This window comes from Mastacembelus armatus, chromosome 24 (genome assembly GCF_900324485.2).
Source record: "Mastacembelus armatus chromosome 24, fMasArm1.2, whole genome shotgun sequence".
In the NCBI taxonomy this organism is placed as follows: Eukaryota; Metazoa; Chordata; class Actinopteri; order Synbranchiformes; family Mastacembelidae; genus Mastacembelus; species Mastacembelus armatus.
Window position 1 is genome coordinate 17,107,383 of NC_046656.1, and position 118,492 is coordinate 17,225,874.

The window sequence follows — 118,492 nt, forward strand, 5'->3', positions numbered from 1 at the left end:
TGCTTTTAGTCCAAGCTGCAGGCACTTTTTAATGACTACAAGATTTGGAAAATGTCACTTACAAAATAAATAGAAAATTACACCTATTGGGTGAATGTGTTCCTCCACCTTTTGTCCTCCAGTGCTGACATTCTAACATGCACCAAAGTTAATGGACTAAAGAAAAGCATGTATCACATCTCATTCTTTAATTTTCTGGGTTTTTACTCCTCAGTAGCCAGCGGGGAGAAAAAAAACATTGACTTTATAGAAACTTGGTGAAGCTGCAGAGAACTTATTGGTAAAGTGATTTGATGTTGATTACAGCAAATGTTGCCAAGCTGAAGGAGCAGCGCTGTGTGTTAGTGTCGCTGGAGAAAAAAGGAGGCAATTCAATAAAAAAAAAAAAAAAAGGCCTGACCTTTCCTGTGTAAATGCAGGCAATCGCTGCTGCTTATTTCCCTGCCACTACATATCCAGTGACTGGGACCTAGAGCAGACACTGCATAAATAATGAACACCTATGGGGTAAGGTACCGGTTAAAAAAGATGCGTTGCACACCGATTAGTCTGTGGTTGTACAGAAGTTAGTAAGTCATAAAAGTAACTTCTTGATGTCAGTCTGGAACAAAATCATTTAAATGATTTACATAAACTACCTGATTTTGTTCCATTTCTGTAAGATTTTCTGTGTAGTGCAAGGTCTGACCCCATTCATTTTCTAAGGTATAAATTGTTTTGCATGTCAGTTTTAAACAAAAAAAAGTGCTGCTGTTTTGCTAATGAACAAGACGCTTGACAACCACAGCAAAAGGTGCTAAGTGCTGGAGGTGACGGTCTCCTCCAGTGGGTTTTCACACTAATGTTTTGCATTAAATTCATGATTTGTTCATCTTTCACAATAATGGCTTAGCTTTTATTCGATGATGTAAAAGTTCTGGTTTTTAGTATTCTTTTCATTTACTTTTAGTTTGGTTAAAACAAAACAGATGGTCAACAAATAATTTCAACATAGTTTTTGTAGCCAAAATTATTAACACTGATTATCAGGGACAGTTAATATTCACAGCCCAGTACAGAGTGTAAACCCTGCCTCTGAGGTTTTACATCGACCTAAAGAAAGTATAAAGGGCCTTGAGGTGGCTGTCCTCTTAGTATCTGTAGGTGCAGCAACAATTTTAGGAAATACTACAAATATGAGCATGACTAGTTTGTATCTTAAGAGTTTGACTGGGCAGTTTATAACCAACAGAACAATGGGCACGAAAATAAAAGGCAATTTGCAATCACCTGTAAATTTGCTATAAATGTATCTTTACTTCTCTAGAAATGCAACAGCAGTTGCTAGTGCAGTTTATGTTCTTCTCTATCTCACCTTGGTGCCCTGTTCATTACAAAACTGATCAGAGTGCATTAACACGATGACTTACAAATTATACCAACAGAATTGCTTTCTGCTGTCACAACCAACCTCCTGATTGTTACTTCTGATGGAGACAAAGTACCCGTGCTCCAGCTTCACAGCCATTCACCCCAAATGGGAGCCATTTGTTGCCATGTGGCATCATGGCTGAGAAGAGCCTGACAATAGATTTGTGCACCATGTCTCCCCCACTCCAGCAGCTGAAAAATGTGTGCAATTAAATGTCTAATTTCAGTGGGGTAATCAGGTCACAACTGTCTGACTGCATCATCAAGAGCAAAGCTTGTTATTAAAATCAATGCGATGAAGACTTGATTCACAGTTGTGACTCTGGGGTTCACTGGAACTACATTCCTCTTTTCTGAGATTACAAAAACTATCAGTAGTGGTTTCTCTTTTTTTATTTTGAGATAATGTCTAAAGGTGTTCAACATGAGGGACAAGCTCCACAGAAAGCTCCCCCCTGCACCTCAAATAAGAGGAACCACATAAATGCATCATTCAAACTGCAAATAATGTTTAGATGATAACGGCCTGCAACATCTTCTCTGCTAATTTAATGTTATTGTGTGTCTCAGTGACTTTCTACACCTGAGTCAAAATAGAGTGAGCATTATAATCTCCACTGCACCACCTGCGCTCCTGTAAACAGTGTGTTTGAATTTCCACATCCATATGGTGTCAACACCACCCCCCTACAGACACATTATTGATGTTCCTGGATCACCCTTTTCATGACCTTGTAAGTACTTTCTCGAGCTTCTATCGTAGCCCTGTTTTCATAAGGAGAATGATGCAGAAACTGGGCTGTTTTGCCAAAGGGGCTTGGAATAAAATAGGTTTCAGAAAATATTAGATCAGGCAGCTGGTAGCTCTGTTTGGGAGGGTAGAAGATGGATTTAAGGGAATGGAATTTAAGAAGGGCAAAAAAGGTATAAATGTGTCTTCTCTTCTGGATCCTGCACCTGCTGCATGAGAGTGGTGATGTCTCAGCATCAGCAACCTCATGACAGAAAAGGTGAGCGAGGCTTTGATGACAATTGGCCAGCTTTCATGTGCATCCAGAGGGGTAGATAGCCTGGGGAGTACAGCTCATCCATCTCTGCTATAAGAAGAATAGCCCCCTCAGGCACCAACACAAAGTTCTCAACACACACAGGTTTGATTTGTTACACCCTGTGTTATACTCCACTGACTTATATTCATTCTTTAACTCTTGATCTAAATTCTCCACACTGCATGAGTAACCACTGCTGTCACCCTCAGCTTAAAATAAGCACAAATTCCGACTCCACAGCTCAAAATACATGTTTTTGGTGCATAAGAGCACAGAAAGGTTTCAAACAAACTTCCACCACTGCTCTGAAATGCACATGTTCAGTCCAAGAAACAGAAATATTCACTCAATGTCCCTCGTTAAACAATAATTTGATTTGATTACAGTCAAAACCAAAACAAGGGTTTCAATGCACAGTGACAGCTGCCAAGTAATCCATTTTACAAACACTACAGTGGGTGATAAACGGTACAGATGGGCAACACTCTTAGCAACAGGCCACAATGTGGACTACAGGATAAAAGACAAAAAAACAAATCAAATGTTCCCTGGCAACAAGGATTTCCAACTGGATTAAAAAGAGCAATGATTAGCATCTTTAAAAAGCTGGTGGCAAATTACCTTAATTTTCCTGCTTTAACAGGGAGGTCAGTGGTCAGCAATAAGATTGTTTAAGAGCCGATATAGATTATAGTCAGAAGATCCTTCAATGCTTGGTGCTTGTTTTATTGCTGTGAAATATCTTCAGCAAGTTCCCCTCACATTTCTGTCAGGAGCTGTAGATAAATATCTGTGTGAAATCAAATTTTACAGATCAAATTCTCTTGGTGATACCAGCAGTGAGACGGACACCTTTTCAGTTCTGTTGCCACCAGCTCTATTCAAAATGACTCATGGTGACTTATTAAGTTACTTTTTGGTTTGTGAATGTGTTAGGCACCTCCTCTTTTTTTCCCACACACTGCCAGGAAACTAAAGACGGACTCTGGTTGTCCTGGGTCCAGACTTTGATACACTGCACCTTTGACTTCCTCAGCAATTTAAAATCGGTCTGGTGATGTACACATCGATCCGTGTTTCAGCTCTCAGATGAACTAAGAATAGGGACTCCTGCATAGCTAGCTCCATCGATGCAAAGTCATGTCACAAAAACAATCTAGATGAGATTGCTGCATCTGTGAAGGTTGCGCCCTGAGCAGTTTTCTTGTATACGAAAAGTTACGTTTAATCAAACTGCAATTTCAGTATCCTTACTAACAAACATATTGAATCCACTTCTTTCTTCCTTCCTAAAACATTTGCAAAAACCATTTTTCCATAGACTACTAGCATACAGTCTTCCCACCTGTATTTGCTGGTGCACTGCTGCTTGTTACCACCACCTGCCGATCAATGGAACTGTGTGAAACACTGGCAGGGCTGTGTACCACGTCAGCCACATGCTTGTGTATACGATTAGTAAAACAGGAACAACTAATGAAAAAAAAAAAAACAACACAACAACAACAATAGCACAAGCAGAGAACAGAACCTCCACAGGGAGGCTTTAAGCCCACATACAGAAATAAAAACATCACTCTTTGATTGACCTGCAGCTTCCGTTTGTCGAAAATGCCAAACCATCAAATTTGAGACTATCTTCTAGAAGAATGGCATTCATCCCACTAACAGAGGTTGTAAAGCTTGAACAGTCCATGTGAAGGAGCAATAAAGCAATTTTAACATCCTTTATGTAGTTTTTTCCCTCCCTGTAGCTTGATCTTATTTTCACTCCTTTGCAGTTAGCTTCTAGACAGTACAATCATGGTGTCATCCTTCCACCCACCCATGTGGCCTTTAAAACAACAGTCCACACAGATGGGCTTCCTTTGGACAGAATCTAATCAATCAAAGAACTCGGATCCAGACCTCATCTGTTTGAACTGATTCCCGACATGAAAACCTTTGGAAGCCTGACCTCTATCTCTAGACCTTTGCAACTCTGATGCTAAAAACTATTTTGGAAGTATTGTTTCTGGATTTAAATACATTAAGACAGGAGAGTGAGCTTTGATTGGGTTTACTCCTCCTTCAATACAAATTAAGGAACTAGTGGACAAAACATAGTCAAGGAATGCATTGTCAGCCATAACAATGTCCTTCATAAACACCAATTAGCTCAAACTTTAAAAAAGATAAATAGGAAAACAAACAAATAACAAAAAAATCCTAAGCATCATGTTTCCCATTTTAATAAGAACACAAGCATTTAGGGCTACAAAGAAATCTACAAGGTAACTCAATGACATTGAGGCAGTCAAAGGTTTCTGAAGTCCTTACATGTACAGATTGATAAAGCAAATGCGCAGAGTGTAAGAAAGCTTTGAAATGTCTGTCTCCTGTTTGGGCGATGATGTGGATGGTGATGGGGATGCACACTGGGACTCCAGAAGGCCCAGTTGGGGGCTATGGGATGGCTCGGTTGGGTCTCTTTGGAGGGGGAGGGGGCATGAGCTCAGAGTCTGGATCTGGCGGGTGTTTCCGGTTCTGGGCTTGGACTCCCTGAACAGAGCGGTCCAGATACTCCAACAGGAAATCCTTAGTCACAGGCTCCTGAATGCTTCTACACACAGCTGGGAGAGAAAAATAAGCAAACAGGAGGAAGAACATTACTGCAGGGCTGGTGACAGGTGTTTCCAGCAGCCTGGAACACAGTAAATTTATGTTTCAGTCACAGACAAAAACACCTTACTGAACTCTGCAGCCCTAAACTTTCAAGTCTCCAAACAGCTTAAAAGCTATTAATAGTCACAGCAAATCCATCACATTCCTGATTTCTCAACAAGATGGAGTGTTGTGCATGGGACTTTTAAAAATTTGCAGGGTGATGCCTATTTTTTATTTTATTTTTTTTAGCTTTTCCAAAACCAAAAACACAAATGTAAAAGTTTAAGAAACAAACTGAATATGTGCTCTGGTGCGAGCTGCAAACACTACCACGCCTGGTTAACTAGTGTATCACGTAGGGCAGGTGGTGCCTGCTATCATGCTGTTTTATTTTATTTGATTAAGGGATGTTCCAGCGATCCCAGCCAAGCTCACCCTGAATGAGAGATTGTGTGTTCAGCTTTTCCAGAAAGTAATCTTTATTGTAGCCTCCACCCACCACTAATGGTACTGTACATCTAACAACATTTTAAGCTTGGTAATTTAAATGTATCATTTCTCACTTGTACTTCCCATTTTTATTGTTTCAATTTGTACTTTTATATGCCGGCTGACTGTGAAACCAGCATTTACCAAACCAGGTTTATTACTTCTTATTTCTTCACTCCTTCTCCAGTTCCCCTCCTTTGTTTTCACTATTTGTTTCAAGAAGCCGTTATAACTGTGCAATTTTGATGGGGGCAGTTGAGATCAGATATTTGTTCAGAATTCAAAACTGAGTTAATCACTCAGTTTTCCTTTTATTGAAATGTGACATAGAAATACAGCTCAGTTTTTTGGGTAAACTTCCATTAAAATATTTGCATAGATTAAACACTTATCAGTATATTAATACTTTACAGCATCTAAAAACAATTCATTCAAAGTTGATAGAAACTTACAGAATGTTAATAAGCTGGATGTACAGAAGGATGAGCAGCAGCATTAATTATATTGTTTTACCACATGGGGACAGCTGTAAACAAAAAACTGACAAACTGACAAATTATCACCTTATAAAGTTGATAAAGTGAACATGTTTACACGCCCGGGAGACAGACAGCCCCGTCCTTAATCACAGAAAATGTTCTGGCCAGCAACTACAAGACCTGAGGGATGCATTCGTGCGTGTCTGGGTGCATTCGTAACCTCAAGTACGCAGCAGAACATCTGCATCATAAAACACACAGACTTGTACTTCATTGTGAGGACACTAATTGAACTAATGTATTGCCCAGGCACTTACCATAACATGAACCATCATAACTAAATCCCTAACGTCAGTCCTTACCCTAATCCTAACCTAAACCTAACCTTTACCTTGAAACTCAGTCTTAACAAAAAAAACATGACGACAAGCTCAGATGTCCTCACTTTGTTAAAATGTCCACACACTGACAAAATGATGCTTTATATGGTTGTCACAAAGATAGAAACACACACACACACACACACACACACACACACACACACACACACACACACACACACACACACACACACACACACACACACACACACACACACACACACACACACACACACACACACACACACACACACACACACACACACACACAGATAATGCAGAAATCAAACCAAGGCAGGAGGCTGATGTGAAACACATAAAATGAGCCATTAATGTCAGGCTGACTGACATTTATTCACTCAAACACAGACACAGATGAAGGAGACAGTGAGATATTAATAACTGAACTGAACTGAGAAGGACAAAGTCTCACCCATTGCTGTGTCGTACGAATTGGGAAAACTCTTGTCCACCCTCTGCCTCATGAACACCCAGCTGCTGTTGGCAAAAGTGCATTCGATGATCTTGTTGTCGTACTCTTTCAGCTCTTTAGTGGCCTGTGCAGACAAAGATGAAAGACACGTCTGGTTTGTACTTTTACGAAACAGTGTGAAAGGAATACCAATGCTATTTTATAACTCTATAAGGGCATTTTGTCACTTTTACAAGTATAATCTGACCAACTGCAGGCTACTGTCATAACAGCTTTCAGAGACATACAACTGATGATAAACACCATTTGCTACTGCAGTTTTTTCAGACATGATATGAATATGGTGAAAATTATCTACAATTTTGCATTAATACTTACCAATGGACATTTTTAGTTAAGAGGCAAAATGAAGCATCAGGCAGCTTGGAGGGCAATGTCAAAATGCAGTAAATGGCACTTGGAAGATGGAAATACAGCTACATTGACAATTATGTGTTAAAGTAGGGATGGATAAAATAAATATGCGGCACAGCATAATGGATGACACTGTTTCTGGTACCATAAGCATTTGACTATAGCAAATGCATTTGCTGGTTTAACAATTTTCACCTCTGTTAATGATGACATTACACCGTTATTATGCTTTAATAAAGATTTAAACAAAATGAAAAATTTAAAATCTGCACATTTAGGTTCCAAATTAAAACAAGAGGTCAATATTTAAAACCCATTAAGCTTTAAGGAAACAAAAATATTATGTGGTGTGTAAACTGCAGACACAGCAACTAATGACTATATTCATTATTCATTCACCATTACTGTTTCAGTTTCGATGGATTGTTCAGTCTATAAAATGTCAAAAATTAAAAAAGTAAATGTCACAATTTTTCAGGTAAAATTATGTTTTGCTCCACCAACACTGCGAAACCAAAATATATTTAGTTTACAAAGACTTAAAAGATCCTTGTTTTGAAGAAGCTGAAAGCTTTGATATTTTTGCATTAACAACACTACTTTAATTTACTTTACAGTTACTATTTAATGAACTTTCAACCTTAATATCACATATCACATCCCACGACCCAGAGGCCACTGCGTCATAAGAACAATATTCCCATTTCCAAGCATGGGTAGGCAAAGAAGCTTAATGTGAAATGAATCAAGAAATAAAACATTTGCTCACACTGACTGCACAGTCAATGGTGTTAAGTTTCTAGACGTGCCAGAAGATTTTAACATGAAAAATTTCCAGCAAATGACAATTTTTGTAACAAGAGCGATAGATCATTTTATCAAATACTCTAAATAAAATGGATTGTTTTCTGCTGCAATGCTGCTTGAGGACTTTGGCTAAAACTGGTGTATTACTACACAGACAGATACTCACACAGTGTGTCTGTGTCTCTATGATGCAGCCCTTAACAAAGCAGTGCAACAGTTCCTACTCCTCCCACTGAGCTACACAGATCACTGACTTATTACATCACGCTTTGCTTTGAAAACAAAATCAATTCTACACTGAGCACACAGGCACTGTTGAAGTATAAGAAAATGGCACATGATACTGAAGATTAAGTATGAGTCAAAGAAGACATTTGAGCATCTGTTGTTTATTTGTCGAGGGACTGTGTCTCACTGAGGATTCTCGAGACTTGGAAAATGCAAATCCTAGAGCTGCTGGGAAGCAAAAAGTGCAGCTGAAATCAAATGCCAAGTCAAATGTAACAGTGGAAAACAACAATGCAAATTATTACGAACTGCTTTTCTTTGATTTGTCCACTTCACCTTAGGGTGGAGGCTGCTCAGGCCTTCGTTATAAGCGAGGATTGGAGCGTCTGGAGACAAAGGCACTGACCTGCAGGGTTCAAGCATGAACATGTGGCCTTCAGCCAAGTTAAAGAGTACGACCACTGTTGCCAGGAAAGCACGGGTGTTTGGCAAGATGCAAAAATACGACGTAAGAGCTTGTCTGATCCTAGAGTGTGGGGCATCTGGGCTCACAGCGGGGGCCGAAATCACACAGGAAGCAAAGAAAGTGTGTGAGGAAGGAAGACAGCCGAACAAATAGAGTGACTCTAGTCACTCAATTTATGAGCTGATCTGGATGAAGTTCCCAACTCTTTCAGCATGCCATTATAGTCATTATTTCAAAATTCAAGTTCGTCTTCAACTCATTTTTCTTTGATCTCTGTTTTAAGACATACAGTAGATAAAAAAACACTGGCCGTAAATTAGACGTTTCTTTATTTGGAAAAGAACAACAGATGATCTACCACAGCGACAGAATCTCTAAGCTTTCCCAAATCTCAACACACCATGTGCTGCCAAAGAAACTGAAGGGCAGTGCAGGCAGGGAGAACACGCTGCTGCAGACTGTGACACGTTGGCTGCCATTTCTTATCACCACTTGGTGCTTAATCCATCCAAATCGGTCTCATCATGGCAGCATACATGTGCCATCAGTTATCAGCGACTTTGGCAGTCAAACTCTTTATCAGCCAGTGTTGCACTACTGCAGCGGAGAGCTCAGTCTTTCTGGCTTCTGTTTTAGCTCTGGTTTGCCTAGATTTAGAAACTATAAAGAGTACTAACAAGGAATCAAAGGGTGCCAACACTCATAACAGGTCTCACACTTTGCTGAAGTGCATTTTCTTAATGAATAATTTAGTAGTTTTAAGACAATGGCTGTGTTATGCCTGGTATAATCAATAGAATTAAACTTTAGTTTTTTCAATTTAAAAAGGGAATCTTTACTTAAGTGTATATAGTCTACGGTGCATGAACACACATACTATACACTAAAGATCCTGTATTTTCATAAGAAATGCAGCAATTTTAGCAAGAATTCACAGGAACTATGAGGATAAATAATCCTTGGCATTCAAACATAAACCTCACCCAACCTCATACCACAGCCTTATGTCTACATACATGCACTGCATACATGCAGTATATCATCCAAAAACAGAAACTGGGACCGAAATTATGGCATTTTATGACATCTGACCTTATACCAGCCAGTGCACAACATTATACAGTCACTATCCTTCTTTATCACATATTGAAAATTGAGGGAACAATTATGAAATGACACTGTGCTGCAGTTTATTACAGGAATTTTCTAGAGATAGCAAAATAGGCGAGTAAACATTCAAAGTTGGTAATTTCCTTGAATAGTTTGTTTCGTTTTCCCCGACAACACTCTCCTGGGTGACCCTGCCTGTTTCATTCTGACTTAATCAGAGCTGGCTCAGAGGTCTGCAACTCGGCAGCACGCAGGTCCATTTTAATAATGAGAAACTAAATGAAAGAACATATAAGAAGGGAGAAGATATAAGATGCAAAAGTATGAAAATAAACAGAGTCCCCGAGAGGAAACAACTCAGCCGACAGACAGCATCAAAACTATAATCTTCATTCTAATATACCAGTATGCTTTCAAGCAGAGCACATTAGGTGTTTCACTCGATTAATATCAGCTCCCTTTACAACATACACAACTCAACTGAATGATTCAGCAAACAGTGTGAATTGGAAAGTTAAAATATTCTCCTCACATGTTGTACTATCTACAGTGTAATTACTAGGGTCAGTGACAGCTACATGTGGGCTTAAAAAGCTGTGTCACCGAACAAACAAATGGGAGTCCAACAACTTACAACTCACCATGAACCCATTAAATGACGTCACCATTAGGTCTCTGGTGAACATATATTATACAGACCATTATCCCACGCATTCGGCCGACCATCACATAAGAAGTGAGGATATCTCCAAAGAGAAAAACAAGGTAATAATGTGTAACTGAGGAAAATTAGTGGAAAGCAGGCATAGATTGTCTGGTCTGACAGTTATACAAGGTTCACAGAAAAACTGCACAAGCTACAACATTGTGACTTTATCTCCCAGACTTTTACCCCAGTAGCTTGTTGCCGCCTGTTGTTTCTTTTTGTTTTGCTAGGCAGCATATAGCTTTTAATCTTATATTTTAAAAAACAGATAAAAGCTGGGGGCAACAAAAATATAAACAACAGAAGATTGAAATTCTTTAATTGGAGTTATGTACGTATTTTATGGTTGATTAAACAAAACACTCTCACTCAGTGATGCACATGGAGTCAAACAAATTGGGGAAACTACTAATGGAAAAACAGTCAAAGGCATTTTGGTACTCAGTAGGTGAAGCTGTTAACTGCCAAGACTCTCACAGCTTCATCAAAGCTGCTAGTCTTCAACACAGACCGGCTCTTATCCACTTTTCTGGAGACTACATCTGTCAGGCACCACTCAAATTATTTATGATGAATGAGCTGTACTCTCAGGCCTTGTACATTTCTGCACAGACTCCATGAAACAGCGAAACTAAACCTAGATGAGGGCAGGCCACATTCTATGTTTTCTAGGAGTCAGACATTGAATGATGCAAAAACTTATTGATTTAAAAAAAACTGGGGCAAAATATCTTGGCACTGATGCACTGTGTGACAAACCACTTAAGCTGCAAATTAAACATAACTAAAAAGGTCTGATAAGATTATGGAGTGTTTTTCTTTATTTAACTGCATTAACCTGGAAACATGTGGCAGTATTTTTCTAGAAATTATCAAACAAAAGTGGAATTTATTTATTAATATTACGGGGGGGGGGTTGTAAAAAATGGAAAATGACATCGCTAACATGAAGAATGAAACATGCAGAAAAGGTTGGACATGGAAGATTTATCAGGAAAATGATTCAGGTACAGTAGATAAACCCACGAGCAGCCATGTCCTGTGCTGGCATGTAATTACCATTGTTATTATTTATTTATTTTTTAGCATATTTGCTCTTGTACTTGCTGGCAAAATTCAGTTCACAACAAAAACAGCAACATAAAAGCTGGCAGAAAATAACCCCAGGGCTTCAGCTTTCTTGCTTTGTCTCCCTGAGAGGAGCTTAGACACAGAGCAGCAAACAGAGACTGCTGTGTTCAGTAACAGAGCCCAGGGCTGATACTGTGTGTACATGAGAATCTGTGACACTCATTCACTGTGTGTCTAAACCATGACTTTGAGTATTGGAAAGCCTACAGGAGGCATTCTGTAAAAATGTCAAATTTCCAATAGAAAAATAGAAATCAGAACAAATGCAATATTACTACAGTGGTGCTCTTCAACCTCTTCTTTGCTGCAGACAAGTGAATTATATAGATGAGCTGCTAGTTATTGTGGCCGGGTGATCCCATACAGCATGACTGTGTATTCAAACAGACAACATGTAACAAGAAAATCCTTGAACTCAATCTCACGGTTACAAATCATGTCAGAAACAGTGAAAATCAAATTCGCCCAGCAAGACCTGAGCAAAACGTCACAACAGAGAAGCTGAAACCAGGGAACATTCCACATTGTTGCTTGAATTTTAAATTGGTTTCAATTATTAATCAGTTATCAAAACAGCTTATCGTTTAAGCTCCTGTGCATATCACTGTAAACAAACAGGTTTGTTTACTATAAGACTGTCTATATGTGCTCAGTGTAGAAACACAAAACATAGCTTTGCTTTTCAGTTCATCAACGTGAAACACATCTGCAGGAATTGTTGAGTTTTATGGACAGCAACTTCATACCGAACAAAAACAATAAGAAAGCAGAAACACCAGAAATAACAGTATTTTTGATAATAAGAAAAAAGTAGCATGTAGTGTGTCTAACACCTACTATTGATGCTAATGTGGAATTATCATTATTCATATGTGTAGTGTAATATGATAAATACATGAAGATGACGAGTAAAAATGAAAGAAGTGTTGGAGTTCAGATTAACAGGAAACAATGTCTTAAATAAAGGAAAATGGGAGCAGACCATGAAACAGAGAAGCTTCTTATTACAATATGGTAAAACATATTACAACAGAAATATAGAAAAAAGGCATGTCTGCAATATATGCCTGTTTCAAATAAAGGCATGGTTTTCTCTGCAGCTGAGATAAATAAACACTCCAGCCCAGAAAATTGCATATTCCGTATTTTCACACAGGAACACATGATGAAAAAGCTAATCTGCCAGAGGTGCAGATGTTCCATTTGTTTCCATGTAATCTAAACTACATGCATTAAAAACACAAAAATGTTGCCATGCTAAAGATAAGCTAGAGAAGCTTTGACTTGCTAGAACCTGGATGAATTTAACAGAACACCACTTTTTTTTTTCTCACCTTCATCTTTGCAAAGGGCCTGTCATAGTTGCCAACGTAGAGCAAGCCGACAGTCTGTGTAAGCAGCCTACAAAGACAAAAAGATCACAGTTAACACTTGCAACACCCTCAGGAAAGGATCTTAACACAAGAGTATCTGAGTGGTAACAACGGTGCAATGAAATCACTATGCTGCTTCCATTTTCAAGCTAGTAACAGAGCGGCAGAGATGTGAGATTACACCTCTCTGAGCCCTTCTGTCTCTCTGCACAGCTTGCTGTTTCTCAATGTACAGAGAAAACTACAGTATGGGCAGCATGGATCCACGAGGAGACTGAACACAAGGACATGATAAAGTACTGTATCTCCATCTGTGAGCTGGATGTGAACTCTCATCATAGTTGATTTACACTATATACTGGGCTTTATATACAGAAGTCCTTTCAGCAGTGCGTCTCTCAACATTTGTCTCATCCCAGAGATCACGCCCATCAGATGTCTTAATCACACACTGCTCCCTCCACCAGAACCCCCGCCCCCCCAAACCCCCTTTGTTATTTCCAGACACGTCGTCTGCCAGTGTATGTGCTATAGACAGAGTATGGTTTCATATTAGTTAACCATTTTTAGATTGCAAATAAAGGGGGGCACTGAGCTAAACTGACAGCTAAACTACAGTGCAGATATGTAGTCTGAGGTGCCTCATTGCGATTTCAATTGGAGCTGAAATTGGACACCATCTTTCCATCCACCCCAACCCCCTCCTGTGTAATGATAGCTAGCACACACAGGAAGGAAGCTGCAGTAGACTATTAAGAGTGATTGAGAGAGCCAAATAGCCATGCAGTGATGGATACTGTCCAGTGCCAAGCCCTTACAACACCAAGTCCATTCCCATCACCGCTTCTATTAATACTTCTTATTTACGTGTTCTGTGACAAACACTTAACTCCTAAACCTGCAGGGCTTGAAACAAGACAATTGTCCTCATGATGACAACATTTTCTATAAACAACGAGATACCAGTGAGATTTTCCCAGAGGCAGAGCAGAACTGATGAGAAAACAGATGAAAGTATATACTAGTGTCTAGAAAAACACTCATTTGTCGTTCACATACCGGTTCACAATGTTAAGCTGATACACCACTGACATTGTAAATGGTTGAGGTTCAGGTCTAACTCACAGACTTAAATTACACTGCAACATCAATTTTCCTTTGAGTCAGATGAAATGTTAAAATGAGAGACCTTGACAGCACAGAGCATTGATAAAAATAGACTAACACACAGCAGCCATTTTTGTTAAAACAATCAAGAAGCTGTTTAAATGTCAGTGGAGTCTCAAAACAGCGGGCAATCAGACCTGTAACAGCTGAACAATCTGTCATGGAACAGCAGACCACCATAATGTCAAAACACCATTAGAAAACATGGCCAAGACACAAAATGACTGTTTCTTTGTGTTATTGTTCTCAAGAGCAAAACTATCAATAAAGCGACAGCATTAACAAGTTCTGTCTGTGTAGATAAAGCGTGAAATTACTTCCAGTGTAACATTAAGCTTCACAACAATCAAAAACAGATCAATTAGTGGCACTGTTGCACTGGTGGCTGGATGAAGAACATGGGCACTTATAGTTTATTGAGTCAATCCCACGTACTCCATCTTAGTAGGCTACCAAATGTGCAAAGAAAACAGCCCAACAAACTCATCAGTTTTATTCTGTTGCTAACTATCACAGTGCCCAGCTGGTTTAGGAAACCAAGTGGATAAGAGTTTTAAAATATATAGTTACAGTATATTCATCTTAAGTAAGAACAACTGGGTTTCAGGCTGAGTGCCTCAGATCTGAAAGTGAAGTCTGGAAGTATGTTGGTACCTCTGTAGGTTTGCAGCTCAGTGACTAAGGAACTGTAAAGGCACCCTTTCATTAAATCCTATTTCTATCTGGGGGGTGAATATGTGTAACTGTTTACCCACTGAACTCAAAATGAATTATCTGGTGCTTGTCATTGAGTTTTATGTTATTCTGACACACTTTATGCTTTATGCTAGTTGTACATGTATTTTCTTGCTGAATTTTGTGTGTTAAGTAGCAAAGCCTATGCGTATACAGGAGTCCACACTTTCTCTGTGATATTGTGCCAACTGGAGACAGCTGGGTCACCAGGGCGCCAACTCCAGAAATCTTTGTGTTCATACTGAGAAATCCATTCACCAGGGTTCAAAGTCCAAAGACAGGCTTCGTGTTTGTTCTGGAGAATGCATCATGTCTGTGCTGAAGGCTGAAATGCTGCAGAGCCTCTCTTGAGATGTCAGATCCTCTTGTACTGAGATACTCTACAAATGCTGTAACTGTCTTCTTGACTCAAATTGTTCTCTGCATTTTCTAGAAACTCTACAAGCCAATTACATGTTACGATTGAAATCGCAGGAATATTTTTTAGAACATAACAGATTCACTGACACCATGTAGTATCTCCATAATATTTTCTTAGGGTCTTTGTTTGTGTTTTTACTTAGGTAAAATGGATGCTCTGTGAAAATGTGAAATGAGATTCACACAGAAAAAACGTAACAGCATCACTTTGACACTCCATTAAATCAGTCTTTAGGAGGGAAAGTACCTGACTGAAAAGCGTCACTGTGGATCCTTTACACAAGATATGGATTTGGATGCTGTAATGACACTTGAGCCCACAGAGTAGACAGACCAGTAACATGAAGCCTGGTTGGTGGTTTCAACCCAAGCCAGTCAGACTGGACCATTGTCTCTTTCTTAGCCTTCCAAATCACTGGACACCTAATGAATAATGATGTAACTATTAGTCACTGCCTCTTCAGACAGACTACTGACTCAAATTATCCATAATTTAAGCAATCCATACAATACTTGAGATGGTCCAGTTTCACATTTGGGAGGGGATCGGTCATGCCTTCTGAAATTGCATTATCTTTCCATGTTATTCTTTTCTTCCACTGTTATGGCCTCACAGTAATCACTGTCTGCCTCTATGCTTTCTTTCAGAGAAGGTAATAAAACTTGCAAGGCTGTATGCCTCAGTGGTACACAAAGACGTGCTCAAGGACTGATTGTGTGGGCTGATGAATAAACAGTTGTTACCTCCTTACATGTCTGTCCATCTCTCTCTCTCCCTCTCTCTCCCTCTCCCTCCATCTCAGACAGCAAACAGAGAACTGAAAACCTACACTAAAGACTGAGTGAGGTCTGATGAGTGTTCCTCTGCCAGCAAAATTCATGTTTCGGGGAAATATCAGAACGTTCTCAAATGGCAACAATAATCGTCCGTGTTCTCCCACACACAGGGAGGAGTCATGAAGCTGACTAGCTGGCCTGCAATCTGGCTTTGGAGTAGGATGAGTGACTGTGCCCTGCTGTGATCCTCCCAGTCTGCTGTTGGTGAATGGTGGCAGGCTCATGGCTACAAAGCTGGGACAGTCATTAAGGTCACCTGGCTCTCAGAGGAAAAGGCAGCACAACCAGAAAGCTGACAGCTATGTGTCTGTTTGCTCAGACAATACTCGCAGACTGAGCTGCAGAAAAACACACTGAGCACAGAGATGTGCATTGTGCTGACATGGAAAAAAAAAAAAAAAAAAAGACACCATCAGCTCCCTGAGACTACTTGGGCACAGAGGTACTTTGAGCTAATTGATGTCATCAAGATGTCATCATGCTAACATGCATACATATATACAGTGGGTACGGAAAGTATTCAGACCCCTTTAAATTTTTCACTCTTTGTGTCATTGCAGCCATTTGTCAAAATCAAAAAAGTTCATTTTATTTCTCATTAATGTACACTCAGCACCCCATCTTGACAGAAAAAAACAGAAATGTAGAAATTTTTGCAAATTTATTAAAAAAGAAAAACTGAAATATCACATGGTCATAAGTATTCAGACCCTGTGCTCAGTATTGAGTAGAAGCACCCTTTTGAGCTAGTACAGCCATGAGTCTTCTTGGGAATGATGCAACAAGTTTTTCACACCTGGATTTGGGGATCCTCTGCCATTCTTCCTTGCAGATCCTCTCCAGTTCTGTCAGGTTGGATGGTGAACGTTGGTGGACAGCCATTTTCAGGTCTCTCCAGAGATGCTCAATTGGGTTTAGGTCAGGGCTCTGGCTGGGCCAGTCAAGAACAGTCACAGAGTTGTTCCGAAGCCACTCCTTTGTTATTTTAGCTGTGTGCTTAGGGTCATTGTCCTGTTGAAAGGTGAACCTTCAGCCCAGTCTGAGGTCCTGAGCACTCTGGAAGAGGTTTTCTTCCAGGATATCTCTGTACTTGGCTGCATTCATCTTTCCTTCAATTGCAACCAGTCGTCCTGTCCCTGCAGCTGAAAAACACCCCCACAACATGATGCTCCCACCACCATGTTTCACTGTAGGGATTGTATTGGGCAGGTGATGAGCAGTGCCTGGTTTTCTCCACACATACAGCTTAGAATTAACGCCAAAAAGTTCAATCTTGGTCTCATCAGACCAGAGAATCTTATTTCTCATAGTCTGGGAGTCCTTCATGTGGTTTTTGGCAAACTCTATGCAGGCTTTCATGTGTCTTGCACTGAGGAGATGCTTCCGTCAGGCCACTCTGCCATAAAGCCCCGACTGGTGGAGGGCTGCAGTGATAGTTGACTTTGTGGAACTTTCTCCCATCTCCCTACTGCATCTCTGGAGCTCAGCCACAGTGATCTTTGGGTTCTTCTTTACCTCTCTCACCAAGGCTCTTCTCCCACGATTGCTCAGTTTGGCTGGACGGCCAGGTCTAGGAAGAGTTCTGGTCGTCCCAAACTTTTTCCATTTGAGGATTATGGAGGCCACTGTGCTCTTAGGAACCTTGAGTGCTGCAGAAATTCTTTTGTAACCTTGGCCAGATCTGTGCCTTGCCACAATTCTGTCTCTGAGCTCCTTGGGCGGTTCCTTCGACCTCATGATTCTCATTTGCTCTGACATGCACTGTGAGCTGTAAGGTCTTATATAGACAGGTGTGTGCCTTTCCTAATCAAGTCCAATCAGTTTAATTAAACACAGCTGGACTCCAATGAAGGAGCAGAACCATCTCAAGGAGGATCAGAAGAAATGGACAGCATGTGAGTTAAATATGAGTGTCACTGCAAAGGGTCTGAATACTTATGACCATGTGATATTTCAGTTTTTCTTTTTTAATACATTTTCAAAAATTTCTACATTTCTGTTTTTTTCTGTCAAGATGGGGTGCTGAGTGTACATTAATGAGAAATAAAATGAACTTTTTTGATTTTGGCAAATGGCTGCAATGACACAAAGAGTGAAAAATTGAAAGGGGTCTGAATACTTTCCGTACCCACTGTATGCTCATTTAATGCAACCACAGTAAATGGTACGTGGACTGCACATATATGTTTCTGTCGTAACGAACATCTGCAGGGACAAAGAGCAACCCATTCACCTAATTTACACAACTGGTCAGTGACTTTTGATGATATTGATGATTTACTTTATTATCCCAGAAGGAAAATGAATTTGCAGCCACAATTATCTTGATTGACTGCAAACTTGATGGCAGGGATGTTAAAGTAGTATTTTTCCATCAGTTGATGCAAACTGCTTTTATTTTGACATTTAGACAAGTACTAATTTCAGAGGTAGTTAATATATTACATATGAGAAATGCACGTCCAAAGCTTCTAATTACCTGCAGTTTATTTTGTTTTTACTATAGGATTCTGTTGCTGCAGAGTTGTGATGTTTACCAAGACGAGGGCTAGAATGAGCACTGGCTGATGTAAATAATTAATGCAGCAGAGGATAATAAAGATTACATTAAAAAAGAGAAAAGGCAGTAGTGTTTTTCTTTGCACATATAGTACAGTACACACATACATAGCCAATAAATATATTCTTGTATTTCTGACCAAAAATACATGTACAAGATGGTGGTGAAACATGAATTTTTGCACACCAGCGACGTTATGTTAAGAGAAATCGAACCCTAAGGCAAAAAGAAAATGCAAGAATAGGTAACAGAAAATAAAAGAGTAATATCAAAGAAATACAGTATATTTACTAAGAAAAAAAGAATACTTTTGACACAAGCACAGAGATCGCATGTGTGTTGTGATATCTCTGAGAACTCTAGTGTGTCACTAAATGATAAGCACTATTAGATTCATCAGGCAGAGCGTTTCCCTGGAAACAGTGACTTACCCTTCTCCTCCGACTTTGGCGATCTTGAGGCGAAAGTCCACAGAGTTGAGATTGGGGGGCTTCCACTTGAGAATGTCATCACACCTCCCAGGTCTGTATCTCTGCAGGGACACCCAACCCCCCAAATAAATTACAGCATGGATGGTGCGTTTGAGTAAATACATTTAAAACATTTAAAGCATGGCACTGCGTTTCCAAGAGCATTTATTCATTTTAGACAAGCCACAAACCCTGCAGACTTAATGGTTGAGTAATTTCTGAGCTGAGCAGAATTTTTAAGCAGCTGTCACAGTTAATGAGCTGAAAACCCTCATACAAATTAGGCTCCATTATGATACACTGCTCCTATCTAACTATCTGGAACATAAAAATATAGAAATTAACTGATCTTAGGCTAAAGATTAGTTTCTAGGTATCAACAACTACATGACATGTAAACAAATTCCTGACAAAAACAGAGAACGCTAATTAAAGAATTTGTTTAAGCACTCCTGATTTCAAATGAAATAGTTTTAAGTGGGAAACTGCATGGTAGGAGCACGAGAATAGTAAGTAAATACAATTAGAGACCGACAAATTATGATTCAACATGATTACAGTCTTCACACAACACAGCTAGTGCACTGAATCATGAGAAATGTAAAGGCATGATGGGTGGAGGCGGGAACAGATGACCAGATTCTGTCACTGTCAGGTTGCCCGGTAACAGAAGTCTACTCCAAGGAAATGTGTGGAAAACAGGACAGGATTCCTCAGGAGGACCTGCACTGTCACAGTTCCTGGCTCCACCTACGTACGGCTCTGTGGTAGGACTTAAAAAAAAACTTTAAATCATCATGGGCAGAAAGAAACACACTACTAGCAGTACTGTTTTTTAAAAAAAAAAAACCTACCCTACTCCTCCACAGATAAAAGGCTTAGTGTGTGTTTGGTAGGCTGCTGAGCTTGCTGAACAGCATAAACATCTTGCAGCCTCACAGTTGTACTAGTGGTTTTCAGTTAATTGGGGGTCAAGCCAAGTATCTCTAGAAATTATACTCATTGTATAGTTCTATAGCCCACATCTTACATCCCATGCCACTGCTGGAAGCAGGGGACATTATTGTGCCAATGCCACATTTAATCAGGGAGCCATATCTACTAAGACACTGATTAAATATATATCTAACACGTTGCAATAACAGGTGTTGACTTCTGAACCCGGGCTTATTTCCATGAATGTCCTGCTGCAAAACTAGAGTTTGAATTTGATTCAAATTAAATTACTGATGAGTTAAACTGTGGTATGCGACTCCTGAAAAGTATTTTTACATAGTTGACACAGAGCAGCCATGCATAGGCTTTTCATGGGAATACACAGCTAGCAGTAACCACATACTCTGTCACAGGTTGTACATTAGTGCAATGTTCTGTGTTGGGATCATAATGAGATTACTACTGTGTAATGGTGGAAATGCCAAGAAATGATTTTGTAGAAACTGTACTAAAATATAGTTGAGTCAAGGGCATGTTGACTTGATTTAATGTGTAAAATGAAGGGGACATGGGTGTGTGTTCTGATTTGTGCATAGTGGAGCTCTTTGTGTGGGAGGTGGCCTTCATGTGCCTTTGAATCCAGCACCCTCCACAAAGAGGTCAGGTCTCTTTTAAAGAACCTGGTCTGAAAACATCTTTTCAATTGAAAACGTGGGTGTGAAACAGAACAGTCTACAGTACAGATAGTTATGCGGTTCTGCTTTGGCATTCAGCCAGCCTCTTGGAAAATGACTTACAATTATACAAATTTGGAAAATAAATGCAAGCGACTTATTTGGTTAAGGTCTCCACAAGTATTTATCAAATTTTAAAATGGTACTAATTTCTGAAGAACTGTGTCTTTGTTGTGTAAAATTACAGAAAATGTATGCCTCTAATAGTTATTCAGTCCTTGAAAACATGCTATTCTAAGGGTCTGTCAAGGATTTGATACAACTCTGCTTGAAAAAAATGAATATCAACCAATATGAAATTGGCTTTGAATGAATCGTAGCTAGCAAAACAATATCAACATCCCCATGAAAGACCAATCAGACTGCAGATTAAATAAACAGGTGACCTTCAAAATGATTCCCAAATGAAAAAGTGCTGCAAGTTGTTCTTGCACTTTCATTACTATTGTTAGTAATGTCAGAAAGTGACTGCACATACAAAACAAGAGTTTTATTATTGAAGTGCAAAACAAACCTTCAAACCTGACCTTGTATTCAGGAACACATCTCTCATCTATCAAATTCATTTTCATTTAATGATGTTCTATTGCATATAAATTGCCTGCTGTTTCAAACCAGAAATTTAGAGACTGTGACTGCCAGGCTGAATGGAGGAAAATTGAGGGAGCTCAAAAGTGGGCATGTATAGAGACTTTAAAAAGTAGAGAAAGAATGAGAAAAACAACTGATTACTAAGCAACTAATAAACTACCTAATAAACTGTCCTGCAAATGGACAGCTTGATAACTATGCCACAGTCTTGACAGCTCTACGAAAACTTGCCAACCCTAAGATTGTCTAAAATACACTGATGTCTCACATTTAAGACCTTTGTAGGAGTTGTTGTATAATTTAAAATCTAATTTAAAAGAATTACTGCGAATGTATAACTGCATGCAGTTTTCCACTGTTATTTAAATGAAAAAACATGTGATGACCAACAGCAGCTTTATTTGTTAATGGTACAAGATTAACTAATAAAGCCAATATCTGCAGCACGATTACTCATAAACCCTAAAGTGCAGGCTTGTTATCAAATGTCAGATTTTTCTGGTACATATTCTATCATAATAACATATGTAGTGAATCTATAAATTATGTCACAATCTATACAGAATGAACAAGAGATTAGTAGATGTAGAAAATGTGACTCAATTGATAGAGTGAAGCTCACTGGAGGATGTGCCCTCAAGATAAGTTCTTTGATTACAGTGTTTTTCCAAAGTCTAATTTCAATAACAGCTTTCTGCCCTGAGGCAACTTATTGTTTAAGTGTGCTGCTGATTACAGACAAAAGGCTGGACAAGTCTGATAAATCTCCTCCCCAGAGAAATGTTCCTGCTGGTGCAGTTTAGACACAAACGGCCGTTTCTCTGAGAGTCACATTGACACTGTGTGTGTGTGTGTTTCTGAAGGGTTTTGGTGTGAAAGTACAAATTGTTGCAGAGAAATAAGAGATTTAGTTCAGAATAAACAGGGTTAAGGAGCACAGGGGCAGGGAAAGTGAAATAATAAATAACGGCCAACAGATATGATGCACAGATACTCAGAAGAACAGCAAAGTCCACATGAAATGATTATACTGATTCATGAACCACATAAAATGCACTATATCCAAACTCACATAAAGGCTGCAGATAACAGTATGAACAACATAATTCAAAAGCTTGACTGGGTCAAAAATGAAAAAGAATCACACTTTCTGTACTTGTTTGAGTTGAAATTATTCAAGTGAAGTAAGAACAATTCCTGTTGGTACTCTTTGTACAGAGATCACCATCTGGAGTGCTCTCCCATAAGCAATTCTGCCATCTGTGGCAATGCTTCTATTATAAATTCAAAGTCTTTGCAATGTTCCCTAAATAAGAAAATAAACTTCAAGGACACCATGTGTTGGGTGAGATAACACACCCCAGTGACTGCAAGCCTCTGTAGGGGCAACCTTTGTGTTAATATTAATTTATTCACAGCAGCAAGACCTTACCGAGATTAACCCCAAGACCACCCTAATCCCACTCACACAAGAAGAGATTACCATAAAGGTCGACATAATCAATAACACTGGAAAACAGTCTCAATGTGAGGCATTGTGATGGGCCCTTTACATTTATAAATGAAATCTAAAGTCTTATAATCTTAAAATGATACAATATTTAGGACTGATAAATGCATCCAAAAGGTCAGGTTGGCTAGTTAGCACCACCTCCACATGAAAATGGGAAACTATCAAAACATCAAGCACAGAGTTACTCGGCTCTTGAATACTGGATGAATTTAGGTCAATTAAAGCAATTGCACATTACTTTTTTCGTTTGAGGGGGAAACATAATGACATTCCACAATCCCCTAAAGGAGAATGTGCTTCGAAGAACATATGAAGAACATCATGTCTCCACTTTATGAGGTGCCATAAAGAGCTTCCCCACAATGCAACACAGCTCCCACTGCCCAGCATCCTTCACAAATAATGGCTTATTTACATTAATTAGCATATAAGGAAGTCAGAGCTGCAATGTCAATCAATAATTCTAAAGGTCAAAAAAGTAAACGCATTTTTAAAAGTGCATTTATTTTGTAATCCATGCCGTGACAACCTTATTTCTTTATATGCAGGTTGACTGGGATGACAAGGATGACAAGAACACACATTTTTTGCAGACACTGTACAGCTCATTGGTGATGTGACCTGTAAGGCTGCAAACACACTGCAAAATAGAAACATTTTATTATTTCTGTTTTCAAACATTTTCTTAAATCTTATTAAATAGAAAATTCAAGTGAAAAAAATGCCACAGTATCAGAAATGTCCCTTGCCCCACAACTAAGTTTCCTACAATGCTTGTGTTGAATCTGTCACCCTGCCATTACCAGGTCTGTGGATTTTAAGAATTTCTAATACCATTTAAATTTGTTTTTTCTGCTGTCTTTAATTGCATGCATTGCCTGCTGTGATTATACACCCAGGCCACTGTCTCACTGTTGCTCTCATTAACAGAATGTGGCCAGATGCATGTGAATAAAAGTAATCTAGTCTAAGTAATCATGGTTTATTACAAAAAGCCAGACTTTTGTTTTTGTTGAGGCACTATCTCCATTTATGGCACATTCACAAAACCAAACCCTATTTAGACGCTGCAGCCAAAAAGTCATACAACGTTGCCTATTATTTCTGCTAATTTGACATCAAATGGCCTATTTGCATCATCATTTAGTCACATTAAACTTGCCAGCTTTTTGTACCCAGCCCATTTGTTGGAGCGGCTGTGCAGACAGGAACCAGCTGCTGACATTCAAGACTTTGAAAAGATTTCCTTCTGTCAGATTTATGAAACTGCTGAACATCATCATAATGAGAAATGATTTGATCACAAATCAGACTGAGCACATAAAGCTTAAATAGGACACATGGAAAATCTCTGTTTATAGTGGTAATTTTTAAAATAAATTAAGGATTGTGTCCAGCATTGTCGTGCTATGAAAATACTTCATCTAATGCAAAAGTGAGAATTAAATAAGTATAATGAAAAAAGGCACCTAGAGAAAGAAAATCGAGAGTTATCTAAACAACGTCCTTTACATGCAGTTGGTTTTAGTGACGGGATATTTGCAGATTTTCTCCGGCTGATTCTGTCTCTGCTTGTAGAATAGAAACCATTTCAAAACTGCAAAAAAAGCAGCTGAAACAAATCACAAATGTATTGCTAATCCATGACTTTGATGCGGATGACGTTGCTGCATTTTCCTCAACAGATTTAATATTTGACAAATATAGTCTACCATCCTGAGGGCCTCAGTGCTTTTAATACATTTCTCTTTATTTCATAAGCCATCAAATTCACTAAGGCTACTGGGGACAAAATGACCCTAAATCAATTCATCAAAAGCATAAATGCATACTTTCTTTATCAAAAGCCATTTTCTGGTTAGAAGCGTGTATAATGTTGAAATTCAATGCAGCCTCCAAAAAATATTTTTAAAGCATCTCATGCATAATGTACAGCTAAAAATTAAAGCAATAAATGCACACTATTTTTACATAACTAATTTCCCATTCCCCAAACATACTGCACAGGATTATATTTCCTACAGCTTTAAATTAACTGTGGCGATAAGAGTCCTCAATCTAATTACCACCCCTCTTATTCTGGGTTAGAAATGCAGTTAAAAAAAACAACCCAAGTCCAATTTTAACAACCAAATACATGAAAAAGCAGCACAGAAACACAACAGTGAGTATCTCTAATTACAAACACCTGCAAAATGAGATGTTCCTGCAGAAATATTGATCAAGACAATAATGCAATAATTAACCCCACTCAGGCAGGCAGTTGCTTGGAGATGATGTTCATATTGTGGTAGGGAGAAAGTGCAGCTGTGTTTAACCTGTGTCTGCAAAATTTCATTGCCAGCTTTCCTGATAACTTTTGCTACCTGATGACTATTAGTTATACACTCTAAGATTATTTCTTTGCAGAGAGCTACGCAGTGAAAAGTGAAAATACTAAACATGCTGAGTCATAGGAGGGCAAAATGCACAGACTGCACAGTGTATTTAATTTAAGCCAACCAAGAATAGTCTGATGTGCTAATAGTCTTGCATGCTATGTGATATCTGGTAATTTCTCATTTATTCATTAAATATGAAATAGACGTATTTGCAATACTTCAAAAAACTGATTATATTAACACTACATATTAATGCAAAATTTCCTCAAGCCCATTTATGTTGACACAGAAATTGCAAACAAGCATAAAAATTATTACTGTGCATATTTGTCACCAAACAAGCCATGCTGGATTTATCATGACTTATATATTACACATTATTTAAATTTTATATTTATCGTATTTTCTCTACTATAAGTCACACTTGAACATTAGTAGCTTTTAGCAAAAACGAACATAAACCGAAGAAAAACATATATGTCACTTCGGTGTATAAGTCGCTTTTCTAATTATACCAATAAAAGTCTAAAATAGCCTATGAAAAAAGGTAGAGTAAGCATAACAACAAGCAGAATGCATTATGAAATTCATTCATTCATGTCAAACAACGTTAAACAACTCCACCATGTCAGGGGAGGAGAGGGTTAAGCAGCATGTTTGCCCCATCTCTTGGGTCACCTGAATGCTGACACTCATTCATTCACTCACTCTAAACTTCAGTTCATCTGCATACTTTATTACCTGTACTTTTAAGTCTGCAGTATAATTCTTTCTTTTGATACACTAGGAGCTACAGTTTTGTGTAAAACTCAAACTAAAGTCAAAATAATTAATATTAATTCAAATATTTCTTTACAGCCTGCATATGGTACTTCTTATAATGGAAACTTTTACTGATATTTGGTACAACACAAAGGGTTTTAGCAATCTTGGTCATCATCACAGGTGCTGAGGGAAATCTAGGCAAATCACCACAGTCACACCTCCGCATTCTGTGCTTACACAACCAAACCAGAAAGGTCAAAGCTGGTGACAAAACCCCTGATATTAGCTGCTGACGGGGCTGAAACCAGAGAACCATTATGATTGAACTACAACATGCTTGGGCTGGTGAAGCAGTCTCTCAGCTGTATGTTGAATGTCTACCTTTGACTAAGGAGATGTTCAACATTTCCATGGTCAAAAGAAAAGAGAAGCAGGTTTGCAAAGACAAAATATCCAATTATCCGTGTATGCCACGGCTGCCTAGCTCTTTGTCATGCAGATTTGCTGGATTCAGTCTAACATTTTTCTGCTCTTTTGCTTTTACCAAATAGTCCCTCCCTTCCCAAAGATGTGCAAATAGATACAAATCAGTGATGAATGTGGGCATGTTTGTGGGAATGTGGCCATAATTTGAACTGTTTACATATACTGTTATAACATCCATGGCTTTTATGCATTTTACTAATTTCCCTCTATTACACTTTTATTTGTGTGTTTTACTTAATTTATTAAAATAAATCAGTGAACATATTTACCTGTGATTTTAAAAACACAAAGCAAGTAAACAAGTGCGATAGCTGTTTGACAAACTTGAGAGATCAGATACAGACTGCGATAAATGCTTCACACAAGCAGTTCAAACAATAAACAGAACACATTAAAGCTAAGAACTTTATATAAAAACCTCACACTGCACTTTGATACTTTTCTCAAGCAGCAGCAGGCAATATACTATACTAACGTGGAGCTTTATCCGATATCTCAAAATGCAATAATACATAGTCTCACATTTCTCTATCCTATTCCTGCATTAATGTTATGTGCCATAGGATATTTCATATTTTATACAGTGAAATATGGGACCTCGAGTCCACCGCAGGATAAGAAAAGAGTAGTACAGATGAAAGCGATTTTCTTCTTTTCAGTATTCCATCTAAGGTTGTTTCCATTGTAGCACAGACTGCCATGTGTCTGGTTTACTGTGCAGCGTCTAACACAGAGGCCCATGTTTATGTGAATTCATGTAGGAGTGTGGATTCCTTTACAATAACAGAGGGCAAGGCTGATATAGAGAGTAACAAACAGTCGGTGGTAGTGACAAGCTGTCCAACTCTTCTGTAGGCACTCAGAGGAAGAAAAGGCTGTGCCTGAAAATCAACCTCTGCTGACGGGGCTTTGGCTTTGAAAAATGACAGACTGTCACACATAGACGGAAACTTACCCCGCATGGCTGGAAGATAAGCCCATCTACTTCATGGCTGACCTGGGACGTGAAGCTGCCTTCCAGTAGCTGGAAAAAGAGAACAGAGTTTCAGCCAAGCAAATTATATTATAAATTAAAGCAATGATACATGACAAGATACAGTAGGTACTGCAGCTGAAAGTTTGATCTGGGCAAACAATAAAAGACATGGTTTATAACATCAACTGCATCTACAGTCTGCCTACAATACCTACATTTCTAAAAGTAAAGAAAATATTGACTTTTAAAACAACCAGAAGACTTGCACCTGACACACTGTGCAGAGTTATAGGCACAAGTCTGATACCCTCTTTTCATCGAGCTCCTGAAACTTAGCATTAAACTCTTTGATTGATAATGCATGGTGGAGAGATCAATATCTGCAACTTGACAGAGTAGGCTCAGAACAAGAATAGCAACAAATCATTAAGTTCCTGATGACTGGAAAGAGTGCATTTCATCTCTCCTATTAATGCCAACTGCCAAGCACCACACACAGCTGCTTCAGAGTAAAAGAAGTTATAGCTAGAGAAGGCGACAGAGCTGCTGTACAATAAACATATTTTCTACATCATGAAGCACATCAACAGCCACAGCAAATAAAGTAACGATTTTAGGGGCAGTGAAGTAAAGTTAAAGTTAACTGCAAATAGAAACAGATGGAGATCCTTCTTCCCCTGTCTACTTAAACTGAAGACTAAAACTATTTTTTTTTTAAATTTATTGTCGAAGAAGAAATTATGCTAAAAAGTACAGAGCGAATTTTTTCTTTAATGTTTTCATTTTGAACTATTCAGGGAGGGCAATAAGCAATCATAGGGAAATGACATGAGATTCCTTGAGGGTCCTTTGCGCAATGCAGCCAAAGCAAACAATGATCATCCTCAGAAAATCAGAGACACTCAGAGCTATATGGACTCTCTGTGGCTTATGGTGTTCTAACAGAAAATACATTTTTACTAAAACACTGGAAAATGTCAAAGGCACCTTCACTACAACAACTGGTAAATAATATCTCAATCCATTGGCTTTCAGAATTTTAGGTCTTATATCAGGGATTCTCAAAGTCTGACACAGATAAATCTGACTCAGTGGACCCACTCCACTTTCAATTATTATTCTTTGCCTTACTTCTCTTACTCTCAACCTAAGGAGCTAGGAGAAAGTATTGTCAGGAATCAGTTCATTAGTCCTTGGCTACAACTTGAGCTTTTTTTTTTTTTTTTAAGCTTAATTTTGTTTACATTGCGGCAAACTGGCATCATTAAAAGTAAGTCCAACAAGCTGCTAGTTAGCTGAGTGCTCCTCTTTCAGTGAGATTTGAAAATGTGAGAAACCCTAACACTAAACCTTCATATCACTGTTTCAAACGCCACACAAGATATGAGATATGCATGGTAGTTGAGCCATGTTACTTTCACCAAAAATGAAACTGTCCCTACAACTGGATGTGATGTGTTCTGAAGTGAGGTTATTTCCATACTACACTGACATATAGAAAACACCAGTGCTGCATGGAAGGCAGGAATCTATCTAAAACATGTATGCTGTACCTGAAAATGTTTGGTTGTAATGCTAAAAAAATGTAAAAAAGAAAATGATAAAATTATTGCACATAGACACACAGAGCAGAACCTGATATAAGGTTAGGTATTTCACAGAGATTGCAGATTAACCCTCTGGGGTCGACGCACGCGCCGGCGCGTTTTGACGCATCTTTTTCTGATAAGGCCGAAACAAACTTAAATTACTCCGTCAATTCTGATCGTACAGATAAAAGAAGCATATCATTCAAATCTGTAAAGGGTCTAGTTTTAGTGGTATACCATCATAATAACAACAAAACCTTATGCTTTTTTTAAATAAAGAAAGCCGACAGGGTGCGCTCTCGGACTTTTCTGTCTCTGCCATTTCTCTTCACAGACGCGTAAATAAAACAACCCGAATCTCAGCAAATACTTGGCTCCTAAAAATAAGAATTATATGGCTAGAAAGCTTGAAATGTTTTCTTTTGAGTGAAACAATTCAAGTCGAAAACAAATCATCACTTTTGATTTAAAAACCCCCTCAGACCACAGAGGGTTAATCATCAACTGTCAAGAAAGGATGAGAGATCTAAAGCAAAAAAGGACAGTGTAAGGAATTTTAAAAAGGTTGATTTACCCAGCTTTTACAGGTTGTTTTGCTGCCACCCAGCTTGACATTTTTCAGTAACATTTTAAATGGGAAAAGGTTAAAATCACAAAATAATTTAGGTTGATATTTTTGTCATACTCTGGACTGAGGATGAGTCACTGGCAGTCATAGGAGCTTCACCAGCATTTTGTGCGTGTACGTCAGAGGAGGTATTTTTTGAAATCCTTGATGTGAAAACTTGGAAAACTAATCTTTGCTATTCTGTATGTTCATGCAGGGGTAAATAAATTCAGGCAAGCAGGAAATTGCCTTAGTCAATAAAATAGAACGCAAATGCATTAGTGCACTACAGTGGATATCGAGTATCATATCCAACCCATCAGGATGGACTAAAACAGAAAGCAATGCATTTTAGCCACACAGAAGGTACTGAAAGGTGGAACAAAAACAGTGCACTTAGAGTGGTATTTTACACCATACTGTACAGTTTGCTTATTCATTCCCCTTTACTTTTGCACAATTTGCTCTGTCATAGATCGAATTGGTTGTTTTTACAAACAATCTGTGGTATTTCTTTATTTTACAAATCAAACATAAAAATAAAACAAAACAGAAAGAAGAAAAATTTAAAATCTATTTACTTGTCCAGCCCTGACAATTTAATCAGCAGGCATGGACACTAAGTTCCTCCTGCCTGGGAGATAATTTAAAGACTGCCAACAATAATCACCATAACACATTCACAATGCGAGAGATGGCAGATCATCTTCTGTCATGCTGCTGTTTGGAGACAATCCAAATTAAAATCACAAAAATAAATACAAAAAAGGGTATAATGTAACACGACTACAGCTTTAGCTAATACCATGTTTGCACACCAGCTTGTAAGAGACAGGCTCTCATGTGAAAGTCACCGCTGACCTGTGCATTTTGTGCAGTATTAGACAAAACGGGTCAGCAGCTGTCTCTGAATAACCATCTATGATGCCTCGTTTAGTCTTTTGTAAAAATTCTCTTTCAAGTGAGCAGACACATAGGCAGATAATATTCACTGCAAAAAAGTCCGTTTATCCATGTTTTCAAATGACTGAGGATACATAAAAACATACAAATGAACACAAAGAAGTATAATTAAGCTGTGATGTCATGTTTACATTAGGTGTTGAGGTTTTTAAACATCTGCAAAGCTGATTCATAGTCAAATTTCAAATTGCTCATTGTTCACTAGTTACAACCTTCTCAAATGTCAATTTCTAAATTTAATTGTAAATGTTTTGTGATTTTGAATAAAATTTTCTTGCTTCTAGAAGAAAACCTCAAGAAAACCTTGGCTCTTTGAAGCAAACAAAAGTTGTACTGTGTTTGTTGGAGATCTAGAGTAAAATACCAGAGGGAGAAAGAGACAGAAAATGATTTCACGTATCCAATAAATACTTTGAAGTTACATATCACTATTTCTGAGATGATGTGTTACAGGGAAGTAAGTGAAGTCATCTACCCTTAGAAGACCTCTGAATGCACTTATCTAAACCAACAGGAAAGTGTTTGCTCTCTGCAAAGAAATCAGAGCAGCATCAGTGCTCTCCAGAACGCTGAATGATTCACAGCAGATTACACAAAGCTTGACAATCATGCTGACATGGAGAAGGCAGATAGTCAGACTAAAAAGAACTGGTGCCTTTATGAGGGAACGGCATGTAGGCGGTAAGATCTGGGAGTTCCATTTCAGTTCTCTTGCCATCTTAGCACACCCACCCACCACCTTCGGCAAGCACTGTGAACCTTGGATGGAGAGATAAAACAGAGAGAAGATTTCCACTCACACACATCTGCTGTACAGTAAGGAAGTTCCGTGGAGCGACAATCCAGAGGGAAGGCAGCAACCCTGCTTTTATGATAAAGCTCTTTAGGAAGGAAAAAGCTATGACTAGGACAGTAGAGCTGTGTAGGCGAACAGTAAAGCCCGATTAAGAGATCAAGCTTTCATGGGAGACTGCAGAGATGGGACAAAGGAAGTGTTTTGGGAGAAATCAATCACTAACGTGCAAAGCAATGTCCTTCCCTTCCAGGGAACAAATGTCAGGGTGATGGAAGTGAGACCATTTCCCTCTCTCTTGTTTTATGTTTGGGCTCATTTCACAAAGGACACGGTGTTAAAGGATATCTAGCTTGGCATTAAGTAGCCTAGGTGATTGACTCATTCTTAAGTACTGTACTCTGTCTTCCTACAAAACACAAACATTACAACATGTTAATATCTAAAACTGCAAAAGTGGTAAAAGTGATGACAGCAAAATTAGTCATATCTACATTACGACTGCAACTAGTAACTAGTCATCAAGTAATCTGACAAGCTTTTTCTTCAGTGACTGATTATCTGTTTGGTCTATAAATATTAAAACAGTAGTGAAACCTACCATAAATATTTAGATGTATGAATAGAAAAACTCAACAGCAGTGAAGTAAATGAGCAACCACCAACTGTCAACTGGAAACTTCAAACATTTTTGAAGTCTCTGCATATCTTGGCCTGTTCCTATTGTTTTTTAAGTTAGTACTGAATTTAAGTGAAGCCATACTGACTCAAGTGTATACACATTCAAATTCAGAGTGACAATGGAATTTGAATCACACCTGAGGTTAGGCCTAATTAAGTTATAAATATTGTTTTTCAAGTCAGTTTGTTTTGCCAATTTCCAGAATTTTACTGTAGATATTTACATTAACACTTTAACTGTGTACTATTAGCAAAACCAAATGAATTAACGTCACTATCACAACAGGCGTAAGTGATGAAAATACAGCAATGTGCAAAAACATCCCACTGTGAGTGATGAATCCATTTTTGCAAGCTAAATGTAGATACGCTGATAGCAGTCAAACTGAAAACCTATAAAAACCACAGCTGCAATTAATAAAAATAATGAATCTTAATTAGAAGTTACTCATGTAAGATATGATTAGACAATTAAAATGACATCTTTTAAAGGCACAGGAAAAAAAATATTCAACATTTCCATTTCTATACCAACTCTGCACACCACTTAGACCATTTGCTGTGAACATGTGAGTCGATCAAAAGCCCCAGAACAGCTACTAAATGGAGCTTGAGGTAAGACTGTTCACTCATTCTACAGTAGTTCAAGCTTGGAAAAGAAACCTGACATTTATGGTCCTTCCATCAGAAACAACATCCATGTGAATTTTTATTTACTTAGTTAATAGATGGTATAATGCATTTAAAACAGTTTAATCCCTATTGTCTATGTACAAGGTATACAAGCACTACAACGCTGCATGCTCTTATTAATAAAGCAATCATGTAACCTTTTTTTGTGCATTCACAAGGTTTTCCTGAGCACTCCTGGATTGATATTAAACACTTTCCGTTCCAGAAGCTTTTCCATTTTCCTGCTGCCTGCTCATCCTCATGCTCCGAGGTGGTTTTGGTGCAGCGGCTGAATCAAAGGTGGAGAATATGGATTTATATTCCAGTCAGATCCACAAGGCTGTTGCTGGAGGCTCTTTTCAAACCTAATGTGAAGCCAGTGTGCAGTTTCCCATTAAACGAAAAGCCCAGTGTGTGCTGGCAGGGCTGCTAGCTAAACCATTGGCTGACCCACAGTCAAAACAAGGATACACAGTCACAAGTTAAATGTATTGGAAAATGTGTATTTTGATGGAGCCTTGTCATTTGATAGAAATCAACATTAAATTTTTCACATTCATTTGTGATGACTGGAAAAAGATGAACAGATATCACCACTTGGAGGACTAAACCACAGGGCATAGAATGACTCTGAACTGCCATATGATTTCAAACTTCACAGTTTCTAAAAAAAATTACCACAAATATACATACTCAAAACCTACCAACAGTCCAAAACCCAAAGCAATGCAATGTTCACATTAGAGAAGATGGTAGAAGGGATTCATTCTTTCTTTAAAATAATTACTTAAATGTTAATTCTATTGTCAAAACTGCTGACTAATTTATTATTTGTTTACTGGACATGATATCTCTGATGAAAAATAAATGGAGGATGACACCGGCATAATGACTGCAAATAAACAACTTAATAAAAGATTTAGTTATCATGTTGGAGGCATGGGACTTTGGCCAGGGCCAGTCTGTGCTGAAGTTAGACCACTGTTAGTCATATCACAAGCCTGTCTCCAGAAAAGAAAAGATAAACCTATTACGACAAACACAGTGAGGAGCACAGCCCACACACTCAGACACATTCAGTCACATTCATACAGACAGCAGACAGTCAGTGTGAAGAGGCAACAACCAGGAGGCAGTCCTTCCTCTGGGCTCCAATAGCTGGCTACTTTAGCTGTGCTGTGTAAGCTACAGTGGTCTGCTCAGTGCAGAGAAGACTGTGTCAAAGAGAAAAATATTTTTTAATTTGGGTCTGGAGTTCCCTGTCTGCATATTCCAAATTTTTCACAGCCTAGTGATGCTAAAGTATAAAACCACAGTGATGTGAAAAGCTGAGCGCCACCTACAGAAATGATAGAATAACATGCTGTTGCACAAATATGTTGCAATCGAGTTAAAGGTTTAAACAAGGTAAAAGCATATTCATATGATATACAGTGTGACATTTTCTGGTTGGCAGGGCAGCTATCAGATTTCAATCTGTAAAATGTTGGCATAGGAAAACGCTACTTGAAGCTTAGATGCTTTTTTTATGCTGTACTACAAGTTATATGTGCTGTATTTGGCTTATATGTCTTTAGATGAAAAAGGAGAGGTTCAGTCTAAAAGTATCATAAATAGAGCATAGAAATGATTAAAACTGAAAATAGAAGCACTGAAGGAAAAATGGATGTGGATTTTTATTATTATTACAGCAGCTCTGCTTGTTAACTCCGGAGGATTTACTATTGAGAGGGAACTGCAAGGACGTCACGTCATGACATTTCCATGGGTGGAACAGAAAAGGCAGACAGAGTGAAGGCAGAGAGACTGATCTAACTACCATCTGAGGTCAAGTCAACAGGTGTCTTTCCTCCAAGAGACTGTCACTGAATCAGGAAGGGACAAGGTGAGCAGGCAAGCAAAAGCAATCAAATGAGCCACTTATTGATATTGTCAAACTTTTTAGCTGTGCTCTCTCCAGTGAGTCTTAACTTTACTGTATAGATGTGCTGTGTACAATCAGATGTTGCATAATATATTGGAGGCTTTGAAGAAAACAAAAATTTCTTAAAGCAACTGAGCTAAACAAATATTAGTCATCAGGTCCATGTCGTGTGTTCTTCCAAGCAGCATAAGGCCTTATACAACAGTCAACATGTTTCCCTCTGTGAGTGGGTGCAGCAGCAGAGAGAGAGGGAAGATACAGGTGATGAAGTGCAACGTGCTCTTGAACCTAACCGTGGAGTATGGGTGTATTACCACAGAGGTGCAGGCTGATGAATGCTTTATAGCAGTGTATTTCTTCAATAGGGCAAGACATAGATGAGCTGTGAGAGATCAACTATCTTCTATGCCCATATTCTTTCCATTAATAATAATACTAACAAATAAATACAGTACTGTATGTTTGTAGGTCAGTTAGCAAAGTACCATCTAGATAGATAGATAGCGGGTGATACAGTAGGAGTAGAATCAGCACAGATAAGCTCAGATATAGAGATAAGATTGAGCCCAGCAAAGCGTAATTTCACTTTGTAATAAGCACAAACATAAAGGACATAAGACCTCAGGGACTTGCTTTTCTGTCTTCAATGGCTACAGTCTCAACAACTGACAGAGTTGTTAGGTCAGTTAGCAGCCCTCTGCTAATGAGATGTGCTGTTAAGGATGAGTTCTTTCAAGCCTGGTCATTACAAACCTATAAAACCTACCTTTCTTTACAAGAAAAACAGGACTCACCATAGATCGGGATGTAATGGTTGGAGGAGGACATTTAGTACATAGAAGGACTATTAATGATGAATGAGCCCACTAGAAAGGAAGGTGAGTCAGGATAAAGAGTTTTGTCGTCACACTTTTAGTTCGTCTTTGGCTAGAGATAACAACACACTGTCTCAGATTAAACTTTGGCCATCTACACACAAGCAATTCCTTTTGTTTGTCAGGTGCGGCAACAAGACAACAGCGAATCTTACTGTAGCCTGCCTTGGCAGCTGTACAGCTCTTGCTACACTCTAAAGTTTAATAATTTGAAAATGAAAGTGCAAACATTTTGGCCCCATCTTATCTAGGAATTTAAATATGGCAAAATGCTGTAAATGTCAAAACAATTTTTAGGACACTAAAAACACCGAACAGGTCTTCACCTCCAAATTGTGGTATGGTTTGAACTATCCTTCTTGTTTTCTCTTTAAAATCTGTCTCTAATAATTTTAATAAACATGGTAATCCTGTTCCTATCATTGACAGTAATACTGTTACCCAAACATACAACAGTATACAGCAATACTGGCACAAGCCACAAAAACTCAGAAGTTCACACAAATAGCTGCCAACATCACCCGAAATTGGCATTGGCTCTGAAAACTCTTTCACTTCACAATTCACATTCTCAGGAAAGTCAATTCACTTGACTATTTTGTATTCACAAGCTACGCTAAGCCTTAATCTCACCTGCTGTCATTAGGTTCCAGCTCCATGAAAACACTGCAATCTTATGAAAGTATCTAGGTAACTACTTTTCAGGTCTCTATCCAAATTCAATCTCAGTTCAAAAAGTTTTTAAACATTAGACATACTGTCAGAGAAGAAAACCCATTCCCTCACCTGGATCCTCTCCCTAGTTCACCACCACCTCATCTCCTGAGAGGAGTTGGGCTGTGTCCTGTTCCCCAACCTCATGAGATAAAGCTTAGGCCATGGTACTTCAGTGATATGATAAATGATTCAAGGATGTGAAGTATATGAAGTATTCTGCAAAGACAAATTAACAGAATCCAATTTCCTCTTGTAATTTTAACACACACCAAATGTGACTTTATTAAACCTGGATACACCATGAGTTACATTTAATTACGGTATGCTCTGAAATTCTGGGCTAATTTGAACAGTGAACTGTAAAAAAAAAAAAAAAAAAAAAAAAAAAAAAAAAAAATTAAAATGTTGCATGCTTTGGACAACAATGAATATAGCCAGATCTAAAATTATAGAAATACCCAGTACACAACAATCAGAAACTTAAAACTATGCCTAAATGATCTGGACTAATGTATTAAACTTATCAAATGCCAACTCTGGATGCACACTTTCTGTAAAAACTGCAAATATCATCAGGTCACAGTAGCGCACACAGTAGTACACTTGCTTAAAGGCTTGTACAGGAGCGGGAATAGCTAATAACAATTCCCAGACCTGAAAATGTGAGAGTAGATCTTAAACATGCTCTCAATGAAAAAACAGCCTAAGAATATCTCAGAGCTTCAAAGAAGTGTTGAAAAAAATTGTAAAAATACCTAAACCATGAATATAAAGACTCTCAGCTGGCTGCAAAAGCATTTGCAGAGGGGGTGTCCAAAATCTTCCACATGCCACTGTATTTTCTTTCAAAATTGTTGTTCTTTTTATTTAAAAACATTAATTATATATATGCCAAAGTGTTTGCATACAACTGTGTTAAAAGGAAGATCATACTTTCCACCCCTAAAGCTGCTGACGGTTAATCACAAATGTACAGTGTAATGTCTTCCTGGCCAGCTAGCACAATTTAATATTTTAATATAAAAGAATATAATGGCTGCCATTAACTCACACTCACCCCATCATGAGCTCCATGCAGGGTTTAGGCCTCTATGACTGGACAGTTGATTTCATTTTTGACGATTCATTTAAAAGACACAAAGCTCTTTCATATCTCTTCATGAAACAACACTGTAAAAAATCATATAGGAATTTAGTTAAATTAACTAATCTTTTGTTGTTAGATTGTTTGTAACTTCATGGTATACACCATCCAAGACACATCTCACAAGAGACTTTTCTGTTTGTCTCTTGAGGAACGGCGGAGTCATCTTGGAAATTTTTGATGAGCCTTGAATAGATGGTAAATGGTCATGGTTGTTTATTTTCATAACAGTTAAAACAATGCTAACCATGATGAAGGCTAGTACTGAATTTAGGCCATAACCATAACTAAACCAGTTTAGTTATGGTTATGGGGTGTCTACTGAACAATAAAAATATAACACACCTCTTCACTTTATCAGTATGGGAAAAAAAAACATTTCTGTTATTAACAACAGGAAGCTAAGTAATTGTCTTTAGCATGTATTTTTTTTTTTTTTTAATTTTAGGTACTGTAGCAACAGTATTTTTTGTAAGAGTGGGCTCTGGTTCACATCAGTTGCATGCCAATAAAATACACCAATGAAAATAAAGAAGAATCTCAATTAGAAAGTACTGTTGCAACCTACAGTAGGTTCCAGACTAAATATACCACATGCAATTCATTGTAAAACTTGCACCACCATTTGAGTTTAAATTAAAATTTCTTTCTACTCAAAATATAATACTATTCAACCTACAGAAGTGGGAAATTCCAAATATATATGTTATCTGATTATTCTCCAAAAAAGGGGTCTTTGTATGATAACTGGGAAAGTGGAGGACGACAAAGAATAAAAGGTCTCATTTGGTGGGGGAAATGGATAGAATGAATGTCTAAGTGTCTGAGATGGAAAACAGGAGCCTAGCAACAGACAAAAGTCATCACACAACTCCAGCCTGTGACAGAAATATCCCTAAAAGGAATTTCTAGTCGATATGCCATGAAGGGGAGGGCTGTGCTGCTATGAATTAATGAGCCAGATTGCAGTTTCCTGTTTTAATGTCCCATGCAACAGAGATATTACTGTACGGGGAGCAGATGGCCACGGCACAACACAATAGCGCAGTCAGAAACCAGACAGTTACAGTGACTTCATGTCAAGAGTATCTCCATCAACATGAACCCCTAAAGGGTGGGGGTGATGTCTCATAAAGGTTCTTAGAGGAGTCAATAGCACAGGGTTAGATCAGAGGTAACCCGACCATTCATCTTCAATATTAAGAATATTTCAAAGTACAAAAACACCAAGATTTCAGTGTGGACAGAGGAGAATGTGGAGAGAATAAAAATAAATAAATTTTAAAAAACGCTTAAAACTTCACCCCTTCTATCTGTAATGCCAAGAATTCCAGCCTCCCACATACAGGATATTAGGGCACAAGTGCAAGCCTTTGAGGAAGGCTTAACAGCTATTCAGAGAATACAAACTTTGTCCTCTGCCTCAGCAAGTAATATAACCTGAGCTATGATCATTTATTTATTATGTGACAACTACAAGGCAAATGCAAACGCAAGATAGAGCTGAGAAAGGTGACTGAATTACCATCAAAATGCACTTTACATTTATTCTTGGTATTATTGAGCAAATTACAGAATTGCCAAGAGCTAGACAATGTCCAACAAATTGCTTTACCTGTTAACTCACATAATGATGTATACCAGCAGTGTATTGTAATGCAATTTTTCCACATGAACATACTTATATCCTCTGCCACGCATCCACACAGGCATACATAAGGACTGGGAGGAGGGAATCAGTGGAAGCTTAATACACATGGGGGTGCCTGCAGCAGAGATTCATAGATATGGCACAGTGCGTGTGTTTGTCGGATCAAGAATATACAGCACGTCACACTATACACAGATAGTTCCTGAAGTTCCTAGTTCCTAGAAGTATTACCCAAGAACAATTACTTTATTGGGACTAGGGGGCACATTTGGATTAAAACGAGTTACTATAAAGATTCCTGGATATCTGGAAAACTTCCTGCATTGAAAAAGCATTAAAAAAAAAAAAAAAAATCAGTAAAATCTGAATCAGTGACAAGGTTCAACCTTGGCAGAACCCAACATCCACCAAGAATATGCTTAACATTTGGACAAAACTCTCACTCCACACTACATAGACCTGATGAGGTTTAACAAGCAGCAGGACCCAGCTTCCAGCAATGTGGAAGACCCCAAGGTATTGGAAAGAGAGTTTTCATAGAGTGGATGATAAGGCAAATTTGCCTTCTCATGCCATTGTAGCAGCACTAAGCAGCAACCATACACTATGTCTTGAGGTCTGATTGGTCTCAGTGGATATAGGCCCAGCCAGCAGGCCTGACTCCAGGAGGGTGCCACACTTCACTAATCAGCAAGATACTGCATCTTACATTAGATCCCAGTACATAGATAGCTTTCATTTGCTCTTGCACTAGCTACTCACCTGGGACCAATTTACCCTGGAACATCCCACAAAGAACTGTTGCCCTGAAAACCACAACTTACAAACTTCATACGCAGATATGATATTTAAGATTTGTGATTCAACTGTCGCATTGGTGATGAATAAAAGGATGAAAAGAGAAAAGAACACCTCTAATAATTTTACCTTGCGTGATGCATGAATGTCAAAGAAGGGCTTATTCCGGACACTGAAGGGCTCCTTGGTTTTGTCAATCTGTCCAGTCTTCATCTTTTCCATTCGGGGAGAAATGATCTCCTTTTCTATGCATAACAGCCGGATACTGAAATCACACTGGCCAACAGGCTGTCCCTGAAACACACACATAAAAAAACCCCACATCTCTTACTGTAACCTAGTATGTAAGTCACTTAGATATGTATAAACATCATTAATACACTTATCTGCACAGATCAGGAAAAAACTTGATCAATATTAATACAATCAATAAATCAAAATAATACTCTCTAGAAAGGCCTTTACATTAAGTTGTGCAAGTTCTCCAGTATTACATTAATAGCATACATCTAATACATCTCACAATATTTTCATAGATATTTACCACCATTGATGACCTGCCATTTTAGTGCCATGGCAACACTATTCATGTAAATTATTGTGAAGTAGAGGGCTAACAAGTTAAAGATTAATAATTCTGCAGTTTTGCTGCCTTTTCATATTTTTTTCCTGTTTTATATAATATGTGAAACTCCATTGTCTCTTTTTAAACTATTATCTGATATTTTAATGGACCAACTGATTACTCTGTCAGAAAAGCAAATAATTACCAATCATGAAAATAACTTAAGGTTGTCGTCCTAATTATGAACATAAATCCTTGGCATGTACAATTACATACACATAGCATTTGTATAGGCAACTGCAATTTTCTGCAAGCAGGTATAAATTATAACTTATGAGTGAGTAGTACTGTATGAAGATATATACTGCACAGTTAGCCCTGAACAACAAAGGTTTAATATCAATTACACTCAAAGGGATATCTATGTCAGAAGTACTTAAATCAGTTGTTTATGTGTCAATACTGCTCCCACTAGCAGTTGTTTCTCCAGCGACACTGTAAATGCAGCAGAAGGAGGTACCACTCTCTTTTAGACAAGGCCCTAAGGCAGAGCCAAGGAGCAACTAAACCCAAACAAAAAAAGTCATAATCAAACACATGCAACACTGATCAATCAAAATCATTTCACTATAAAATTACAGGATAACAATTTTAAAATAAAACAGTATTTTTCAGTGTATTACAAGCTCTCCTCGGTGGACCTCAGGGCTCAATATTAAGACCTTTAATTCTCCATTTACTGTATGTTAATCATCTGGACTTAACCATCCTGACCTCAGGCCAGGACAATGCTTTCAAATGTTTTGTCCCATCAGTTGCACAAGGAAAGTTATTTCTTTCTTCTTACAGAAAGAGAAAAATAAAAAATAAAAAAAGAATTGGGCTGTTTAAAAAAAAAAAAAAATCCTAAAAAAAAATCTATTCAATGCCATAACGTTATGTTAGTCAACTAACTAATTACATGATGACTAACAGAAAATTAATCAACAACTATTTTTATAGTTGAAAAACACTTCTCAAAATCAACGTACTGTTGCAGTTCTTGGAGGTTCCAACATTTTTCTTCCTACATGGAGCCATATAGCCTTGTTTTTAGCCTTTGTAAAAATGTTGAAATAAACTAGAAATATTTGTGAAACATTTTTACCTTTATTGTTCCTATACCAGTGGGTTATCAATCAGTCTTTTCCCATGTATACTGAAGGGCACTGAGCAGAAAGGAGTGATTTGGGGGCATTTTTATTCTACTGTTTATGTTTGGTAGAGGCCACTTTTCTGTTGAATTACTGCAGAACTGAGGAGGGAAAGGTTTCTGTTCACGGTGAACGAGGAGGTGGATGACCAATAATTACTTAAGATTAGGTGCAATTAGGAGACTGTACTGTCTTGTGAGTCATACAGATATTTAGCAAAAAGAAAAGGGGATCAGATAAGTATACAGCCTTATAAAAGCAAGTATAATAGAAAACCTAACCAGTACATGTTCGACCTACTTTTCACATTTAACCACTGGAAACTAAAAATGACCTGTTGCGCTGTTTTGTTTCTTGACTAAAAAGAGCAATTTAAAAAAAATAAATAAATAAACAAAACGCTGTTCACTGATCCTTTGAAAATAAAGGAAGTTGGTGGTCCAACACCAGCCAAATATGAATACTGGTAGTTTGTTATTACTCCAATGGGATGCAAATGTTGCCCTGTGTATACTTGATGAAAAAGTAGGCAACTGTTTGTTAACACTATAAAAATCTGATAGTTGAGCAGAATGCTATGATTGTTTATGTGACTTTGTCTCTGACTCATTTAATGCAGCCTTAAGAACTCTGTAACTGCAATTCAGCAACCACAAATACAGTCACAGGCAAAAGAGTGACTAAAGACTCCTTTAGGCATCACTTTGAGAACTCTTTTTTTAATGATAACTGCAGTAAACCACACTATATTCTTCTGGAGCAACAGCTGGTATCATGTCCCACACATTCTGCACCATCTGTCTGCTGTGTCATCAGGACAGAACAAGATGTAAGTGTGGATGATTCAAGGCATGTGCTGTCCACGCCTGTCCAACAGGAAGACACAGCAGAGGAGAATCTTGTTAATCCAACATTAGTGGCAATCAATTATGACAGTGAAACTACCCTGCCTTTTTTTTTTCTTTTTTGCAACGGTTTGATAGAGTAATGTGTCTTGACAGTACACCGTAAGTGTGAATAGTGTGATCTGGTGGCTGCAATTTATTTTGTTTTCACTGCTCCGTATTCACTAATTGATTTAACTAGGCTGAATTCACAGTTTCAACAGAGCATAATGCACAATTTCTGACAAGAAAGAGCAATGAATAGCTGATCTTTGAACAAATGTCTTGACAAGCACTGATGCCGATCATGCAAGTCATCCCAGAACACTTCTGTCTGTATAGTACAACCTCAAAATGCAAAACATGTACAGTAAAGCTAAAAATGTCACACAAGAACATTAATATGCAGTCAGTGACTTCATTGAATGAGGAAGTACATTTTTCAGAATATACAGTAACAAACTAATAATCTTTGGGTTTTGGGCAGTTAGTCTGGCAAAACAAATTAAAGAAGGCACCTGAGACACTGATACAAATTTTCCTCAGTTTTCTGATGATTATTGAAGTATTTCTCGATTAATCAAACTCATATCAATTGATCAAGAAAGGGTAACTTAAATGATAATGACAATATGAACTAATTACAGCCTGACTGATTTCAACTGGTTCCAGGTCCTCAAATGTGCATACTTGTTTTTATAATGGCAAATGAAATCTTTTTGCTTTTAATACTAAAAAGCCCCAAAAGTCAAAAATTAGAAACATCTTCAATCCAGTGAGTCAAACATAAATCCAGAATTAGCTGAATTGCTTGTGGATTTAGACCTCCAGACACTAACAATAAATCGATGACAACAATTCTCATCAACATATAGTACTGAGATTATATATGGCACTCTCTTTTTAAAAAGAAAAGATCAACTAAAACAACATGAAGCAGTCGTCCTTAAACAATAGTCAGCTCAAAAAAAAAAAAAAAAAAAAGGGTATAAAGTGGTCAGAATACCACAGACCAATAAGGTGCAGTTCTGTGTATTACATAAGCCCCTTTATGGGCAAACTGAACTGAGTGTATAAAGAATCTATATATAAAAACACATTAAATGTTAAACACCAGAGAGCTGCAGAATAAGAAATAACGCCTTCTTCAATGTGATATTGAAGGATGAATTTAAAAACAAAATCAAAAACAATATTGAGAATACTGCTGAAAGCTTTTTGGCTTTCTTGGATAATTTCAGATAAATTATATTACATGCTGTTGACAAAATCAGTCAACAGATGTTGAAGAATAACTAGACTGTTTTGGGTCTAAAACTGTTTTCAATGTCCACACATCCTCCTCCTCACCTATTCCCATCTTACAAGCCATAAGCAATTTTTTTTGAGGCATTATTAAAGCAGACAAAATATGCTTTATTCCAAGAGGGCTTTAAACCTGGCATCATCAGTTATTGTTAGGGGCTTGGTTATTACACCTGAGATGAGAAATGCCTTCAATTAAAGAATTGCTCTATATTTTTTCTGTGATATTAAGCAGTCAGATCAATAAATGAACACGATACCTTTCTAAAGACAAACATTACAGTACATAAATTTGGGGCTGATCCAAAACCAAAAGTTTTTGCTCAGTAAAACCTTTGGCAAGTTTTTGATCTAAATTTTAACTAATATTTGAAAGAGTCTTCACCCAGAAAAGAGCCTCCTGCTCCTACAACTTTCCTTCGCAATCTTCCACAAGTTCCTTACTTTAATACTTTAAGAGTTGAGATTACTCTCTATCCCTGGCTTTAGGCAACAGTATATTTGTGTCTAAAAATGTAGACTGGCAGGTTGTAGGCCACAATTTATGATGATAGTCTATCTAGTAATACCCCTGAAGCCTACTTTTCCTGCTCCTTTGAGTCACTTGTATTGGCTGGGCTTTTCTTTAGCTGCAGTTCAAAAAGAACATAAAAATGCATCTCCGCATAGAAAAGAACTGCCAGATCAGTGAGGATCAGCAGAGTATAGGGAGATGAAAAAATAATTTGCAGAAGAGAAAAAGAAAAAAGATTCATGATTATTTTTACTTCAAATACTGAATATATTTTATTAACATCTAATGATTAATCCAATAAAGGTATAAGAAAAGGAAATAACATATTTTGGCTAGACTGTGCTAAATAACTGCAGTAGTAGAGTAAGGGTTCATAACTGGTACGTTAAGTACATTAGAAGTCTAAGTATAAGCTACAGAGCACAACACTGCCCCATGTAGAATTGTCAAGCCATTTAGTTTTTAAATAAGGAGCATTACTTTCTTCCAAGCTACATCCATCCATTATCTATACCCGCTTATTCCTAACCAGGGTCACAGGGATCTGCTGGAGCCTATCCCAGCTCTCTTTGGGTGGAAGACAGGTGTACACACTGGACAGGTCACCAGTCCATCACAGGGCCACACAGAGACAAATAACCTCACACTCTCTCCTATGGGCAATTTAGAGTCACCAATCAACCTGTGGGAGGAAACTGGGGTACCTGGAGAAAACCCATGCAAGCACTCCACACAGAAAGATCCCTGATGGGTTGGCCCAAGCCCTTCTTGCTGTGAGGCAACAGTGCTAATCACTCGGCCACCATGCTGCCCCCAAAGCTACATTTTAGCACAATTATCCACATAATAACTGCATTTCTTTAAATAAGAAAAAGTTTACTCTCATCCTCATGCTTAGCCATAGAAATGGAGGGGGAAACTGATGTCACATCAAATTGCAGATAAAAGTCACATCATACTGGTTTGGAGGTGGTGTAATCTATGAATGAATAGATAAGGCAACTGAAGTTTACTGTAATGTCACTGTTAGCCACTGGTGGCTATTGCCAGCTAGAGACCAATAAAACCTCACCAGTGTTCATCAACTCTCACCTTTTTGTATTTGCTGTGAGAGTGAAAGTCATTATCACCACTGGTGTACATTAGAAGTTAATGAACTGCAGAAGTACGCATTTTAAAAGATTCTGTATGACAGCAAACCGCTGGTGAGCTGTAACCGCAGAGGAGCACTTCATCAGGGCAACAGTGAAAGGAGTGATGCAGCCCAAGGACTAGTGTTAGGATGGAAAGACCTGCAGAGATACTGTACCAGCAGGCAAACATTTCAATAGCAGGTAAATGGAGCTGTAAAACAGTACATACCTCAACAGATAAGGTTTTCACAGCAAATGTTTTAGGCACTCAGCTGTTTATCTGACTGAACCAATTATCTTGTCTAATTCTGCACCTAAAGTGGGATTATTCTGGCAAGATAAAAGATAGCAAGGTCAATCAAAGTGTCAGGACATAGACAGTGATGTCAAACTCACACCTCCACAGTTTATTATTTCAGGATAATAGATGTCTGCAGAAACTTGAAAATTAAGGACATATATGTAATTTGTTGTGCTTTCATCGCATCTTGTCAGTTCCCCCACTGTGGGGGAACTGACAGTGACTGACAAGCAGAAATAACTTTCTAGGAAGATTAAAAATACCACTGTTTAATACTTTGTAAGAAGAGCATAAAGATTCACTGCATGTCTCAGGGTGATAGTAAGGGTCAATCTGATAGGTGGTTGAAGAGGTAGAGTACTGTACACATCATCACTCTTAACACCCTGTAGAGTAACTAACAATATCAATGGCTCTGACATGAACAGTGCAATATACGCTGACATAACTCCGATAATTCATAGAACAAAGTAAACTCTGACCCTTCATACACAGCTAAATCACCAATTATGGAGAGAAGACACACAATTCAAAGTGCACTCTAATCAAAACCATCCCAGTACTGTGCCTCATCCGACTTTTCCCAAACAATAAGGTGTCACATTAGGCCATGGGCCCAGCAAGTGATGTGTTCTCCCTCCTGCTGTATTTCCATCCTCAGTCTCAGGATGGAGGCTCGGTGCCACAGAGAAGACCACCACTAATAATGGTGCAGGCTAATAATGTCCAGCAGGATCAATACAACAGCACTATACTGATGGCTCAGGGGAGTCATGTGGAGCTGAAAACCTCTGCACCATCTTACAAAGATGTGCCCTCACCACTGGAGCCTTTATTGAGCCGCTTGTCTGTGTGATCCTATGATCGATCTGAGAGACACACAAACATAATGGCCAAAGTAACTCCTCCCTCTCCCTTCATCCCAAGGTATTCCTCCAGGTTTTAGAAGGAAGACAGAGCAGGCTTGTGAAAGGCAAACTGTAGGCTAATTTCTTTCTGTGCCTACTTGCTTGCCATTAGCAGCATGCAGAACAGGTTGAAGGGATGGATGAATTCATTTACAGTTCAGAAAAGTGTTTGCCTTGTAATGTAGTCCTCAGGCTGTTCTCAAGAAAAACAGCCAAGTCAAAATAATAGAAGAAACATGTTATTATACATATACAAAAGAATCATTCATTCACAACAATGGAGCAATACCTGATGTCCAACAGACAAAAATGGATCATTAGGCTCACTTCAACCCAATAGAATCATTATGATGAAGGGATGTTAAAGGTTAATTTTTAAGGCATAATAATTTTTTGCACAAATCCAAACTCCTAAGTGATTATCAAAAAAAATTGGCCAATGTGGCTCAGCAAAACAAATTTCAGTAGAAAACTAAATAGTCAGCATGGGTCTAACAGAGTTCAACCCCCAGTTAAGAAAAGCCCAGTGCGTGACAGTGTAAGGGGTCAAGCAGAGCCATGCTCTTCCTTCCAGCATGGAGACTGACAAAGCACTGTCATGCCTGTGTGAATACTACAGAGCCTGGAAGAACACTGCCCCGGTGCCTGCTATAGCCCTGAGGGAACTCAACTGGGAATTAGATTTTCAACTTTGAGGGTAAATAAATGCCATTCCACATCAATGCTTTTTTCCTGATGTACAGCCAGCGCCTTGCTCTGATTATATATGCTGCAAACTGCTGAAAGACTACAACCGCAAAATATATTTCCTCTGCTGAACCTTGTGAAAAGTAAATAAAGAGGAGACAGTAGAAGGAACTGCTGATGGAGTGTTTCCAGTGTTTCCTATGCACTGTTCATTTATTCTGTCTGAAATCTTGGTCTTGCAGACTTTCAGGAGTGGCAGGTCTAAGAAAAGACAACACATTCCTAAGTGGATTTGGCTACTCACATTGAATTTGATGATGTCATATATCAAATAGCGGGGGACAGGCTGCCCATTCACCTTGTCGATGATCATCTCCTGCAGATAAAAAGCCAGAAGTAAGGTCAAGTGACAGAGTAGAAAACAGTTATTGAGAAAAAAGATATACTGTATGTTTGAGTAGAGACGAGATACAAAAACATATACAAGGAAAAGTCATCAATCTCAATAGACTTATTGTCAGAGAAAGTGTAAATGGTGCCTGTTTGAAAGAAGTAGGGACACTAGGGGTTCAACACACTCTTGGGGATGTACATTCAGAAAGGGAGATGCTGTGGGTTATGAGAGGAATAGCAAGCAATTAAAGAAGAGTGTGTGTGTGTGTGTGTGTGTGTGTGTGTGTGTGTGTGTATGTGTGTGTGTGTGTGTGTGGTGGGCTTTGGTGAAGAAGGACATGAAGCAGAAATAGCACTGTACATCCATTATGCAAGACTCTCAAGATAAGAGTCAAATGCAGTGCTGGTGCAGGACACCCAACAGACACATGACTAGTTTGCACAGCAGTGTTACACAAACAAGGTGCTGTGACAGCATAGATGTAAATGTCACTACCATACTACATTTAAAGAACTATATTTATTGTCTTTGCCCTGATTAAATATTTAGGTAACTGCTCTGCTGCTGTAAATGACAGATAAAGGAGAAACAGTCAGTTAAAGCATCAGCTATTACACAAAAACTATTCTTTGGGGGCTCAAATACTCATATCTATTTAGAACAATAAACATGGCAGAGACAGGAATATACAACCCTAATTCCAAAAATGTTGGGTGTTATTGAAAATGAATCTCCCTAAGAGAATTTAATTATTTTTGATCCTCTGAGTCATGCATTGCTACAATTGTGTTTGGGACAAGCTGACATTTTAACAGTACTGAGCACACCAGATCAAGCTGCAATTACTGAGATTGATCCAAGTTCCAGGGCCTTCACTATAATGGTCAATTCAGAGGTGCTTATTGTAAATACTGCAATGTGGTTGCCAACATTCCCGGCACAACTGATTAATGCACCATTTTCATTTAATTTCCTTCATAATGTGGCCTCAGAAAACAATTTTTCTCTACTCACTGACAGAGTTAGACTATTGCTGTGCTGAATGTTGGTAAACTCCATCCCTGTTAAGCTGAATAAATAATAGGTTTTCTGAGGTACTTTAATTTTCTGTTATATGCAAACTACAATATTTGCAGTACACCTAAAGTAAACACATATTTCTTTTAAAGCTGCACTGAACATAATTTGTTTTCAAACAGTCAGACAAGATATGAATACAGTTTCTTTCTGTCTCAACGGAAAAGCTAGTCAGGGCAGGGACTAGTAACATCCTGCAGTCTGTACTTCTATCATACTGTACCATACATACCATATCTAACACCTTTAAACTATTCCTAGTGTTTTGGTAGACCAAATGTCAAAATCGCCACACATACACACACTCTACATACAAGAATTATTTTAAATGTGATCCTCTACTGGCTGATATGATTTTACTTTTCACAGAAGAAAACCAAACATCAACACTGGAATGCCAAAACCAGACTGTCTTTGGCAAGACAAGCAAGGGGACTGAATGGTGGGCATGCAGTCAACAGTAGGAGTGACTGGAGCGAAGAAATGATGTCATTCCGAAGGGCTGCTGTCATTATGCATCTAGTGCATTGAACCATTGCACAGTCAGCCAGCCGCGGATGAATACATTAATGTGACCAAAGGAGACCGCCAGGAATTCAATCTGTACTACGTATTCATTCAATACTGGAACTCAAGTTGATGTAAAGCTCATTAAATGTACAACAAAATGGCAGTAGAGACAAAGAGCAGTGCCTTTAGGCTAAAGATGAAACATATCAGAAGCTGAGCTTCTACAGGGTTCACCATAAACAGCCAAACACAGCCTCTCTAAACCGAGCCACAAGCATCAACAGATGATTTAACACAAGTCAAAACAAACCTCATAGCAATCGGCAACGCGCCTTCGCCAGAACAATAACACAATGCAATTAGATGACCTGCCTAAGTGAGGAAAGTAAATTCATCGCATCAATCAGCAAGTGTCAAGCCAAGAAGAACACATACCTATTTTACATAAAATTGCTAAACTTGGACCTAACAAAACCAGGAACAAAACAAAAACACTGACAGGAAACTTATCTCCAGCACTGAAATACCAAACACAAACACTGCCAGGCATTTATAATCAAATCTCCTGTGACTGCAGCTATTTCCTCGCCTGTGTTTTCAATTCAGGGAGCGGTATAATGACTCATGCATGTGCACCTGCTGTTGGGGAGAGCTGGTACCTGTGTGACATAAACCACAAAAGCATGGCAATGAAAGTCTGTGCCTGGTATTACAGGGTGAGGATAAGTCCCTGACCCCTGCCGCCACCCCTGGGAGCATGGTGCTGAGAACTACCACACAAACCAGACAGACACTGGAAAACATTTCACGGACAATTCCTCCAGGACATGGATGTTCTTTTTTCACCTAAGGTCTGGCAACTGAAGTCAATTATCTGTAAGACTGAGCAGCAGGTATTAGAGATGGAGGGGACATGTAACTTCACCCAAGAGAAGAACTGGTCAACTTACAGGATTTTCAAGAAAAGCTAGCATGCTACAATAAAATATTAGAAAGAATAACTCACCCCATCCAAGAGAGTATTCGATAAATGGACACGGGGATCCTTCCTGAAGGGAAACTCTAGGTTTGCTATGTGGAAGACAGTGTTGTCCCTGTCGATCATGAACACCTCATTTTTTCCATTGATTAACATCATGTACCTGTGGAGAGAGATCATTAATCCTTATATTGTAGTAATTACAAAACAGCAAGGTGTATTTGTGCTGGTCGTAAGATAAAAACTCTCGAACAATGAGCTGATCATTATTCCTGCTATCTCCAAAAATCTTTAAACAAGGTCAAGAGCTCACATATGTATGAATAATCTATTCCATTTTTACTACTTTTCTGCTAATAGATTGCTCTAAATATTACACTTAGAATGTTTAAGTTGTTATAAAACTAAATATTCCAAATGATTTATTATTGAAATTGATGTCTGTACCTGACATTTGTCCAGGTGACTAACCAGTAGTCTTGTCACATGACTGTACTGGTGGTCATGCACATAATAAGAAATTAGAAAAATGCATGTTTGTAGAATTGACTCAATATGTTGATTCTTCTCCATTTCAGTCATCATCAGCTATTACAACCTTTTAAAACACTCAGAATTGCTCTGCACTAATTCAAGTCCTCCACTCAAACAACGTGGGCTATAATTTACTGCAATTATTTTATTTTAGAATTTAATATGTTAATCATACTTTAAAGCTGAATTGCTGTGAGTAAAAAAGGGATAACACTTGAGATTTGGGCTCCACTACAAGACAACAAAGGCTCTAAATAGCTCTAATGTGCAAACTAGTTGAGCTGAATTCAAATAAAACAAAAGGTGAAGGCATTGGAGCTTTTTGTGATGTTGGAGAAAAGATCAACAACAGAGAAACCTGCTAATTACAACACTTTACCAAAGCAATATCATATCCTTGTATCTAGCTGTGCTTTACAGGAACTAACTGCTGCATATTGTTTATACTGAAGAGTTTCTTAGGTACAAATTGAAGTATTTACAACTATGTAAATAAAACGTTCCCCATACTGAAGTGTAAACACATTCTCTTTTTATTAAAGCAGCCTGCACCAACACAAAAATCCTTTACTTGTAGGTGATTACTCTATCTTCAAATTGCATACATCAGCAATGGTTAGGTGGTTTGTTTGCATGAGCATAAAGCTAAACTAATCCAAGACCAGCCTTTGCAGGTGAGATAAAGACTAAGACGAAAACACAAAACAAACACTCACTACCAGTCTCACCACAGGAACCCATTTTGAACAAAGAAATGTTACTCATTGCAATACTTCTACAAATTAGACTCAGTGGTCACTCTAATACAATCCGACATAACAATAGAAGCATTTTTATGTGCTTTCCCTAAGCTACATTTTTGACACTGTTAGAGTCATTATTTAAACTATATGACTCCAGAGACTTTAGTGCAATGAAAACAATACGAATTTACACATTCTTGTTTTAAATTCCATTAGATTTTGCAGTTAATCCTGCAAAGCTTTAAATCTTTTTCTGAGACACTTTTTTAATACTTGAAGTCATGCTTTGTGGTGTTACTGTATATAAGTGTATTACTCTCAAAAGGTATTACTACTACTTCGTCCATCATATCCTGTATATTTCCCTGTTGTGCCTCTGGTGAAGGTAGAATTAAGTAGAACCAAAAGTGAAACTCCCAAAGCCATGATACTGCTAGAAAATTACTTTTTCATCCACAAATGCACTCAACTGAGAAATTCAAAAACTTGAGTGCAGTGACTGTTAGACTATTAAAACAGCTGTCAGAGTAGGCCAGCTTACCAGTATGGGTCAGGATATGAGAGTTTGGCTGATACTAATTTGACTCCAGTCTTTTTTTCCAGTTGTGGCAGGCTGCTGAAGCATGAAGCAAATGATCAAGACCTTCACACTTTACCTTTTTGACTTTTATCAGCCTTAATCCTCGAGCTGTGTTCTGAAAGGTACTACAGTGGAGGGGGAATATCTTTAAATAACAGGAGTCTGAACTTCAGGTGTGAAGTCAAGTTTCCTTCTCTGAGATACAACCATCTACAGAGGTGTAAACTGTAAAAGTAATTTGTTAACACCTTTCATTCCGCATGAGCTATTCTGTTCTAACACTAGACAAATCTACCTGGACAGCAGTCACCCAAATCATTTGAAACTCGAGAATAATTTCAAACAACCACAATAATAAGGACTTAACGTCATTTCTTTGTGTGAGCTACTCATTTTACACAAACTATCTTAATATGTGGAATGTAATGGGATATTTAAGTATGCCTAGGGCTAAATTAAACAATATTGGATGGATAATTTATATAATTATATTTCAGTTTATTTACACCTTGCATTAAGAAAAGTAATTAGTATATAAATAAGTACCAGTATAGTTTCTAATTAAAAAAAAAAAAAAGAAGAAACTGGGAATAAACCAAAGAAAAAGGCAATTCCATAAAATTATAGCTCAGTGGTGCAGGCATGGTGACAAAAGACACAATAGTCCTGAATAATAGCCTGAGAAACACACATCAGCAAAGTGTTTATATTAAATGTTTAGTGTTTGATCAATGGAGTTGGCTGATCACTGGGCTGGCACACATTATGGGCAATTTCTAAGAGGTAAACAGTCACAATCCTTGAGCCTCCCTTCTCCTGCTTCCCAGAGACAAGCTGAAATGATGGACCAAAAACCCACCCAAAAAACACAGGCACCATTATTATCCTCCAGAATAGGCTTTAAACTGTAACAGCAGCATTAAGCATTCACATTTTTATCTGCCTGCTCTGTGAATACTGTAATTTACTGGGCTGTTCAAATTTTTGTAAATCTGAAGATTACAGAGATTTTCAAAATGAAGCCATTATGTCCATATAAATGTATTTGATACAATGACTGACAATTATCAGTGTACCCTACATAACCCTAGAACTATGGGTTCAGTTAATACAAGCCCAGTGTGGCATGTTTAACTATGTTTTTGTTAAAACCAGTCTAAAAAAAAAAAAAAAAAAAACCTAAAGATGTTCAGTTTACAATAATATAAACCCGAGAAACCTAGTAGTTGACATATTGTTTCAGGAGTTCTTATAGTAGATCGTTTTGCTTTGTGGTTAATTACAGTCTAGAGAAGCCTTCTCTTTGTAAAGTCTTTTGAGCAATGCTGTTGTGAGGAGGAAGATCTGAATTATAGTGTACATGACTTTACTGTAAGAAGGAAGAAAAAAAAAAAAAAAAAGCCCTGATTTAGCAATCTGGAAGCTTCATTACACACCTCTTATGAACCCAATTACACTTTGCATGCTGCCTGGTGCTCTTTAATACAAAATACCAAGTGCTGAATAAAGCAAGATGAACTAATGTCCTAATGAGCAACTGCAGTCCTGCTATGTTTCAAAAGGTTAAGCATCCTAATCAGTGAAACTGACAACAGAGGCTAATTATCTGACTGACTTTAAAATATTAGGGAATTCACCACTGTGAAAATGGAATGACAGCTTTTATGGTGAACGAACAAAGATAACACATACTGAGAAGATGTATATGTTTTGGCAAGAGTCTGGTGAGAGAGATGGATTTCAGATTAATGACTTTCCCACTGAGAAAGCTATGCATTTCTCATACCTGCTGTCTTTCTCCCCATTGTCACAAAGGGATTAGATGTAATAAATATGCCATTAATACAAGCTGGTTCAAAACTTGACAAGCTGCCAAGAATGAGTGTGTGTACAGAATAAGACACCAGATGACAAAAGCCTGCACTGAGAACAGAAATGTGCCTTTTACAAGCATTACTCAAAAATGTAAATACACTTCTACTGTCGCAATCATGTAGCAACTTATGATTGTGTTCATTATTTGATAATCTGCTGAAATGTCTCATTGGCCACTTGTTCAATAAAATGCCCACCACAATATCACGGAAACCCATAAGGTAATAATACCGGCTGCTGCATTTATTTAATTTACAAATATATAAAACTAAGAAACCGTCCTCACACTTAAGACGATGGGACCAGAAAATAGTTGGCACTTTTTTAATGAAAAACAAAGTTACCCAATTAATTTCTTATCAATACAGCTGACTAATCTCCTGCTGCTCCAATAATTGTTTCAGCTCTAGTACAATATCACAATAATTTAACTGCACTCCAAAAATGATAATGCAAGTGATGAGGATGACCTACAGTTAAGGGTTGACAAAAAAAAAAAACTTAGAATCAATAAAAATATTTTTTCAATGGTAAGCTACAAATTGAGGAGTGGTATAAATTGAGAATGGTATAAATTAAACGCGACATCATACATAAACTCAATTTAAAATGCATTTCACAATGCCTATTAGTTTTAAGGCCTACAATGGTGTACAAATACTGCCCAAATCAAATTATACCAGGTGCAGCTGAGAGGGGACGAGGGAAAGGAGAACTTTCAATAACACAAAAAGCTCCTGTCTCTAATAAATGCTGTTCCCTTTTGAGAGGGGAATGAGAAGCTTGACACATACACCTGATTATTAGCATTAAAGCAATATGCTTCTCAATCATACCAGCCATCATGAGGGAAAGAGATAAATCACAACCACCTTCATGCTTTTCAGTTAACAGAAATCACTGGAGAGGTCACAACGATCAGTTTGCCCTGCCTTCACCTCCAGTCATGACAGAACAGATCAATAAAACAAGATCAGGGTTGTTAATATCCTGAGAAACCTGCAGGGAAAAACAAAAAAATGCAGGAGGAGAAGAAAAGAATGGCAAGTGGGTGAGATGTAGCTGCACCTATATTTTGGGGTGGGAGTGGACACAATGAAAGTATTAAAAAGACAGTGGGAATGAGGACTGTACTGAATAAGAAAGAATTGGAAACACCTAAAAAGCTCAGTCAAGACAAGTGATTCTTCCCGTAGATGCAAAGATCACTTGCAAGGGAACAAAATCCTTTATCTGAAAAGAGGACCACTATTTGAGAAGATCAAACACATACGCCAAGTGTCATAACAAGGAAGATCTGTCAGCCACTGCGGACACAACAGGTCTGAACTGAGCAGAAGTGGTACCCCTGCTGTCTAATTGGCCAGTTAGCCATAGCTAACACTGTCAAGTATGTTCAGAAGCAAGCAGGGGGAGACCATTAGCGCTGTGTTACTCCCAATGCTCCTCTTCTTCATCATAGTATCACCTTCTTCATCTGTCCCTCTCTCTTGGAAGGTATAAAATCAGACACTTTCCACACACACACACACACACACACCCTCTTTGTGACCAATTAGAAAACATTTAATCGATGCGCTCCTCTATACATACAAGTGTCCTGCCTCCCTGCCTGCTCTCTCGTTTCTGTTCCTGATGTCTGATGGGTGCTGTGAGATTTAGTTTTTATCCTTATCCCTCAGCACTGTCCTCGGGGCACTTTACCCCTAATGAGGCACAGACGTCCATTGTGTCAGCTTTGCCAGTGGAGTCCTGAGGCATGACTGACAGTCGCTGAGCTCCAGGGCAGGTCTTAGATCAGATCAAGCAGCTTTGTACATCATTAGTGGTCAGTCATGGTGCAGGACTGCTTTCTCATAGTTTTTTATTTTAGACAACACAGTTAAATAAAACATCTGAGTTCCAGTGTTATGGAGTACATACTGCAGATAGCACAAACTATGCTCCTCTGTTTGTAAGGTGCTGTTCAAATTCTTGGAAAAGTAATAAATGAGAAAATTACAATATAACTTGAGGATAAACTACCTTGCTTGCAAGTCACTTTGTGACTATATAGTAATGTAAACATTTGTACATTGCTAAAGACCTGTTTAGGGAAATGACTTTACATAAACAGTTTCCAGATTGTTGAAGATAAAATTTTAAAAAATATTTCATACCACTTTTGAGTTTTGTGAAAGCTGCACTAGTGAGTTTCTTCTTAGCCAAGTCAAATCACTAATCTCGTAATTTGATCTGATACAACTCTGACTTGTTAGGGGGTGCACAGTTTTGTCCAGATGATATGTGATGATATGATGCCATTCAGCAGCAAGAGGTTAACCAGAGGAGCAAACCCAACCAGTTCTTGGTCATACTGTTCAAAAAAAACACTTTACTCTACTGTTCACATCAAAAGTGCCAACAAATGTGAAGAAAGGCAGCAGAATAGAGAAATACAATATTTCCACAATAAGTTACTAAATAAACAAGTAGGTAAGAGACAAGTAATAAACATTTAATGCACACAAAACAGCCTCATTACTCTCATTCACTCAAAAGATTTAATATTTGGTTGCAAAAGAAAACAGCAGATTATTGACACCTAATTATAAATTGGTGGCTGAACTGGTAGTAAAGGATATTTTTGAGGACAAATTGAACAAATCCAAAGACTTTCACAAGTCCAATTTCTCCAATAAAGTCTGAGTTGAGCAGCATTGTTTATTTAAAGTCTCAAAAACATAACTGGCCCCTGTCCCTCTTTCTCCTGGTCCTCTCTGGGGTACAAACCAATACAGCCTTGACAGAAGGCTCTACAACAAGATGATTAAAAATCCAACTCAGCTTGCGCTTCCACTTTTGGCAAATCCACAGATTTTGCTGTCCTTTCCAAAGCCCTTTAGAAGCCACCTTCTTGGCAGATACGAGCAGTGACAGTTTTTCATTACAACTGGGGAGGGGGGTGCATAATATTTTTAGGTAAGTGGGACTGCTTCATTTCTTTACCATCCTGTCTGTTATTGTGTTACTGAGCAAGGCAGTTAAACTGTCAGAATTTTTGATGGCCATAAGAGGAGGCTGCAGTTGTGCTGGGAATCATTCATTTGGAACTGACAGTGATTCTGTCAAAGTAAAGCTGAAGATGAACATTTTCACTCACTTAGGCTCTTCCAGAAAAATGATGTTTTTGTATGAAATGAAAAAAGGAAATTACTCACTTTAAAAGTAAAACTGACTTGCATTAGAATGGGAAACTTTATCATCACTAGAGTAACAAGGAAAAGCTGGAGGGATTTAGTATATGCAAGACCTAAGCGAGAACCTCTAGCATTATGCAAATAGAAAAATCTATCTGGACCAACTTGAAGAGACAAATTTGGTATTAAAAAAAAAAAATCCACTTCAAGTATTAAAAATTCCTCTGGTTAGAAAATAGGATGTTAAGATTCAGACCCCACATGATGTACGGCAAGAATGACAAAAATCACCCTGTACCACAGTAAATCCCCTGAAATTACACCCGACCTCAAAACACATTAATTCTGTCTGATGTATTACAAGTCCTCAACATATAACATCTCATTTTTCAGAAGTTCCACGTTTTCATTATTAGTGACCTTTCAGGCAAAAACATGATTATGATAGAATTAGTCTACTTTGTTTCGATTAAACACACTGAACAGCCCACAACCCTCTGTCTTGACTTTAATACCAATTTTTGCAGTCCAGCAAGCTGAGATATAGTCATGATTAATGAAAGTCTATAACTCTAACTAATTTTCATCATAACTTATTTTTTCACTAAACCATTTTCATCATCCCTTCCTTTGTGCGATTTAAATCTCACACAAAAGTCAAACTTGTTAGACTATGCAGGATAAACCAAAAAGCACAATGGGTCAGTCAGGGCACTAACAAAGTAGCACAGTTTCAAAAAGCTGTGATTTCAACAGAATTTAAAAAAAAAAAAAAAAAAAAAAAAAAATACCAGAAGTATGAGAATAAGCTGCCACTCACAAACAAAATGAAATGCTTTCACTTTAAATGCAAGCTTTTCCCAAATGAGAGCACAACTCTATTACATAGATGCTGACCACAGCAAGGTATACTATTGTAAATATCCACCTAACAATGCTGCAAATGCCTAGATTTTTTTTTTTTTCCCAGACATACGCTACAGCCTGTGTCAAGTTTCCAAGAAAAACACTGGTGCAAACACAGACTGTAAATACTGCTGCTGGCAAAGCAGAAAGAAGCTACAAAAAAACCAACAGGAGACCAGCACCACACTGACAAAAGAAAACATTTACTGTCGATCAAATCAATTCTTTTGCCATGTACATATGGTGAGGCTGACATTTCGCAGTCATTCACACCAAGAAAATGCATAGCAGCTTCGCCTTTATGTAGTGAAGTGTCAACAAACTTCAAGAATAATGTCAGAAATTTGGAAAAAATATATAATTCATGATAAGGAGCAGTTCCAGAAAAATATGTAAATGCAAACATTTTAAGAGTGACAACTCGTTCTGCACTGCTTTGCCTCACTGTTTATGTGATTTAATGAAGTTTTACTCAGCACATTTCCAAGTTTCTGCTTCTAGGTGGTAAAAACAGACTGGCAGCAGAAACAGCAGTGACATTATATATGATTATGACAAACATGGTGTGTTTTATAAAGGCTTGCCTGCACCTGTAGAGCTTTGAGTTTTAGAAAAAAAATGGTCCAAACAAAGTATTTTAGGGTGCAAAGACACTTGCTTCTGTAATACACACACACACACACAATTAGCACTGATCGATGTCAAGTTAAATTAGTCTTTCGCTAAAGCACAATATGTTCTGCTGCAACTAGATGCCAGATTATTCTGCTGGGTGAGACTTCCCAGCATACTCTACCTCTCTCTTCATTGCTGATTTTAATGACTGGAGAAACTGGATATCACTACTCTTTAAAACTGAAGTAGCTGAAGGTAAAACAGGGTGAAGGATAAGAGCTGGGTGCAGCACAGAGGAGTTCAGTATCACCATATAGATTTAAGAGCAAAACTTTCTGACAACACTTGCAAGCATTTTGAAGATGATAGTCGATTACACACTTTAGCAGTATTTTGGTCATGGGCTAAAGCTACACTCTGCTAGTCTCACTCTTACAGGAAATTAAAGCACTGATATGTAAAATTCAAAATTGAATGCAGTCATTAAATATTCATAAGCACACTGCACATTTGCACCAGTGAGAGAGACAGCAGACTACTGGAATACTAAAAATCCTCTTACCCAAAACTAGCTGTTGGAAAGAGAAACATAAAACAAAACAAATGCCTCGCAAACGTGACAGGAAAGAAAAAGAGCACTATTGCTTTTCTGAATCCACAGTGGACTAAGTCCTCCTATTCACTCTCTAGCTCCATCAGCAAAGCCATTTTATACAGTACTTGCACAGTCCACATCCCCACAGTTACACAATGACCAACTGAAGAAAAACAAGACAGTAGATTCTTAGTCTTGCTTTGACTAAAACCTAATAAGAAATAGAAGCCATGTTAGTGGTTTTCACCAAGTCAGGAAAGTCAGTTAACATCGCTAATACCTCCAGCCCTGATGATGTTCCCACAGATACAAACTGACTGTATTAAGTATTGACTCTGAAAAAGAGCCTAATGATTGGAAGAGGAGTTAATCAGTCCAGTCAAAGACAAGGAGAAATACCGAAAAGAAGAGGACTTATTTATTGTAAAGCAAAACTATGAATAATAGACCCACCGTGTGCCATCAGCCTTCCAGCTGACTTTGTATGGACTCTGTTCCAGAAAACGAATGTTTTGTCTGTCCATTGACACAGGCTGGGCACCAGGAAAACCAGACCTGTAACAACAGTGAAAACACAATAGATGATATTTATTTTACTGGATAAACGAATGCAATTTTGCTCTTACTGTTAAAATGGTAAGGGCCATGTTTCTAAGTTAAGACTTTGTCTAATATTCAAAATTATTAGAATAAGCTTTAGCGATCTCTTACGTCTGTTAGAAGAACTGGCACAGACAGCAGTTAAACACTTATTTATAAGTTGATAAAGATAGAAAAAGTCTGTCTCAGTATCCACACCTACACAACATCACAAAGTTCGTGGCATGATGGATTCAGCACGAATAGAATCAAATGTTCATATCTGTGTGACTTATCCTAATCTATATACACATGTAACCAGTATACAGTATGAAAATATACCAAATATAGTGTATAGATATTGTCACCACACTTTAGCAGTAGGAGAATCTTTCCACCCTCAAATTCAAATCCTGGACGCAGTGAATTATGGAGTTGGCATACATGAAGCTACCATAACTGATGTGATGACAGCTGAAGGCTAATTAGCAGTTGTTAACATGCTAACATGTTAACCTGTGTCACAATCACAGTTTAAGCACATTTCTATTGTCATTTAGCACATTTGCATGGCAATGTTGTGCCAACTTACAGAGCTGCTAGCAAGACAGTAGATTCTTAGTCTTACATTGACTCATATAATAAACATCAAGACAGTTTCTTTAAATATGTTTTTTTACATACGGACTCAATATGAACCATGCCTCTGCATAAGTAGGCATTCTTTATAGACAATCAAATGTGCACAATGACTGGAACAGCTTAGTAAACACCTCTTCAACCTCTTCAGACTAGGCGGCTGAAGAGGTAGCACAAAGTAGCACAAAAGGTGTAGGGTACATAAAGTAGGGTACATGAACAAAATTTGGCTGTAGACATTATATAGACTTTCAGGAAACTTTGTGAAAACACAATCTGCATGCACAACTACATTTGGACCTTGTAATATCAGTGGATTCAAACACATGCAGGTGTTACAAAAATAACTTAACTGCAGGTAGTGGAAATAGCATGGACTGTTCTTCCTGCTGTGACAAGATAAGGCAGTAGAGCTGACTATCTGCAATTTTATTTTAAAAAGCTACAGCAGCACATTTCTCTGTAAGAGAAAAATCTATTCCTGACTCTGCTGCCTGTCTGAAAGCATCAATATCAAAAACAAAAAAAAGTGATTTAAAACAAATTAGTCAGTCACAACACGGTACAATACACCCCCATATATATATATATATACACAGACACACGGTTTCCCAGAGGGGCATGAGAAGGACAAAGAGAGCCTCTTACTTGTCCCACTCAGCCATCTCCTGACACATTCTTTGGATCTCGCCTAGTTTAGGTTGTGTCGTGACCTGTGTGACGCCTTTCACTGTGATGCCTTCAAGGAATACTGCACCCTAGGATGAAAAAAGAAGGAAACGAAGGTTGCACTTGGATTGGATTTAAAGAGACACGTGTATCCTCCTACACATAGAAACAAGCAATTTCAATAACAGTGATACTTTCCAAGCAGCTGTTTCTTTGCTTTATGAATCCCTGCGTGGTCATCTGCATCAGTTCCCAGCAAACTGGACTTTACTGCCTCCTCTCTGCTCCTATTCATACATGAATGCACTCATACCAACTTTGATATAAACATCATCTGTCACACTTACTCCCCTCATTTCCTAATCTTAACTACCGTCTTTTTTGATATGACCTTTTTCTATTTCATTCTCCATAAACAAGTCTTAAGGAGAAAACATGATAACATATATGCCAATTAGACCAGTTTACTTGTTTGTTTGGCCAGGAGAGAACCAAGCTGTTTCAATTTGGTTGCAAGGTTTATGCACTAATTCAAATTTATTTTTTATTTATTTTGTGTTCACCTGTTCTAAATGAGATCCAACATCCAAATTTTTCAATGTTAATTTAATAATTACTTTATCAAACACAAGTTCATGAGAGACAGAAATCTAACTCCACATTCCACATCCCCAACCTGGCAACATGAGGAAACTTTCCCATCCCAAATGACACTTTACTTTTTAGAAGCAAATTATCATCTGATATAAGGCTGTACTAATCAAAAACAGCAGGGTGGTGTTTTTATTTTCTTGTCAAAATTGTTGCATTCAAGCTTTTTCTCTTCTAATAGTCAAATGGCTGCCAACCAGTCTGACTGTGAGGCAGGCTACTCGACCAAGAGACAGTGTTTCTTAATGACTGTAAAGTAATGGAGTCTGTAAGAGCTACTGCTGCTGTTGTCTCCTCTGGCTTCTTCCCTCTAGACCTGTCTGCTGTATCACATTCTCAGCTATTAGATTTGCTGTGATTCAAGTTTTCAATAAGCTATGAGTGCAACAAAAGTGATAAATACTCTGCAGCTTGTAGTTGGATGACATTGTAATTTGTACAGATGCTTTGCATCAACAAATCTGTTTTATTGAAGTTATACTGTTCAAACACTGTTGTGCTTTTCTCTTGCCACTTTTCTCTACACTAACTGCTGGAAACTCTGGTGATGCTATTTAAGTTTGAGTGTCTTGTAACTGCTTAAAATGAGTGAAACAAGAACATCAGGTGAATGGAAAAAGAAGAAAATCAAATAATATACAACTGAGATGACTTTAATAGTTGGCACAACCTTTACCTAATGAGAGCAGCTTTATCTAATCAAAATGATACCTTATCACAGGAGAGAAGCCTCCCTATGGACCCTCTCCCTGAATATAATCCATGTTGTGCAGAGTGCGCCCAACAGGTTTTCTACTTAATCTGTTTCCTGTTTCCCTAAAGTCTTACCAGCTTTAGCTTCTCTTTCTTTCGTTTGCCAGGCCCTGACCCAGAGGAGCTGGGGCCTGACTCCTGACCCGCCGCATTACCATCATCGTCCACTTCCCCATTGTCCTCATCGTCAAAACACCACTCGGGCAGTGCAGGAGCAGGGGGTGTGTCCTCCTCATCGCCATAGCGACGGAAAAGCTCTCTGAGGTAGTCCCCTTTGTAGATCCCTGGGGCCCGGGCGTTAGAGAAAGCAGCCACAGCTGCCTCGATGCTGATAAGAGACAGAAAAATCAGGGCAGCTTTTAAAAAGCTTTATTCTTACGTTTGTTAGTGTTGTTTCAGAATATAATGTGTTGACCAAATCTTCCAAAAAAGTGAGTAGAATATAGTTGCAACTGACAATAATTGTGCAGAGGGACTAAATAAAGACCTTGGTGTAAAAAGGAATGTAAATTATCTGGACTTTATGAAAAGGATTTCACTAATTCAATAATTGGCAACATTTAAGCATTTAATGACAAGCTCATTCATCTCTACACCCAAATTTCATAATCGTGACAGCCCTAGTTGTAGATGTAATTATTGAATTATTCTCCAACACATGATGCTGGAGGTAAATGCTCTGAGAAAATTTATCACAGAGGAAGTAGTAGGCGGTGGGAAGGTTTTTTTTTCCCAGCTTATATGTCTACAGACTGCTGCTCCACCTCTGACTAAAGACAGATCCTACCCCCTCCCCCAACCAGTTACTGTAAATTATTTAACATCCCCATCATAAGGTGTTAAGCCCTGGCGTAGGTAACTAGCAAGCTTTTCTCAGAAGAAGATGGGATTATTAGTTTAAAAAAAGGCTGGCACAGCTTGTATAATTATGCCAGAGAAGTGTGAAACTGTGTTTCAAACAGCATAAATGCTTGGCTGCCGTCAGCCCTTACCTCCAGTCCATTTTCTCCACCAGGTATGCACATATCAGAAAGCCTGTCCGGTTGAAGCCATGCGTGCAGTGAACTCCTTCAGGAGACAGAAAAGATGCACAGGTCAAAAACTCAGAATCCGTCTTGAACTTGCAAACTATATAACATTTTAGGTATTTAGCTAACACATTCTGAAGTGTAATAATACAATATGCTGAAAGTAATTTCAGCATACATCTTTTCCTGCATTCCTTTGACAGTTTTACAAAGTAAATTTAACATAGCAATTATGAGAGACAACCCCGTGGCTTAGCAAATCTTTTCCAATATGTTTCCCTCTCACATCAACATCACTTGTCTTTGAGATGCCCTGACTCAGAGTTCATGTTCTGAGCGAGACTATCAGGTCACACACTCGAAAGACTCACAGGCAGATCTCCTAAGAGGTGGTCCTGACATTTTAACCACATCAAAAATCAGTCTGTCAGGAGTGACTTCACACATAGAAGAGGCCAAGAGACTGATGACACATTCAGGCAGGTAAAGAGTGAATGAAAAAGGCACATAAAAAAGAAAAGCTCACTCTTTATTCTTAAGGGAATAGGACCTTTCTGTAAAGACCATAATCAAATGAAGGCATAAAAACACCTGTAAGATAAGATTTTAGTCTTATTTCCTCAACATTCAAAATTAAAAAACAAAAATCCTTGTATTGTTTTAATAAAGTGACATTTCCACAAGCAAACAGTCTTCAACGGGTTCAAAGCACAGTTCAGACTACACAAAATGAAACAACCTAACAATCATTTTTCCCAAGCTTAGAAAGTTTGCCTGCCATTTTCGAAGCTAATGAAGATGAAAGGAACCAACGTCAGTGAACAGGGATCACATTTACCAGACCAACTGTCTAATTTGGACATGTGTAGCACAGAGACAACAAAACCTAATCACCAGCTGGCTAAAGACAGGACATTGCTGAGATGACATTCACACATTCTGCTCTGATGTTTGACCAGTTTGAGTTACAAGCCAGGCAGCAGTTTGTAGATAAAAGCAGCTCTGGACAGGGTTATGAGATGCTAGGGTAAGGTAAAAGAGAGCACCCTGCTGTCACTAAGGTGAAAGTGCAACTTCAAATTCAGTTTTAAAAAAAAAAAAAACAACTGGTCAAAAAACCTACCCACATAAGAATATATGCACTATTTTCACTTTAAAATGCAATTTACTGAGCCAGGTTTTGATCTAGATGACAATTGATACACTTTTACCTAAAATATCACCAGTACAGTTTTTACTGTGAGATATGTGGTGTTTTGCATGTGAAAAGACTACTTGCTTTTAAAATCAACATCTAATGCACGTCTAGTCATTTGCTTAAGGCAGTTTAGATCTTGGTTTAGGAGTCAAGTGCATTGTTAATTGAGCAGATGAACTCCCTGTCTACAAGAATGCCACCTGTGTAACCTTTCATCAGCACAGAATGGACTGAAAAGCTGTTTGACTGAGGTTTAACAGTAATTGCATGAAAAGAAGACATGCTTACAGAAAAATGTGCAAACAAAGAAATAACCTCACTTCCATTTGCACCTGTGTGATCAGAAGGTAATGCTGCTCCCTGCTGGACACGTACGGTGATATAGATAAGAAACCTTTATTTACCTAATATGTTATTATTCGTCTAATATGATTATACTTTAACATACACACGTACTGCATTTATTTTGCCCAAATAAATTAAGTTTATTAACAATCACCAAATATATATTTTGTTGTGTTTTTTTTTTTTTTTTTTAAATCGCAAAAGGAATGCCAGAATCCATCTTAACACATTGAAGATTCAAAGTTTTTGAGTTGCACTGGCTTTCAGGGGCTAAATGGAAGCTACAAAACAAAATCCTCCTGAGTACTTCCTGGGGCAAAGCTGTTCCAGGTGTCTGAGCAAAATATACACAATGCAAACTTTGTTACAGCACTAGGTGCTTTTACATTTAGTATTCTGTCATTTTCTTCTGCAAGCAAAGGTGATGGATGTAGAACTTTTATTTCAGTGAGTGATGTTATCAGGTTTGCTTACCAATCAGTTCTGTGGGATTCTTGTCCATGAAACGTTCACACATCCCGATGAACATCGCAGTTGTCTCTTCTGAAGGGCATTCTCCATGGCTAAACAAACAGAATGAGAGCTTAACAGTATGTTACCACTGAAAGAGCTGCAACATAGTGAATAAGGACAGTTTGGATGACAATTGCAGTAGCTTAATTTGCGACAATGAATGTGCTCCTACCCTTTACACTGAAGCTTCACATATGTTATGCCTTCTTTTTCAATGTCACTGCGATCATAAAAACGAGTAGTGTTTGTCAAATCCACAAGCAAACCCATTTTCACCTGAAGAAAGACAAAAAGAGCACAAGATAAGTTTTGTCCATTCCCAAGCACTACTCACAGCTTCAGCCATCGTGGACTTACTTACTTTAAGACTTTTTAAGAAGTTGGACAGCATGCTTGGGTGAAACCTGTACTCCGCCGCAACTTGGTCGTCATATCTGGGACCCAGCATTGTTTTCATTGGCAGGAATTTACCTGTGAAGGAAAATACTTGCAATGAATCAGTGGTTCTCTAATAAAACCCTTGTACTCTCAGGGGGACCCTAGCAAGCACACCAATTAGTTTTTTTGCCTCAACAGCTTGGTGGGCAGGGTTTTTTCAGGTGCCCCCCACTGTCTAGGGACCTTGAGCATATTTACCACTTGATTAGATGAAGTAACGAAGCAGGAAGTAGGTGCTGTGGTGGTGTTACAGTCATGAAATAGCATGCACACAGGAATTTTAGTTGTTGGCATATACCATTCTGTGTGTAAAATCATTCTTTCCTTCAAGCAGTATGTCTGCATTTTAAAAGTGCTACTGCCACCAGATGTGCCTTGAAACTGAACATCTGTCAACACTAATGCAATGGGTATAACGGTAACTGAGTGGAGACGCACGTCGTGCACATCACACTACTGCCAGATTTGTTTGGACACGTGATGCTAGCCAACTGGGTAGCGCTTTTCTGATGGGGAGAAAAACGGACACAACACAGGCACCAAGCTTTAGTTTTCTTCGAAAATAAAATTAGACTTATTGGCTAGAAAGAAACACGTGTGTCTGAAAATAGTTTAAATGTAACAACTCGTTAGCCACATGAGCCAAGTAACGTTAGCTAACGTTAAAGAACGCGCGGCCAAGTGGTGTCAACCAAACTTTATTGAAAATATGACCAAATTTGCTGAAATACTAAAAATACTAAACACATATAATGCCTAGAAACACGTGAGCCTAAAACGTTGGTCATTTCATAAAGTCGTCAGCACAAGTCACCAAACATCGATTCATTCCCATGAAATGAATGAATGAATAGTTTGAGCTAAAATGTTAACGTGCATCCTCACCTGGTGCTATTTTGTGGCTGACAATGAACGAAAACTGCCAAGTGTTGCTGGTTATATCAGAAGGTTATTCAGCAAGTCATAACATTTCCCAAAACACAGCCGGTCGTGTTAACGTAACCACGGCAGGTACCTAACGTTAGCTAACCTCTTACTGGCTAACTTGTTCGATATTCGCTCACCTGCCACAGGTTGTCCTCTTCTGGGACAAGTCCGCCATCGAGGAGGGGGTCCGGTGTGGGACATGTTCACAGGAAAGATTCTGGTGCCGTAAACGGTTGATAACGTAATAACCTAAAACCAAGTATCACCTGCTAGCCTTTAGCCTAGTGTTCCCGCCGTTAGACCGCGGTGATGTCCGGTTGTGACTCACTCAAGCACCGCGGACTCAAGGCCCTTTAGCTGCTAAGCTAATTCAGGAGACACATCCAACAAGTTTGAGCCCGGTCAGCCTTCTGCCGGGCGGAATGCAGGTACACAGAAACATACGTTATTACGACTCATAGCAGATATACACCCCAAAATGATATTATCACTCGAGTCCGTTTTCCTTCGATATAGATTGTTAGCAATTAGCTAGCTAAATATTTCTACAGTCACCTATGGAACGGGCTAGCATAGGCTAAACTTAGCCTTCTTCTTCTGCTTATTAATGCCGGTAGTTCAGACGACACCCTGCATCATACTGCCGCCTGCCGGGATACACTGGATTTTATTTATTTCATGTCACTTACTGAAGAAGATAAACTTTATCTGACAGCACCCCCTGTCGGTCATTCCCAAAAGAGCGTAGTGCTCTGTCAGTGAAGTGTTCAGTGAAGTGAAATTTAAACTGATGATCTCTAATCATACTTGGCAGAAAAAGAGGCCACAATATATCTGTAACAAACAATGAATGTTACTCTATTAATGTGCGTGGGTTATAGATTTTTCCATGGCGTCATAGCATGTGGTGCCTTGTGGTAAAAGAAAAACTGCAATGGATGACAGCTGTACAGTCTCAAACAAGTTTATTGTTATTTTAACAAACACAAACAAACAAAAAGTGACTATAATACATAGCTAAACTTATAATTACAGCAAATATCAACAACAACAATATCAAACTGAAGAGGGTTATAATATAATACAGACTGTACATATACACGTGTAATAATATATGAGCCTCTGCGCAAGTGTCTTTGCTGGGTAAAAAGAAAAAACATCTCAAAATGAACAACATGAAATGTTTTCAAATTAAAAACTGTTAATAGAGTACTAAGGAAGCAGTTATCTCAGTGTTTTTACCTCAGGTGCATACATCAGGTTGACGTAATAAAGCACCTACTATATTGTCTTATGTTTTGTTATAAATATTACATGTTCATATCAGTGCAGGCCAGACAGTAGTCAAGTGTGCTTTTATTTACACGAAACATCAAATTGTATCACCTTGGTGATGAAGTCTGATTTAAGATTACAATCCTTATCTTTACTTTCATTTCACATTGGCAGCAGGGCATTCTAGCATGTAAGTCTTTGGAAAGATGAATCTCATCCCTCATCTTCTTTATTCAGAAGTGAGTCACTTACCTTGTCTCTTGGCTATGCTATTATGGTTTTATCTCTACTTGTCTCACCTGCTCTGATCTTGTTCAAACATGTCCAGAGTGATGTACACAGTCACTGCTGTCTTTTCCAGCTGCTTTCCTGGAACATGCTTAGAGTATTTAGCAGGAGTTTCCACAGAACTCTGACTTCGATATGGGGTGAGCAGGTTGTGTCCTGACGACAGTAGTGATGTGGCTTCTCCAGGAGAAGACAAATCATGTGTCTCTACAAGTGCAACTGGCTTTTCCTGGTGCACATCTAGTGCAAGGACTATGGCAGGGTCAGTGTATTCATCTGTCTGGCTGTTGGCAGGGGTACAATCTGTAGCTAGTGGAGATATTGACATTCTCTGAGTTTCCTCTGTGTAAACCTGGTCACAGTGGCTTTCAGATGGATTACTGAATGGCCGGAAGTTGCACATTCCCTGTGGAGAGAGAGACATACAAATTGAAAAAAACAAAAATACAACAAAATATAAGGTTTACCTCTTCACTAACTAACTGGAAAAAGTGGCCTCAAGACATAGCATCCCTTAGGGCAATGGCCGTGATAAACAAACAATAAAACATCAGTCAAATAAAAAGGAGGCCAATTGAAAGAATCTAGAATTTAAAAAAACTACATCACTGTCTTTTTTTCTGCGGATATGGGGTTTCAGAAACTTGGTGTAAGTTTACATTCTGAGGACGTTTAATCAAATGTACGTTATATATACACTGCCATCAGATTTTAAGCTGATCAATCAACACTATCAGCCCTGATTTCTTAATACATTTTGTGGGTACAAATCACTATAATCATTTTATGGTTTTTCATGACCTCAACACCAAATAAAGTTTGACCTTTGCAAATTTTCCTTACCACACATGACCTAGAATATAATTCTCTCAATCAATCACCTAAATCTGGATGTTATTTCCTGCTTTTACCTTGTGATGACTTGGTGATAACCACAATGCCACGGAACTGAGACCTGGATTTGGTACTGGCTTCTCCCTGAATTTCTTCCACCTTAAAATCAGATTATTAGTATCATTAGAAACCATTTTCAAGATTTTGTGGTCAGAAATGTAAAGTTGTAGTTTGACAACAACATCTTGTTTTCAGTAGTGCTTATTTTAAATCAACACATTTAGCAAGATATGTATTTATCTCATATCATGACTGATAATAAAGGATTGTAAACTTACTGAATGGCACAGCATAATCCAAGTGATAACACAAGAACTATAACGATGCTTCCGCAGACACTGAGTGCTGTGAGGAGCCTTGGATCTATCAAAGAGAGAATCAATTATTGTGCAATGCAAAAATAATTCACTTCCTCAAAACACAAGGAAAAGTATGCAGTCTGTTGCTGCATACAACACTTTTTGTAAAGCCATGATCATTTTAATGTTCTGAGAAACTGGTAGCTATAATATATTAAGGAATTCACAACATCAGTTTCTCAAGATACTGCTTGAGAGAACAGGATGAGTAATAATGTGGTTAGGTTAGTGGTCAGCAATAGATAATTTTAGGACATGCAGCCAATATTTTCACAACGAAGCAATAACAGTAAATCTGTCACACTTCATCCATTAAAGACACTTCATGTTATTTATTAATCCTTGGATAGACAGTCTTGACTGTGAAGAAATAACTCTTGATCAGGCTTATTTCTAATTCATGCTGGTTTTACAACATTGGAAACCAGCAGCTGACTGCCTGCTGGTTATATAAAACACTGACATCTTTAATCTTTAAAAGGTCATGAGAACCTTGCAGACACAGCCACAAAGAGTCTTCCCATCCCTGAAGGCTCTCCTTGCACGGCCGCAGTTTGCCAGTCACATCAGATTGGAGTTAACAATGATGTAATTAATTGCTTGGAAAAACTCCTTCTAATCTGAACCATGTTCTTTGATTTCTCTAGGGCCTTGAACACGATACAGCTCATCCTCTGAGAGAGAAGCCCCAGAAGATGCAGGTAGAGACAAAAAAGGTTTGAGACAACTGCAGGCGTGGGGCGTGCAGACAGGAGGCAGGGTACAGAGGCCTGATGGACCACTCTGTGGCGTGGGGTGGGAACAACCATGCTCTTAAATGTGGCCAAGACCAAAGAAATGGTTGTGGACTTTCAGAGGAAGTGAGGCTCAAGTTAGGCACCATTTCCATTCTTGGAGAGGAAGCAGTACCTCAAGAGCAGACTTGACAGGATGTCTACAGCAAAGACTGTACAACTTTCCTAGACTATCCACCTGAATTGTACTAATTCACTCCAGAGTATTAGTGTGGAGTAATATAAAGTAGTGTAATTACAAACATTTTACATTTGACACATACAGTAATATATCCATGAGACTAATTACTCTCCATTGATTTTCCTCTAATTCGCTCAAAAGCTTTTGTTTCTGAGAGAGAAAGTGTTATTTTATCTTCAAGAAATATCATAGCCTCACTTTGAAGGGAATCTCTGCCTGATATGCCACAACATGCAAGCAATGTAAGTGATGCATTCTGTTGATAAACCATGTCACCATGGATATAAACAGCCAAAATGAACCATGTGGAAGGGATTGGATTCTTGATTCCAAGCTTAGTATCAGGAATATGCTGGGCGTGTGAGGCCAACACTGTTAAAACTGTTTAATTTTGCCAGTGTTATGACAGACAGTTGTGTCGAACAGATTGGTTACACATTGCAAACCTGGTCGTATGAGCACAGGCCATGAAGCTTACACATTCCTGTTAGAGCCATGGATACCTGTTTACTATACACCAGGAGCACTTACCAAATCTTTTCGTTTTAAAGAGCCTCTCACTGCTTTTGGTGGTTCCAGTAAGCGCTGTGGCCTTGATGTAGATGCTGTACTGAGTGTCTGGATTCAGATCTTTCAAATATATGTCCTGCTTTGTACTGTCCACAGTCACATCTAGAAGAATCCGTCACAGAAATATCATGCATGAATTTTTAAAGGAATTAAAATCACCTCATGTGAAAACTTCAAACTGGTGGGCTTACTGAGCATTGGTCCTTTCTGGGTGCCATAGAAAACCGTGTAGTTGATAACAGCACCACTGCATTCCTCCTGTGACATTGTATTCCAGCTTATAACAGCACTTTTGTCTTTAGCTTCAACACCGATGGTGATGTTCCCTGGTTCTGTAGGGGCCACGTTTTCAAATTTAGATTGGTAGAACATAAAAATACCTTTTTTCAGAAAAAAGTGAAAAAAGTGTGAAGAGGAAGATGATGTACCTCCTACTCTGGAGCAGATCTGAAGGGCTCGTGCACCATGTCCTGTCTTGTCATCAAAGAGTGGAGTTACTGTGATATTATATGGCTTCTTGTCCAGCAGGTCTGTAAGAACAGGAAGGCTGTTTTGAAAATTTGTTTTTATGGAGTGACTTTAAACATATTAAAACCACAGATCAATTATTTTACTACTCATCCTTCTTTGCTTCCTTTTTTAGTCAGAAATATCTCCAAAACCTCTACAGACTGGTTAAAAGTTTGTACAAACATTCATGTTCCCCAGAGGATGAAGCCTATTGGCCTTTGGTGCCCATATACTTCTTATGCCACCATGGATTGACATTTTTGGTTTTAAAATTCTTGTGTTTGGAGTCTTTATGTGAAAAGTATAAAGTAGCATAAAATGGCAAAACTCAAGTAAAGTACAAATTAACTGAATGTGCCAGGAAATGGGCAGTAGCATATCTCATCTTTAACAGGATGAGTCACAGTTCTCGAAATTTTTTAAATTAGATCATTGCTAATACATTTCAGAGTATCTTTTAGAAGTCCGCTTCCATTGTATCCATTATGTGCCACATCCTGACAATGAAAGATAAGAGACATATTGATCTGATGGTCAAATAAGTTAAGCCATAAGTCAGATGTAATGTAATTAATAATTCAGCTCTCTATCTGACATCTGTCTACCATTTCGGGTCTGTTGTCTAACTTACCCAACAGTGTTGTGTTAGTGTATTTGCTCTCCTTCCAATAATACTGTTTTCCATTGTGGGTCCAGTCAATCATGTAACCACTGACAGGCTGAACAGGAGCCTCCCAGCTGACCAGGATAGCACCTTTGGTGGTGGATGTCTGGATGTCAGTAACTTGCGGGAGGCCTGCCAATTGAAATGAAGTGAAAAGATGCAAACCGCTCGACACTAAAACACTAACATTCATTAGGTCAAACCACTGTTCCATTAAAATAAAGTAATGTCATCCATAAATTGTGGTTACCCATTACTAAAGAAAAATCAATAGCACTAAAACTCACTGTCTCCAATGGCTGGAACATGAACAGACTCCTCTGCAAGCAGGATCTCGTTTTGGAAGACTGTGAGATTTATCCTGTGTGCATCTTGGTTCACAAAAACCTCACACGCTGAATTTCCACACTGAGCTGGTAAACCATTAACTCCTGTCATGCAATCGTTGCAGAGAGGGTGTTTGATAGTGTAGGTAAATGTGCCTTGGCATGTTGAAGGAATCTCCTGTGCAAACAGTTTGAAGTGGTTAAGGCTAAGAAGCAATACAAGGAGCCTGTCGCTTTGGAAAGGAAGGTTATAAAGTCAAAAAATGAACTGTAATTTTTAAAAATAAAGAAAGTAAATTTCAAAAACAAGCTAAGTAAAAGCAGTAATGACAGGCTTCCTTACCCTCCACATGGTCAGGATTTTTCTGGATTTATTTTTCTGTGGTTCCGCTACCTTTCTCCACAGGTGAAGCATGACATCACTCTCTGTTAATATACATTCAAAACAATCACATTCAAATACATATAGAGAAATATGAAAACAATTAAATAACTGTTTTGGTCTGAACTTCAACCAGGAAACCAGAGAATGACTACTGCTCACACCTGAAAAAAAACTGCAAACTGTGCCATGATATTATTACTCATTGTTGGTTTTGTTGTCCAGAGTTCTGTCAAGAATACAAGGGAGCAGCACTGACATTGTGCAATCCAAATTCCTACATGTAAACCACTAATCATCTCCTCTGTAAAAACATATAATTACAGTATGTATGTACAGTGTTATTATTTCTCTGTGTGTAGACATAAAAAAACTGACACTCAAATTTGTCAAATTCCAGTCAAGCAAGGTGACTAAGAAATCTTATATTGCCTTCAGAGTTGAAGAGACTTGTGGTGTTGTCTTACAGTCAGTACCTAATAGATACAACTGGTCTGACGAGTCTGACACAGCAGCTATGACATGCATATAATTTCTGCATTAAGTTTTTATGACCGTTGTTATTAGTTTCACATTACAGTTTCAAATGGTCAAGTAATTCATTCTTAATTGTTGGATAAATACGGGTCCAAATTTTGGATAGCAAATGTTCTTACTCTTTAGTTTAGTCAGAACCGTCATCTCCTTGCTCCAGTCGCTCCAGGGAGCGTTCTCTATTGCACAGCGGACTGTTATTTTGTACGTAGTGCAGGATTCCACTTCTTCAATGATATCCTTTCCATTCTTTTTAGCACTAAGAGTCTTATTGCGCACCTTCAAAGAAAACAGTAAATATTTCTGTTAGAAACATCTATTCAAATTCCCTATCTATTGCAGCTACAGCTGTTATTTGTAATGTGAGATATGTGTTTTCACAATGTTGGTATAATGCTGCATTTATCAAAGTTATCATAATTGCCGGTTTTTAATGTCAGTCATACTTAAAACCACAAAGTGCTGAGGAAAATGTGATTCTTACCTCTGGAGTTCCATCACTGACAGCCTGCAACAGAAAAGGCAAACAGAAGTGGTTTTCAATTAGCCCTGAGAGCCAAAAACAGCCACCGAGCTTTTTTTGAGAACAAAAACACAGTTTTTACCGTTGCCATTGGCATATTTACTACATATATAATATTATTAGCATAAACATCATAACACTAACAGAATCAGTTCAGCTAATTTAAAGAAGCTGTGCACAGTGTGCTTCTATCTGATTATCCTGGCTTTGATTTGTTTTATATGTTATGACAGCTAAAAAAATTTGATCTAAACCCCAAAGAGAAAAGAACAGAACTGCTGTTTGTACCTGTAGCTAAAAGAAAAACAGCCTTGAGCACATGGAAATAGGAAGAAACAATCACTCGCTGTTTGGATTAGGCCCCATAGTAATCTATTCATGTGATATGTAAATCCTACCAGAAGTGTGGACACAGGTGGGATGCATCTTAGACTAACACATAAATGCCCTGAAGTTAAAATGACTAGGTGATTAAAGCAGGACATACCTTGTTGTATTTGACTTGACAGTGACACTTTGCGTTGAAAGGTGACCGAGTCCACTCCACCAAGAGATGCCCAGAAAAAGCAGTTACAGTTACTTTAGGCTGTGTCATTTTCACTGAGGGAACGAAATGACAAAATGGTGAAATGTACAATATTAAAGCACAAAGAAATAATTAAAAAAGATACATATGTTTTCACAAAATGTATTTGACATAACTTACTGATGTTATCATAGTCAAATTCATATGGGTCAGAGTAAGCTTCCCAAGCAGTAGTTTTAGCTCTCACGATAACAGTGGCATTTCCGATGAAATGTATTTTACCAGACAAATCTATATCTTCGGTTGTGCAATTATTTACGGGAGAGCTGCAGACTTCAGTTGGGGTAGGGCGCATCCAAGAGGAACTGAAAGAAGTGTATGTTTTATATAAAGTACACAAATCAACCTAAAATTGTTTTTTACAAACAGAAGGAAATATGATACTCACTACAGTACAGTGTAGTTTATCTTCAATGAAGAATTGATCTGATGCTCCCAGTTACAGGTGAACAGTTGTGGTATAATATCTGATTGATGAATTTGAATTGAATTGAAATCCTCATCTTTATAATGCAAGAAGCATGATAATTTGTTGGGTTTTGCTGTGGGAAAAAAAAAGGTTGAAATGTAGTATTTCATTATAATGTTGGCAACTACAGCCATTTTAGAATATAAGTTCTTCTTACTGTATGTTTTGATGGTGGTGCCTCCAAGGACCTGCTGCGTATCTGCACTGTGGCACTGTAATATAGCACTGTGGTGACTGAACGACCTCAGTGACAAGACTGTGAGTGATGAGTTGATGGTCTTTGACAGGCTTTCATTGATGGGTCTGTTGTTCAGGGTCCAGAAGATTTTGCCACTGACACATGAAGTCTGGCACCTCATCTCAGTGTCTGTTCCCAATTCAATGTACTGGTCTTTAGGGACAACATTGCAGGTCTTTGCCTGTTGGCCTGCAGGATATGATAATATTATTGAACATGATAATTGCATTAAAGGGATGGTTTTACACTTTAGTTATTCTTCTAAGGCAATAATATAACATAAAATACAGATATTTCTGCCACAGCTAAAATGAGGTTTGAGGTAACAACCACGGAGCAAGGGCTTCTTTCAAAAACTGGTACAGATATTTCATCACAGAGAGAAATGCATCCTTCCTTAGCGCTCAAGAGGATGAGATACTGTATCAGTAGTGTCTACACACCAACACAGAGGCACAGCATCTTTGTGGATTGAACAGCATGACTGATGAGGCTACTTGGATGAGTAGTGAAACGTTTCGACTAAAAACTAAAGTCCAGTTGCCATGACTCAACCTCTAGATTAGCAGCATATTGATCTCCTTGATGGCTTGTAATTTGAATAATGAAGCATGCCATGCCTCAACATTGTCAATGGTCACATGAAAATACTCATGATAAATGGTTTTATACTTGCAAAGCACTTTTCCACACTTAAGGACAGTCAAAGCACTTTTCCACACTTAAGGACAGTCAAAGCACTTTTCCACTTTTGCATTTTCACCCATTCACCTTGAAATGTGGACTAGAGAAGACGGGGATTGAACCACCGGGCCCTTCGGCTCATGGTCGACCTGCTCTAACTCCTAAGGCACAGCCTCTTTAAGCCACTGCTCACTTCACCAGTATTCAGCATAAGGACATCCAAGAAACAAACATTACAACGAACATTAGCTTTTGAGAGCAACAGTAAGGTAAAACCACAGTAGGGAGTGGTTTTGTATGGATTTTGCATCTGTGTATAGAACTGTTAAAACAACATTACCTCTCTGACACGAAAGCGACTTCATTCTTTCCTCATTATGTGTTAAATGTATTACAGCTACTAAGAAGGCCTCAGGGGGACTTACTCAAAATGATGAGTGCAATATACTGGTGTTATCTTTCTCAGTGTGCTGAAACTCCTCTGAGATATTCGACTGAAAAAAATGGTGAAGGTGCATGGTGTATATTTTATATACATGCGTCTGCCAAATTCAATAAAATGACATAATATCCTCTCTACTGACCTTCCAGCTTATTAAACATGGTCTCACATTTATTACTCCATCTTTTCTTCAGGTCTCTGCTTATGACATTAGAAACAGACCCACAATAAAATGGCAAAAATGTTGAAGTCTACATGTTTATCTGTTTTCGGTCTGGCAAGAGGTTAATGGATGGTCGCTGACTGTATTAGCTTATCACTTCCTGTTGCTGCTGCACACTCAATGGAAAACTATCCACTGAAGTAGCTACATGAAGACTACAATTCCTTCAAAACTACATTAGCACCACAAGAGACTTTATTATAGTTCCAACAGCATTAAGAGCCCATTAAATGACTATGAGACTTCCAGGAATACAGGCTCCAATCAACAGCTACTATGAGACTACACAGTAGACATACTAACTACTACTACTAACGACATCACAGTACTTTGGAAAATAAATATCCAGGGAATATATTTGCTGTTTAAAAACATTTACAGCAATTCTCAAGATATTTCTAATTCCTGTAACTATCTCAATAAAACATTTATATCTTCTGCAACATAACAAACATAGTCTTAGAAATTAATATCATTAATGATGCATAGGTTTTGAGTTCATGTTGTACAAACCACAGGAGATATACCATATGTGTTTGGACTGGTGAACAGAGTCACAAATCAGGAAGCATAAGTCTATTTGTTTTAATCTTTCATCAGATGGAATTCTTTTCATTCGTATAGTTGAGTCTTTTTCAGTATTTCTTTCAGAGAAGCAGCGAGTGTTTTTAGGATCATTAGTTCTGTGACTCCCTGGTTGTGTTGATGGCAGATGTCAAGCATCTTGTACTCTCTTGTGGTACATTTCATGAGAATTTCAGTCATCCATAATCAGTTCAAGGTTTTCAGCCTTGTGTATCCCAACATACTGTGACACTCAGCACAACTCAAGCTATTAGCTGGCAAAACTCCAGTTGGAAATATGCACAGTGTTGTTCCACATCTGGTTAACAGCATCTGGTATCTTTTACTTTGTTTTGTCGTTGCATACACAGTTCTCCTACATGGGTTTTCCCATGTTCTCTGTCCCTTCCATAAATAGGTCAGTGCATGTGACAGGAATACAGAGTTTTTAAATAACCAGATAAAGTAATGGTCCAACATTTAGTTGGACTGTTGTGATGCCTTTCACTGAGGTCCTCTGATTTAGTTCTAACTTAAACATTCTGTGAGTTGAAACACAACCATAGAAGAAGAGGACTGTAATACCAGATGTTAATATCTGATGTCTGGTATATCATAGTCAGTGTACCTGTGTTTACATGAGAACAGACAATGCTATATCTGAAATTCATACAAATCTTTCTTTAAAAAACTACTTGTAGATATTCTTAAATAAGAAATACAATCCACTACCCAAGAAGTAGCTTTTAAATTTTTGATGCATCTACTGGTGTGAATGAACAGTTTCAGTGCTAGACGCTTTGAACTGTCTGTAATTGTGAATAATAATTGTAAAAGTTTTAAGCTGTGACTCCATCAAATTGCATTTATTTCGAATTCAATTCAAGACCTTCATTTACTACAGTAAACATTATGTTATGAAACCAAAACAAAACAAGCATTTCCCAGAACTCCAACAACTGTACTCAACTAGTCAGCACCTCTGCATTTTAGGACCATGCGAGGTAGTAATATCATGTAAAAGCTTTACTTACCTTTACAATCGATGGGGATTACAACCAGAATAAATAGGACCAAAAAGGAAAACATTTCTTTTATCCTATAACCAGAGCCCAAAGAAAGCACCTGTTAAAAAGTTAAGATCCATTAAAAGCCATTAGTTAACCCGGACCGTCTAAAAAAAAGTCAAAATCTTTAAAAATTGCCTGTTAGTTTCAGCAGGTTGTATTCTATGCTACCACGCATTTTCCCCAGTCTGTCTGTCATCAACTAACAGGAACTGGAGGAAGCCTTGAAATAAACGGGAGGTATTACCCAACTGGAGACACGGCAAACTAAGAGGAAGTGAAGTAACTTGTCCGCTGCCTCTACAACTTTGATGGCTTGTTACAGAGCAACATTCGAGCAGCATGTTAAATCAATTTCTCTGCTCCAAATGCACCACTATCAACTGCACATACTGTCAGACATCAGGTTTTAATTGCATGGTGCATATTTTACTGATCTACAAAAGGATGGGAAGCAAAAATTTTGCCTACATTAAAACAGATATAATAAGAATATCAACAAAACTCCAAACATTTTTAGCAAGAATGTTTCAGCACTGCTGTATTATGACACCCTACAAGAGAAACTACTTCATGTCAGATGAAAGCCACAAACCCTTTTGCATCATCGCCAATAGGAAAAAATGTATATTATTAATACACAGTAGATTTCCACTACTCTGCTAATTAAGCACAGAAGAAATTAATTAATCAACAGTAAATGAACTGCTCGGTCTATTGTTAATCAATTAATCTGCATAATTCATTAGCATTTCCTGCACAGCTGCCTCCTAAATATAAGAACGTTATGCTTGTCATAGTCTTAATTGATTAATGGAGTTAATGATCAAAAGACTGACTGAAGAAGAAAATAAGAGCAAGTTTCAGCCCTAATCACTGCGTTCATATAGCGCCATCTAGTGGGTATGCATATAGTTTACAAAAGGGTAAAACTTTGTCTAAATATTTCATATTTAGTCTAATTTTCTGTTACATTTTAATATTTGAGCATCTTCAGGCCACGACTGTTGCCATATGTTGTTACCTGCAGTCTCACTCATATTTTATCTAAAATCCTTAATGTAATAAACCAAATTCAACACGTTTCTAAAAGTAATATATTGTGAGGTCTTATAAAATGTTCCTTCCTGGGGTTTTTTTGTTTGTTTGTTTGTTTTTGTTGTGACATTCGTTAATCCAAAACCAGCATAAAAATCTGGTGTTTATTTCTACTTAAAGGGCCAGACTCCTCCTGGCAATAGCGCAGATTAGATGCGTCTCAGAAGCACAGTACAGTATAAATAATCAAGTACTATCTATAAATTTCATTAAACATAGCAGCTGTACTAAACCGAATAGCCCCGATAGTCTGTCCGTTTCAAGGTGAAAACACATATCGTGTCATCCCTTTGCAGAAAGTGTTTCGCTCATTATATTTCTGTAATTACTGGATCTTGTTATATGGTTTGGTTACAAAAACAAACCGGAAGTAGATAGCATTGCTAGCAGCTTGTTAGCATTATTTCCGGGGTCATTGGGCACATAACAACTAGGACGCCAAATACACCGTGCCACCCATCCAGCTGACCTGTGTCCGATCCTCGTGTCCATGTCCACTGCGGTGTTCGTTGCCGCGGTTGTCGGTGGTGGACTCCTGTTCCTCTTTCGGCGTTTGTTCCCCCCAGAGAAAGCCATGAGCCTGCTCCGGTATCCAGCCGACACGATGAGAGGAAAGACGGTCATCGTGACTGGGGCCAACAGCGGTATCGGAAAGGCCCTGGCCGGGGAGCTGCTGAAGCTCCGTGCCCGGGTGATCATGGCCTGTCGGGACCAGCGCAGCGCCGAGGAGGCGGCCCAGGACATCAAGAACCAAGCGGGACCAGAGCAGGGGGAGGTGGTCATCAAACATCTGGACCTCGCTTCTCTTAGATCAGTCCGAAGATTCTGTGAAGAAATTTACAAGGTGAGGAGCAAAGTCGAACTTTAATGAATTCGTGCTGATGATGCCAAGTCATAAAGGACTTCAGCTGCAAGGGGGCTGACCGTGGTGCTGAACTGTCACACCTGGACACAGGATGAGCCCATAGTGTTAATGTTATAAAATACTGTGGTGCAAGTTTCTCCAATTTCCAGCAATCCTTCTGTAAAATAATTCAAGTCTGACCATTGGGTGTCATGAGCTGCCATCTGCCTCACATAACCAGAGTGTGTCAGGATTAATTAGGTACCACATTTTTTGTACTTTTGTACATTTTTTGAACTAATGAAATAGGAACCACAGGTCATAAGTTAATCAATCAGTGCTTTAATAAAAACAGGCAGAATCAACTAAATCTCTGAATGTTGACAAAACAGTGATGGCCTCATGTCTAAGACAGATGTGTAGTATGTTTGTTACTGCGGGTTAAATAGACAGAATATGGTTGAAGTGATTTCTGATATAAAGTCAGTGTCTTTTAAAAACAGACATTTTACTTCATCTCTGCTGTGGAATCGTCAGTGTTTTAATGTCTCTGATCCATTAGGAGGAGTCCAAGATTGATGTGCTGATCAACAACGCAGGCATCTACCAGTGTCCCTACACAAAGACAGAGGATGGTTTTGAGATGCAGCTGGGTGTGAACCACCTGGGTCACTTCCTCCTCACTCACCTCCTGCTGGACCTCCTGAAGACTTCAGCTCCCAGCCGTATCATCGTGGTCTCTTCTAAGCTTTACAAACACGGTCATATCAACTTCGATGACCTAAACAGCGAAAATAACTACGACAAGGCCTTCTGCTACAGTCAGAGCAAGTTGGCCAACCTGCTGTTTACACTCGAACTGGCTCATCAGCTGAAGGGCACAGGGGTTACAGTCAATGCTCTCACCCCGGGCATCGTGAGGACCAGATTAGGACGGCATGTTCAGATCCCCTTCCTGGCAAAACCACTATTCAACCTCGCCTCTCATGTCTTTTTTAAGAGTCCACTGGAGGGGGCTCAGACTCCTCTCTATCTGGCCTGCTCCCCAGAGGTGGAGGGTGTCTCGGGGAAGTGTTTTGCTAACTGTAAGGAGGAGGAGCTGATGCCTAAAGCTACTGATGATGAGGCAGCCAAAAAGCTGTGGGATATAAGCAGGAGGATGGTTGGACTTGCCAACTGAGCAGAGTCCTTATCTGTGGACAATATTTCAGAGGACTTATTCATTCTTGGTCATGATAATTAATTTCAATTTCAGCCCCACAGAGTCTTGTGCCAAGTGTGACAATTTATTATGTGTGAGCAAATGCTGAGGGTATATTGCAGAGTTTTGTGATTGTATATAGTTTTAAAAATAAAAAAAAAAGTGCCTGTATAATTTTTTGGCTTCCTAGAAGGAACCTTGAGAACATGGGGCTGAACTGAGAAACATGCCAAAATTGTATCTTCATAAGGTTCATTAAGTTGGTGATGACGCAGAGATCTATTCTAAAAACACTGTATATTATCTGTCTTACAGGATAAGCAGTACTCCTCATTATTCATAAACTGACTTTACTGTGTCAAATTGGTGGAGTGCTGCTTTAGTTGTAGATCAAATAGTACCTCTAGTTAATGCCTGGTAAGTCTGAAATTATGAATACAACACCTAGAAAGCACCTCGCACCATGTTTCGTTGTGGTAGTGAATGGGAATCACACACAGTTCCAGTTCAAAGAGAACCCATCTCTTCATAGACTTCATCAAAGCGGAGCTGTGGCATTTTCCTCTATTGTGAGGTGACACTATTGCCTGTGCTGTGCAAATCTGCAGAATGAAGTGTAAAGCATATCCATTTCTGGTTCAGCTATGGTATTTGAATGCTAAATCTGTGCTTACTTTGTCATGTATTTTGCACTTTAAAGAAAAGAAGATGTTGGGGTAGCTATTAATATAGTTACCTTGATATGTTTTGAAGTGTAAATGCTCTTTGTTGTGTCTGGAGGAGGTGGAACAATAACGTCAACAGTGCAGATCAGTGAGCTGCTGCAAGGTGGCTCCGTCCTGTGGATGGATTCAATCTTACATGTGACTCCTGTCACACCTCAGCAGGAAGGAAACAAAGGAGATAAACAAAGCAATACAATGCAAAAGTCAAATGCAAAAAAAAAAAAAAGATCATTTCTGAAGTGACTGAATGTCCTCCATGCTAATAGAATATCTGTTTGCTAAGAATGTTGAATATAGAGGGTGGGCTAAAAACAAAGCTGTAATTATTTTCATGTCAGTAATCTGAAAAATCTAAATTTCCTAAAGCCCAACGTGGGGGAAATGTCTTGTTTAGCAGCAAGCCTAAGAGCCTATGTTTCCTTGTATTTTTCCTTGATAAATGACTTAATGAAATCAGGTGAACTGATTGTCAAATTAGCTGGAGATTACTTTTCTGACTAATGAATTAATCAGCTAATTAGGTCCGCCCTACACCTCAGTGTAATATAAGAGCCTAAAAAGGCAGAATTAGAAGGCATGTGGCACAGTTAAAAGAAATTTACAAACTTCAACAAAGGATTTATTTTTGAGCTGCTTTGTGTCGTAAGGTATTCATGTTATTTTGTCCATCAATTAAACAGCATGTATGCTGGTGTGTGTTGAGTATTAGCTGATTTTTAGTGTGTTTTATTAGAAATACTCAGAACATAAGATTCACTATTTTTTGATGAATATGGGACACAAATAAACCTCCTCTCCATTTTGAATTTTCTGATTTTGGCAAAAAGTGCTTCCCTACTAACCTATTTTTAAATTCACAACAGCGATAAAGCTGGGCTTGGTAGTGACTCAGCAGACACACACCACATGGCTGCAGCAGCAGAGTTGAATGACAAAGGGTCCCACTCTCAGTTCAGTCACTCTGCTTAACAGTGTGGATCAGCAGACATGTAATTATCTGAAAAACAACTGATCATATGTGACTTTCCTTAAACGCAGGATGACATTAAAACATGAAATTGACTCTTCACATTCCCATATACAGTCGCATTTGAACACCAAAAGGAAAGCTGGGAGCTTAAATGTATAATTTGTGCTTTATTAGGCAAACAAAACAACCAAAATATATAAACATGCATTGTAGTTAAAGAAACAGGGTTACAGTGGCTTCATGGGGTGTGGGCATTGAAGTCTGAGGTAGAATGGGGAAAGAAAACCTCTCTATGATATACATATACATATGTATACATATATACATATATACATATATATATATATATATATATATACATATATATATATATATAAAGAAAAGGAGAGAGGAGAGAGAAGGGGAGAGAGAAGCAAAAATAATACTGACTGCTAAGACAGATCTCAAAACGTTCCATCAATAACAATATAAGACACCCACCGATACTGTCAAATTCTATCAACAGAAGATAAACAAAATGTATGTTTCTGTTTGTTCATTTGAGTGATTCATGTTTTTTGTTGTTCTGTTGTTTTAAACATTCATAATTAAATCTTCACACGGCCAACACTGTTTCAACCAATTGGAAATAATGACTTAAAACAAATCTATGTGCCATTAGCTCTTGATTAAAATTTATCTCTGACAAATATAGGATTAGTAGTTTTTTAATTTATATACAAGTTCCAGGTTTATCAATCACATGTATATTTTGTTTGATTTGATTTTGGATGTATTTGTTGCTAACAGCTACATACAAAATATATCACTCAATTTGTAGTTATAAGTATGTTTGTACATTTTTAATTTAAATTCATACACGTTCTTACAAATTTAAGGGCCACTTGAGTTTCACTCATTCAGTTGCCCCACATCCAGCTTTTAAAATGACTTATCGTCCTCTGGACAGCTGTAATGTAAACTGTTGTCATCCACTGCCATTCATTCAAAGCTTTTAAATAACCAGCAATAGTTACCTAAAGCTCAGTTTCATGAACTGAGTTATTTGGCCTCTGGCTTCTGTTCAAACCATTTTCTATCAAAATGGTTGTGCTAAAAGAAATGTAGCTGGACACACCAGGGCCTTGCATTTTAACATCCTAGCACAGAAGAAACCTGATTAAAAGTCCGTCAGTTCAGAAGTGTTCCATAAAGCTGGGCCTTGGTCAGACTGTCCTTCCTGGTAAGTCCCAGGGAGCCAAATTTTTGGTTGTACAGAGGAGGGGGTGGTGGGGCAGGTGGTGGTGACTGGTTCGCCTGTGCAGGCAGACTGTGCATCTCCACTTGATAATGCTGCAGCTCAGCAGCCATCTCCAGGGACCTCTGATTGAGAGACTCAGTGGAGCTGTTGGGGCTGGGGTCTACATAATCAGTGCTCTGGCCACCAGCCGCCACATTGCCCTCTCTGTCTTTGGAGCTCCCTGAGTGGTAGAGGCTGTGCTCCGACTCCTGGCTGTCCTCAGCTCGGAACAGGTGGGCTTGGCTGTGAGCCTGCCGCAGCCCTGGGCTGCATTCAGGACTGGGGCTAGTGGCTACCCACACTGGATCCATTGCATCCACTTCATGGTGATAATAGTCAGCCCCCTCCTGGAAGCTGCTGTAGAGTGGCCCAAGTCGGATCTTAGCCGGCCGGACAGAGAAATGCTGCTCGGAGAAGCTGTAGGGTGAAGCCCGGCCTGGGCTGCGGTAGGTGTGCGCACTTAAGTCCTCCACACTAAGTTGTCGCCATCGACCAATTAGTTCCTCCTCCTCAGGGGCTAATGTGCTGCCTCGACGACTGTCTCCATAGGCAACACTTGGGGATGAAGAGGGAGGCAGTGGTTCATAGGGCTCACTAAAACAGGAGGACATGGTGCGGCTGTAGACAGGTGAGCTGCCATTCTGGTGGTGGCTCAGCTCTGTCTGCTGGAAGGGATGAGCATTGGCAAAGCCTCTTGGACTGTCCCTCTCCCAGGATGAATCACTCTTTCTCTCATATTCCCCTGCATCCCTCCACTCCATGTAGAGGGAATGATGGCGAGGGGAGGAAGCTGCACTACTAGGTGGGCCGTTGCCTTTGTCTTCTGACCCCCCTCCACTGAAGCTGGAGTAGGAGCTCGAGCCCGCACCCAGTGTAGCAGGAAACTTAGCAAAGTGCTCCTGGGAGAACCCAGCTCTCAGTCCGACTGACCCCTCCTCTGGGTTACTGTCAGTGGAGTTCTGGGGCCCATACATCAGTGTTCTTTGACCATGGAGATCCATGCTGGGCCTCCGTTCACGATGTCGGTCTTCAGGGCAGTACAGGGCTGTATCACTACTGTACAGGTCAGATTTATAGGCTGCACGGAGCCCTAAACGCTCTCCTGGGCCCAAGCGCTCCAAAATAAAAGCATGTTCCTGGGTTTGGGGGCTGGGTGAGCGGGAGGCCTGGCTGCTGCTGCAGGCTTCATCTGGCTTCTCAAGCACTTTGGCAATTAGAGAGGCTGGGACAGAGTCAGAGTAGGTGTGACAGAGAGGAGGCTCCTCCATGTGCATGGTCAGTCGCTCCTGAAATTCAGCAGGTAGCTAGAAATGCCACAGAGAAGAGAAGGGCAGAGAAATACACAGAATTTTTATTTAGGTGATGTGTATCCCACTGTAAAGTTTGTGGCACTAACCACACAGTGGACTACACAAGCATGAGGCAAACCAACAGGAGGCTTTTCTGTAGATAACTATATTTGGCTTATGTGATCAGTGAGCATTTTTAATTCAAGTAAGTGTCAGCATCTCTGAGCACCTAGCCAGGATTTAAAATGCATCTAAGGTGGAAAATTGGTCCTGAATGAATGACAGTCAGTCAAGAGTTTGTTGTAGACTGTCTTTGCTCACCAAACTCAAAATGAGCCATCAGTCCATGTGTCTCACAGTTCAATCTAGGGCACAAAACTTTGCCACTCTTTCATCTCAGACTACCCTAAGTCACCAAAATGGGCCTTAAAATGAGAACTCTGCCTCGCATTTACACAGCCAGTGCATCACTATTGGAAAAATATCCAGCTCATAGTACAATGACCTTCTACTTTAATGTGTGGATCTTCATACTTGCCATACTGCACTCCGTGTAGTAACAGTATGTGTGTCAGTATGTCACATAGTACAGTAGGTGCACAACCTATTGTATACATATACCAAAACTGACTGGAATAATTGTATTTGTGACTACAGTAAAAAAAAAAAATCTCAATTTCACTGGTGGCAAAAGAGAAAAATATACTTTGAAGACAAAGTGAGTGAAAGCCTTCTGAAAATGAAGATATTGTTCTATTCAGAGCATTTCTCAACATAAAAGCCTCCATCCACTATCTGTGCTTCTCCATAGCAACAAGAATTAAGCCAACTGCAGCACATCATCAGCAGGAATCTATTCAGTTGTTCCTAATTGGCAATGAGAGGCAAGCTAATTATAACTTTGTAGATAGAGAAAAGACAAACACCACACATAACGGAAAAAGACATTTGATCATAACAGTTTTATTACGACGTGGACCAAACTAAACGCCACTTAATTACTGTCCACACATATTTCATCACAATTAGCCTTTATGTAGCGTTCAGAAATCTGAGCCCAAACATTTTATACTCTCCCTGTGCTTGTTTTGCTGCAAAGCAAACAACTAAAACACTTCAGTAGGCGCTAAAGAGCCACTGCATTTCTCAAAATGCTGCAGCACCATTCATCAATATGCTTTCGATTAGCTTCCACCCACAGACCCAGCAGACCGGTGGACATACAGTGAGTGCATATATAGCCTCTGACCCCCATTATGTTTGGCAGTGAGCCTGCAGAACAAATTTTCACTACATAACATATCCTATACACTGATGGTGTGTATGTGTTTGTGTACAGTTTATGGACAGGGAGATATTTTATGAGCCTTATGCAACCAAATGCATTTTGCATTGATATTTCCATATGGGTGACACGCAGAGAAGGATTATTTAACCTCATGGATATTTGCCAGCTTTAAAATTTACTCTTGTCACATGAGCGAAGCCCATGGCTCATGCAGTGGGAAGCGAGCCAGGATGGCCTGGTGTTAAAACACTTTTCAACAGCAGAAGGCATTGCTTTCAACTTAAGATTTAGGATCTTAAACAGATAGTAATTATCTCTGTGCTGCTTCCTGCTTAATTGTCAAATCACAACTCAGTTGAGTGACAGGAGGAGAAATTCTTAAGAGCACTGTAGAGTCCCTGTCACAGATGCTGCAAATACAGAATTTGTGCTGTTACTTTTATATCCAAGTCTTTCATTTATTTTTAGTTCTACACCAATAAATAAAATAAAATAAAATTGTTTTTTAATGTTATGCAACTTCAACATAGGTGTTGAATTTACCTCTAATGTCACATTACTGTATTTTTAAGAAAAAGCACATCACAAAGGCAGTAGTAATAATAAGTAGAGCAAGTTTACCTTTTATTTTCAGTGTATGATAACTGTTCTCTACCTGGATGGGAATTTAAAGCTGTACATTTAAAAATAAAATGGCAAATATTTTCCAGTCATCAGTGGTATAACATTTGCAAACCTCCAAGTATATACTAATATATACTAGTAGTATTACCATTCATAGTTGAATTTTAAATGAACTTTTTGAAACCTTGCCAAAAACAGTTTTAATACAATCTCTGTCCTCCCTGCAGCGACGCACAGTAGCCACAGCTGCACCGAGTCTCGTCTCTACCTCACAAAGTGCATGGTGACCTTCAGTTTTAGTCGAGACAGCAAATTTTGTGCTTATCTAATGTCATAAGCTGAAAATTCAGCTTAGTGATGCTCCAGAAACTCCTCACTCACATCTCCTCTTCCCCACAGCTATTTCACCAAACATTTCCCTTTACTTGGCTGCTGCTCTGTTTGAAAAGTATTGTTTTTTTTTTCTCTCGTTTTCTGGGTTCACATCAAATGTCAGCGTGAACATCTGAAGTTCTTACTATTCCTACCCATGGATGCATGTGACTTTTGTGAAAGAATCTAAGAATTCAAAGAGATTAGACTGCAACCTGAATCACATGAAAGAAACTAGTAAAACAGTAGAATTAGAAAAGATGTGGTAGAGTGGCTTCAACTAAAAAAAAAAAACATTTGGAGCCTGAATACATGATTGAACGACATGTAGAAATGAGTGTGGTGCTCACCTCAGACAGCTGGGCCCCGTAAAGAGACTTGTTGCACTGGAGAAGCTGAACAGCCAGGCTACAGTCTTTCCTGTACAGATCCTAAGGAGGTACAACATGACCACAGTCAGAAAAGATAACAGCCAGGGATGAATACTGCTGCTATATTATGCTGCTCAGTGGGAAACACTTTACTTCTAGTGTACAAAACTTTAATTTACCTCTGCAGAAATGTGAGTCTGAATCTAATGGTTCACAGCTGCAAACATCACCTGTATCTTTCATTGTTTCACTTGTTTTCTGTTGTTTTTGAGCAGATTCAGAGCAATAAAAGCAAGAATTATTATTATTAGTCTGATAATTATTTCATTTTTATTTACAGTGCTCTAACTGCTACAATTATTAATATGTCTATATATGTATTCATGCCAAGAGTAATATTAGTTCCTACTTAATATTGTTTTTAGAGTGTAACAGTTCACTGTGAACCCTGGGAAAGTGAAGTTGTGTTAAACACATTAAGACAAAGATTATTATTATTGTCCACAGACTGACTGGAGAACTGTACCATCCAGAGTTCAGTACATCTGTACCTTTGATTACTAGAATCGGGCATGACATTTCTGCCATCATGAGAAAACAAAACCTGATCCATTTCTCATTACTGGGGAACAGTTGGTATGATTTTAATTAGAAATAATGTGTTTTTGTTACACAGCAGCAATCCGCTACCACTGACAGTTAATAAGATGGAGCTGGCATGTACTGGTTGCTTCTCTAGAGATGAAGGTATGTTTAAGGAAGAGAGGAAACGTCAGTATGAGCAGTCAGATGTTCACTGGGCTATTACATTGTCCTCTCGTAGCTTCTCGATCGTGAGCTTTGCCTCCATCAGGTGGTTGTTGAGGACGATGATCTCTCTGCTGAGAGCTCGCTTCTCATCATCGTGATGCTGAGACTGAAAACAACAAGGGAGGAGTTTTAGAAATAACCAGCAACAAAGGAGTCTAAAATTACAGTATGAGCACTTGGATTTATTTTCAAAGCTTTCAGCCTGTTTATCCAAGCATGTGTCACAGTTTTCATTGCTTTTTTTTTTTTAGACTGATCTAATTTCATGACTTTCTAGTATTTCATTGAGCACATTCACCATGACTAGTCCACATTCATGTATAATTGGTAGATTTTGCTGTTGAATAGATGTTTTTTTTTTTTAATTCAGACACTTTTTCTAGAAAAAAACAAATAATAGACTTACACATAAGCTTCACTCCAGAATAAAATAGCAAAATAATTTAAGAAACTATACTGTACAGATGCAAATGCAAACATACAAACAGGACCTTTTGTTAGTGGAAGACTGTGTCTGAAACGTATGACTCTAAATATAAAGCCAAGAAACACTATGGAACTTCGCACATTGAAGGTGTTTGTTTATTGTAACTGACTTTTTTTGTTACTATGGGTAACTGAGAAATCATGACGTCAGTAAATTGAGCAATGCACAGAAGTAAACTTTCTCTTTTCGCTGTGTGGTGAAGACAGAGATTACAGGAGTGTCCATGTTTGTCTGCACAAATTTAGCTCCTCTTTAAAAAGAAGTTTTGCCTTCTGTTTAAAGTTTCAGCTCATTACCTCTTATATTTCAGGCAGATTTCCTCTCATCGTTCATACCTGACACAAAAAATGTGTTTGAGGTTAGTACTAAAGGCAGCTCTACTAAAAACACGGGCTTGTGTTGCTTTAATGGTGCAAAAGTTTTGTTTTCTCACTTCAGACTTTTCTTCTTTAGAGAACTGAGTCTGTGTGAGTTGAAGACGCTCAAACTACATCACTATGTTTATCTGTCTTGTGATTACATTCTTTATAGTTGTGGGGGCCAAGGGGTCAGATGGGGTTGTGGCACCTCTGGAGTAAACAAGCTTTATGATTACAGAGAGACTTACTCAGCAGCTCTCTCACTCCTGAAGAAGGAATACGTGATATGAATAAATAACTGCAGCAGAGTGCCCTCACAAAAAAAAAAAAAACAGAGAAATGTGTTGGCCTTTATTGTAAAAATAACCATTTTACTTTTCACAACAACCTGACCTTCAGCTCCTTATCATCTGTACCTGGTATCTCACATTATAATCACGGCGGCCACGATGATTATTATATTGTGCTGTAACAAACCCATTCGGGGAACATTTTCAGCTGTCTATTCAACAGCAAAGACACCTGATGGTCATGCAGTGTTCTCGGGCAGGCTGGCTAATTGTATCTTTCCACTGTCAGAAGCAATGCCTGACAAATTAAGTGAGGTGCGGTGCACTGAGGAACAGTGGGTTTGCTATCAGTTTGCCATTGGAAGGAGGACAGCCAATTGTAATAAGCCATAATTAACGTCAGTGGTACCAACAGCAGAGCATTCATATTCAAATTGGCTCTCAGAGTGTTCTGTACCATTTCTAAACTCCATGACTTGCTTACATGTTTCTTTTTGTTCTGTGTGTACAGGTCTACACCGCAAGTATGGGAACTGTGACTGCACACAGACATACATGCACACATCATGAAACTTTAATACTTACATTTCTGTGGATCTTTTCCTCCAGATCTTGGTTAATCCTCTGCAGTGCTGAGTAGCTGCTTTGTATTCTAAACAACACAATAAACAACATTGCCCACTTGCAGATAATAATTTGTACACACATATATGCTGTAGCAGCAGGAGACCTCGCCAAATGGAAAATAAGCATGTCGGGAGTCTCAGCAGTGTACAAGAGTGTGCAGTGGTTTCACTTTATAGCACTTCTGATAGTCATTTTTCACACTTTACTGATTTGATGCTTTAATGAACATTTCACTCTGTTATTTGTGATATTGAATATCACTAAATATGTCTATATTTAGTAAAGGACAACTAAAATAATATTAATTACAAGATCGCTACCTGGGTGTCCCAATATCTGACAAATCTGAAGGATTAACTACAGTGTGCTGTTGTTGTATCTTCTGATCATGTTTTACCTGCTGTAAGAGCAGATTAACTGATTAAACTTATTGCCTGATAAAAAGAAAATGTTTTGGAAAAATCATTTTTGCCTCCAGTTTTTCTACAGTATGGAGGCCTACCTGCGCAGTTTATCTGTAAACTTGTCCAGCTCCTCCTGTGCCCGGCGCAGCTCCGTCTCCAGGTACTGCCGTGTGGAGTCGAACTCGCTTTGCAGCAGCTCCAGCTTGTGTGTTGTGTAGGAAAGCCTCTTCCGTAAGTCCTCCTTCTGCTCTAGCAATGAACTGCACACACACACACACACACACACACACACACACACACACAAGAGCAGATGATGTTTAGGGCATATGGTGAGCTTGTAACTTGGGTATATTCTTATCTAAATTAGCTTGTAAGGGTCTACATATCTTTTTAATGCACCCCTAAACAGCCATGCAGCATTGATGAGAACATCATGAGAGGGCGATAAAAGCAGAAAACTTGGTTGCAAAAGTGCTTTGTATGATGAAAACATGGGACCACAGCACAGATTTCTAATTAAGAATCCAGGCAAAGATGCAGAGCTTTTAAAGTCATTAGATCTTTGAGCATCAGGTATTTTTTCTGTATTAAAGCTCTGCAGCACATCACAGAAACCCAATCATCAGTGAGATTGGTCCCACTGAAAAAATGGAGGGTGTAATCTGTGATGAAATATGAACAAATGAACTCCAATACATCATATGAATAGACTGTGAAGGCAGAGATTTACAGGACAGTGATACACCTCACATGTAATTCAGCGAGACAGCACAATGATGACTATTTTTAGAGTTTGTGCATTACCTGTGCTTCAATCTAATAAAAGGGCAAGTGTGAGTGGAAAAAGAGGAAATGTCTGTTGCCGTCTGTTGCTTAATGGACCCTGTATTGACGGACAGATGGAGGAAGGAGGGTAATGACTTCATCCGCAGCCGGATAACAGATAACAGGGAGTAGATGGAGACGTGGTCATGTCGCTCCTTTCACTTCCTCTCCTTGTCTCTTCTTCTCTCTTTTATCATGATCATCGTTGCAGATGGTCAGGGTTGAAGAACATAGAAAGAAATCTGGTTTGTTTCAATGTTTTTTCACTAAGTGTAGGCTCATCCGTCTCCCATCTAATTATTATGGGTGCTAATATTTTAGAAGTCAGTATAGGGGGACAGTGCACATTTTATACAGACCTAAAGCACATTTGGTTAGACTAAGTATTATGTGTAGCCACTCAAAGCCACTTTAGCTGGATTATTTATTTCAAACAGCCACACCAATAATACAAATAAGGCATTATTGAATTGATTCAAAAACATGTCACACACAATACAAATGGTATATAATGGATTTGACAGAACTGCTCAAGTGGCAAAAAGCTCACTAGTGGTTTTCAATTACAGGGGTGAAAAACAGTAGTTTTAGCTACAAGTGTTTATATCTAAATGACAAATGTAGCTTTTTGTTTTTGTTGTTTGTTGTTTGAGTATTAGATTGAAGCACAGGTAAAGGTAAGTTTGGGCAGGCAGCATTACTTGGGTTAGGTTTGTGAAAAATAGCCTTTATGGTTAAAAGGAGCTTTGTTAGTAGGAAGATAGTGCTTATTTTAGGCCACAGTGTCCTGTTCTGCTCATAACTTTCTTCAGTTGTCTGCAAACAAAGTCCAATTCTTAAGGTTGCAGCAACCACTCTGCAGTAGAGGTGTCACAGCTGTCTCTGCTTTTGGTCTTTCAAAAACTTACTGTGAATCAAGGCTGAGCTGACTGTGGTGCTCTCAGATGCTAAAAGCTATGTTTTCACAGCGACTATTTTCACCTGTCACGGTGCAAAAAGCACATGTCTAAGTAAAAATCAATTAGCTGCTTCAGTTTCAGGGCCCAGGTATTTGGCATGTTGGCATCTTTGCTTTTCGTACAATGGCAATTCAAAGTGTCTGCTGGGAAAAATGCTGTTCAATTTGAAGATTTGTTAAGAAAACATCACAGTGTATGAGGACAATATTGTTATGACTGAATACCTCTTGTTTTGTAGAAAGAATAAATAAAAATCATTTAACTGTCTGACAGATATCAATACACACTTAGCTGTGCCAGAAATTGGACCAGTGATGTTTCTCTGGAGATGTTTTTTTTGGCTAACCAGCTTGTGAAGATGAGTAATAGCTGCTATTACACTTTATCATAGTGTTTGCAGAAGCTAGCTGAACTAACTTCTAAATTAGTTACATCTCAGCTCTTTGGAAAATTATTTCTTACTCAGCCAATAAAATTATTTACACCAAATCCAGTCACCACTAAAAACAGAACTAAATGGGCTAAGTGCATTTTACATGATGGTAAGATGTACATTTTACTCTCAACCTGAAAATACTGTTTTTTTCCCCCATAGTTTATGTGTAAAGCTGTGAGTAAGAAATACCTGCCTACAGAGTGACTCAATGAATGTCTCAACTGACTGGATGGCATTTCAGTACTGCATTACCCAGCAGCCCCCACCTCTTCAACCCCCTGCTTCTCTTTGACTGGCAGGCTTTAGCCAGGGAATACAGGTGTTTGTTGTTTGATAGAGGATGGGTTTACATGAAGTAGCTCCAGGGACAGAAAAAAATCCAACATTAGTGACCTCCTCTGTGAACAGGAGCTGAGTCAGACATAATGAATGCTTTCATTTAGGTGAGATGAGATGACAAGGCAGCATGACTTCTGGGCTCAGAGAGGCGGGATGCGGCTGCTTTAGCTCCACTGGATGGCGAGAGGAGAAACCTCGTGGGTGGATGAACGGACAAACATAAAAAAAACGAGGACGGATGAAGAGATGGTGTCTGAGAGATTCACTCTTACCTCTTTTTTGGATGTTTGCCGCCATTTCGGGGGACTTTTAAGGCTGTTTTGCCAATATATATTTTTTTCATGGTTTGTCTGTGTTCCTTCCCTCTCATGTGTTTATATGAGTTGACCACAGGGAGCCAGCATGTCTGTTAGTTCCCCAGAGGAGACCAGCTAAGTCTGGCCTGGAGAGTTACTGAGTGTTCTACCTGTGTTGACCCTGTCGAACAAAACAAACAGACATGTTGGCAACTATTAGTAAATACAGATCAACCAGGGATCCTCTGCAAAGGACAAAGTGGATATTAAGAAAATTTAAAGCAATGCTGCCAATATTTATATTTTGCAGTAATAATTTAATAATAGTCTGAAACAACAATACATTTTACATGAACTTCATGATAACTTAGCATTTTGAAGCTAAATTTTGGAGCTACTTCATGTGGTGGTAAAAGTTGAAAATGAAGACTTAGTGATGTGGCTTATTTTGTTTTTGGTTTTCCTCACAGTGTCACGCTGTTTCCTGCAAAGATACAGGGGAAGTGAAATAAAGATATAGCTGTGTAAGTGGTAAGCTTTGGTCTCAGTCCTTCAGAAAGGGCTTCTTCCTATTATGCAGCAGCAAAGTGCAACAATTATAAGATAAATCCATTCGAGGCAATATAAATATATGTATACCACAGCTCATTAGTTCAGATAACATATATCTTGGTTAAATAAAGTACACACAGAGGTCTGGCAACACAAGACAACTAGCCCACAACTGTCATCACATACACTATTGATTTTCTGATTGGGTGCATGGAAATGTAATCATCTCCTTCAATCAGAGCCACACCCACTTGATGAGCACTGAGCTGAATCCCATCACTTATACTAAGGAGCTGATTGACAAAACATGACAATCAAGGCCATTAAAAGAAATTATAAATTTATCTTTAAGAAAAAAAAAACACTGATTGGACACTGAAAAACTTTATCTACTCTGTTCAAACACAAAAGATGTGAAGTTACACACACACGCAGTGAGAAGAGCTTGACAAGGCCAATAGACTGAGGCTTATTTTTCCCCTGCATTGCCATGGTGTCTGCAGCACAGGTGCAGCCGTCAGTCCACAGACAAATGGTGCGGGTTATTAGATGAGACGACCTGTCAAAGCTTGATCAAAGTTCCCCCAATATGACTGTCCACTCGGAAGGAAAACAAAAAGACTGTGGATGCGAGTGCAGTAATCAGGGGAAGTCTGTGCGATAACAGATCCTGTGCATACACGTGTGTAAAAACCAGATGACATTGAGAAACATGTTGATCCGTGGACACCCAGTTGTTGAGAGGTGATTTATGCTGCAGGTTGAAGAAGCAATGGAGACTTGTACTCCTCCAGATGGTGACAGCTCACCACAGCCACTGGAGCCTTCACTCCAGCTGCTCCCCTCTGAGTCATAGCACTGAATATGTGTGTGTGTGTGTGTGTGTGTGTGTGTGTGCGTGTGTGTATGATTTGTAGGTGTGAGCATGTCTTCTGGCTAGTGCACATGTGGAAATGTGTGAGTTTATACATGCAGGTGCATACATGTCTGTCTTTATGTCCATGTTCTTTTGTATGAGTGTGTACCTGCATGTTCCAGTGTTTTTGTGTTTGTGTTGCAGAATCAGCTCTGCCCATTTAATCCCCTTCTCCCAGGAATGAAATAAACCAACACTGTCTACCATAAAAGTCAAAAAGGACAGCTGTTACTGACACATCTCAGGCTACCACGTCAGGTGTCCTCTGTCAAACTGCCAACAGCACTCCCACCCTCACTCATTCACTCACTGCTGCTTCTTCCTTTTAGCCAATCCTCACACTGCAGCAAAACCATAGACGGGTCTCGTTTAGATGCCGCTGCCAGCCACCCACTCGTGCCATGCTGACATTTGAGAGCATTGAAAGGGAGAGGAAGGGGGTGGTGGTAAAGGAGGAGGAGGACATTAAAGTTGTGGAATGGTGAAGAGGGAAAAGCTGAGAATGTTATCCAGAGTAGTTGCATTACAGCCAAACACAGGAAAGAGGGAGACGTTATTGCCAAATTTGAGGGGAAAAGCAAAACGAGTGGGTGTGGAATTATCAATGAAATTCATAATTTCTCTTTCTCCTTTCCTCTCCTTTTCTATCTTTTCTGTTGATCTGTTTCTCCCTTTCTGCCTTCCTCCTCACATCTACCTTACAGATGGATATGCTCCCAGGAAAAGCCCTTATCACACGCTCAGACCTCAGCATTAGAGCAACAAGGACCCAAGTGGCTGACTCATCCAGCAGCAGCAGCAAAGACAGAAGATGAAGAAGAGATTCTTTCTGTCCCATATGACTTTAGATTAACAATGTGGCTAACATGCAGCCCAGTTATTCAGCCCAATGACATGTGCAGTATGAGTCAACCACCTCAGAGTAAAAACAAAAAAAAAAATCAACCCTTAAAGTAGGGTACTGTTCTGTGAGTGTGTGGGGGTTTATGTCTGTTTCTCCATCCAGCATTGATTAACTAGGGAGTAGACACCTAAGTAGTTACACACCAACTACCAACATCATTAGCAGCTGCAGGGGATAATGACCCGCTGAACAGATTTCATGTGCTGCTGATGGCACTCGGCACAGGGGAGTGTGTAATCACGACCATCCCGAGAGGATTTTAGGGTGAGCAGAAGAGGTAATGGAGGCTAGTTGAGCTCCAAATACAAACACCAGAATATACACTACACCGTGCCGCTGAAAACCCAAATGCCAACACAAGTAGCTGAACGAGTTCAACATTGATACCAGAGCAACATTCAGGCTGAGAATGGCTCTATGTTTTACTGTGATCCCAGAAGGTCAGTTTGATTACACATGCATGAATTTTGAAGGAATGGTTTTGTGAAATATGATTAGGTATGACGCACGAATGCTGGTGTAAGATTGGTTAAGGGTGATGATCTGTGGTTTCTACAGAAATTCAATGAAAATCTTTTTTTTTATGAAACATATTGGTATAATCTGGACTTGTCTCTATATTCAAATACATTAAACTTTAAAAAAAAACGGTCCCAACATACTCAAAATTAGTTTTTCACTGCAAAAAGATACCGATCACATAGTTTACAGAACATTAGGTTTTTTTGTGAGGAGCACAGGTCAGACAATCTTCCGATAAAAGATGAAAAGTGCTAAGAAAATGCGAAGTAGCTGATTATACTCCACTAACTGGGTAAAAACATAAATAAGACATGATGTAACTACAAAGTGGTTGCTTTACAAATTCTATTTTTGCTTTTTCTTAAAATCAATGATACAAAAACTTAAAATTATCTTAAACTGCACACATACGTTAAAAAAGCAAACAAATGACATTTATATTATATTTATATGTTGTTGAGAAATACATTGAAATTTTCTGTTAAAAAGTTTGGTTTAGACTCTTTACACTGAGAACCTAAACAATGTGTTTGAGTTCAATATGCCAAAATAAATAAAGGTAAACACAAAATAATGAAAAATATTGTTGACAAAACCTTTATCTGAAAGCATTTTTGCCAAATTATGCAAGTTGAAATAAATACAAGTGTAGAGTAGAAACAAGAAAAGCCCCAGGCCATAGGAGCACTGACATACATACACACACATAAACACACACAAACTAACTACATTAGACACACATACACAAGCACATGCTGTTCTACAAAAAACGGCATTAGCCTCCAGGCAAGAAAACCATGTTACCGTGCCAGTGAATCCTACTGAGAGCTGTCCTAACACAGCTACTGAGACCTCATCTTCCTCCGACCCAGAATCCAAACCTAAAACTCAAAAGTTTGAAGTTGCTTGATAATTACTGTGTGTAACAAAGTGAAGGTTCTGAATAACTTTTGCATGTTAGTTTTTCCAAAAAAAAACAAAAAAAAAAAAACACCCACTCTCATTCAGACTTCCCATTTTTTGGTTTCTGACTTGATGTTTGAGCATTATAATTGTTCTGAATAAAATTAGTCACATTTTGTGGCATTTGGCTATTTTTTCCACAAAAATAAGGACAGTGTTTACCAGCGTTTCAGTCCCAAGCAAAAGGAGATGGGATGGAGAAGCACAAGCAGGTTTCAAAAGGGTTGAGCTCATTAAAAATAGAACAGACACAAACACTCATACCGTACATGCACACACATGCGCACACATACACACCACCCACCATCACAACATATTGGTTACAAGTGGAGCTCAAATAGACAGGTAGTGATTAGACACAACAAAGGAGCTACCTCTGCAAATCTGCTAGCCTGCAGTGTACTGGTCTGTGTTCTGAGATTCCACAGACCTGTGTGTGTGTGTGTGTGTGTGTGTGTGGCCATAAGTGTTTGCCTCATGCTCATATAGCAGGAGGCTCAGGTGTACTTTGTGGTCCATCTATGACTCTCTGGAGGCAGCCTCAAAAGCCTTAACTCAAGGATGCATGAATGGAGCTTTTAAAAAAAAGAAGCTTTATTGAGGAAATATAGAAAGCGGTACAGCACTAAGTTTTCCAGCATAGTGCCATTAATGTAGTGGCATATAAAAAAACGATGTGTAAGCTGTGACCTCCAAAAAATAAAAAAAAAACAGAGCAGCAAAACACTGCAGGAAAAGTGTCACATTTAAAACTTACATTTCGACACTTTTTTCGTAGAAATCATTATCACTCCTGCATCTACTCAGTCAATTTACAGTGGTGACAGCCAGCAGCTTGTTAGCTTATCTTAGCAGACACAAACTAGGATTTAAGCTATCCCACTGTATAGTATAGTTAGTGTGTAATCAGTGGAAAATATCAACCACTGTATTTTCTTAATCTTAGAATGAGCCTTTTAAATCTGCACAGGGAGCGGGCTGAGGTTGCACTTTACAATCTCACCACTAGACGCCACTAAATTGTTCACATTTCACATATTGCACCCTTAAAACGTTACAGTGGAATTTGTGAAATGACTTTTTCTATTACAAATAAAGTTTTATTAGTAGGCAATAAAAACTCCACTGCCCAGTTCAGTACACTTGATGGTCCTGCTACAACAGCCATTATCGTCTGGCATTAGCGCATGGTGGCTAATGTTAGCTGATGCTAGGTAAATATTGGCATGTATCACGCACTATCCAGCATTATACGCCACTGACTTTATAATGATTATATTGTTAAGCAGTAATTTAACATTTTGCATTACTCTTATTCTGACCAGCTGCCACATGGGTTGGTTTTCAACAACAGTCTTATTTTAAATGTTTGAAAAACTGACTCAATAGACACTGCAGATTACCATAAAGGTACAGTAAACGCATTCAAGACAAATTGTTAAAGGTTTGAGATTGGGCAGCTGTGATACACAGCAAAGGCATTCAGGCATTTATATGGCTGACCACTTCATCATCGTGCAGGAAATCTGACCTGTGTGATCTGACCAGTGGTGCAGAAAAGGGCAAAGGGGAGGAGGGATAATAGGGTTGAGATGATAAGATACAGTTAATGACCTCTAGAGGAGCTGTCAGGCCTTCAGAAGAGAGAGACCTGCAGACAGAGTGGGAGAAAGAGGCTGAAAGTTCAGACCACAGAGGACAGGAGAGCATTAGTCTGTTAGACCAACACTGTTCACTTAAGTAGATCAAAACTAACCTCTAGCCTCTTCAGACCAGCCGCTCTCCCACATCACTTCCAAACAAATATGGGTCTGCTGTTGCTCTCTCTCTTTCAATAGTGAAGTGTTTGATATGTCTGATGTGTACAACAGTTAGCTATGTAGTTAGCCTGAGCAGTGACTGCTTTCTAGTCTTTATTGCTAAGATATCTATTTCCTGGTTATTCATAATTAACAGATGGACACCGAGGCAGGAATATTTGTATTTTACAAAAACCTGAATAAATACATAGACAGATTCATATTCATCCCCCATGGGGGAAATTCAGAATTACATGGGGAAACATTAACACTCGTGCTTTGACAAAGGGCATGAGGGGGTCACTGACCAGTTCAATGAATATGAAAATTAAGTGAAATGACCCCCCGTGGGGCAGTCTTTCTAAGTTAATACACATACCCATCTGCACATGTCCAGAGGATACAACAGAGCCACAAGATACACTTTGGGTCTACTTATCTATGTATCCATTATCTATACTACTTATCCTATAGAAGGTTGCGGGGGGACTGGAGCCAATCCCGGCTGACACGGGGTGAAAGGTGGGGTACACCATGGACAGGCTGCCAGTCACAGGGTGTCACACAGAGGGACAGACAAATATTCACACTCTCGTTCACACCTACAGACAATTTAGAGTCACCAATTAACCTAACTGCTATGTCTTTCGACTGTGGGAGGAAACTGGAGTAACAAGAAAATCACTGCAGTAGAGCAGAGCTAAAAAGTAAAAGAAAAAAAAACAAACTACGAATTTCTGTTAAATTTATTGTTGTTGTTTCTTACAGTATGACAATTGTATTTTGAATTAGGACTCTGAATTTGCATTCAGTGATAGCATGTTTAATGATTTCCATGGGAAAACCCTGAAAACGTCACTGTCATCATTTAACTTCTTCATCTCTCTGGTCGCCCCAGGAACTCGGCCAAGACAGGGACACAAATTGCAGAAAAGAAAGAAAGGGAGCCGAAGAGAGTGGAGTGATTTCAGGCCATTTCATCATTTAGACTGGATGGTGTCTTAAAAATGAAGTATGGCGGTGGAGGTTGGGGTGGGTGGGCTGTGGAGGTAGGGTCAGACTCTCAGGTAGATCTCACTTTCTGTTTAACCTCATCACAACTTCTTCAGAGGCTACAAGTGACCTTGTTTCCTGCTCAGCAAAGAGCAAGGTGTAAAGACCCGGGACTACCCCTCTTATCTTGGCAGAGCTGCTACAATTCAATTAAAGCTGTGGCACAGAGGTGAGGACAATTGATGCCTCATATTGCAGATTAATTACCCCTCATTGGCTGGTTAAACGGCTTTTAAACTGTAATCTGCCTGAAATCGTAATAACACCATTGGTAATCGAACACAAAAGGGAAAGCTTAGGATCTATTTCCATCTGTGCTGGATTAATAATGGTTCATTAGTAATAGCATTAATTAAAATATGTCGACTGTAGGACAGTGAGGTTAAAAAAGAGAGAAAGAGAGAGGAGGAAGAAAACTGAAAAAACCCCTGTGTCCTGCACCTTGTCCTGTTTGCGTTGCCGTTTTAATTCCTGTGTAATACAACCTTAATCAGAAAAGTGCAATTTGATAATGAGCTCATTAAAATCCGTTTATGCAAGTTAAGTGAAAGCACCAGTTCAGTTCACCAAGGCTTTGTGCTAACATTCAAGACCCTGGACTTCTTTTAATATATTTAAATACATACGTGTTTTTAAAAACATGCAAAGCACTAAACAGACCTACTGCTTAGTTATTCATAGAGGTGAAGCCACACTATTATGCAGAGTAGTTGATCAGTGTTATGGTTGCATTCCGACAGGTGACTGTTCGAAATCATGCAGAAAGAGATAAATAAAGAGTTATGGATGGACAATTTTACAACCTTTACACATTCAAGACTAATTCATTGATCCATCAGAGAAAAAGCTTTTACAGTAACGTCACATACACTGCAGTGAATTTCAAGCCAAGAGATTCCCTGCATACAACCATCAGAAGAAAGCACCATTTATCTTTGACAAACTGTCAGAAAAGATCATTACTAACAGCACTGCATCGGCACACAGAGAGCACATACTGACACTGAGTTCAGCCACATCACATACGGATGAGCACACGCACACACATAAACACACACACACAGGCACAGGCACTACCAAACCAGCTTTGTAATCCAAATCAAAGATGCAAACGGTGAAGCAGTACCTTCCGCTAATGCAGAGCTTCATCCTGAAGACCGAGAGATAAAATCCTGATGCCTGAGCCTCACTGGGGAATGGAGAAATCCCCCCCCCCTCCTCCTTTTCAATATGCTATCTGGATTGGCTTACCCAGCTCTCCCTTAAAGCTTAGAGAAACCCCAACACATGCACACCACCTCCAACACCACCACGCCACTCCAACAGCAGCAGCAGCTGAGCCAGGAGGGAAGACGGAGGGAGAGAGGGAGAAAGACTATGCAAGAGTAGGAAGACGGAGAGGAAGAGTGGGAGGGAAGGAGCTTAAAGGAAGAAGACAGGGAGAATGCGGGGGCGTGAAGATGGAGCACTGAAAGATATGTGCAGAAAGAGGGCAGGAAAAAGATGAAGAGAGAGGCAGAAGCTTACCCGGTAGGGTCTATGTTGTTCATCTCTTTGTCAGGCACCTAAAGGAAATGACAGCATGTTAGTGGAGGAGACCCATCAAACTGGCTGCCAAGTAGAGCATCGCTGCAGCATTCACACTCATCCAAAAAACAAATGAAACTTACATATTCGGCAGGCACACTCTCTGTTTTCCTGTTTTTGTTTATATTTCCCTGCTCCCTCATTCGCTCCTTCCCCCCTCCACCCTTCCACTCCTGCTCGTGAGCAAGCTCATGCAATGATTTTCAGACTGCACCCGGCTGTCTACATCTGCGCTTACTCGAGGTGAGAACAATCATATCATACCAAGAGTGTGAGAGGAGAGAGTGAGAAAGAGAGGGAAAAAGGGGATGGAAGGAGAGGAGGGAGTGTGGAGGGAGAGCGGAAACCTCCATTGCAGCCAGACTGCAGATACATGGCAAGCCCCCCCATGAGGGATACTGGCAGCAACTCAGTATCCCTGTCGAGGTGCTGAATTGGAGAGAAGGAGCAAAGACAAAGGGAAAGAGAAGAGGGGATATGGAAAGAGATGGAGAAAGAAGGGAGAATGGGGTAGAAGAGAGGGAACAGGTGGTTCAATCTGTTGAATCTTACATCTCAGTCCCAGGTTGTAAGGGCGAATACATTTTTATACTGAGTCTGCCATTGGCCCGTTTTGTGGAGGTGATGAATTATGCATCATCTTGAAAATACTGCCCCAGAATTCTCATCATTCAGATTTAGAGTGCAGGCCGGATCAAGTGTGGCTGCTGTGTGTCATGTTTCATGGTTTGTTTCATGAAGGCTGAAAAGTGGGTTCAACCATCTGTAGTTCTAAAAAAAGGCAGGAAGTCATGCATGTTTATGAGTGTAATTAATGAAGGAAGCAACCATTTCAAAGAGATTATCTTGTCTTCAGGGTCAGTAAGAACCATAACCTAATCAGAATACCAACCAGACACACTTTTAAGATGGGGCATGCTTAACTAATCGAGTTTGCCTCTTCAGAGTGCACAGCAGAAGGTCGTGTGCCTGTGAAGAATGTTTTGTTACTGCAAAGACTCGGGAGGAGATGAAACTTTGCAGCGACACAGACTCTCACACAACACACTTAGATGAACACCAACAGGCTCACATGCCTGCCTTTCAGCCCCCACACCACCCACCTTTTTTCAAGCAGTTGCTAAGGTGACGGCAAAGGCTGAATTTTAATCAGACAAAAAATTAAGGCAATGTGATCTTCTCCATTATTATTAAATGGAGTCGATGTTGAAGATTTGTCTGGTATGTTTCAGGTTTGGGAAGAAACATAGAGTGAGTTGTTCTAATTAGCTTTTCATTTGTCCAGACATGCAAAATAATATGAATTCACGCTTTCTAGAACCTGAAATAATGTAAATTTTGAAATAAAATAACCACAGCCAGGTGGATTATTAGCTACCACTGCAACGAATGTCATGCTGACACTGCAAATACACTCACTTTTGATGCAGTCATTTCTAAATGAGCCTTTAAGCCTGTCCTCCTGTGGTTCGCACACTGCTGCTGAAGGTCTGGGGAAAACACTGGTTGCATATATCTGAAGAAAACAGTTTAAAGAGGTTTAGCAAGGTTATGTCTCTAGCTGAGCATTTGATGGATGTCACGCCATAAATGCTGGTGAGTGGTCTGACTAAGTAAATGAGTGCATTGTTCTGTTGACACTGTTTATGTGGAGGAGCTGCTGATGGGTAGAATGCTAATGAGCACACCCATGAAAACCTGTTCACTGGTCAGCATGAAACAGCGCTCCTGTGGAGACTCACAGACACATCATTATCCATCTGAACTTGTAGATCAGCTAAGTGGTAGCTTGTCTTTGTGGATCAGCAAAAAAAAAAAAAAACTCGCACTTCTAGTTCAATTTTTGTATTTTGTGTTACGACAAAATTAAATTATGTTTCTTTTGAAAATAATTTGAGATTTTCTTTCTTTAAAGCTGCAATAATTTAAGTTTGGGGGCAAACACAACAGTGACATAAATTATTTGGTAAATATGTCAATAAACATGAACTTTAAGAGATTTTAAGCAAACAGGGATCTGAAGAGAGTGATGAGCATGAAGCAAAACTAACATTTGATTATTGCAGCTGCCATAATCAAATGTTTTATAATACTGTGTAATATGTAACACTGCATAATATGAAAGAGATCACTTGTGTTGATGACCCCAAAGGGAATTATAACAGGACTCTGCAGTTTTTTAGCAATATTCAGCTCATTGCTTTGGTTTTCTGGCTCACAACTTTGCTTTATTTCACTCTCACCCCATTCACCAGCGCAGTTTTTGGCTGCAGCAGACAAAAGCTGTGATAAGCCCACTGGACACGTGTTCAGCAACAAACAGTAGGCAGACACAGCTAGCAACCAGCTGGGGAACATAGTGGAGCAGCTATCTTAACTCAGGAGTTAGTGAGAACCAAAAACCAAAAACAGAGGTAAAAAGAGAGTGAATATTAGACTCGCATTAGAACTTCAAAAAGTGATGATATGCCAATATTGTGTTTGTACCTTATTTCTGCTCCCTCAAACAGGCAAAAATCTGTTAATGCATTAATGAACTATTACCTGTATGTAAGAGTTAAAATCTTTAGTAAAACAAATCCCACAAACTGCATTAAACAAAATGCTTTTTAAATGACTTTTTCTCTATACTGTAAATAATGAAGCAGAGGAGCCAGAGAAAATTCAAGAACAGCTCATTCAAATCAAAGACTTGATTTACTCAGACATCATTTCAAACTCTGTGGGAAACTATTTCCGTCCCAATCATAACATATGTTCAGAGGCATAGCTTTGATTAAAGACTGGGGTGACTTTCATCACTCACCATGTTGATGCCCCTGGGCAGAGAGACAGATCTGTAGGGGTATCCGGGGAAGTCGCAGTGAAACTCCGGAAAGGAACTTGTCATTTCAAACCCTTGACAGAACAGTGAAGGTGGTGGAATCATGTGTTTCTTGTCTATCTGCAGCTGTAGCAGTGTATCGTCTTTAATGTCCAGGTCCTGTGGCGTCTCAACCCTTCTCATAGTGTCAGTGTCCATCTCCACATATGTTTTCTTTGTCACTTCAGACGTCTGTTCTTCCTGGGGCTTTTTCTGCTCGGGTAAATTGCCCTGCTGCTGGGCCACTGAGCAGGGCTGCCTGAAGCTCTGCTGAGTCACCACTTGGATCTTTTTTTCAGGCTGATCTGGGTTTGTGGTGGTGGAGCTGGAGGGAGAGACCGTTCTCCCAAATGCCTGCAGGCTGTTTGGGTCAAGCACATTAGATGTCACCTCATCCAAGAACTTGGAAAACTTCAGCTGGACTTTGATCCTTTCCTCTAACAGCCTCTTTAGTTTTGGATATTTAGCGCTGGTGTGTGTGTGTGCAGAGCCCCTCCCCTGACTGCCTGTTCTGGCCATCTCTGGAGTTTATTATAGTTGCTATCTTCTCCCTGTACTGCCTGTTGATGAGTTTGTTGAGGCCTCCTGGAAAAACATGCTGCAAGCTTCTCCCAGCGTCTTTCCTCTTGAATCTGGAAAGCCTCTGTTTCTTGATTGAGCTGTACAAGAGGCACATGACTCCAGAGCTTGAGCTGTATGGACTGCCAGTGCCCTCAGTGCTTCTCCTGCTGCCTCCTGGGCTGCAGCAGAGGACACTGGGGCTGGATGGCTGGCAGGGGGAGGCCTGTCAGCTCCTCCAGCCAGACCTGGTCCCCATTAAACATGGGACAAAGAACTGCAGAGGAGCTCCATAATTTTGGTGATTGCTGGCTCTGTTTGGCTGTACATCTCTGATGGAGCAGGCTGTGCTACTTGTCCCATTGAATCTTGTTCACATAGATGTGTTGGCTCTCCAATTGTTGCAAAAGGCAGATGATCCACGGTCCAGCAGGCAGCTCAGATTTTAAGTTTTACCTCAATCTTGTCTCATTATGGTGCAATACTGACCGACAAGAGATCCATTACTTTTCACCCTAGGCTGAACAGATGGCCTCCTTTGGTGCCAGAATGACCTCCCCTCAGCCCAAACCCTCTCCATCCCCTGCTATGCCAGGCAGGGACATCCATGACTTTAATGTAATGAGGAAGGTTATTGAGATCTCCTGTTACTGTAGGTCAGTCTAACAAAAGTGGCACTGATTCTGAATAGATGCCCACAAAAATAATATGGACTTATAATAAGACGTAAAAAAAAAAATCACAGCTGCTCTGTTAAATTGCAAAAGCTTGAGGTTTTGGTTTAATGAAGGGAAATTTTCATACAATCTGAGCAAGTGTCTTTGTTGAGCAGAGTTGTTCTCAATTAGACCATCCATTGATAGCAGAGCAGACAAAGCTTTTTCAGCTTTTTCCAGGTCAGTAGATGTAGAAGAGCATTGATCCAACAGAGCATATAGCAGATGACACAGACACACAGACTAATGGATGGGCTTGGTGGGTAATGGATTATTGTAGAGGCATCAATATATCTCATTAAAACAGTGATGCTCTAGGAAAAAAACTCTAAGATGTACTGTATTTTTGAAATGGAAAGTACATTTGATTATGCAAGAATAGTTGCAACAGACACAAATGAAATGAATACAGTGCATACTAATCTTTTGTTTAGTTTTCTACTAATCTTTTAATTTAGTTTTACAACATATTCATATAGTTTAAATTGCCATAATGCCTTAACTGCATAATCATCAATAATAAAAGCTATAATATTGTGTTTTAAAATCAATTTCAAGTCATATAATTTGCATTAACCAGTATTTACAGAATATAGTGAAAGTTCTGAAGAATTTCACTAAATCTTAATATACAATTTCAAGTACCATCATTTTATTGAGACAAATTGATGGGGTCATCATAATCCATTATTAAGAAGACCCCCGAATTAACTGTCTCCCTGCTACAGCTCCAAACTTGGTACTGATCTTCTCACTAACTCCCAATGACCAAGCAATTCCTCAAACAATTCCTTAAAATCATGTAATTGCAATAAATATGAAACAACATTTTTTACTCCCTTTACTCTCTGGCCAGCTTTAGGATTTTCTGCAGAAACTGTATAACATTACCACACATGTACATGTGCATGTACATACATACATGTACATGTACATACACTACAAAATATATAATTTCTGCCTTCGCCTAATTGGCTCATGCATGCTCTTAAATACACATTGCTGTGTTTCGTAATGGCATTGCATCTTCTAATTCTAAATTTAACCATCTACTCATATATGCATGCAGTCAACAGCTTTCACATAATGAACCGTGTATTCACATGGGCATACTGTAGCTCTAATGTTCATCAATATTCAGGTGGTTATATAACTGCATTGATAACACCTCTGGTAGTCTGTGCATGGGAGGAGTGCAAGAGCTCGAGATTGACAAGTGAGTGACAGCAGTTTTACAGAAATTAACTGCCACATATCAAAAAGGGCCTGGTGGAGCGAGATCCTCATCCACAACGCAGGTTAAAAATGAACAACAGCTGGACAATAAATCCCTGCTCATTAGCCAGTCCAATTATGATTTAACTCTAGGTCTGAGTGTAAGACCATAGAGCAGACCTTCCACTGGTCATATCAGTACACTCACTCGTTGAGAAAGCAACATGGCTCAGACATCATACTGTACAGTGTATCTTGTCATACAGGAGTCAGACTGTTTTGCTCTCTAGGGATATCATTAGTGCCATATCTGATACACAAAGTTTTAGCAATGACTGGATGCTCAGCTGCCTGCATGTGTTCCTCCAGACTTGGGCCCTATACAGTGTCTGCTGCTACAGCCCGGCCAGCTCACAGGACACCCAGGGGACCACCCTGTCTGGTACCATGAAGGACACCAAGCCTTCAGTACACAGACACATTATTGTCTCTCTGCACTGTACTTCTTTCTTCAGACCCTCTTCATTGCGCTGCCATTTCTCACCATTTTCAGACTTTCCGGAGAAGCTCAGGTCTCTTCTATGATGAATGTCTTTAATAATCTCTTTTCAATCTCAGGAGGAGGAGAGGGGTGGGAGCCAATTTAGAACTATCGCCCTGACGGGAGAGACTGTCAGCCTATGGCTGCCCAGAGGTAATGGTGCTGAAATGGATTCCTGCTACAAGCACGGAGGTGGAGATAATTGGTGATGCCTGCTTGCTCGGTGGTTGCACTCCGCTTTCCCTCTCTGGCTGGTTGTGTCATTGCCTGGTTGAGCTCAGCCTCTGCAGGGGCCACACTTTGTGTCCCTGTAAGCCTGCAGAGCTGACTAAATGCCACAGCTGATCAGCTCTGACTATGAAGAAGTGTGGCCCTGTGTTGCTCAGCTGTTACCCTTGCAGAAGTTTTTCTCTCGTCCTGCCCTTCTCTAGTCTGCTCTCCCATCTGTCCACACAGCCTTATGCTAAACGCTGGTTGGGCAGGAGGTCAGTGTGATGCTGCAGAAAAGCCAGTTTGACTTATGGCTGAATTACAGCAAAAAACAGCATGGAACATATATTAGAAATGACAGTGACAAAGAACTGGATGATGCAGAAATCTAAAATGCTGGAAGAAAAAGTAATCCACTTCCACTTTGCACCATTTAATGTTTTTACCCTACAAACTGATAAAATGTGACAGTGAATTAATAGCTTGTATGAAAGCAATGAGAAGCCCGACCCAAAGCTTAAAGCAATGTGCTACCAGCAAGATCACTGCAGCAGTCTACCACTCATCTCTAAAAGCAACAGACAAAGCAGCAACTGAGTTTTAGAAGAATTTTCAGAGAATCACTTCAACTGTTTCTATCTTTAGGATGTTCTTGTACGCAGCTTACTAACTGTGTCTTAGCTCAGCCTGTCAATAATGGCTAACAGGTGGTATTGTGAAAAGCCAAAATGTGGAAACAGTGTGTCGATATGGCATCAATAATCCAGCTCATGCAGAGAAACTTGTCAATCCCTCCAGATCTATGGGGTCGCTTTCAGAGAACCATACTGTGCAATCAAATGAGAATGGCCTAAATTAAATAAGGGCCAGCTGATTCTGGAGGTGTAGAGATGGGTTTCCTGGGATCCCCACAGAACACATTTATGTCTGCAATAACATCAGCAAGACAGCAATTACAGAAGCACATAATGCATTTCACAAGAGCACTCAAACAGGAAGTATGTTAGGAAAGACAGAAACAGTCTATAGTTCAATGTTTACGAAGCATCCGCCGATAGCTCGGTGTGTGATCAGAGACTTCAGTCATGAAAACATACAGTATGAATGCAGTAAGTTCACAACACCTTAACCTATAGCTTTAATTCCTGTGTGTTTAGTGGCAATGTACCCTGGATGAGGTTTCTACTGGGGAGTGGGGCCAGCTGACCTCAATGCATGTCATTATCATAGCACAGTTTTCGAGGGAGTCAACAGAGCCTGTCATATCACTGAGTGTACTCCACCAACTCAGTCACACAGCAAATGGTGAATGTAGCATCGTGCAGCAGATCCACAGAGTTGTAATCACAAGTGTCCGCAGACTTCACGGTTGAACAAAGAAATGAGTGCCACCTGCAGGAACCCAAACTGCATCAACAGAACCTCATCTGAGGAAGTGAGAGCGTTTCATGTTCTCTAGTGTCCAAGTATTGATTATTACACTGGTTTTGATCTTATTTACATGGAATACAAAAAAGCTGGTGGTTTACATCCCTGGTAACTATCTTAGCTTAGCACATTAGCATGCTAAAACTAGCACTGAATACAAAGATTAGAAGATCACTAAAATTCCTACAGTTCATCGTGAGGACAATATAAATGTATGTGCCAAGGTTCAATGCAACGTAACAAAGTAAACATTTTTCCCAAAATCCTAAATATCATCCTCTGGACACCATGTATTTCTGTAGATGTTGAGATATTTCACTAAAACACTGTCAACTTGCTGCCAGAGAGAGAGAGAGAGAGAGAGAGAGTGAGAAGATTATAAAAACCAGCTGGCTTTATTCCCTGACAAACATGAACATCTGTACAGGATTTAATGGTTATACATCCAGTTAGTGACATTATCACTTTAGACCACTGTGGTGGACCAACAGATCAACACTGCTTGATTCTAGCTTGTACTTCATGTAAACAATAAACAACACTTCTATGTATCTATGTCAAAAATATAGTTATTAACTATATAGGCTATCAATTATCTAATTATGTTTAATAATGTTTACCAAGATATCCAGTGTGCAGGCTTCACGACACCCACCGGGATCCAAATAAATTACTTTCAGAAAACATCTGCCTACAAGTTTCTGGCCACCAACCAAGAAAACATATTTAGAGCAAATTGCTTGTCAAGAAGATAAATGCAGCAGCAGAGTATGAGAATACTGTTTCAACTGTTATTTTTTCACTAACTTTTCTTGTCCTCACACACACACACACACACACACACACACACACACACACACACACACACACACACACACACACACACACACACACACACACACACACACGACGGAGAAATGGTGCCAATTATAGTAACTGTGTGATGAGGTTTCTTATACTGAGCCCCATGCTACCTTTGCCTCTAATCCTTTGTTATTAATTATATCTTCAACAAGCCTACACAGTTCTTGTGGTGTCAGCACTGAGTATCCATGGCAACAGCCAGTTGGTCCCAGCTCTCGGGGATGCGCGCACACACGCACGCACACACACTGCTGCCTGACAAACCCATGCCTCGCTGCAAAGATGCTCTACTGACAAGATGAAGAACTCAACCGTGGACAAAATATTGTAGAATTAAAATACGCCCTGAACCCGTTGAGTGCTGAACCTTAAGCCACACAAGATTCTTCTCCACTTAGTTTCAGTGCAGGGAACAAAATCCATCACCATTACCACGGCGACCAATTGAGTAAAGATGATGCCTGTTGCTAAATCCACACACACCACACACACTGGATCAAGTAACAAAAATATTAATAAAATAATCAGTCCCTACTGTAACTAAGAGCATTTTCTTCAATACAAATATTAAGGTTCCTTACTAGGGAATATCTATTTCAGACTACTGTATACTTACAGTACGTTTTAGAGGGAATCATTGTAAAACAAACAGTTGTTTTTATTATAAATTAATTGGCCTGTTATTTTTCCAATGAATCATTTTACATTTAAAATGCCAGAAAACAAAGGAAAAAGCCCATTATAATTTCACAGAGGAAGACAAAGGGTGTATGTCTTTACACTTTAAACCGGAATCAGCAAATATTCCACCTTTTTGCATAAAAATGACTATAAAAAACAGTCATTTATCAAAAATAATTGCAGATTAATTTCCTGCCAATTGGTGAACTGGTGACTAAAATTATATTAAATCAATTTTGCATCAGAATTTTAATATATATTTTAATTTAGCTCTACCCCAAACAACTATAACAGCAAACTGTAACTCATTATACACATGGGACTTCAGAAATAATACGATTCCCTGCTCTGTGTACACCTCAGTAACATCAGTGTTACTTCAGTCAAAGAAGGATAAACCTCAGATACTTTTAATAGATCTGGAACTGTGGGATATCTCATTAACTTCAAATTAGTCCAAATGTTAGTTCAGTAAGAAGAGAAAATGATTTGTCTTTTAAGATTCTTGCTTTTCTTTACAGGGATATTATGATAAGTGGGAACTTAGCAATAATAAAAAATATATCTCAAATTTGGGGTTTAGTGAGTGGGCACATTTGTTCAAAGATAAACTACTGACCTTTTGACTATAGCCAGTTTAAATTCATACAGACATGATTCCTCACAAAATAAGATTCTACAGGACAAGAAAGCAGTAAACAATTACAGCTTAACAGCACCATCTACTGCTGAAAGACCAGTGGTGGGAAGCATACTACGAAAAATACTTCAAAAATACTGCAATCAAATCTATTTATTTAAGACACCAAAGATGATCAGAATATAGCAGCGTATGAAAAGTAAATGAACTGGTTTGACAGATAAATGTATGACTCATTGGACTGTTACCCATCAGTCGAGTTGGAGCAGGTTTGAACTGTTTTATATATAGTTTGGTATTTTACTGATTCCCAAAGTAGGAATCACTGCTCTCTAAATTTAAGATAAATCGGAAGGGTTATTTAATATTATTTATTTGTTCATTCTTGTTTTCTACAAGCTTTGCCTTTTTGTGAAGTGATAGATAATTTGACTTCTTTGGGCTTTGAATGGAACATTTTAAAAACACCATTGCATAGGTTTAGTGAAGAAATCATTAGTTATAAGATTTGCTAAAATAACATAGGACCTCAACTAGATACTGATCCCAAACCATAAAGCTTAGAAATAACATGTGTAGACTTTACATTATGGAAAAGTGGAATTACAGTGTGCTGCTTGATGTGCAGATAGTTTGTGCAAACAACTTACACCACACAATTGTAAAAATAGTATAATGTAAGTTTTTTCTTAAGTTAAGTGTGCATCAACAAAGAAAACAAAACACATAAATATATGCATATATCTGTCTTTGTGTGTGTTATAAATGAGCAGAAAGTGTATTTGTGACCATTTTAAGGTTTGTAAAAGGTGATGCTGATGCCACAGTATACATGCCAGGGACAAAGATAAATAAAATAAACATGTTAATGTTAGAAATGTATAAAAACATTCTATGTAAATAGAAAAAATATGTTCCCCATTAGAATAAATTCTTAAGAACAGTAAACAGGTATATAGATATCACTTAAGTCACTCACTAATACATTGGTGCTTCTTTACAGCATTAAGTGAAAACATTTTGAGCACCTAGTGTAACTCTTGCTTTACCTATCACAAAGGTAGGTGTAGAAAACCCTTTATAAACCCCAAACAGTACAAAACCTTATCAATTAAAAACCTAAACCTTTAAAAAATTGCTGTTCAAACAGCTCATTCTTCTGTATGAATATTTTATATTAATGGAAACCTCTTCCTATGCAGGCAACCGCTAAGTGCAATTTTTTTCTTTTACCGTTTTTAGGTTATTCCTTTTGTTTAGGCTGCTCGATTATTTTTGTACCTTTGTGGTACTTCTGCCCGATCCCATAGGGGACATGAGCAGATATGGTTCCTAGTTCCTTGGCCCCCTCAATGTGGAACATCTGGTCATCAAAGAAGATGTGTGGTCTGATTTTCTGCAACAGGGGCCCTTTGGGGGCCCCGGCCAGGAAGAGAGCCTCGTCAATCTCCAGGCCCCAGCTGCGCAGTGTCTTTAGGACACGAGCTCCTGAGCTGGCAGCACTGCGGGCTGTTACCAGATAGGTTCGGATTGGACAATTCAGACGTTCATTCTTGGAGTAAAATTTTCTCTGGAGCTTCCCAAGAGCCTCCAGGAAACATTTTAAGGGACCCTGTAAAGGTCGGAGACAAATAGAGGAAAAACAAAAGGAAATAAATTAGATCCACAGCATCACACAGCAAAAAATTTGATCATATATAATCTGAGAAGCATCTGTATATTTTAGCTTAATAAATAAAAGAACAACAAAAACACAGATACAACTTCTCTTTCTCTTGCTCTCATATCTGATTCTTCCTCTGTAGCAATTCAACAATTTTAAAAACATGTAAATCCTGGACGTAACATCATGTCCATGATTTATTCAAGTATCTAAAAATCAACTATCCTTTACCTGAGCGAGTGGCTTGTTCTCAAACTTCTTCTCATGCTGAAAGAAAGTGTCCAGGCCGTGCTCTTTCACAATGACCTCGGACTCGTCTGAGAAGAGGACGGCGTCGCCATCAAACGCCACCTTCAGCTGAGTGTCACTCAACTCGTTCTCTTTTTCCGCCAGAAACATGGTGGCCGCAGCAATTCCTGATAGAGCGAGGGTTTAAAAAAAAAAAAAAACGACTCCTTTTGAGAGTGCATGCATCATAATGCTTCGATGGAAGCTGTGGGTTGTGCTGAAACATCTAAATTATTGTACATACTCTTCTGTAATGGTTACTTCACCTGTTGGATTTATAAAATCATAACAGGGATTTTTTTCCTTGTCATCTCCATGTTTCAGGAAAGGATTATGTCCTCATAAGACAAAACCCCTGTTTTCTAAGACAGCATTGCCCTTTTCTTAGTTGAAAAGCTCAAACACCTTCACATGTGGCTGAAGTAAATGAATGTGAAAATGACAAGAAGTAAGATGCTGTTTAGTCAGATCATAAACCTACTCGTTTCTGTAAGCGCAGTACAAATCAGACTTTCTATTGATCAAGTAATCAATCAATTAAACAATGAGTGTTCATGTGTGATATCTGCTATAATAGAAGAATAAAATAACAGTAACAGACTTGTTAACCAGTCCCTTCTTGCTGCACAGTGTGAAGTCGAGCTTTCTAAACAGAGTGAATGAGTCACACACAAACTCAATAATCATATGTGTAAATATCAGTGAAGTGCAAAAGCCTCTTCAGGCTGCTGAAAGTAGATGAATACTGACCTACTTCTTATACAAAAGAGTTGAATGTGTGACAAGAACCTGGATTATAATCTAACAACAGCATCACTTACCTTCGTCTATGGCCTCTGTGACTTTATGAGAGTCTGTGGACAAGTAAAGGTTTGTCATGTAGGCCTTCAGGTAACCTATCGGACTTTTCCCTCCAGTCATACAGAATCTCTCTATACTCAGATCTGAAAAAAATAAATAAATAAATCCAGATGGACATACATGAAATTCTAATTGCACTGAACTGAATTTGTATAATTAGTGGACTAGCTGCAGATCTTGATTATGTCTGCTGCTGCCACTGTGCTAATCAACCAACAATGTTTGTCTTAGGATGCACTGTACCATGGTGATTAATGCTGTTTATGAGGCGCACTCCAACTTGGGCGTGGTTGTTAGTCATCAAGACGATATCAAACAGTTCCTCGCTGTCTGGGTAGAGTTCCCTCAGTCGAGAGTTGACATTCATCAGCGCCTGTGAGAGAGGACAGAGTGCTTTACACCAAAAGCCAGGAAACTGTGTCATACACCAAGTGTTTAACATGACATTACAACACAAACATTTCAACATCTCATTCAGTTAAGTCACACTAATTTTAAATGACACCAAAACATTAAAACACTGAGTCAAAGAAATGTGGTTTGTCCCGTTAGGCAGACTGATATTATATACAGACATATTGGTATTAGTGTATGTGTTGGCATGAGATTACTGAACTAAACAAAGATGTTTAAGGAAGTTTAGAAACAGTTACTTCATGACCTGGTTTGACACCAGTGACTGTAAAATATCTCTTATTCAAAAACAGATCCATTATTTGTAACTTACATGCTATTAACTCTGCTAACATATTGTTTTCCAAATGCATCCATGCATCCATGCAGCCATGCAGCCATGCAAGGGCTGGTTGGATGAGTAACACATTTTATATCCAGAGTATTCAAGCCTCTGATCACTGTTTACCAAACACCCAGGCAGGTTTACATTTGAAGGTCATCTTAAACCCAGTGTGTGCTGCTGGTCTGTAACACATCTCATGTCACTGAGCAAATGTATGACAGCAAAAGTACACCAAGACACAGATCCAGTAACAGGAAGGAATCACTTCTCCTGGGTTTTACCACAACACACTGAAGACCGATCATATGAGCTAGAGGCCTGCAGCATCCATTTCATCTGAACCTGCATGAACCTTTATGGAAAACAGTAGTTTTCTACCTGCTTCATCTCTCAAAGGTTTTTAGATTTTCTTGCAGAAGAATGTTGTGTGGAGCAGTTCAGATCTGTCAGTCACTTACTGGGGTGTGTCACTGGGTGGAACACGTTTGTTCGGTTTTTCCTGGTTATAAACCACTTCAGCAACCAGTTTATGGGAAAAATGTATTTCCCTGACCACACCCTGCAGATACGATTTTTTTGGCATCTCATGGCCTCGGGCCTACTGTACCTTGACGAACGGGAACGCAGGTCCTGGTTTGAGAGGCTCGTCTTCATGCTCCACCTGATGAGCCACATACTTCTCCACTCCCTGCTTCTCAAAGATCGATCTCTCCTCCACCATGTTGAACAGGGTGCGTGAGGAGACGGCGATAGTCACCGCAAACTGGGGTTTGGGCTGCGAGTCAATGAAAGAGCAGAAAAAAAACATCATCTATGCAGGAAGCGAATGCACAGCTGGATGTTTAGCAACTATGAGACCCAAACTGTAGGTAGTAAATAACTTAGATGCAACTAACGCACAGGTTTATGGAAATGAATCATGCAGAAAAATACTTACAGGTCGCGGCTTCTTTGACTTGAGGTTCTCAAAAGCAGCTTTGGCCGCATTCCAGTCAGTTTCCCCTGCATTTTCCCCTTTAGTATCTGCTGCTGCCGAAACGTTTGGCTTGATTTCGCTCATTTTTATAACCTTCTGTACCTGCAGCGACCTGAACAAGCCAAAAACCAGAGACCCCTAAAACTTTGCGGAAGAGCAGCACAGGAAAGCCCAGTGGGCGTGTCCTATAGTGTGACGTAATAAGGCATGCGCACCTCTTAATATAAAATGAGATCAGGTAAAGTTTATTAAGGGGAATTCAGGTAGTTCATAGTTTCAGTATGACAGTGCCCCCCTGCAGAAACCTAGGTCCATACAGAATTTGGCGTCGCAGTTTGGTGTGGCAGTAGTGGACCGACCTGCAAAGAGCCTTAATCTCAACCTGATCCAACTCTGAACTGAAACGGCAAGTCAGGTTTTATCTCAGTGGAAGGAATACATGAATAGGAGCTACTTTACCATGCAGGGGTCAAGAGGTCAAAGGGCACCTGAATCTGGGTCTCGGTTTGAAGCAGAACATTTCTAGCTCAAGCCTACCACCACTAGACAGACATAAACAACATAAACAACCTGTGAGACACACAAAACGATCAGGACAAGACTCAAACCTGCTACAATAAAGGGTCACAATATAAACTCTAAACTCTAAACAATAAACTATAACAAAGAGAGACAAACAGCTGTAAAGACAATTCCAATTAACAATGCTGCATTGTTTTTATCTGCAGCTGATGTAGGATATAACAACTAAAAATAATCACGATGGTTCAAAATGACACTGATGCTTATCTGCTAATTGCTGATAATAGAAAATGACATAAACTGTAGGACTCTCAGGTCTTTTGATTACATGAACACAACAGTTATTATAAGGCAAAAACAATTATTTCATCCCACAAGTAAATACTTTGTTTGTCCCCATTCTCCTTTCTGAAACACTTTGCTTGGAGTGATACTTTACAAAACCTCCAAAATACAAACTATCAGTTTATACAGGTCCACATATTCTGCAGCCCATGCAGAAGATAGGCGATCACACAGAGATCTCTCTCTCTCTCTGGCATTTATTTAAGATATTATTATATACCCACCATTTTACTTATAGATTATATTTGAAATGTCAGTGGTGTTTGTTGTCAGTGTACTTTCCTATAAACCATACAG

The 118,492-nt window shown here is 39.0% G+C and overlaps 4 protein-coding genes and 1 pseudogene across 6 annotated transcripts; 1 reads left to right on the top strand and 4 right to left on the bottom strand.

Annotated features, from left to right (window-relative positions):
• Positions 1-4,674: 4,674 nt before the first annotated feature.
• rngtt (RNA guanylyltransferase and 5'-phosphatase) lies at positions 4,675-67,938 on the bottom strand. 2 transcript variants are annotated; one of them, XM_026318051.2, is made up of 17 exons: positions 67,461-67,938; positions 66,320-66,429; positions 66,131-66,234; positions 65,920-66,008; positions 63,867-63,942; positions 62,950-63,202; positions 61,450-61,559; positions 60,037-60,138; positions 50,584-50,719; positions 47,901-47,972; positions 40,236-40,400; positions 35,716-35,787; positions 27,672-27,740; positions 19,272-19,372; positions 13,083-13,149; positions 6,887-7,010; positions 4,675-5,071 (listed from the first exon to the last, which is right to left on the bottom strand). In XM_026318051.2, the coding sequence occupies exons 1-17, from the start codon at positions 67,522-67,524 to the stop codon at positions 4,905-4,907; spliced, it is 1,881 nt and encodes a 626-aa protein (XP_026173836.1). In that variant the 5' UTR covers positions 67,525-67,938; the 3' UTR covers positions 4,675-4,904. The 2 variants fall into 2 exon arrangements, with proteins under 2 accessions (XP_026173836.1, XP_026173837.1); XM_026318052.1 differs by lacking the exon at positions 35,716-35,787 and having other exon boundaries at positions 4,905-5,071.
• A 333-nt stretch (positions 67,939-68,271) lies between these two features.
• On the bottom strand, positions 68,272-79,103 carry LOC113136906 (interleukin-31 receptor subunit alpha-like). 2 transcript variants are annotated; one of them, XM_026318050.1, is made up of 16 exons: positions 78,864-79,103; positions 75,836-76,105; positions 75,601-75,751; positions 75,330-75,514; positions 75,111-75,223; positions 74,585-74,608; positions 74,223-74,379; positions 73,528-73,610; positions 73,146-73,362; positions 72,826-72,990; positions 72,113-72,214; positions 71,876-72,016; positions 71,646-71,786; positions 70,059-70,143; positions 69,798-69,879; positions 68,272-69,292 (listed from the first exon to the last, which is right to left on the bottom strand). In XM_026318050.1, exons 1-16 carry the CDS (start codon positions 78,916-78,918, stop codon positions 68,894-68,896), a joined length of 2,370 nt encoding a protein of 789 aa, XP_026173835.1. In that variant the 5' UTR covers positions 78,919-79,103; the 3' UTR covers positions 68,272-68,893. The 2 variants fall into 2 exon arrangements, with proteins under 2 accessions (XP_026173835.1, XP_026173833.1); XM_026318048.1 differs by having other exon boundaries at positions 75,598-75,751.
• Positions 79,104-80,416: 1,313 nt separating this feature from the next.
• rdh14b (retinol dehydrogenase 14b) lies at positions 80,417-83,570 on the top strand. Its single transcript, XM_026318061.2, has 2 exons — positions 80,417-80,838; positions 81,401-83,570. Exons 1-2 carry the CDS (start codon positions 80,485-80,487, stop codon positions 82,016-82,018), a joined length of 972 nt encoding a protein of 323 aa, XP_026173846.1. The 5' UTR covers positions 80,417-80,484; the 3' UTR covers positions 82,019-83,570.
• A 208-nt stretch (positions 83,571-83,778) lies between these two features.
• LOC113136905 (brain-enriched guanylate kinase-associated protein-like) lies at positions 83,779-106,772 on the bottom strand (annotated as a pseudogene).
• A 6,164-nt stretch (positions 106,773-112,936) lies between these two features.
• LOC113137581 (cytosolic 5'-nucleotidase 1A-like) lies at positions 112,937-117,499 on the bottom strand. Its single transcript, XM_026319337.2, has 6 exons — positions 117,290-117,499; positions 116,960-117,127; positions 115,857-115,986; positions 115,574-115,696; positions 114,696-114,880; positions 112,937-114,413 (listed from the first exon to the last, which is right to left on the bottom strand). Exons 1-6 carry the CDS (start codon positions 117,410-117,412, stop codon positions 114,045-114,047), a joined length of 1,098 nt encoding a protein of 365 aa, XP_026175122.1. The 5' UTR covers positions 117,413-117,499; the 3' UTR covers positions 112,937-114,044.
• Between the last annotated feature and the right edge of the window lie 993 nt (positions 117,500-118,492).

Coding starts and splice junctions, on each gene's coding strand:
- rdh14b (XM_026318061.2), top strand. CDS start 80,485: ATGTCCACTGCGGTGTTCGTTGCCGCGGTTGTCGGTGGTGGACTCCTG. Junction 80,839..81,400: donor TCTGTGAAGAAATTTACAAG/GTGAGGAGCAAA, acceptor CTGATCCATTAG/GAGGAGTCCAAGATTGATGT.
- rngtt (XM_026318051.2), bottom strand. CDS start 67,524: ATGTCCCACACCGGACCCCCTCCTCGATGGCGGACTTGTCCCAGAAGA. Junction 60,139..61,449: donor GAGATGGCTGAGTGGGACAA/GTAAGAGGCTCT, acceptor CTGTTGTTACAG/GTCTGGTTTTCCTGGTGCCC. Junction 27,741..35,715: donor CCATTACATCCCGATCTATG/GTGAGTCCTGTT, acceptor CTCTTTTTCCAG/CTACTGGAAGGCAGCTTCAC.
- LOC113136906 (XM_026318048.1), bottom strand. CDS start 78,918: ATGTTTTCCTTTTTGGTCCTATTTATTCTGGTTGTAATCCCCATCGAT. Junction 72,017..72,112: donor GATCTGCTCCAGAGTAGGAG/GTACATCATCTT, acceptor TGGCCCCTACAG/AACCAGGGAACATCACCATC. Junction 70,144..71,645: donor CTTTAAAACGAAAAGATTTG/GTAAGTGCTCCT, acceptor TCTCTTTGATAG/ATCCAAGGCTCCTCACAGCA.
- LOC113137581 (XM_026319337.2), bottom strand. CDS start 117,412: ATGAGCGAAATCAAGCCAAACGTTTCGGCAGCAGCAGATACTAAAGGG. Junction 115,987..116,959: donor CTGCGTTCCCGTTCGTCAAG/GTACAGTAGGCC, acceptor CCTCTCTCACAG/GCGCTGATGAATGTCAACTC. Junction 114,414..114,695: donor AGAACAAGCCACTCGCTCAG/GTAAAGGATAGT, acceptor CGACCTTTACAG/GGTCCCTTAAAATGTTTCCT.